The 142,502-nt window shown below is 49.6% G+C and overlaps 4 protein-coding genes across 20 annotated transcripts in view; 1 reads left to right on the top strand and 3 right to left on the bottom strand.

Annotated features, from left to right (window-relative positions):
- The window catches only part of DRD2 (dopamine receptor D2), a 64,717-nt gene extending 50,097 nt beyond the window's left edge, over nucleotides 1–14,620 (top strand). Inside the window, exons 2-8 of one of the 3 annotated variants that reach the window (XM_080688453.1) lie at nucleotides 1,732–2,051; nucleotides 6,912–7,021; nucleotides 8,024–8,160; nucleotides 9,355–9,545; nucleotides 10,476–10,562; nucleotides 12,008–12,335; nucleotides 13,498–14,620. In XM_080688453.1, the coding sequence (XP_080544579.1) occupies nucleotides 1,767–2,051; nucleotides 6,912–7,021; nucleotides 8,024–8,160; nucleotides 9,355–9,545; nucleotides 10,476–10,562; nucleotides 12,008–12,335; nucleotides 13,498–13,691 (1,332 nt within the window). In that variant the 5' untranslated portion in view covers nucleotides 1,732–1,766 and the 3' untranslated portion in view covers nucleotides 13,692–14,620. The remainder of the gene's footprint in view (nucleotides 1–1,731; nucleotides 2,052–6,911; nucleotides 7,022–8,023; nucleotides 8,161–9,354; nucleotides 9,546–10,475; nucleotides 10,563–12,007; nucleotides 12,336–13,497) is intronic. The other 2 variants (XM_080688454.1, XM_080688455.1) reach the window with 2 other exon arrangements.
- Nucleotides 14,621–24,549: 9,929 nt separating this feature from the next.
- Nucleotides 24,550–37,815, bottom strand: ANKK1 (ankyrin repeat and kinase domain containing 1; the record flags this gene model as incomplete). Its single annotated transcript, XM_080640580.1, is given in 10 exon segments — nucleotides 24,550–24,948; nucleotides 24,950–25,351; nucleotides 25,353–25,840; nucleotides 26,372–26,408; nucleotides 27,077–27,195; nucleotides 27,837–27,992; nucleotides 28,587–28,636; nucleotides 28,857–29,008; nucleotides 31,421–31,712; nucleotides 37,609–37,815. Coding segments are annotated over 10 exon segments (2,277 nt in total). The 5' UTR covers nucleotides 37,791–37,815.
- Nucleotides 37,816–55,416: 17,601 nt separating this feature from the next.
- Nucleotides 55,417–119,795, bottom strand: TTC12 (tetratricopeptide repeat domain 12). Of its 5 annotated transcripts, XM_080641008.1 has the most exons (22): nucleotides 119,716–119,790; nucleotides 118,098–118,170; nucleotides 107,147–107,310; nucleotides 106,817–106,838; nucleotides 105,917–105,994; nucleotides 104,975–105,096; nucleotides 94,030–94,089; nucleotides 89,194–89,265; nucleotides 84,004–84,064; nucleotides 83,418–83,606; nucleotides 82,482–82,551; nucleotides 81,271–81,359; nucleotides 71,056–71,224; nucleotides 66,580–66,672; nucleotides 65,163–65,223; nucleotides 64,300–64,437; nucleotides 62,294–62,392; nucleotides 61,794–61,862; nucleotides 59,215–59,316; nucleotides 57,672–57,771; nucleotides 56,556–56,781; nucleotides 55,417–55,584 (listed from the first exon to the last, which is right to left on the bottom strand). In XM_080641008.1, the coding sequence occupies exons 2-22, from the start codon at nucleotides 118,153–118,155 to the stop codon at nucleotides 55,509–55,511; spliced, it is 2,118 nt and encodes a 705-aa protein (XP_080497134.1). In that variant the 5' UTR covers nucleotides 118,156–118,170; nucleotides 119,716–119,790; the 3' UTR covers nucleotides 55,417–55,508. The 5 variants fall into 5 exon arrangements, with proteins under 5 accessions (XP_080497134.1, XP_080497135.1, XP_080497137.1 ...); XM_080641009.1 differs by lacking the exon at nucleotides 89,194–89,265 and having other exon boundaries at nucleotides 55,418–55,584; nucleotides 119,716–119,795; XM_080641011.1 differs by lacking the exon at nucleotides 105,917–105,994 and having other exon boundaries at nucleotides 55,418–55,584; nucleotides 119,716–119,776.
- A 22,598-nt stretch (nucleotides 119,796–142,393) lies between these two features.
- NCAM1 (neural cell adhesion molecule 1) overlaps nucleotides 142,394–142,502 on the bottom strand; it is a 346,241-nt gene continuing 346,132 nt past the window's right edge. For 7 of the 11 annotated variants that reach the window (XM_080642698.1, XM_080642707.1, XM_080642708.1 and 4 more), the window contains one exon: nucleotides 142,394–142,502. This exon is cut by the window's right edge and continues 3,059 nt beyond it. The gene's annotated coding sequence lies outside the window, so the exon portion shown is untranslated. The other 4 variants (XM_080642696.1, XM_080642704.1, XM_080642705.1 and 1 more) reach the window with 1 other exon arrangement.

Here is a 142,502-nt window from a genome sequence, read left to right as displayed (position 1 = left end):
CAGAGTTATCCTCGACAGCTCCCTCCCTGCTTGCCCCCAGTGCCCTCACCCACATCTACCCCGTGACCAAATGCCATGACTCTGCCTCCAGGTTAGCTCCTGATGCTGAACACTTCTCTGCGGTCTCATCCCCACTACTTTCACCTGGACCAGCACCTCTCTTACCTGAGTTATAGCCACACCTCACTTCCCGCCACGCTCTCCTCTACATGCAGCAGCCCTGACCACTAACACACCGGGCAGCCCTCTGCACCCAGCCTTTCAGGAGCTCCCACGCTGACAAGGCCAGGTCTGGCTCATGAATGGCCCTCTAGTGTAATTTTCCCCAGTGTCACTGTCATACCCTACACTTGCAGCCAAGAGAATTATCTGCCATTTGGCACTGTGTTGTGTTCTCTCTGGCTGGAACATCTCCCCCACCCAGTTGCCTGACTAACTCCTCCTCCTACTTCATCTCAGATGATGCCTCTTTCAGGTCCTCTTTCCCCCCTGGGGTGGGGGCACCCGTAACTCAGTGCACATGTGCAGACCTTATCATTTCTTGCTGGGGTTCCTGCAACAGCCTCCCAGCTGGTGTCCTGCCACCTTACTTGGCCCACCCTCCCATTCCCTACACAGCAGTCAGCATCTTCTCTCTGATCATGTTGTTCCCGCTGCCATTAGGCTCAAGTCTAAACCCCTTTAAGGCCCCTATGGTATGACCTTAAGGCTCTCTGTGATCCTGCATGATCTCACCTATTACAGCCTCCCCAGTTTAACTCATTCCAAGTCCCTCCATGTTTCAGCTACTCCCAATCTCTTTCTGGGCCTCCACCCTGACACCTGCTCTCTAGTTCTATCCACTGACTCCTATGTCTAGACCAGCCTTGGGCAAACTACGGCCTGCGGGCAGGATCCGGCTGTTCTATCCGGTTCTCTTGCTCTCCCCTCCGCTCCTTTACTTTGAATTTATATTAGTTCACACAAACACTCCATCCATGCTTTTGTTCCGCCCCTCCGGTCCAGTTTAAGAACCCATTGTGGCCCTCAAGTCAAAAAGTTTGCCCACCCCTGGTAGACCCTCTCCTGACTCCCAACTCTTTACCTGGCTAATTCCTACACACCTTCAGGTGTCTGTTGAACATCACTTCCTCTGGAAAGCCTTTGTTAAATCTCTAAACTAGGCTAGGTGTCTCTCCCCCATTCCATTTCCTAGAGCCGACCACTCACAGATTTAATTGCTTGATTAATTGGCCATTGTTTCTTTTAGACTATGAGCTGGAGAACCATGTATATTTTGCTCCTGTCTGTTTCTAGCACTATGTAGAGCAATGCTCCATAAATATTTACAGAAGCAAGAATGAAGGAATGCATATTTCTATTCCTAACATTAGAAGCTGGGACTCCTCACTAACTTGCCTTAGGTGTGTGCTGCACGGGATGCGCTTCATATGTGTTTGTTGAATAAATGAATAATGAGTGGTCAGCTCTTCTCAAGCTCATTTATGTTATTATACTTCTTCAAAAATTATACTGGCTCATTTATTTTACCATCTGCAAGAATTTGCTAGCAGAGTAGTGGCAGCAGGCCATCATGTTTTAAGAAAATGGTTGGATACAACACTTAACATTCTGAGGCTGGAGGATTTCTCTGTTAACTTCTAATGGTTGGTTTTAGCTCCAGAGTCCTCCCTGGGAGGCAGCCTGCTTTGGGAGGGCCTCCTGCTCACTCCCTGGGTCCATTTCTCCCAGTCAGAGCCTGGCCACCCGGTGGCCCTGCTGCCCCAATGGATCCACTGAACCTGTCCTGGTACGATGACGACCTGGAGAGCCAGAACTGGAGCCGACCCTTCAACGGGTCTGCGGGGAAGGCCGACAAGCCCCCCTACAACTACTATGCCATGTTGCTCACCCTGCTCATCTTCATCATCGTCTTTGGCAACGTGCTGGTGTGCATGGCCGTGTCCCGCGAGAAGGCACTGCAGACCACCACCAACTACCTGATCGTCAGCCTCGCCGTCGCCGACCTCCTCGTAGCCACGCTTGTCATGCCCTGGGTTGTCTACCTGGAGGTAGGTCTGGGCCCTGCCTCACTCAGCACCTTCTCCAGAGAACACCGTGCTGAGGCACCAGTCCAGCGCCTCACTGCTTTCTACCCACAAGTTGCCTGTTGCTTTCTCAGATTGTCTCCTCTCCACTCTGGCCTCAGTTTTTCTCTCATGAAATGGGTAGATTGTCTTCTTAAAAATCCCAATTACCAGTTACAGAGTCCTTACTCAGTGCCAAACCTTGTGTTAAGTCCTTTATACACAGCATTTTCTAATAGTGTCCTCACTGCAGCCCCAAGAGACCAATGTATTATCACCATTTCACAGAAGTCAGGTGGCCTCTTGGCGGGCCCAGCTGGCACTCTGTCTGGCCCCCAGAATGTTCATCAGCCCTGCTGGAAATGGGAGTCATTGATGAGAGCCCCCAAGGATGGGCATGTTCCTGCTTCCAGGCCTGAACGCTCCATTCTTCTTTCCCGCTTCAAAAGTGGGGACTGCTGCTCTCCTCCTCCCTTCCCTCTCCCCCAAGTTTGAGACCTCTGGGAAATGGCTTCAGCCCCTTCCTCAGGAGGGACCAGTCACCACTGCTCAGCCGGGACAGAGCCCAGCTCTGTGCCTCAGCATAGTGAGTGGGCAGCCGGCTGTGGTCCAGGCACCGTGCAGGCATGTTCAGACCCAGACTCCACAAATACTCATGCTGGTCCTGGGAGCCGATGCTGCGCTCTCACTTTAGAGAGGAAACAGAAGCTTTGAGAAGGTGCCTGTCTTCACCCAGATCACATAGCACAGGGAGAAGCTTTGATAAGAAGTCCCTAAGTGGACCCACCTTCCGGTGGATACTTTTCCGAGCTGGCGGGCAGATGTGGAGGGCCTGGGGGCTGTGAGTGGGCACAATCTGGGTCCTGCCCCTTTCTCCACCAGGGGTTCTGGGTGGAGTCTGGGTGCACAGGCATCTGGCCAGGCGGTCAGGAAAGAACCAGTGCTGGCCATTACCATGATTGAGCTGTTTCCTTCCAGCCCTGGGCTAGAGAGGAGTTAACTGGGCCAGGGGGAAAGCCCTTCTTTCAAGAAAACATGAGCCCTTGGCAGGTTTGAGGGAGAAGAGGACATCAGTAGAAGCAGCTGAGAGTGTGAGGGGAGAGAGGAGGCCGGTCAAAGCGCACTCCTCTCCCAGGGGCTCGCTGTACTTCTTCACTCCTGGGGGTCCTTCAGCACAGTCTAAACAGGCTGGAGCTTCCTAAAGTGCCCAAGGGAGTGCTAAGGAAGAACCAAAAGGAAACACACGAAAGACAAAACAACACAGGAAGAGAGAGGTGCCACAGGCCAGGGCTCATTCCTCCGCGACCCCAGTGTATGAGGCCCCCAGACTCTGCTCATCCGCATCTGTCTGGGGTCCTGTCCCCGAGGAGCCCTCCTTACTTCACAGGCCTGTTCCCTCCTGCTCGCGCTCAGGGGAGGCCCGGCCTCGGACCACCAGGGCAAATGACCTCTTCGTGTGTCAGTCTTCTTGTCTATAGAGTGGCGATAACAATAGTATCTATCACATAGCATTGTTTGCAAATCAGATGAACTAATATAGAAAAGGTGCTTATTATGGAAGCCGCACGTAATAAGCACTGTGTACGAGTCAGCCGTGTCAGTGGTATTCAAACGAAATGGCCATAGATATCAGCACCTCCCCAGACAGAGGACTCACCCGTGCCAGGCAAGAGGCACCCTCTTCCCAGAGTGAGGAGTGCTCTGCCCGGGGCTATGGGCATGTGTTCTGGGGCTTCAGACCCACCACCCCACCACACTCTAGGGGAGGGCCAAATCTCTACATGGGCTGTACTGGGGCTCCTAGCGATCTCTGAGTCCCTGAACAGATATGTTAAACATGTCTGTTCACCACTGCTTAAAGGGAAAGTGTGGTGTTTTGGGGGCAGGGTGGAGTATGGCATCTCACAGTCTCCCCCAAAACAAGAGCTGGACAGGGAGCCCTACTCACAGGACATGGTCTCAGCTACTTATTGTCCCTCGAGAATGTCCCAAGTAAAGTCTCTCTCTATCCCAACATTCTGTCCAAGGATTCTTGAAACCACGTACTGCACTCTTTGTTGTCTGGAACTTTCCATCTTGCCCTATTCCCAGCGGTAGTAAATGCCTCCAGTAGCCTGCCATGTCAGCATGTGTCTGATGTGGAACTGCCTGTGCATCGTCTATTCCACTCGGCACATGGAAAGCACCCCGGAGTTGGAGTGGGAGGACTAGGCTTCATCCCCGACGCGGCCACTTTCCCCTGGAGGGCTCCCGAGGGAAGGGAGCGGCTGTCTGCACTGTCCCCTGGCCTCATCCTCTGAGGGGGGCTCCCTGTGCATGTTCCAGGTAAGCAGGTGACATTGAGAAGGGAGCAGACTCAGATCGCAGGGTTGGTTAGTCACTCATTCAACATGTATGAGCAGTCTGGTGGATGTGACAAATAGAGCTGTCTCCACAGGAGATGTGGGAACGCCGCAGGGGCATATGACTTGGCGTGTGGGGACAAGGATGTGGTGCAGGACGAAGGGATGCTGTCAGAGAATCATCCAGGGGAGGGATTGGGGCCTGCACCCCAGGCTCTGCGGGGAGGGTGCTGGAGGCTTTGAGTTGTGGCAGCCATGCCATTAGCTTCAGAGGCTTGCTATCACATGCCACAGGAAGGAGTCTGAGTGTTCTGAACAGTGCCTGACACATAGTGAGTGCCTAATATGTGCTAGTTATTAGGATTTAGCCAGGCAGCTCAAGGCCCGTCCTGCAGGTCTCAGCTTCCTGTGAGCAAGAATCAGTGAGTGGTGGCCAAAGGTGCAGAGAGAAACCTGGAGTCCGGTCCTCTCTCTGCTACTAAATCACCAGGCAACTTTGGACAAGTCCATTTTCCTGTTGGGCCCCAACTAGAACCTTTGTAATTAGAACCTGCCCTTTCACACTTGGTTTATTTAGTACCTTTTATGTAATTGTCTCCTCTATGGACAAGCTTGCCTGGCCTCCCAAGACAGCTTAGGAGAGAGCACAGGCTCTGCTACCACGGATCTGCCTCTGCTCCCAGCTCCACACCCGAGTGGTGAACTCAGCCCAGCTCCCTCCTCCATGCCTGGATGGAAGCTACCCCTTTCCTAGGAGCTTTAAGAACAATTCATGAGCTAAACTACATGCCCACAGTAGGTGTTCTAGAGACAATGGCTACCAACACATCCCCTGAGCGTCTGAGCCACCTGCCCTGCTGCCCTGACTGCCTTCTCCAGCAGTTACTCCTGAAACTTGGAGGAAAGCTACCCTAGTTTCCTCCAGAGAGACCAGTGGGGGCTGGGAGCCCGAGCTTCTGGAGGCAGGGACTTGTCAGTCCTGTTCACCAGTGTCCCCGGAGTCCAGAGTCCAGGACAGAGCCTGGCACACACTAAGAGTCTACAGGAAAGAAGGAAGCAGGGCAGATGTAGAAGGTCCAGACTACGTCCCAGGGGCTTGAGAACAGCCCTGAAATCCTAGTCCAGGAGAGGCTGCAGGTACGGGGTGCGCGCATAGACGGGGCTGCTGGGGGGTGGGCTGCAACTCTCCCAGCAATGCCAAAAGGTAGGCTTCGTTTATCCTAGGGAAGCCCTTGCATCTCCTCCTCCCCCCCTGCCCACCTGGTCAGCGCTGCATCTGAGGCACAGGGACCTCTGTGCTGTGACCTGGGAGGGGCCCTGGAACGCAGGTGGTGGGTACCCTCCAAGAGCCTGAGAGAGGGCAGTGCCACCAGAGGCTTCCTGTCTCCACACTCGAGCACAGCAGCTGCACTGCCCGGCACTGAGCTTAAATGCCAACACTTGGTTTTCTGCCTGAGAGCAGAGAAGAGGGCAGCGCTGAGAACGAGCAGGGTTATAATTAGCCTGCTGTGCTGTGAGCACAGTGTGGGTACTGCCCTGCCCGTGTCACTGTCACCTGAGCTGGCTTCCCTGCTCCTCTTTTCTCCTGTTGGTAGAGGCCCAGGTGCATCTCCTGTCCTGACTCTGTGCAGGGAGGGGGAGGGGGCTGCTCCAGACTTCCAAGTTGCCAGGGCCAGCCTGCTGTGTGAGCGTGGGGACCTGTATTTATATAGGGAGGTGTGGGGTGTGGATGTGCTGGAGGGTATGGGAGTGTGTGTGTGTGTGTGTGTGTGTGTGTGTGTGTGTGTGTTTAGGGGGGTATGAGTGTGTGCAGTGGGAGCAGGTGGGGAGGCAAAATGCTCCTGCGAGTAGCTGGACTCCTCCTATCCCATCATTCCAAGGCTATATCCTTACCACCCCTCCCCAACCCACTCTGGGGTTCCTAACAGCCTAGCCCAGACTTTCCTTCTTTCATTCTCCAGGTATAACAAGGAGCAGAAATGTCATCCCTGTTTCATCAGGTCATTGTCTTAGCCATTGTTACTAGCAGGTACTTACTGGGCCCCTACCCTGCGCCACACACCATTGTGGGGCCTGAAGGAGCCACCTGGTCCCCCAGACACATGGGCCAGAGCAGGACCAGATGCTGAGCTGAGTGTCCTGGGCAAGTCACCCCCCTTTTCTGAGGCTTGGTCTCCTTGTTGGTAAAATGGGTGTCGCAGGTGATCACACAAAGGTTTTGCAGATAAAGAATTGAAGCACTCAGTGTTGGCTGGTCATCTTTCTTCTAGCATAGTTCTTGGCACAAAGTGGCTTTATGTGTCTAGGAGAGGGGCCAGGGCCAAGGGCCTTGGACATCATGGGCATGATCCCTTTGTTGCCCCTCTTCCTGCCCAGACCCCAGGCAGAGACCATAGGCCCCAGCTGCCGTCTGCGCCGTGGCCTGGCCTCCCCCAGGAGAGCCGAGCTACCGAGCCCAAGCTAATCTTCCTCTTCTGTCACCATCATGTTGCTTTGTCCGCAGGTGGTGGGTGAGTGGAGATTCAGCAGGATTCACTGTGATATCTTTGTCACTCTGGATGTCATGATGTGCACAGCAAGCATCCTGAACCTGTGTGCCATCAGCATCGACAGGTGAGCCCAGGCCTTCCACCTTTCAGGCTGCCCCACCTTGCCTTCAGAGTCAGGCTCTGTCTATAATGCCATGTGGCTGGCTTTGTGCCTGTGAGTCAGTGTAGTTGTGTGCATGTGTGCCTATGTGTATATGTGTGTGTATACACACAAGCACATATGTGTAGGTGCATGCGTGTCTGGCTAGGAAAGTACGTGTTATGGACAGTGATGCTGCTAAGACTATCCGGACTGGTACATGGGAAAAGCAGTTGATTCTGACTGGAGCCCCAGTTCTATCACTTTCTACTTGGTGACCTTGGGCAGATTATGAAGGTTCTCGGAACCCTAGTTTCATTTTCCAGACACGAGGATGATGACACCTACCCAGGAGGTATGGTGTCTGTTATGCATTTATGTCCAGCACAGGGCACATGCCCCGGGGGCCCAGGCTGTGCTCACCTTACTGAGCTGTATCCGTGGAGCCTCTCAATGATTTGTACACACAGGCCACGTGGGCTCCCAGAGGCCCCGGCCCGACTCCCTTTGTAGGATTATTGGAAGATGAAACTAGCTAATTCTTCTACCCAGCACTTCCTGTACTGGGTAGAGGAATGTGAAGGTTCATACATGATTCCTGTTGTTATTGTTTCTGCTGAATGGGCTTAACCCTTGCTCTAGGATTCTGGCTACCAGTCCATCAACAAACACTTCCATCTCCAGTGGGCTCAGCACAGGTGGAGTAGGTGGGGTTTCAAAGGCACAAAGACCCAGGCCATGAGATCCAAGTGGAGGGACTAGGGTAAAAGATGGCCCAGGATTAATGGTAGCCAGTTAGTCATCAAGCAGTCAATTGGGCAGCAACATTGTCCTCGCTGTCTGAATTGGGGACAAGAAGGAGGGTTGATTTTAGAGCAAATAGGTGGGCTTCATAGAGGGGACCAGCTGTCCACCTCCAAAGAGTGGGTGTCTCTGGTTGTGCATGTTGTGGAGTGAGGAGTTCCCCCTCCCCCGGTTCCCTTGCAGGTACACGGCTGTGGCCATGCCCATGCTCTACAACACACGCTACAGCTCCAAGCGCCGAGTCACGGTCATGATTGCCATTGTCTGGGTCCTGTCCTTCACCATCTCCTGTCCGCTGCTCTTTGGACTCAACAACACAGGTGAGCCCTGCTTCTGCCTGCCAAGGGCTCAGCTGGCCTCAGTGCAGTATCCTATGGGAGCTGAGTCCCCAGCACAGATGTGGTGGAGACCCATGGGGGCCTGATTGCCACCCTGGACTAAGGCCAAGGTGGGTCTTCTGGGCCAAGCCTGACTCCATGTGGTACCTGGTTGGGCCCGAAAGGAGTAATGAATGATCTGGGGCACCAAGGAGTTGGGTGAGGGGTGGGAATAATGATTCAGGAGGATGTCTGGCCATTTTCAACTTTGTTTATTAGATGTAAGCAGGCCAGATAGCCTCACAAACTGCATGTGTGTTCCTGTTGCGTGTGTGCGCACACGTGGGGAGGCTACTGGGCCTCATCACCCTTGGCAATGGTATTTGTGTAGTGAGGCTGCAGCCCCAGGGCCAGCTGAGCTCAGGCCAGGCCTCAGCCACCTGGGGCAGGAAAGGTATAAACAAGCGGGAGGCTGGCACACCATGGCCTGCCCTTCGCGAGGCAGCCGGAGCATCTCAGGCAGAAGAGGCACCGTGCCTGCCTGCTGGTGTGGCCTCGAGCTCACTCTCGTCAGGGACGCTAGAGCAATGCAGGGGTGCCTGTGGATGCCACTGCAGGACAATAGTGCACAATGAAGCCGTGAAACCTTGGTATAAATCTTATTCTTGTGGGAATTTCAAGAAATGGGAACAGGCCTCAGTATGCTCAGATTAATCTGGAGAGGCCCTGAGATAGCGGACAGACATCTACTAGACCTGGAGGAAGCTTGGGAACACAGGTGCGTTCAGCAAACAGAACCCAGTTACCTTGCCCCTAAAATTGAAAGGTTCCAGACCTCCCCCCAGCATACAGGAAAGGCTAAAATAATAGCTTACTCTCTTAAAATAAATTTCTTTGGGCATTTTTTCCGAACATCCTGGTTCCACTTGTGTGCTCATAGGGGGCAGAACTAATGCCGATGTAGTAAGGGAATATTAATGGAAAAACTTAGAAGCGTTGATCACAGCTTAGCTTTTTGCTCACGGTTGTGTTTTTAATGCTCTGACTTAGGCTGCACACTTGCTTGCATCTGGCCCTTCCAGGCCAACTAGAAGTCTAGTCTAGTCTCTGCACCTGTGCCCTGCCCCTTTGGTGGAGGGGCCACACTCTGGCCCCTGGGCCTGCTGACCCCACCTCCTGGGGCTCTCCCTCCTCCAGAACAGAGCGAGTGCATCATCGCCAACCCCGCCTTCGTGGTCTACTCCTCTGTCGTCTCCTTCTACGTGCCCTTCATCGTCACCCTGCTGGTCTACATCAAGATCTACATAGTCCTCCGGAGGCGCAGGAAGCGGGTCAACACCAAGCGCAGCAGCCGGGCTTTCAGGGCCAACCTGAAGGCCCCACTCAAGGTCCCAAGATCCCCCTCCCCTCCAAGGTCCCCACTTAACCATCACTGAGGTGGGTCATCTAGTGCTCAGTGGGGACCTGGGACACCACAGCAGGAGGGAGTCCAGGATGGGGAGCTCCGAGCAGGCTTGGACCTCAAAGTCTTGGACCTTAGTGGAGGGACTTGGATCTCCAAGAGTAGGAGGTGGGAGGGTAGAAGGGATGACCTGGGAGAAGTCTTTGCTTGGAGATCCTTGTGTGAACACAGCAGCCCTTGGCACCCTCCTGGGCTCCTCTCCTCCTCTTTTCTTCACTTCTCCTTTCCTCACTCTGATCCCTCTGTCTCCCTTTCCCTCCAGCTGATATCTCCATCCCATCTCCTTACTTCCCACACTCTCCATCCTCCTTTCTGTGCACAACTCCTCCTTCCTCCCCTGCTGTTGCCTACTTCTCCACTCTGTCCCACTTTAACCACCCTTCCCCCATTTTTTTTGTGAATTCTCTCTGCTCAGCCCTTCCTGAGGAAGACATTATGTGGGCAAGGAAGGAACAAGAGCTTTGGGGTTAGACACATCAGGTTCAAATCCTGGCACTGCCACTTTCGCTGAGTGACCTTGGGCAACTTGCTTAACTTCTCTGAGCTTCAGTTTCCTCATCTGTTAAATGGGAATCATAATACCGACCTCACAAGGATGACTTGAGGATTCAATGTGAGAGATGTGAGCCTGCTTAGCATGCCACCAGACCCTTGGCAGGTGCTCCATAAAAGTCAGGGCTCGTTTGTCCCTCGTCCTGCCCACCTCTTGCCTCCTGACCTTGATTGCTTCTTCAGGCCCCTAGCCTCCTATTCCCTGCCCTCTTCTGAGCCCCTGTGCCCAGCCTGACTACCCAGCACTGGGTCTCTGTGCCCGCCCTCCTCCCCGTGATGACCAGTGTGCTGGCTCACTCCACAGGGCAGCTGCACTCACCCCGAGGACATGAAACTCTGCACCGTTATCATGAAGTCTAATGGCAGTTTCCCTGTGAGCAGAAGAAGAGTGGTAAGTGTTTAGGCCAGGGACCCACAGCCAGGCCTTCCCGCCTCTAGGGAAATCCACCTGCCATGATTCTCAGAAAACTCCCCAACTGCTCAAAGGGATAAACACCTTCTTGGATCCCTCAAGGAAGGAGGCCCGACTCACCACACACACCTCACTACAGGCATGAGCAGGGCAGCTCAAGTCTGCAAGGTCCAGAGAGGTCTCCTAACACAAGAAAATGTTTGGGAGAAAGGACTTGGCCTTAATAACAAGATAAAAATAATAAGAATGGCTATTACCATTCATTGAATACCTACCATGTTCCTATTATCTCATCAAATCCTCACAGCAACCCTGGGAGGTAAGTCTTATTGATCATGTCCACCTTCATTTTACAGAAGAGGAAACAGAGGCTCCGAGAGGTTGGGTAACTCCCCAAAGCTGGGTAGTTAGTGAGAGAGCACATAACTGAGCTCAGACTCCTGTGACTCTGAAACCCACGCCCCCACTGTGCTTTGCATTTGCGTGAGCTGCCCTAGGTTCTGGGGCTGGAGGCTGGGCAGGTGCTGGGGGAGGAGGGAGCCGAGCAGCCGTAGGGCTGGTGTGAAGTGCGGCCTCTAAGGAGAGCCCAGAGGTGCAGAATCACAGCAAACCCCAGTGGTAGTAGCACCAGGGTCCAAGCGGCAGGTGTCTCATTCCCGGGGTGGTCCAGGGAACCCACCGAGGGCCACACATGGAGTCCAGGCCAGGTGTCCTCAGGAAGCAGGGCCCCCACCATTTATCTGCACAGCAAGAGCAGGACTCAGAGCACAGGGACTCAGAATGGGGCTGAGGTAGCATCCCAGTTATACCACCTGGGCACACAGTAAGGCTGCATTTCAGCAGTTCAGGCGGAGAACCTGAGGTCTAGAACAAGGGAACCTAAGGGAGAACCTGGGAGGCCCTCCAGACCAGACCAGCAGGGAGGGTGTGGGGCCTAAGAGAAATGGAGCCGTGTGAGCACTGCTGCAGGTGCTGCAGGTGAGCCTGCAGGGAGCACAGCAGTGCCCTCTATGCAGTTTGAGCGTGAGCTCCTGTGGGCAGGCCCCGGGCATCCATCAGCAATGTATCCCCAGAGGCCAGCTCAGCACCCAGCACTTAGCGGGCGCTCAGTAAGTATTGCTCAGTGAATAAAAGAGAAGTGCCTGGTAGTAACCCCACCCCAAACGGTTATGGGGTTACTGAGGATGCATAAAGATTGCTCTGGGATAGGGGCCCAGATGACCTCACCGTCAGGGACTGCTGTGGGTCCTGGGTCCTGTACCCAGACAGCCCCTGCCTCTGAGTGATCGCAGACGTCTGAAGAGGGAGGTAGGGAAGAGCCGGAAGGCCTGTGGAGGCCAGGTGGGGCCAGGTAGGCCAGGTGCGGCTGGGTGGCTCCTGCTTGAGACTTGCCTAGCTTTACCCAAGCTCTCTGCCTTGTGCAGGAGGCTGCGCGCCGAGCCCAGGAGCTGGAGATGGAGATGCTCTCCAGCACCAGCCCACCTGAGAGGACCCGGTACAGCCCCATCCCGCCCAGCCACCACCAGCTGACCCTCCCTGATGCGTCCCACCACAGCCTCCACAGCACTCCTGACAGCTCCGCCAAACCCGAGAAGAATGGGCATGCCAAAGACCACCCCAAGATTGCCAAGATCTTTGAGATCCAGTCCATGCCCAATGGCAAAACCCGGACCTCGCTTAAGACCCTGAGCCGCAGGAAGCTCTCGCAGCAGAAGGAGAGGAAAGCCACCCAGATGCTCGCCATCGTGCTTGGTGAGTCGGCCCTGCTGCTGGCCAAACCCAGCTCTGCCCAGCCCTGGCTGAGGGAGGGACTTCTTACTGCAGGTTCCATTACCTGCCATCCTCTTCCCAGCCAGCATTGGCGAGTCATGGGACTGGCACTTTCTCGGGTCCAGGCCAAGCCTGTGGATGCACCCTATTAGGTAGACTCCATAATTATGCTCAGCTTACAGATGGGGCAATTGAGGTTCAGCGTGGTCCTATAACTTGACCAACAAGGACCCACAATTAACCTTAGGGAGTCTGACTCAAGAGCATGTGAACTTGACCAGTCTACCATCATAATCCAGAACCTCATAACCCCAGCAAGCCACTCCCCCTCTAGTCCCATCAGTCGAGTAGATTACTTCTCAAGGCTGTGTGGTCATCAATGGTAGACGGTGGGGAAAGCATTTTATAAACTGTTCAACAGAGCACACAGGTGTTATCATTATGATCTTTGTTAATATTGCAATTCCTGAGGAATTAGGAAAATCAGTCCCCCTGAGCTTAACCAAGACCCTAAGGGACCAGAGTTGTAAATAATTTAATAAAGGGCTGTGAGAGAGCCCGATCCGAACGAGGGCATGGCTGTCAGCAGGTCCTGTCCGCAAGGCAGTGCTGTCAAACGAAAGTCCCTTAGAAAACCAGATGATAAAAGTCAAAAATCTGGGCGGGACTGATGTGGATGGCTGGGAACAGGAGGGACTGATGTGCCCTGTCTTCCAGGTAGCACCCGGCTAGTGTGTGACACCTCCACGCCCACCGGCAGCTCTGAGATGTGCGTGGGGCAGGTGTAACTATCCTCATTTCACAAATGAGGGCACAGGGTCACCGCAGGTCGATCATGCCACTGCGAGCGACTGAGCAGGGTTCAAGCTGGACCCTCTGCTCCAGTCCACAGGGTCTCTGTCTGGCAGTCCTGCCCTCACAGGCACCTCTCCCTCCCAGGGACCCCCAATATCTCAGCAAAGCATCCTGTGCACATGATGCCTTGACACCCAGGATCCCACCCAAGCAAGTCGGCAGAGTGGGTGGGACGGACATCAGTCTGGGCTGGGGCCTGCAGCATGCAATCCAGGTACCCACTGAGTGCAGGCCCTCCCAGCCAGCTTCTCCCTGCCCTGGGCCAGCCTGACCCCGTCCTCTCCCCCAGGCGTGTTCATCATCTGCTGGCTGCCCTTCTTCATCACACACATCCTGAACATTCACTGTGACTGCAACATCCCACCTGTCCTGTACAGCGCCTTCACGTGGCTGGGCTATGTCAACAGCGCCGTGAACCCCATCATCTACACGACCTTTAACATCGAGTTCCGCAAGGCCTTCATGAAGCTCCTCCACTGCTGACCTGCTGCCCACCTCCCTGCCCAGCGCCGGCCACAGTCCCTAGGAGTCCTGGGCAGGAGGGTGTGGGATGGACTTCCCTTTGCCTGGCAGGCCCTGTAGTGTTAGCTTGGCACCACGCCCCACACTGTTGGAATACCCTCACTCTGCCAGGGTAGTGTAGAGAGCCAGGTGTGGTGCCAGCCCTTGGGCTGGACCCAGTGGCTCAGTGGCAGCTCACAGAGCTCCCCTCCCACTTCCAGACCCTTCTCCTTGGCACCAAAGACACGGCGGCCCCCTCTGGCCTTTCTTGGGAGTTTGTGTTGCAGGAGCCAGAGTCAGGCTCCAGGCTGCGCCCTCTGTTGGGCTCAGCCTGGTCTCCACAGGTTTGTGCTGGAGGGGATGGTGGGGAGGCATGGACGCTTCATAGCCCACAAGGTTCACACCAGGGCTCTTGCCAAGGCCCCAGCTAACCTCTTTCTGGGGAGACCCATGTAAATACCAGACCACAGAATGAACCCCAGGGAAGCCCAAGCCAAAAATCCTCACTCTCCTGCCTGACAGGAGACTTTACTTCCCTAAGAGACCACCCCTAAGCCCACCCTGCCACCTCTTGAGGGACTCAGGTGAACTTCTTATAGCAAATGTTTGGCCAGCCTGGGGCAGGGGGTGAAGATGGCTGTGACTATATCTGGGGCCTGGATTGGGGTGTCTGAGGTTCTTTGGGGGCTGCCTCCTGCCATACTATGTCACAAAACCACTTTCCTTTTCCTTTGCCTCTTCTCTTTTCCCTTCCCTCCCACTGCCTGGGCCTTGGAGAAGCCCTGCTGAGGGAGGAGCCCTGGCCTGGCCCTGCTGAGGAAGGACAGGAAGCTGCAGTTGAGGGAGCCCCCGGCCCCGGGCTCTGTAATATCACTACACATGCTCCAAATGAATAAAACTTTGACAAGTCACCTGGTGGCCCCTTGTGGGGATAGGCACGGCGCCAATGGGCATGGTGCCACCTTGTCCTTCGCCTCAGATGCAGCCCAGCCCCATGTCTGTGCGGGGAGGGTGGAGAGGCACCCTGCACACCCTCCAGGAAAGGGTGGGGGAAGGAGAAAGGAAGAGGTCCCAGGAGGACAGGGAGATGTGTGTGCCTGTGTCTCCCCTCCTCCCGCCTTCTCCTCTGAAGCTGCCTGTGTGCTCTCCGTCCTGCTACTGGGTGGCCCTGACCTCAGCTGTCAACCAAGATGAAGGCAAGAACATTTCTAGTGGGAATCCCAAGCACACCGTGGGCTCCCCTAATCGCCAGAGTGACAGGGGCTGCCAGAGGGAAGCCAGGCTGTCCCCACATCCCACTCCCCCGCTCCAGGGCCCAGCACCCCTGAAGGACTGATCATCAGCCCTCGCCCACCAGGGCAGAGGCTCCGAGGAGAAGGTGGTCTTCACGGCACTGCTGTGCTGTGTCTGCCCCTTGCATGTCTTCCATGTCACATCAGGACCCCGTTTAGGGCAGGTTCAGGAAGCAGGGAGGCCCTGAAGGACATGGCCTGGTCCCTACCCTCTGCCTCCAATCCCATCACAGCTCCGAGCCTTCTGGGGCCATGACCCGGCAAGAGAAACAACCCCACAGAGGAGAAATATTCTTATCACCTTGAGAATAATGGCAGTGATGACAAACAAGGTGCCGGCACCCACGGCCAAGCTCGGGGAGCTGTCAGGGCATAATTTGCATGCTAAATACAATATTTTTAGCACCGAAGTTCGGAGTACTTAACTTGCCCTGAACACTTAATGATGGACTTGGATCTTCTCCTTGAACCTGAACGTAGCTCTGAGCTCTGGGAGAGGCTCCTGTCCCCAGGAGCACCCGGATCCCAGAGGTGGGCAAAACAGGTCCCTCATCTTGCTGGGGGTTCAATAACCCAGTGCCCACCTTCTGGGGGAGGCACCAGACCCCCAAGGGGGCTAGAAGCGCCAAGGACCTCTCAGCTGCTGATCCCCACACCACAGCCAATATCCACACAGCAATGCTGATCCCCACACAATAGCCAATATCCACACAGTAGCTGCTGATCCCCACACCATAGACAACATACACACAGCAGCTGCTGATTCCCACACCATAGCCAACCTACTCACAGCACATGCTCACCCACACCATAGCCAACATACACACAGCACAGGCTCGCCCACACCATAGCCAACATACACACAGCACACACTCACCCACACCATAGCCAACATACACACAGCACACACTTACCCACACCACACACTCAGTCCTTAAAAGATCTTGACCTGGATGGAGATTAAAAGCTCATCTTGTCATTAGAAATCTTATGAGATCATATAGGTTTATCAGATATGGTTATTGAAAGAGATGACAAAGGGAGGGAGAGAGGAAAATGGGAAGGAAGGAAGGAAGGAAGAAAGGACGGAAGGAAGGGAGAGAAGGAGGAAAGGACTGAGAGAAGGAGAGGGGAGGGAGGCAGCCTCAGAGCAGCTTGGAGGGGCTGTGGCAGGGAGGAGAGGGGAATAGGGCAGGCATGGGCGGGAGGAGGGACGGGAAAGTGCCTACAGCTGTCATGAAACTTCAAGTCTCTGCCAGACAGCAGATTGACAGCTAGAGTGGGCAGGGGGAGGGCTGAGCCCCATCCCCTCCCCTCTTAGTACTTCAGGGGCAAAGGAATGAGTGTGGGGCCCAGGAACACCAAAGTGGAAGGGGGTGGCCCAGGTTCTGGCTCTTTCCCAGGAGGCCCTGACATGGCCCCTTTGCCTTGACAGCAAGGGTGGAAAGGGAGCAGGAGGTTGGGCAGTCTACAGACCTCTGACTTTATCTTCTCTCTGCTTTCCCCAGTGCCTGTCTTTTTTATTGAATGACTTTTACTCAAAGAATCATCCATCTGCCTTGATAGCAGATGCAGTCCCCCCATTTCCCAAGAGCACGGCAAGGAGCACGCCTCTCTGCTCAGACACGGTGGGGCATCGCATATGTCCTCTCAGGTGCCCGCACGTGGCTGTAAGTCTTCAAAGCTTCGGCCCTTATTCTTTCCCTGGTGGGTTCTGAGGAGTCCCAGGTGGCCAGGGGCTGGGGAGATGTCCTGGGCATTGAGAAGGCAAATAGTGCAGGAAAAACTCTATCACTTCATCCATCCATCCACTCCGCTGTTGTCTTAGCGAGTGTTTATTGAGCCACTATTGTGCTCCAGGCCCTGAGCAAGGTGCTGAGAATAAAATGGTGAAGAAGGTGGACAGGATCCTGCCTTCTCGAAGCTCATGGGACAGTGGACAATGGGCGTGAATCACAAGGTAACAGGCAGAGCTCCACATCCCCGGGCAGAGCGCTGGCTGGGTGTGGAGACCCAGCGCCAGAGCACTGTTTACTGAGTGGCAACGATGCCGTGGGATGCAGCAGCCCTGGTGGAGCAAGTAGGTAGGAAATTGAAGGACTTCCTGAATGGCAGATCAGGAGGCCCCCGAGAGAAGCGACTGCTGACACTGCTTCCTGGTGGCCTGAGGACAGAGGCAGCCAATTGCCAGCAACCAGGACATTGAGGACTGGCCTGCCATGGGGACATTGGACATATGCCTACCTTTCTGATCCTTTCCCACACCATCCCTGTCCCAGGGAGGCCATGGCCCAGCCTGTGGCCCACCGCCGCCTGCCCTTCCAGCCCCAGGGCCCAGGCTGTGTCTATGGCCTTGACTCCCATCTATGCAGGGCCATGGTGGGCCTGGTCCCACGTGACCCCTGTCCTCACGCCCCCAGGGGACGGTCCATATGCTCCTGTGACAGAGGGTGGTGGCTTGGGTGGCAGGCTGGCCTTTGAACCCAGTCTTCTGACTATTGTCTTACATTGTCCATTCCACCCACTTCCTGACCAGCCCTGAGCAAAGTGGGAGGAGGCTTGTATGGACAGAGCATTTTTAAAAAGGGAGATAGAGAAAGAAACCCATTCCGGACTAGGCTTTCAGGGCGCCATCCTTGGGGTGCCTGTGACTAGCAGCTAGAGCAAATGAGTGTGTGTGTCGGAGGCATTGCTTGGCAAGGGCACAACGTCTAGTGCGGCTTCAGCAGCCAGAGGCGAGTCAGGGCACCCGTTCCTGAAGGTCTCTGCCAACCAGCTGCCCTGGCTCTGGTGCTGGGGAGAAGCTGGTGGCAAGAGAGAAGACCATCTTCTGAGGTGAGTCCACCCTGGCTTTTTGGGGTTCTGGGGTCAGGGAGAAGGGGATGTGTGATAAGAACACTTTCCCACTCCCTCTCCTATCCCAGCTGCCGCTTGGCAGTAAAGCTGGGTGTGAGCTGCGGGTGGAGCATGTGGCCTGGAGGGTGGAGGGAGGGGCCTTGCGTCCACCGGCAGTGCTGCAGGGCCATGGCCCTTGTGTGGGCTTTCCCCCCTCCGCACCTGGCTTGTCCCGAGACCTGGCGATGTGTGCGGGGCTGGAGTGAGGGAGGCAGCCTACCTGGCACCTGGGGGCAGATGCTGTTGGTGAAGTGAGGGACGGGTCAGGTATGGGGAGGGGCTGGGATTTTGTAGGAACAAAGCTCTGGCAGCACACCTTCTGGGTTTTTCTGACCAGGCTCAACTCCAAACATCCCACCCCGTCTGCCCCGTGAGAGCGCAGTCTGCAGAGGCTGGGCTCTGGGCCTCGTCCAGGCCTGGGAAAGCCTAGGTGGGCAAGAGGGGAGGACACTGCTGCAGAGACACGTGCCAGGTCTAGTGCTGCTCGGTGACCAAGAGCCCGAAAAGCCAACCTGCCCCGGCCCTGCCCCAGATCCACGCTCAGGTCCACCCCTCCCGCAGCTTCTGTACTGCGGTGGACAACAGTAGGTTTACAGTTGTGAGTACTTGAAACACAGGGTTTATTCTTGTATTATTATTGATTAATTATTGTATTATTTCCCATACAAAAAATTGTAAGCCTGTTTGTGCCCACTCCTGTATTATCTTCCTGCCCTTCTCCGGGCAGGCTGAGCCCTCACTGCCTCTGCTCAGCTGAAGGCGGAGTAGGGACAACACCAGCCCTGGACCCTCCCTCCATGGTGGCTGCAGACACGGCTCCCTTGCTTTGCTCACACTAACCCCACTGGCTGGCTCTCAGAGCTTAGGGTAATCCCATCTATGGATGGTCATTGAGGCTACGTGGCCGTGGGCATGGTCCACAGTGGGGCTCCCCTGCCCTGCAGCTGACTGGGTGCTCCTTTAGGTGTGTCCCAGGAGGTGTCAGTGCTGCCCTGCAACACGCTGCCCCTTCCTCCCCTGGGTGGGCCAGCAAAGGAAAATAGCAGTGGCTCTTCTGAGCATCTGCCAAAAGGCTCCCAAAAGCTGGCTTGTCGGCGCCCCCCTCCAAGAGAAAAATTCCTCTGACTTGGGAGAAACTGCAAGAAACGAATATGTTGAGTGCTTGCTAACTGTTCCCCCTTCCGACCCACAAGGCATCTGATTCTGCTGTGACAATCACCAGTGAGAGAAGCAAATGGTGTGGCTGTGCACCAGGCCCAGGAAGTTTCAGCAACTTGAGGTCACACTAGCAGGTGGCACAACAGGATTTGCACCCAGGTCTACCTGTCTTCAAAGCCCGTATGTTCCCACTTCCCAGGCCCCCAGAGGTTACCTCCCCAGCCTCAGTCCAGCTTAGCAACTACCCTCTGTCCCTTACTTTATAGCAACAACACACAGCCCTAATCAGATTCAGTAAGCCCGGTTGGCATACCTAGAGGGCTAGGATGCAGAAATAAACACAGGCAGGGATGCGTTCATCCCCAAAGGAAGGCGCTTTCTGAACCTCCCTACGGGGGGCATAGATACAGAATGACCGTCTCTAGGTCTCTAGCCAGCAGTCAGAGAAGGCTTCCTGGGTGGGGATAGGCACATTGGATCTTGGAGAGTATAGACTGTCCTGTGGATGCTTACATTTAACTTAAAGAAGTGGAAAATGTGTTCCTTCAGTTGCACCAGCCACATTTCAAATGCTTACAACAGCACCAGGACCTGGCATCTGTCCTCTTGAACAGCTTCAGACAGAGAGCGTTTCCATCCTCCCAGGGAATTCTGTATGGCAGGCTGATCTAGAATAACTCCTAGGCTAGGAGTTTAGATACCTTCACCTAATGGGAGGGAGGAAAGGGTGAGGAGCAGGCTGGTGGAGGGCAAGGGGATGCTCAGTTTCCATTGACTTGGGGCGAAACCAAGATGGTGGCATAGGTAAACACCTAAACTGCTGCCCCACACAACAATTTCAAAACTACAACTAAAAGACAAAACGGACATCATCCAGAACCACAGGAAGGCTGGCTGAGTGGAAATTCTACAACTAGAAGGAAAGAGAAAAGCACACTGAGACTCAGAGGAGCTGCAGAAGGCAGAGGTAACCAAGGCGCACGCGCGAAGAGGGCTGGCAACTGAGTAAGCGGCTGGTTTTCTCAAGCGGGAGGGAGACAAAAACTCCCGATGGCTCTGAACTCCAGTTCCGGGCGAGGCTCTGGGGACCCAGACTCATTCTGGGAGAAAATGGACTGTCTGGCAGCGGGTGAAACTCAAGGGCGGCTTTCTCTCAGAGGTGCTTGCAGCAATTACCATGGGACACTGAGACCCAGGGCCTCTTAGGGCAGGGCTGATGGGAAGCCATTGCTGTCTGCTCCGCCCTGACACTCTGCCCCATCTAAGCTGAGCACAGAGGCTTTTGCAAGGCTTGTCTCATAAGGGTGTCTCCAGCACAGAAGTTCTCCCAGCGTAGACACAGCTGATCCTCACAGCCAATTGGCCTGGAGGTCAATTCCTCCCAGTGATACCGACAACAATCAAGGCTTAACTACAATAAGACTGTGCACACAGCCCACAAAGGGGTGCACCAAGAGTGTCCACCTCAGGTAACTGGGGAGGCTGAGCCACTGGGCCCTACAGGACACCTAGCACACAAAGCCACTGTCAACTCAGGGAAGCAGCCAAAATGTGGAGACAAAGAAACAGGTCACAAATGAAAGAAATGGAGGAAAGCAAATGACTGGATATAGAGTTCAAAACCACAGTTATAAGGTTTTTCAAGAATTTTCTAGAAAAGGCCAATAAATTTAGTGAGACCCTTGAGGATATGAAAAAAGACCAACTAGAAATTAAGTATACACTGACTGAAATAAAAAATAATATACAGAGATCCAATATCAGACTAGAGGATCGCAAGAATCAAGTCAAAGATTTGAAATACAAAGAAGTGAAAAACACCCAACCGGAAAAGTAAAAAGAAAAAAGAATCCAAAATATGAAGATGGTGTAAGGAGCCTCTGGGACAACTTCAAGCGTACCAACATCAGAATTATGGGGGTGCCAGAAGAAGAGAGAGCAAGATACTGAAAACCTATTGGAAGAAATAATGACAGAAAACTTCCCCCACCTGGTGAAAGAAATAGACTTACAAGTCCAGGAAGCACACAGAACCCCAAACAAAAGGAATCCAAAGAGGACCACACCAAGACACATCATAATTAAAATGCCAAGAGCAAAAGACAAAGAGAGAATATTAAAAGCAGCAAGCGAAAAACAGTTAGTTACCTACAAGGGAGCACCCATATGATTGGCAGCTGATTTCTCAACAGAAACTATGCAGGCCAGACGGGAATAGCAAGAAATATTCAAAGTGATGAATAGCAAGAACCTACAACCAAGATTACTCTACCCAGCAAAGCTATCATTCAGAATTGAAGGGCAGATAAAGAGCTTCACAGTTAAGAAAAAGCTAAAGGAGTTCATCACCACCAAACCAGTATTATATGAAATGCTGAAAGGTATTCTTTAAGAAGAGGAAGAAGAAGAAAAAGGTAAAGATAAAAATTATGAACAACAAATACATATCTATCAACAAGTGAATCTAAAAATCAAGTGAATAAAAAAATCTGATGAACAGAATAATCTGGTGAATATAATAGAATCAGGGGCATAGAAAGGGAGTGGACTGATAATTCTCAAGGGGAAAAGGATGTGGGGGGTGCGGGAAGAGACTGGACAAAAATCGTACACCTATGGATGAGGACAGTGGGGGGGGGGGTAAGGGCAGAGGGTGGGGTGGGAACCGGGTGGAGGGGAGCTATGGGGGAAAAAAAGAGGAACAATTGTAATAATCTGAACAATAAAGATTTATTTTAAAAAAAAAAGGGGGGATGCTCAGTTTGGGACACAGCGAGCTTAAAAGGTTAATAGCACATCCAAGTGGAAATTGAGGCGTTCCTATCCTCCTCAACCCCAGTCTCCCTAAACGGGTTTGAAATTCAACTAGACACCCTCTCGTTGGGAATTTCAAGGGCCTCACTAACATCCAATTCTAAACATCCCTAGGAAATTGCCAGAAGGCAGCTGTTGAAGTGGGTGCAGGGTGGATGCTGTGTGTCTGTGTCTGGACTCAAGGTAGATGCTGGGTCTGCCCAGAAAGGGGTGGCTCGAAAGAGACAAGAAGGTACTAGCAGGCGATGAAGGGCTGTGCTGGCCGGAGCCCGTCTAAAACCCCTAGCTCAGTTATCTCTTGGAGGAAGGAAGTAGAGGAAGCCGGGGTCTTAGGACCTCAACCTGGACCCTGGGATCCTCAGAGTTGAAATGATTCCTAGAGATAGTCTTGTCTGAATCTCATGAGATCCCTGCCATTCATAGGGCAATAGGTGCAAAAGGATCACCTAACTCTTCTAACTCCTTTTTTCAAGGTTTTTCCTCAAACTCTTTCTAATAGAATAAGACAGACACTATTGCTCTTCTGCGGCTCACTCCTGACCACGCCCATGGATTAACCTGGGCTCCCCTGGAGTGAATATGGAGCCAACATTCCTTCTCTGGTTCGTTCCCAACCACAGACTTGGAGCCAGACCCAGACCTCAGGGCACAAGAAGCAAACAGCACTGAGCCCCGTCCCTTCCCTCTTCCACTCCAGCATGTTCTAGGAAAGACAGAACTCCTGGGACATTTTTAACTACAAGTTTTGCCTAAGGCTTAGTCTCAGGGAGAACAAGGAAAATGGGCCAGGAGGTTAGCAAGGAGCAGGAGGATGGGACAGTCTGCTGAGTGCCCCCTGCCCCCATCCTCAGGACTCCCCACTCATCCAACCAGGAGAGGAAAAGGCCGCTGCCCCGGGCTGCTGGCCAGTGTTTGTCTTCCTGGATCCCTAAGGAATGGCACAGAGACAAGCCACCGGATGCCCCCTGGTGGATGTTCTCAGCCCTGGCTGCTCTCCAGCTAACGCCTGGGTGCTGTCCCGGAGATTCTGGGTAGCACCAGATATTTAATAAGCCTTTCTAACAACCCCCTCACACTCTTCCCCTGGGAGATTCTAGTGTGCTAGGGCTTGATTTACAACCACTGTGCTAGGGCACACCCCAGCTCAGAGCTGCTGGGGGTCTCTGTGGGGCTATAGTCTGCAGCATGGTGGGGTGAAGTGTCCAGGGCCCACGAGCTGGCACCACAATCCAGGGACCACAGGATGGGAGACACAATGCTCCCAGCTCTGCTGAAAATGACTCATGAGCTTGGCATGTACATGGGCAACAGGTGTCTCCCTCACGCCACACTGAGGTAAGGCTGCCAGCTAAGGGCGCTGCATGCAGCTGGGGAGGGTGGCACGCAAAGGTGGGCCTGGCAACTGGCTGAGGATGGAGCTGGCCATTAGTTGGGGCAGAAGGTTCCTTTTATCGGACAACCACAAAACACCCTTGAGTTGGAGGGGCTGCTCCAGCAGTGTGGAAAGGTCGAGAGGGGCAGGTGGGACCCCTTGGTCACCTGTCCTGCCCCCACCACAGCCCCCCTCAACCCCCTTCCAAGGGTTTCCAGCCCTGGCAGAGCCAGAAAGGAAGCAGATGCCAGCCGACCACTGAACCAGGTTTTGGTCACATAAGGTTGGTGTGAGCAGCCCCAGCTCTGTCCCAACCTGCCCCATAACCAGCAGGCCAGGCCAGGCCTGGCCAGCTGAGGGTGGCCAGGCTGTGGTCCAGGAGAGCTCTCAGCTGCTGCTGGACAGGAAAGGCCCACCCGGCGAGCGCCATGGAACCCAGATAACCTCCTCCTCCCCAGCACCTCCTCCTCCTGCCGCCTGCACCGCCCCTGTGTGAACTCACACACACAGATCTTACACACACGCACATATACACCCCATCTAACACTACTGGTCCCTATGCAGCCAGGCTCCACAGGCCAGTCTATCTCTAAGGGGGACTCATCACAGCTTTATTGACTTCAGGGTTTGAACTTAGCCACGTAAGTGGACACAGCGAAGGGTGGTCAGGGAGACCAGGGACTGAGCGTCCACACAGGATCCCTCACGGGAAGTTGGAGCATCACCTTCCTTCCCCCCAAGAGCCTGTGTGGGAGACGCAGGCACTGCGACCAGGCCACCGCTAAGGTGTGGCCAGTGCAGCAGCAGGGCTGGCTGGGTGGTACATGATGAGCAGAACGTCCTCTGGACTTTTAGTTCCCACCCTTGTATGAAGCGCGGGTGTCTGGATCTCCTGGCCCCACCCAGGTAAGGGGCCAAGTCACACAGACCTGAGCTGGGGGAGCACTTATGTCTCCTCTGTGCCTTTGTCCTCAGAGAGGGCTCCTGGGATGCAAAGGGCCCTGTGAGCCCAGGGACAGCTGGCTAAAGGTGGCACGAGTCTTGGGAATGAGAAGGGAATTCAGTTTGGGGGCTCGAGTCCAGGTACAGGAGGAGGAGGAGGAGGCTGGGTCTGCTAGACTCGCACTTGGGGGAGGTCTTGAAGGACCTCTCCAAGCCAGGGCTCTTCCCCAGCTGCAACCTCAGTGTGCCTCTTCCTGTCCCTCCATCATGCAGGGGACTAGGTGGCAAGTACAGGGAAGGGGCCCTGCCAGAAGCCCGGTGTACTTCACCAACCCCTCGTCCTTACGGTGAGGAGAGCCTAGGTGGTCTATACAGGCTCAGCACTGCCCACAATGGCCAGCAAGGGCTCCTTGCCCTCCAGGAAGGCAACGACGCTCTGCTTTTGGCTCTGGAGGGCCAGCTGCAGGAGTGTGCAGCCTTCCCCAACCTGGATGTCTAGCTGGGCACCAGCTTTGACCAGCACTTTGAGGATAGGCATGTTGCCCTTCAGGGCCGCCAGGTGGGTGGGGGTCCAGCCTCCCTTGCTGCGGGCATGGACATCTGCATGGTGCTCCAGGATGTGGGTGATGCTCAGGAAGGTGCCCCTCTGGACTGCCAGATGGAGGGGTGTCCAGCATGACTGCTCGGCAGCATTGGGGTCATCCCCGCATTGCAGCAGCGCTGCCACTACCTCCTCCTCCCCGTGGCAGGCAGCCAGGTGCAAGGGGGGTCCAGTTCATGCTGCCAGGAGCCCCTAAATCTGCATGGCTTTCAGCCAGCAGGTGGATGATCTCCAGGTGGCCCTTGTAGGCTGCTAGATGCAGGGGTGTCCAACCCTGCTGGGTCAGCAGTCGGAGGCTGGCCCCATACCTGAGCAGCATCTTGCAGATAAGGTACATTCCCCTGGCGGCTGCGGTGTGCAGTGGGCTGTAGCCGTTCTGGTCAAGGGCATCAGGGGCCGCACAACTCTTCAACAGGTGTTGGATGGCCCTCATTTTGCCTTGCTCCACGGCCAGGTGCAGGGGTGTCCACAGGTTTCTCTGCTGAGCATCTAACTCAGCCCCCTGGCCTGTCAGCAGCTTGACCAGGGTGGCATGTCCAAAGTAGGCGGCCACGTGGTGAGGGGGCCTAGCCCTCGGCCTCACGCAGGTTGGGGTCAGCTTGACGGGAGACCAGAAGCCGTGCCACATTTTCAAAGTTGTTCTGTGCAGCCAGGTGGAATGGGGTCCATGCCTCATGTTCCTGGGCATCCATGCGGGCCCCATGGTCCAGGAGCAGGCGGGCAGTTCGGTCGTCCCCATTCTGGGCTGTGAAGTGCAGCGGAGTCCAGCCGTCTTCATCGGCCAGGTTGGCGTCAGCCCCGTGGTCCAGGAGCAGGGCGCACAGCTCAGGCTGCTGGTCCTGGGCCGCAGTGAGGAGAGGTGTGTAGCCGCAAACCGTTTGGCAGTCCACGTCGACCTCATGGGCCAGCAGCAGCCTCACCTGCTCCATGCTGCCCTGCGCCACCAGGAAGTGGAGGGGGGTGACCTTGTTCTCATAGATGCACAACTCCTCATCGCTGGGGACCAGGCTCCCGCTGTCTGAGAGCTGCAGGACCTGCTTCAAGTGGCCTCCTGAGTCTGCTGGGAGAGAGGTAGGGTTGAAAAGGACCTTGACCTGCCCAGAGGTCATCTCAGCCACCCCCTGCCTCCTGAAGTACCGCCCGGGGAACAGAGGCCAGAGAAGCGGCTTTCCTGACACCACAGGTCTCTGTGCAGGGTCCACTGTGCTAGAGAACACACTCTGGCAGTTCTTCCCCTGAGAACGGGCAGCAAGGCCTGGGTGCAAATCCTGACCTATCCCTCAGTCAACTCTGACTCTGAGCCTCCAGGTCCTGATCCTTAAAGGGAACACCAACAATGCCCATCTCATACTACCAATTGTGAAGACAGATCTCCCCGCCTCACCACTGCTCGCCCCCCCGCCCAGCCCCGCCACCCCGAGATTCTGATTTCATTAGTCTAGATGGCCCAGGCATTGGCATTTTATTTTTCATTCTCTAATTCCTGGGGAGGGGGAGGGGGCCAGGGAGGCTGGGAAAGGGGTGTGATTTGATTCCACTTTCTCCTCCCCGTGAATTCTCTGGCTCCCGATGTGCATTCTGGACTCACTGCTGTCTGTGACCTCCTGGCTGACCTCCTCACTGACCTGGGGAGGGAGAACCAGAGACACAGGGTGGATCAGCAGGGCAGTTCTGGCCCAGGCCCTCTTCTGCTCCTTCCCTCTCCCCAGTACTCTCCTTTAGGGGTAGGACTCACATCCCCCCTGGTCCTCAGAAACCCCTTCCTAGCCACTCTTACCACCAGATGTGTCTAAAGGAAAACCTGATCAGAGAGACCCTGCTGGAAAAAGGTGGCCCAGGGCCTGCACTTCTCCTTGGGCTACATGGAAAGCAGCGTGGCTGCGTGGGTTCAGTCGGGAGCCTACACCAACTGGCAACTGGCTGAGGATGGAGCTGGCCATTAGTTGGAGCAGAAGATTCCTTTTATCGGACAACCACAAAACACCCTTGAGTCTGGCTCGCAAGTCAGGGAATGGACAGGAGAACAGTGATGGTGCTGATGTCCACGGTGGGGAAGCCTGGGCGAGCTGAGGTCTCCCTCTGCAGGACAGGCCTCTGCTTCATCCCACACATTTGAGAGAAGCCACGACCACCACTAGCCCTAGAGAACCTTGGTATACTTAGGGAAACAGGACCCCTGGCACAATGTGGGCTGGGTTCCCACTTCCCCCTCAGCCAGGCGGCCTTGTGAGGGCCACACCAATGCACGCACCCCCAGGGCCTGCCACAGACCACGCCCAGCCACCGCACCCACCTCGCAGGGCCGGCGGAGAGACGGTTTGCAGGACACTTTCCTGGCCAGGGCCTCGCTCTCGGGGTCGGTCACGGGTCTCTGGAGCAGTGACAGCAGCAGGTCTGTCTCGATGGTGATGTCTGCTTCACAAGGGAGAGAGACAAAGGAAGGAAGTAACAGGCAGACCAGCAATCCTCCCCCATTGTGGATATACTACGTTTCCTGTGCCCCCACCCCCACATCTGTTCCTGGGCTCACACACGTCGCACATGTGCACCCGGAGGCAGAACAGATCGGTCCCAGCCTTGCTCAGCGGGACCACGTGGCAGGTCACTGACCCTCTGAGGGTCAGTCCTTTTTCACAAAATGAGGGGAGGACTAGGTAATCTCTAAGATGCTCACATTCACGCCTTTGTGCATGTTTTCACAGTGATCTCCTGGTCTGGGAACATTTACAATGGTGACAGTAAGTAGTACCCGGAGAACTCAGAAGCAGCGGAGCCAGCCCCAGCTGCCTTCCCGCAACAAGGCTTCTACGCACCTCCCACAGGCTCAGGGCAGTTCCCAGAGGTCAGGCGCCCCCCCCCCCCCCCCCGCCCTTCTCCCCAAGTCCTCAGTTGCCCTGCCTCCCCACCCTCTCCCAGCACTGCATGCTGCCCAGCCCCCCCAGGCCTTTCTGCAGAGCCCTCAGAGTGGCCTGGGGCTCCACTTCCTCTCCTGCCCCTCCTGCCCCAGCCCCGCCCTACTCCCCATTCCCTGGGCAGGGCAGGCAGGTGAGAACCTGGAAAGCAGGGTCTCTTCTTGGGGTTCTGGTCCCAACAGCGCTTCATCAGGTCCCCCATCTGCCGGGCCTCCCCTGGCCACTCATCGGAGACAGACTGTAGGGAGAGCCTCATGCCCGCAGCCACTCGGATGATGATGTTCATCATATTGAGACCTGCGAGAGGAGCCGAGGCTGTGTGGGTGCTGGAAGGTGGAGGGCTCGGGGAGCAGAGGAGCTGGGCAGGGGGGGGGCTGTGAGGATCCCCACAGGGTGGTGCACCCAGCAGGGCCTCTATGAATGCATGGGGAGTAAACAGCTAGATTGCAGGGCCACTTTAGGTTCTAAGTCTCTGGTCCAGCTTCAGCCACCTCCCACCCAAGACCAGACACGACCCCATCTTTTGCTGTCCAAAGATAGCAGGGCTGGCCAAAAGTCCTAATGGTGAACTTGACTTTCAACTCCGCTGGGTTACCCTAGTTTCCTGACAGTCTGTTTTCCTGACATTCTCAGCAGCAGGGTGGGAGTGGGGGGTGCAGGGAGGAGCACAGGAATTAGAGCAGAAAGCCTGGCCTGGGCTGACGTTCACCCCACCTTTCTCTGTAAGGTGAGCTCTGGAAAGTAGGGGAGGAAGGAAGGTGGGTGTGTGGATGGGAACCCCTGAAGAGTTCCCCACTACACAAACCTGCCACTGGTCTTGTCCCCATGAACCCTCAGCCCTCCCACAACCCCTGCCAGGACCCCATCGGAGGGTCCACTGCCGTCTGCTACCTGAGTATGGTTTCTTTTGAGTGAGGATGTCCCAGATGACAATCCCGAAGCTGCAGATGGGGAAAGTGTTCCTGGTCAGGGGGCCCCACAGGCCACACAATCCCAGGCAAATCCTCTCCAGCCAGAGTCCCTCTCCATGCATCCCCCTCCAACGGGGGCAGGGAGGGCAGACCTCATCCCTGGCCCACCCTGCCCTTTGGGCCCCGGGTCCAGGCAAGGCTGTGACAAGCTACTTCCTGGGTATGGAGATGGTGCCATCCCCCCTCTCACCTGTACACATCGTATTTGGGCCCTGGGGCCATGTTATTCTGCAGGATCATCTCAGGGGGCATGTAGCTGAGGGTGCCCCGCAGAGCTGACCTCTCGTTGTACTGCATCCGGGTTGACTGTTCCATCCCTTTAGACAAGCAAAAGTCAGAAATCTGGGAGGAAGCCCGGGGTGGGGACAGGGGCAACAGTCTTGCCTCCATAGGCAAGACTCCCCCCACTTCCCAGCGCAGAGCAGTGGCTAGGAGCCGGCTAGTTCCCAGCTCTCCCACTGTGATCTGGAGGACCTTAGGCAGGTTTCTTATCTTTTCAGAGCCCCGTTTCCTCATCTATAAGACTGAGATAATATGAGCACTTAACTCATCATGCTATTGTGAGCATTAAATGAGTACATAAGCAAAAAGCACTTCGAACAATGCCCGCCATAGGAAGTACTTGGGAGGTGCTGCCTTTATTTAGAGGAACTATGGATCAAGTTGCTCTTTGGTGAGCTTCTGTCCATCCCCTCTCCACGGATCCTGAAGCATTTACACCATGGATATGTACCCCCTCTTTGCCAGGTGTACCGGTTAATAATGCGGGTTTTGTAATCAAAGAAAACACGATAATTTCAAGAGAAACATCAAAAGTGCTTTATTCAAAGTAATGTCCATCGCTAGCTACACATTTCCCCCATCTTTCAGGTAATTTGTGGATACATCCCAATAGAACTTTTCTTGTTTTGAGGCAAACCATTCAGAGACCCCATTTTCCACTTCTTCATATGTTTTGAAGTGCTGCTCAGAAACTGAGTATGCCATCGATTGGAACAAGCGGTAATCTGAAGGAGCAAGGTCTGGTGAATACAGCGGGTGGGTTAATACTTCCCAGGCAAGATCTTTTAACGTGTCTTTAACTGGTTTTGAAGTGTGTGATGGTGTGTCATCATGAAGCAAAATTACTTTGCCGTGTCTTCTGGCACATTCTGGTCGTTTCACGATCAAAGCGTGGTTCAAATTGATTATTTGTTGTTGGGAGAGATCAGTATTAATGGTTTCACCCGGTTTTAGAAGCTAATACACCACACCTTCCTGATCCCACCAAACGCAAAGCATTGTCTTCTTTCCAAAGTGATTTGGCCTTGCAGTTGATGTTGATGGTTGACCTGGATCAACTCATGATTTTGTGCATTTGGGATTCTCAAAATAAATCCATTTTTCATTGCCAGTTACAACTTGATGCAAAAAAGACTTTCTTTCGTGCCATTGAAGCAACATTTTACTGATGACTTTTCGGTTTTCCATTTGTCTTTCGTTCAGTTGAGGTGGCACCCATTTTCCTTCCTTTAAAATCTTTTCCATTGCTTATAAACAATTGGAAATTGTTTGCTGAGCAACGTTTAATCTTTCTGCAAGTTGTTTTTGAGTTTGACATGCATCTTCATCCAATAATGCTTGTAATTGTTGGTCTTCAAACTTTTTCGGTTGATCTGGACATTCTTTGTCTTTCACATCGAAATCATCACTTTTAAACCATTTAAACCAGCGTTCACAAGTATCTTGAGATGGAGCATGTTCATCATAAACTTTCTGAAGTATACAATAACTTTTTTTTCAAAATAAAGTAATGAATTACAACTTCGCACAAATGCTCTTTTTTTGTCATGAAATTCGACGTTTTTAAGTGTAAAAATATCTATGATGTTAACACCTTCAGAAAATTTGACATATGAAGTTTTGAAGTTTGCTTTCAATACAACAAAATAGCATACATATCAAATCGCATATATATCAACATATGTGTAACTCCATCTATTGAAAAAAATCCACATTATTAACCGGTACACCTGGTACTTCCATCCATTAATTCATTCATATGCTGAGTAAGCAGGCACTAAGTGCCAATTCGGCTGGCACTGAGGTTGAGGCAGCAGATAGAAAAGATGAGAACCCTCACACCCAAGTGGCTATTCAGAAAAGGGGTATAGTCACTAATGAAGTAGTGTCACATATATTATATATTTACAGTGGGTGTTAGCAATATGAAAAGACCGAGATGTAATAAGGGTATCTTACAGGGGCCCGCAGGGTGGATCAGGGAAAACCTCCCTGAGGAGGTGATATTTAAGCTGAGAATGGAAAGATGAATAGTCCTTTGTTACATAAAGAAGTGGGTGGGGGATGCTGTTCCTGACAATGGGAACAGAACATGCAAAAATCCTAGGGCAGAAAAAGAGTGGCATATTTTAGGAACTGAAAAAAATGTCCATCATGACCTTTTATAGGCTCATCTCATTTACACACACCCCCACCTCACGCAAAGCATGGGAAGGAGAGAGATTCTTCTTCCCACATCAGAATTGGAAGACTGAGGCCCAAAGAGGGGTATTGCAGGCATCCTGATACCCGGCTTCATGCACCAGTTCCACTGCTCATCCAACTAGTTTAGGTGCGATTTCTGCCTTCAGTATTCATCCATGAAGGAAGCTGCTTAAAACCCTTGACAGGCCAGTCAGACAGGTAGATCATCCTGCCCACCTAGAGGAGACTCCAAAGTAAAAGGGGGCAGAGGTTGACCAGGGCAATTACCTTGACATGCATGCTGCTGTCCAGGAGGATATTGCCTGGCTTCAGGTCCAGGTGGAGCAGAGGTGGCTTAATGCTGCGTAGGAAGTTCATGGCCAGGCTGGTCTCATGGATGATGCGGAATTTGAGCTGCCAGGAGATGCTGTGGGTGCATAGCATCTTCTCCAGGGAGCCGTTGGCCATGAACTCCATCACAATGCCCAGGGGCTGCTTGCACACCCCGTAGTTGGACACGATGTGTTGAAACTTGATCTCCATTTTGGTTGCTTCTTCAATGAGGCAATTCACATCACAGTTGTGGAGGGGGATGGAGTGAGAGATGAAAGGAGGTGACTATCAACTACAAGAACAACTAGCAGAACACACAAACTAGGCTTGATGCCAACCCGTGCAGACCCAGAGGAGCCTCGGGAGCTCATGAGGTCGAATAGGAAGAAGGAGAGACCTGGAAGGATGTCCAGTAGGACATACAGATTAGGCTCTAGGTGGCCAGCAGGAAAAAAGACAGGATGTAAAGGAGTTTGCAATGTAGCCCTGGCCAGTGTTGCTCAGTAATTACAGCATCAGAATGTGCACCAAAGGGTTGTGGATTTGACTCCGCTCAAGGGCACCTACCTGGGTTACAGGTTTGATCCCCAGCCCTGGCTGTGTCTCTCTGGCATGGATGTTTCTCACTCTCTCTTTCCCCTTTCTCTCCCCTTTCCTCCCTCCCTTCCACTCTCTCTAAAAATCAATGGAAAAAAATATCCTTAGGTGAGGATTAACAACAACAAAAAAAGCCTGCCATTTATTCTGGCTGCTTGTTTATATCTCCCCCAGTAGATTGTAAGCCTCTGGAGGACCAATATTATGCCCCCTGCTTCCATTTTAAAATATTTTATTGCCATTTTGATTATGAAAGTAATACATACACCCTGTAGAAAATCTAGGTAATACAGAGTTATAAAGAAAAAATTAAATTGTCAGTATTCTAACCTTCCAAATTTGGCCTCTGTCAATACTTTAGTGTTATGCCCAGATTTCGTGATCCCCAAAGACCACCAGGGAGCCGAGTCTGATGCAAAAGCAAAGAGCCTTTATTCGAGCTAGCTCGAGCTCCCCATCCACCACACTTGCCGACACAGCGGCAGGAGGCAGAGAGAGAGCCCCAGGCCCCAAACGCGCTGATTTATAGGGGGCCAGGGAGAGGTAGGAGGGGTGAGGTAGTGTGGCCTCCGCTGATTGGTCGGGGTCAGGTTGCACATGGGGGCAGGGAGCGGCTTACTTTCCTCTTGCATTTCTATTGGCTAATTCAAAAGTGTGGGTTGGGCTCTTGGAGAGGTTCTAGGGCGGGAACCTGACTCCATGAGGTGGAGGACATGGAACAAAGGGAACATGGAGTCGGTCTCTCCCCGCCCTTTCATCTAGTACAGTGGTCGGCAAACTCATTAGTCAACAGAGCCAAGTATCAACAGTACAACGATTGAAATTTCTTTTGAGAGCCAAATTTTTTAAACTTAAACTTCTTCTAATGCCACTTCTTCAAAATAGACTCGCCCAGGCCTGGTATTTTGTGGAAGAGCCACACTCAAGGGGCCAAAGAGCCGCATGTGGCTCGCGAGCCATGGTTTGCCGACCACTGCTCTAGTATATTCTTTTACATCACATTTCCAAGGTCTCGGTTTCCCTTCCTCCCTCCTTTTACTCCTTCTTCCTCTTTCTCCCTTTCCATCACATGGTGTGGGCTGGTTCTCATAGCCTGAGCACTTCCCTACATTGTTATTCTCTCTGCTGTCACTGAAGCAAGAACTTCAATGGCTGCATGGTATCCCATGTTATGGAGAAACTATAATACGATGTGTGTAGGTGCTCCCCATAGCACATTACCACGCACAGCACAATACATCTTTGTTGAATCTATCAGAAGTGAAGTAAGGGAAGGCCTTAGAAAACAAGCATTTGCAAACCCTCTCGCTCTTTTCACTGAATGAGTCCACAGAGCAGTGAACATGCAAATTGCTATGAATTGTTTGGGGATTGCAAGATGAGGGTTAGGGAGAAATGACATTTTGGTTGCTTCTTCAATGAGACAATTCACATCAGAGCTGCGGCGTATTTGCAAAGCTGTGTTGGCACTGCAGTCAGAAGCTGCTGGCAATGTGCTCGCGGGGCCCCCGTGGGAAGCCAGCCAAACACTCCTGAACTCCAGGAAAAGGCACCTGCTCTTCCTGGAATCTGGGCTGGCTGGCCAGTGTGGTTCTCTGGTTCTCCTCTCTCCTTCCCTATGGTTCCAGAGAGCTCCCCTTCATCTCTGTGATATTTTTATCTGTCTCCTTGTGTCCTCTGAGTTCACAGAAACTGAGACATCTGTCATGAAGTAAGAAAAAGCAGGAATCTGAGGGCACTGTGCCCTGATTCAAATCCCAGTTTCATCACTTGCTCTCTGCATGCCTTGGGCAGGTAAGCTCCACACCTCAGTGACTGGACTGTGAACTGGAACAACAGGAATTGCATAATTCCCCTGGACACCGGACTTCTTGAAAGCCTTGGCCTTGCCTGTGGTCTCACTCTTTTTCCCACCGCCCTCTTTCATCCGGTTTCTGGTCTCAGGACTTCACTGAACAGCTGTTGCTATGGTTACCAATGACCCCACATTATTCTAGCTTATGAACAATGTTCAGTTCTTGGTTTATGGGTCAGATCTCTCACTCTTTTTTTCTCAAAATATTAACTTACTTCAGCTGTGTGCCAATATTCTGCAGGATTTCTGCCTCTTGTTCTGGTCACCTCTTCCTGCTTCTTAATCATTACACTCAGACCCAGAGCCTCTCCCTACTTCTTCTCACTCTGTACTCTGTCTCTAGGCAATCTTAGCAACTCCAATTGAGTATTTGACACTTAACGTGACCAGAGCCTGAACTCTTGCTCCTTCCTCATCTCAGTGAATGGGGCCTCCACCTACTAGTCCTCAAAGTCTTGATGTCATCTTTGAATCCTCTCTTTCTTTCCTTCCTACACCAGTCCCTCAGCACAACCTGTCAGTTCTACCTTTAAAATATAGCAAGAATCTGATCATTTCTCAGCACCTCTACCCATTGGCATCCTGGCCCAAGCCTCCTAACTGGCCTCTCTGCTTCTCTCCCTTACCCTCCGCCATCTATTCTCAACTCAACAGCCAGAGTGATATTTTCAAAATGTCAGTCAGAACATGTCACTACTTTGCTCAGGACCTTCCAGGGGCCTCTTCTCAATAACAGTAAATGCTGAAGTTTTTAAAGTGGCCTACGAAGCCCCATATGATCTGCCCCCAGACACAGATCCCTGATCTCATCTCCTAGGAATCACTCCCTCCCTGACTCTGCTCTTGCCAAGTTGGCCTCTTGCTGCTCCTCCACCGTGTCAAGCATGTTCCCACTTCAGGACCTTTGCACTTGCTGTTCCCTCTGCCTAGAATACCTCTCCCTAAAAGCCACATGGCTTGCTCCTTCTTTGCTTCAAATCACTACTCAAATAGTACCTAATTAGTAAGGGTTTCAAGTCTATATAAAATAGCAACCCTACCCCAACTCTGGCAATCCTTATCCCCCATACACAGATGGCCAACAAATTAATATTCCTAGATCAAATGTTTTCTTGGAAGATCAGATTACTCAACTCTCCGTAGGTGTTTTAATCAAGATAATATCAGCTGGTTGTAAGTGCTATAGATCAAATTATTCATTGATTTGTTTATTTGCATATGTTTGTTTATTTGTATATTTATTTGCATATTTATTGCTTATTTGCATGCTTGTTTGTTTATTTACATATTTATTATCTTCCTCCATTAGAATATAAACTTCATGAAGGGAGAGATTTTTGGTTTCTTCACTTAGTGCTTAACATGAATGAATGTTATCCATGTCCTTAGCTTCAATTACACTAAACAAATGACTAACAAATGACTCACACATTTTAATATCATTAGCTCAGACCTTTACTCTGAAGGCTACCAGACAATTCTTCTCAACATGTACAAAACGGAACTCAGTGCTCTTCCTCTCCAAACCTGGGCCTCTTTTCATGTTTCCCTTGTTTACTGTCAACAATATAGTCCAACAAATACTTACTGAACACCAACGATGTGCCCGGCACTGAGGATAGAGTGGGGAATAGGACAAACACAGACTCTCTCTCACAGAATAGACATTGTAGTGGATCCTTGTTCCTTTGGGCAAGCCAGACATCAAGTTAACCTTCACACTTGTGGCCCTTCCTCATGTAGCCCCCATAGCCAACCCAGCACTACGTTGAGTGGATTTTTACCTCCTAAATATTGCATAATCTCTTCCTTTCACTCAATCACAACACACCAGTATTTATTTTGGCAGCAGAGGAACAGACAAGGCCCAGGTGTGCTATTGTTGGTCTCACTGTCTGAACAATGAGAACAGTGTCCTAACTGGACCAGCATCCACTCTAACCTTCCAATCCATTCTCCATACTGCAATCCTGATCAATTCCTCCCTGTCACCACCAACCCCACCTAACTGCAAAGCCTTCAGAGCTCTCCACTGCTCCCTCTCTCTCAACTCCAGCCACTTTTCCATCCTTTACTCAGTATTCCCCTCCTGCCCTCGGCCCTTTGCACACTTTGTTGCTGCTTCCTGGAAAGTTTTCTCCTCTTCACCTACTTACTCATACTCATCCTTCACATATCAGCTCAAGTGTAACCTCCTGAGGAAAGCCTTTTTCTGATCTCAGTCAAGCGATATTAATAAGCTCTCGTAGAACCATAAATCTCTCCTTCCTTGTAACACTTCACACAGCAGCACACACTTAGGTTTACATGTCAGTTAACTGATTAACATCTTTGTCCCTCCAGGCTGTTCTCTAGGAGAACTGGGCTGTATCTGTTATATTCATCATTATACTTCAGGGTCTAGCACAGTGCCTGACATATAGTAGGGAAATAAGCATTCGTCAAGTGGATGAATGAATGAGGAGATGAAAGGAGGATCCAGTGAAGTAATGCAGGTAAAACTCCTAGGATAGTACTCCATGCATGGGAGGCATTAATTACCATCAAATCCCTCAGCCCATTCCACCCAGGGAGTTCCTGGGACTTAGGAGGAAAGTGGCAGAAGCTATTGTCAGTGTCTAACAATGCAGTCTGCCAATGCCATCTGTTTCCCTTTGGTCTTTACTTCAAAGGCTGTAGATGATTTGGACAAATCCTGGAATAATCTATCTCTACTCCAAAGCAACAGGCAGGTGTTAAGGAAGGAAGGTGGGTGAGTCTGGAGGTATCTCACTTGAAGTAGGTGGGGGTCTGGGAATTAGGAAGGGACCGGCTTCAATGTGTGGGACCTGAGGCTGTGTCTTGGGAGCTTGTACAGAGAACAGGACAAAGAACATCCAAATACGATGCCAACAAGATCACTCCCTCCCAGGCCTTGGAGTTGAAGGCCCAGGAGCCTTAGGAGAAAGACATGGGTTTCATGCTCAAATTTCACATCCGAGCGTCTCTTTCATGGCTACACAGGGGACAAGTGCGCAGCCAGGACCAGCAAGTCAGGTGGGAATGAGGCTGGAGTCCATCTCAGGAGAAGGCAGAGATGGTGGACACAGTGGGAAGAGGTGCAGGTGGTGAGAGTGGGGAGGAGCCTGAGATAAAGGCGAGGACAGACATGGCAGCATCCAGGCTGACCTCCCAGCAGGACCTGTGAGAGCCAGCAAGTGGCCTGGGTGGGGTCGCCATCCCCCAGGCCTCCTGCAGCCTGCACTCCTGGGCAGGCGCCACCGGATGGCCATGGGAGGGGACTGCTTCCCTCAGTCACTGAGCATCACGGAGCTGGGGCACAGCCTCCCAGACAGCCCAGCCCTGCCGCCCGGAGGTGTTGAGGGTGGTAGGAGGGTGGCGGAGGGCCACTGAGAGTAGCCCTCACCACCCTGACACCCAGAAGGAAGAAGGTGCTAGGAAGAAGGAGCAGGACCAGTTTGGGGGGTAATTCCTGCTCCCCTGCGACCTCTGGATTCCACCAGCAGGTGTGGTGCTAGCTTCATGCAGTCACAGGACGAACGCATGCTGAGCCTGGGGAACCTGGCCACTGGCTAGAGTTTAGGAAGGCGAGGGGACAATTCCCCCCCCCCCCCCTCAACCAGATGGCCCTCCCTCCGGAGCCCCTGCCCTCAGTTCCTCCTGCGAAAGGAGAGGGCGGGGCGACAGGTACCTGGTGGTTTCTGGCAGGAGGCAGGGGGAGCATTTGATGGCGTACTGCGTCCCCCAGCGCCTGTGCTGCGCCTGGAACACTTGGCCGAAACCCCCGTCGGCCACCGGGCGCCAGTCGCCCTCGAAGTCACGGCGAGTGAAGACAGCGAGGTTGCCCAGCAGCTGCTCCACGGCCAGGGCCATGGGGCCGGCGCTCCGCACTCCGCAGGCCCCGGGCTCCCCGCCACTGGGTCGGAGGCTGGGACCAGGAGGAGAGCCGCCCTCCTTCCGCACGAGGAGGAGCCAGCCTGTCTGCAAGGGCGGGGAAAACCCAAACCTGAGCCCTAGGCCCCAGGCAGCGTGACCCGGGTCTGGGAAGAGGGTATGTCCCTCTGAGCACCTCCCCCCCCCCCCCCCTCCGCCCAGAGACCCCTTCCAGCCAGCACCCTTCCTCAGGTTCCGCCTGTGATTCCCCTGCCTCTCCCCCCCACACTCCCCCCTTCCCCCCACCCGCCTGTTAGTTAGGGGCGCGCTGGAAGAGGAGGTGTCCTGAAGTTGGAAGCAGGAGTCTGGCAGAGAAGCTGGCCCCATTTCATTAAGATCCAGCTCTAAGGGCAACACATACTGAGGATTCAGGACTATGCTAGAGGTTTCCATCTGAGTGTGGATGCTTGCCCAGCACCCCCCCCCCCCACTCCCCCGCCCCAGCAAGTATGGAGTAAAAAAGTTGCAATGGGATTTTGTTGTTCTGAATCTGTGGGCCCCACTGGCTTAATGCTTTCTTTGTTGTTGGGTTTTATTTTTTGTTAACCAGAGTTGGTGTGTTAAAGATCACCAAGAAGGGGTCACCAAGAACAGTGAGGTGAGAGGCAGGGTACCTTTCTGCAGGGAGCTCCCCCAACTGGCCCTGCTATCAACCCCAACCTCAGAGGGATGGGTGCCTGGTCTGGGGTTGACCATGGGGGAGGTGGACTGCTTGGCCCAGGTAATGGGGATGGTTGGCTGCCTGGGGCCAGAGATGAGGCTCAGGGAGCAGCGGAGCACGATTCCTGCCCTACTCCCAGGTCACAGAGTGGGTGTGCTGGCGGTTTCCATGCCACCTCCAGGGTGAATTCTGACAAGGAGAGTAAGGACCAAAGACTGGCCCAGAGACCGTTGTCAAGGGGACCAATGTAGCCACGACTGAGCATGAACTTTGTCCCAGAAGCAGTAGCTATCTTGCCTATGGTACATGCTTTACAGATGTGATCTCCCTGTTTATAGATGTGGGAATTGGGCTTGAAAACAGTAAGTAGTGCATGGCCACATAGCTAGTAAGTGGTAGTTGAGTTTCAAACCCAGGTTTGTTTGGTTCCTATAGAAAGAGTTAGGCATAGGGAGCAAGGGGTAGCCTTTTAAGAATGGGGGTGGGATGGGGGTTAGAATCATGCTCCCTGAGAGAGGGTGGAGGTGATAGAACCTGAATCTGGAGCAGGAGCCATACCCCAAACAATATCAGAGGGAGGCTCCCCAGCTTGCTTTGGCTGCAGCAAGGCAGGGCACGGCGACTTATTGCTCCTTGAGCAGCCCTGCCTGCCCTGACTGTTCTCACCCTCTCCACTCCCCCGAGAGGTTTGGAAGATGATAGAGGACATTACTGACTTACTGACGGGGAGACGAGGAGATTTGCTGGGGGTGTGGGGGGGGCAGTGAGCATGGAGATTGGGGTGGTACACTCTACAACGGTAGAGGTGGAGGGACAGACTGGGCCCAGGCATACTATTGTTGGTTCACCTGTTAAAACAGACAACGTATGAGTTCAAGCAACCCTGAGGCTTCTGAAGAATCTGGAAAAATAGATATATTCACATCCCTATAGAAACTGGAGTCATTAGACTGGACTCACTCTTTTTTTTTTTCTCTTTCCTAAGTGGCCCAGGACAAAGCCTGGTAGTCTTTGGACAAGCCCTGGGAGAAGTTGTAGGGAGAGGGGACCTTCCGAGTGTAAGGTCATAGAGGCAAAAGCTCCCTAGATCCCTTGTTAATAAGCGGGTGATGCTCAGGGATTTGTGGAAGAGTAAGATCAACCTAGAGGCTGCCAATTTCTTTCCAGGGCTGGGAGTGCAGAGGTTCCTAGGTCCTGCCTGGCCGGGAGGTCCACGGCCAGTGAGTAGGGAGGAGAGAGCTGGAGAGGAGAGCTCCACCTTCCACCGCCACTCCTACACGTGAATGGGGACGGGTATGGATTAATGGGAGTGAAGGAGGTGGGCATAGTCTGACCACAAACCAAAACCACCGGGAGGGGCGAGAAACATGCTCTGGCCACAGGAATTTTGCCTCAAGGTGCTCTGAGTCTTTCCTATTGACCTCTATCAATGAATTTTATTTTGGCAGCTGGGGATTGAAATGTTCTGGACTTGGACTTAATAAATGTGTGTGTGTGTGCGTGCGTGCATGTGTGTGTGTGATTGTTTGGCGGGGGGGGGGGGGGGGAACCCTAAAATTTTCAACCTGCTGCACCCAAACCAGCGCTAGTGAAGCAGTTCTGCAATACTCTGGAAAATGCTGAAACCCAGTGTCTCCCCTAACGAGAATGACAAAGTCTTTGCACACAGGGCAATTTCCAATTTGTCTCCATTCTCCACTCTGCAAACATGTCACAGGACACCTGGACAATCCCTGACAGGTTCCATCCTCTGGTAGCCTACAGGGAAGACAAGGTGACTCAGAAGGAAGGAATGTGTGCAGAAACCTGGAACATCTGGGAAGCAATACTCCTAGGGGGAAAGGGATGGCAGGGGGCAGGAGGGGCAGGGCCTAAATGCAAAGCAGGTGAGTCAGTTGGGCTTTTCCCTAACACTCATTAACTGTGGGGCCTGGTCACATCACCAAATCTCTCTGGGCGTCTCCATCTGTAAAATGGGCTGATAATATAATACCCATTTCAAAAGGTTGCTATAGCGATTAACCTTTAAAAATACACCTAAATGAATACTCATTAACAAACAAACAAAAAACCAACCTAAACCTCACATATTATCTGAAAATTAACTCAAGATGAATCATGGACTTTAATGCAAAATGTAAAACTATAAAAATTTTAGGGAAAAATGTGGAAGAAAATCTTCTGGACCTAGTGTTAGGAAAAAGTTCTTAGGCTTAATGCCAAAAACATAGTCCGTAAGGAAAAAATTAATAAAAATGACTGACTCATTTATTCTGTGGCAGATCCTGTGAAGAGGATGAAAAGCCAAACTCAGACAGAGAGAAAATATTCACAAACCAAATATTTGATGCTAGTTTTCTAGAATATTTAAAGACATCACCAAATCAATGGTAAAAAAGAACAACAATCCAATTAGAAAATTATGTAGACAGTTCACTGAAGAGGATATACAAGCAGCAAATGAATGCAGGAAAAGATGTTAGATAGCATTAACCATTGAGGAAATGCAAATTGCCTCTACAATGAGATTTCACTACACACCTACCAGAATGGCTGGGGCAGGGTGTGGGGAGGCGGGGCGGGGGATAGTGACAGAGCCAAATGCTGGTGAGGATGCAGAGAAACTGGGTTATTCATGTACTGCTGGTGGGGGTGTAAACTGGCACAGCCCCTTTAGAAAACAGTCTGGCAGTTCTTAGAAAACCAAACATACCATTACCATACAACCCAGTGGCTGCACTCCTGGGCATCTAATGAAATGAAAAGCTATATTCACACAAAAACCTTACCTTCAATGCTCATAGCAATTGTATTTGTAACTGAAATTGAAAGCAGCTTAGATGTCTTCAACAGGTGGTCAAACAAGCTGTGGGGCATGTATACGACAAAACACTACTCCACGAGGTTCATGCAGCAACTCGGATGAATCTCCAGAAACTTACATTGAGTGAAAAAAGCCAATCTCAAGACTCTACCGACTATGTGATTTCATTTACATGACCCTGTTGAAATGACAAGTGTATAAAGATGAAGCACACATTAGTGCTTGCCATAGGTGGGGAGCGGCTGTGGCTATAAAAGGGCCCTCGTGATGGAACTGCTCTGCAGTGGTGGTCACAGGAATGTACACATGATAAAACTGCATAGAACTACCCAACACACACAGGAGTGCATGTAAAACTGGAGAAATATGAATAAAGTCCACCAATTGTATCACTGTCAACTCCCTGGCTGTGATATTGTGATGTTATCACTGGGGGAAACTGGGTAAGGGGTACAGGTGTCTCTGTATTATTTCTTACAATTACATGTTTATTATAATTACCTCAAAACAAAAATAGTTTTTTAAAATGCATGTGAAGCCCTCTTTCTCCTCCTCTAATTTTCTTCTCACCTTTTCTTTCCACCTCCTGCTCTTCTTTCTCTTCCTCCCACTCCTCCTCCTAATTCTATTTCATATACTTCCGCACTCCCCTTCCTCTCCTTCTTGTTTTTGTTATTTCCAGGCAATATTGCATTCCTAGAAGCAAAATCTTTCCATAAGATGTGAAAGGGAGTAATCGAGCTTACAGCACAGAGGCCTCAAGGAGAATGCCTGGCCCATCCAGAGGAAGCCAGAGAAAAGATCAACTTGCCATTCTTAGAATCATTTCAGGGCTCTATCTATCCAGTGTCCCACACTGAGGCTCATGGCATTGCGTGCTGGCAGCTGAGATGTGCAGACATACAGGTGTGGGCTGGGCAGGCATACAGGTGTGGGCTGGGCAGGCATACAGGTGTGGGCTGGGCAGGCATACAGGTGTGGGCTGAGCTGCAAAGTTGGGGTGCTAGGTGTGGCTTCACTGCAGCCTCAGGATATCACCTAGGAGCCTGCTGCTGGGCTGATGCACCCAGAGGGTGAGTGCCTGGCATAGTCGTTTGTTTCTACCTGGCAGATGGACTTGGTCCTGAATACTCCAGAAAAATAGTCCCTTTCAGGGTCAAGGTGGAATGAAAATGGAGTGTATCAAGAATGGAGTGTAAGAGCATTTCTGAATTTGACCGGTTATGCATTCTTCCCCTCTGATATACAACACTGGCTCCCCTCTGAAGGGCTTTTGATAAAATCTACCTTAAGTGTCAAGAAGCCAGAAATGGAAGCCCTGTGTTTCAGGAGAGACAATTCTCATCGTCAGAATTATGGCCACAGGTCCTTTGCAGATGTGGCTGCTTGTGATCTGGAATTGGGTCCATAGCAACATAGGAACCAACTGTCCCAGGAACCCGCCATGTCTCTTTGTCAAGCAGCTTAGAAAAAAAGCTTGGCCATGGGCAGGGCTTTAAGAGAACCTGTTGTACACGGGGCCTCCTCAGGCCTAGGGCTCATCAATGAATCCGAGAAGTCATGGCCAACATCTTCTCTGGAAGTGACAACAGCACTGCACGTGTAAATGTGATCCCTTTGAAGTGCGTAACACGTTAGAAAGAGAGATGTAAAGAAATACGCTGTGACTCCCCTGAGTGGGGACCTGGCAGGAAAATAGCCCATATGTCAACCTTGAGAATGGTCAGAGCTGTGCATCAGGGACAAGCCAACCTCCCTCTTCCTCTGGGCCCATCCTGGATGGGCCTGAGCCAGGAACAGCTGGGACAGGGAAGGACCTAAAAACTAAAAGGCATTTTTCTTGGGTCATGCGACAGGAGGCACTGGAAGCTTGCTCGCTGTGTGAAAAACAAAACAAAAACGGACTTCTACAATGTGACTGGTTTCATGCTTCTTGTATTTCGTTTCTCTTTTTTCCTTACTGTTTAGTCAAGTTCTTTCTTCCTGTCTATGTTTCAGGGGTGGGGAATTAGTCAGACTACTTTGGGCACACTAAGAGAAACCAAGACAAGATTTTGGTTCACCATCTGGTGGTTGTGAAGACTATTTTAAAAATCAAGGCCCATTCCCCACCCTACACCAATTCAGTTCCTGGGAATGGAGCCCAAGCATGAGCATAGGACACAGCTCTTAAAAGTCCAAAAACCTCAAAGGGATTAATAGAATGTGGGCTCCTGGACAGGAATCATAGCCTGTGGTGTTCATTGCTGCATCCTCAGCACTTGACACATAGAAGGGAGCTCATGTCATATTTGATAATGAATGAATGAAGAATGAATGAATGAATGAATGAATGAAGGGGAAGGTGAAACTCAAGAGATGGAGACTGATTTTTGCAGTCCCTCCCACCTTCCTGCAGGGTCTTCTTTAGTCTCCATGAGTTTCTCCCCTTACAGTTCCCACTTCCACCCCAGGGCCAGGCTGCTAGGACCTCTAGACAGTTAAGCTTTCTGAAAGTTAAGCTTCAGGGACTTCCAAAGACCCATATTCCCTGGGGGATAAAACTGTCATTGGCTGAGTCTGCTTTGTGCCCACTCCATTGGCAGTGATCAACCTGCATTATCTCATTTAATCTAATCCTCGGAGGCAGTTACTATAATTATTCCCTTTTTTACCGACCTAGAGGAGCTAAGTAACGTAGCTGGTAATTAAACGCTCCAGGATTCGAAGCTGGCTTGGCTTTTGCCAAGGCACAAACTCTCAGCATTGAAATGTGGCCCCTCAGACTGTGAGCTTCATCCAGGTGTGGTGGTGGGCCTCCACTCTAGAAGGAAGCAGGGGGGTCTCCTGGACTATGGACCAGCCTACGTGTTTGGTGACATTCCCTACCCTCCATCGACCTCTCAGGTGGGTATGAGGGTGGGTGGGCTGGTGCTGAGGTGGATCTTTGACTAATACTACCCTCATCAGGACTCTGCCCGAGGCTGAGCCTGTGGAAAGTGTGTATTATTAGCTCAATCAAATTTGACTTCTGAAGAAACTTCAAGATTAGTCACAGTAGACATGTCTCTCTGTCTTTGCTTTTTTGGCTGGAAAGAAAAGTCCTTTTCACCCAGTAAGAGGGGAACCATATGTGCTGGTAACATTGCATCTGAGCGTGGAAACTTGACACACAGCGTGTCAAGCAGCTAGCATTTCAGGCCAGGGAAAGAGGCCTCTTTCCAGCTCTGAGCTGTCTGCTCGCTCCTGAAGGATTTCCTCAGGGATGACCTTGGAGAGAGAGGAGTGATGGTTGGTCCTGGGACCTGAATCAGGAGCAATTTGGAGTGGAGGGAGGTGAGGTACTGCGGACGAGAACTGAAGCTTTGTCCCCTTTCTGGGTATCCAGTGATGGCGGGCATCGAGTGCAAGGGCTGCTTTTCCTAGAAAGTGTGACTGGTTCAGACAACAGCCTATGGGTATTTCCAGATGATGGCATTGAGTGATGTGGAAAGAGAGAACCAACGGAGGCTGTGAATGTCCTTTGCTTTTAAACTTAAAAGAGAGGTGGGGGGGGGCGGGGTGGAAGAGGAAGGGGCGGGGAGAAAGAGAGAGGGATATTTGCTGGCCTTGTGAGAGAGAATCTGGTCTGGTAGCAGAGAATGGAGCTGTCTGCAGGTCAGTCCAGACAAAACACGTGAAGGAGGGAATTAGCACTTTCTTGCCCCAGCCTCTGGTGTAATCTGGGTTTCAATCACCTCCCCCCATCCTCCCTCCCTCCCCACAACCCATGCCCATCTCTGCTGTGTCTGCCTTCCAACGTGAGAAAGGGACAGCTCAGATACCAGCCCTCCCAGGGCAGCCTCTCTGACCTGTGTCCTTGCTGGGCTAGCGGCCCGTCTCTGCCCTGCAAACATCGTGCTGGGCCCAAGGATAAGTGCCACTGTGTCTGCCCCTCTGTCTTGACCAGGAATGCTTTGAAAGAAGAGACTGTCTTCTGTGTGTGCCCAGCACTTACCCCAGTGCCTGGCACATAGTGGGCACTTAATAAATGGAAGCTGTTACTCATTGTATTTTAGCCCAAACCATTACCATCACTGGGGGATGGGGGAGCATGGAGAATTTAAAATGGGTGAAAGTAAACAGACTTCATCCCAGGCTAGAGCTAGTGAAAGTCCCCTAAATGTCTTTCTCTGCTAAATGTTAATCATTCAAGCAACAAAAGCTTATTGAAAACCTATTTTGTGTCAGTGCTTTTCTAGGTACTTGGTCAAGTCAGTGATCAGAATAAACAAAAATCACAGAGTTCACATGTTGTTGGGAAATGTAAACAATAAGCAATATATCCTGGTATCTGACTTATATAGTATAATTATATGTTAGAACTAGAGGCTTGGTGCACAACATTCGTGCACTCTGGGGGGGTCCCTCAGCCTGGCCTGCACCCTCTTGCAGTCTGGGACCCCTCAGGGGATGTTTGCCTGCTAGCTTAGGCCCAATCCCCCTGGGGGTCAGGCCCAAGCCTGCAGTCAGACATCCCTCTCGCAGTCCAGGGCTCTCGAAGTCCAGGACCCTTCCCTCCTTACCACTTGCCTGCAGCAGAGTTGGGAGAGGCTTCTGCCACCACCGCTGAGCTCACCAGCCATGAGCCTGGTTTCTGGCTGAATGGCGCTACCCCTGTGGGAGCACACTGACCACCAGGGAGCAGCTCTTGCATTGAGCGTCTGCCCCCTGGTGGTCAGTGCGCATCATAGCAACTGGTTGTTTCATGGTTCAGTCTATTGCATATTAGGGTTTTATTATATAGGATGATACTATGTTGTGGAAAGAAAGGAGCACTTAACATTTAAACTGGTACTTTCAGGGTAAATAGAATGTAAGCAAGATAAAGGAGACAGGGGCTGGTTGTGGAGTATGATAAGCATTCTTTGGGTACTAGTGACATCTCACATAACTGGAAACCCAGTGACAGCCTAAGTCACAGCTCAATGGTGTCAGGGCTCTCAATTCCATCTGTTGGTTCTGCTTTTTTCTATTTTGACTCCGTTCTTAGTGAAGCCCTCCTCAAAAATGGCAACATCACCAGCGCAGCTCCCAATTCATGTCTCTCCTCTGAATAATCTCAGTGAAAAAAAAGGTTCCTCTCCTTTGCTCTGGCACGAGGCTGAGTTGAGCTCAGATTGGCACACGTCAAGGTCACATGCCCTCCTCTGAGCCAACCACCCTGGTGAAAGGGAGGGGCAGTACTGTGATTGGCATGTCTTGGAGTTCATGCTCCTCTCTGGAACCAGGGGTAGAGTCAGCTGCACCTGAATCATGTGCTCTTAATCAGGGGGGATGAGTGCAGGTTGCCTCCTGCACCAGGAACCCAAAGAAAAATTGAGGTGTCACAACTAGAACAGGGGAAATGGGTGCTGGACAAGCAAACACCAATTGTCCAGTTTACAAGGAAATAGAAATCAAAGGCCCAGACCCGGAGAAGTGAGCTGGTCCACCTGAGTTGGTAGTAGGGCGGGGCAGGGCTGGGACCAGTCTTGGTCCCTGCTGGTTGAAGAGTGCCCTTCGGAAAGAACCCGCGGAGCCATGTCCTCTAGCCTCCTGTGGAGGAACAAATGACATTTCCCTGTCATCCCTCAGATACTGGTTTTCTTTCATCAGTGACTACAACATCTAACAGTCTAGCTATTTGAAAGTCTTTATTTCAAAACATGATTCCCATTTCAGTTCCTGATCTGAATTTATTATGACTTCACTCATTCTGAGAAAAAGAAAACACACACATATTTCTTTATTGCTTTTTATTGCTCCAGAGCCTGGGAGATGTGGCACACCCAGGACGAGGGCCTACCTCTGGCAGCACTTTAACACAGGCAGGGGTCCCTAGCAGACATCCCCGGGAAAGGTGAGCCCAGGGCTAACTGTGGTTGTCAGAGGCGATGCGCGGGTGCGCTGAGGGTGCTGCTTCTGCTGCTTGGACCAACAAGGCTGGTGGTTTCCAACCTGCCCCTGGGAGGAAAGCCCCACCGAGTTCAGTAGGAATGAAGACGATTTAGGAGAGGCCGTGTCCTCAGACCCGATCCCCCCACTTATAAACTCTGTAATGCTGACAGAAGGCAAGACTCCGAGGCACTTCCCTGCCCTCGCAGGCACCAGGCACTGGCATACCTGCCCTTCGGAGTGATGGCCCCGTTAATCCGAGGGCCGGGGTCGGGGACCTCTGGCCTCAGTGGATGCTCCTGAATCCCTGATGTGGGTGCATAGATCAGCGGCCAAGGCCATGTGAGCTCCAAGTGGAAGTTTTCTGGTGTCCGATTTGTTTTTCACCCTGATCACATCCTACTATTGCTATAATAGGAGTCGGGGAGGCAATATCCATGTCACCACAGTCTTGTGTGTTAATCCTCAGCCAAGGATATTTTTTTTCCATTGATTTTTAGAGAGAGAGTGCAAGGGAGTGAGGGCAGAGAGAGAGAACATCAAAGTGATGGAAACACATCAATTGGTTGCCTCCTGCACGTGCCCTGAACAGGGACCGAGGATGGAACATTGCAACCGAGGTAAATGCCCTTGACTAGGAATTGAACCGGGGACCCATCGGTGCATGGGCCTGGTGCTCTAACAACTGAGCAGAACTGACCAGGGCCCCACAGTCATTTTATATTGTCTAACACAGTGTTTGGCACACAGAAGGTGCTTGATAAATATTTATTGAGTGAATAAGGGGCTTTTTAGGATCAAGCTATCATTGAAGTGACCTTGATTGAGGAGCTGCTTAATGTAACAGACCCTGGGCTCCCCTCCCGCTCCATTCTGAGGGAGGACAGCAGGGTCTGGAAATCTGAGCACCTCCAATTTCACAGAGAAAATGACCTGTCTGCACACTCACCTCCAACCAGGCCTCGGATGTGCCTCGCTGATCAGATGAGAAGGTAATCCTTGGCAGTGGGGGGATTTAGCTGTTATCTCACAGGCTGCTGCTGGATTAGCAAGGCTTTCAGATAAAACCTTAAAGGGGGTAGAGTTTCATTTTTCCCTTCACGCTCAGGGAGCCGGTGAGAAGAACAGGCTACTTCACTGTGCACTGTTTGGGCTAGAATATAAATGGCAGGAGAGACGGGGCTGGACAGTGGGCAGTGGGTTGCGGAGAAGGCATGGATTCTGGTCCTGGCTCAGCCATGGTTCCTCGGGTCTCTCCGATGGGAAATAATAATGCCGATCTGACAGGATTGTGCTCAGGAAACGAGTGCTTGACACAAAAGCCCTTTGAAGAAGGGCTTCTGTGGGAGGCTAGTACCGCGCCACCGGAGGCAGGCTGCAAGGCGAGGGCTGTGCCGGAAACACCAGACTGTCTGGTGGGCCTTGGAACGAGACCCGTTGGCCCACATTTGCTCGGGAGAAGCATGAAGGGAACCATCCCACTGCATGTCCTGTGGATGTTATGTGGGACAGCTACATAAATTCTAGTTGTAGAGAAGAAATGAAGACACAGAGGAAGTGTTTCCCAGTGCAGGGCACCGCCATGGGCGCAGAGGAAGGGTGAGCCGTGTGGTGCAGAGGCTCATGCCAAGGGCATGAGTGTCCAGGTGGACTCGGCGCAGATCTTCCAACAGTTGCTTCCCCCGCCTTCCTCAGTTTCCTCGTGTGTAAAGGGAGAATAATAGCAGTGCCCACTTCATTGGCAGGGGCTGAAGCCTAGTAAGTCTGTAATAAAAGGCACAGTCACATTGATTGTGTCGGGGCTCTGAGGATGTGCAGGATATAAAGAGAGGGAAGGCAGGAAGGACAGCAGGAGCTGGAGCACCAGGTGGGAGTGAGCAGACGCATGCAGATATGGGGCGCTGGCCTTAAAAAGGGGGCTCGGTGGGAGCCGCCACTCACAAGTGGGCATCAGGCTTCCGGGAGGTGCTGGAGCGCTGTAGTGACCCCCAAGGACAGGGGACCCAGGGTCAGTGCTGAAGACTGGCTAGCTCAGGTGCAGCAGAATGTGACCCTAAAACCAAGCTGCCTAAGCTGAGGCTCGGAGAGATCACACTGGATGGGTGATGGGCAAAGGCATGTGCGCTTTTGTTCATATTTGAGGGGTAATAACAGATATGCTCACTTAAAATTATACCTAAAACTTATGGATCATAGCTCTTACTCCTCCTCAGTACCAGGAATGAACATAATTCTTATGGCAGTTTAAGATAATGTGAGTGTTTGATCAGCAAAATTTTAGAAAATTCAAAAAGCGCTATGCTCTCACTATGCCTTTACCTGTCGACACCACACACGCACACATTCACACACACACACACACACACAACACGTGCACGCGCACCAGCAGAGGAGTCTGCCCTTTATCCTGTTGGCAGTTGTGAGCAGGTGCCCGAGAAGGGGCGCGACGTAATGGAAGTGGTGTCTAAGAGGATTATTCCGGCTTCAGTGTGCAGGATGGCTTAGACTTCAGAGCGAGACAGGGAGATCTACCCAGAGGCTGTTACTGTAATGCAAGTTAGCCTAATCCGGTGCCTGTTTTTTTCTTATTTCTCCCTGATATTGATAACACAGTGCCAAGTGCCGTGAACACGGGTCTGAATCCTTCATGCTCTCCTGTGCATGCCCCCACACACACACCAGGACTCCCACCTGCCACACTTCACAGCCCAGCTCTCCACTGCTGGCGGTCTATATCCCAGATGGCATTGAACTTGGGAGCCCACTTCTCTATCCCCCACCTTCTGGCAGAGTCAGATCCTTCCAATCCTGATAAAAATCCCCATATTTAAGAACTCTGGGAAGAGCACACAGGGATGGCCAGCCAGGGCATTGATGAAGCAGCAGACTCCACTCTAAGGACGACAGTGGCCACCGTCTCCTGGGGCTACAAGTGCCCAGAAGGAAGCTGAGAGCTTCACAGAAATCATCCCATTTAATTCTTAAGACAAACTCATGAAGTATTATCCTTCTCCACCCCACCTTTTATAGACAAGACAATGAAGGGGCTCAGAGACATACGAGGTAGAGCTGGGCTTTGAGCCACTGCACTTACTGCTTCCCAGTGGCTGCCTTGAGAACTGATCCTAGTTCTCTGCCCCCTTGGTTCAGAGGCTTCTGCCCCTGGGAGACAGCTTGCCTGGCCTTTCAGTCTTGATTTCCTTATGTATAAACTAGAGACCTGGTGCACGAAATTCGTGCATGGGGAGCTGTCCCTCAGCCCAGCCTGCACCCTCTCCAATCTGGGACCTCTCAAGGGATGTCCAACTGCAGTCAGACATCCCTCTCACAATCCAGGACTGCTGGCTTCCAACCGCTCACCTGCCTGCCTGCCTGATTGCCCCTAACCGCTTCTGCCTGCCAGCCTGATCACCCCCTAACCACTCCCCTGCCAGCCTGATTGATGCCTAACTGCTCCCCTGTTGGCCCGATTGCCCCCAACTGCCCTCCCCTGCCAGCCTGTTTGCCCCTAACTGCCCTCCCCTGCAGGCCTGGTCACCCCTAACTGCCCTCCCCTGCTGGCCCAGTCACCCTTAACTGCCCTCCCCTGCAGGCCTGGTCCCCCCCAACTGCCCTCCCCTGCATGCCTGGTTGCCCCCAACTGCCCTCCCCTGCATGCCTGGTTGCCCCCAAATGCCCTCCCCTTCAGGCCTGGTTCTCCACAACTGCCCTCCCCTGCCAGCCTGGTCACCACTAACTGCCCTCCCCTGCTGGCCTGGTTACCTCCAACTGCCCTCTCCTGCTGGCCTGGTAACCCCTAACTGCCCTCCCTTGCCAGCCTGGTTGCCCCTAACTGCCTCCCCTGAAGGCCTGGTCGCCCCTAACTGTCCTCCCCTGCAGGCCTGGGTCACCCCCAACTGTCCTCCCGTGCAGGCCTCATCGCCCCCAAACTGCCCTCCCTTGCAGGCCTGGTCCCCCCACAACTTCCCTCCCCTGCTGGACTGATCACCCACAACTGCCCTCCCCTGCCGGCCATCTTGTGTCCACATGGGGGCAGCCATCTTTGACCACATGGGGGTGGCCATCTTGTGTGTTGGAGTGATGGTCAATTTGCATATTACTCTATTATTAGCTAGGATTGGAGGTGGGGGTGTGTAGACTACATATTTTTGAGCATTGCATTATATTTAGCAAATAAAATCAGATGGATTCCAATAAAACAGATACTGAAATTGGATGGTCCCTAAATTATTTTCATCTTGGACATTCTAGAAGCCTTTGTCCTCAACACCCACTTCAGTATTTCTCATTATCTGTGCTTTGATCTAACCTAACTCCCATTGCACATGAACTCACCTGTTTTTACGTGGAAATTCATCTGCAAGTGCATGTGTGTGTCTGCATGGACTCAAGGGGAAGTGAGGGATCTAAATGAGCAGATGGGGCTCCTGAAGATTAAAGTGCAAATGTGAAGCCAGAGACAGACATGTGACGAGGGGCATGCTGCTCAGGCCGAGCTGAATGGGTTCACCCAGCAGACGGCACCTCACACGGAGCACCTCCTTTCAACCCACTGAGATGGGAGCCCAGGTGCCGCTCTCACTGCTGGCACCCAAGGCCCCTCCACACTCCCACCAGAGCTGAGCCTCCAGAGGAATCTGAGCCTGGCCCAGGGCAAAACCAGACCCAGGGGCAGAATGCCTCCAGGGAGAACCCACTCTTCATTTTGCTGTTTTGAAATTGAGATCAAATTTGAGGTCTTGTTTTTAAAAAGTCACCCAGCAGGCTTCCGATGACAGAAGTGGCCAACAGGACACCAGCAGTAGGCCTGGGAGCTGCCCAAGGGGATGAGGTGCCTGTCAGCTGTCTTGCTGTTAACATGCCTCCTTTCCAGGGCACTCGGAGCGGGGACGGAGGGGTGGGGGCGTGGGGGTGGGGGTAGGGGTGGGGACCTCTGCCCCAGGGCCTGATGAGAAAGAACTGCAGATGTCCTGAGGTATGTGTATTGGAGATGCAGTCCTGGGAATCAACAGGTTTTCCTGGTTTTAAATTGAGGACAAACAGCTAACATCTGTTTGGGGAGGGGACTTTGGGGCATGGACATTAGCAACTACGGCCCTTCAGTGTTTGGCTCCCAGTCTACTGCACAGGAGGCCTTGCTGATGTAAATGCCCATCACCGGGTCCCTGGCCAGGCACACTGCCACCTGCTGGTGAGCCCCTGGGTGTGCTCAGAACCTCAACCCGCCTGGTCTGGTGCCTCAGAGGGAGTAGGAGAAAGTAGGTGGCAGGCAGCTGGGTCTTGAGGGATCCCTGTTTGCCACCAGGTACAGGAAAGAGGGAAAGGCAGACGGAACAGCCAGATAAGCACTTGCCTGCGTTAAGAGGATGAGCAGAAATGTGAGGGTGGGAGGGGGCAGATAGTGAGTTCATGGTAATTTCTTGCCTAAAAATAATAGTCACTTAAGTTAATGCCTTCTAATTTTCCAGTGACCGATGCCAGGAGATTCATATGTTATGTCCAATCCACAGAACTCCATAGGTAGGGAGTATTGCTCCCACTTTGTAAGAAAGGAAACTGAGGCTCAGGAAATTGGATCTCTCTTCCTTATGCCACGTGAAGTGGAGGAATGTTTTACATGCAGAAGTTAAACACAGGCTGGGTCAGTCTGGCTTCCCTGTATTGGTCCTGTGAACTGGGAGAGGAAAGCTGAGATGACACCTACCTTCAGGGTCTTTGTGCAGCAGGATCACTAGGCACGTGTGACTGCCCTGTGTGGAGCACATGCTCAGGGTGTGGGCAGGACCCAGCCTCTCTCTGCAGGCCCACAGGCCGCAGTCCGCAGCCCCTGAGGACCCCAAGAGCCCCTGGCATTGGGGAAGGGATGAGTTGGGAGTGAATTGGCTAAGAGAGTAAATGGCTGGGCCCTCTGGAGAGCCTGCATTGTCAAGGCGTTCAGAAAGTGGGACTGTATTTTGGAAAAAGTAGAGGAGGATTAAATGTCATCTGGCCTTGTCCTATCAGATGGATCCCTGGGAAATTGCTGACAACAGCATCCTGACCCAGGGTAGCATGTCCTGCCCCTTCCTGCTACTTTCTCCCAACATCTACCTTCAGTCCTGCCTGCTGTCCTCTAAACTGCCATGCCACATTGCCTAGGTGGCTGGTCACCACCGTTCCCTCACACCTCTGCTGGGGCTTCAGGGTGGCTGTCAGCCTCCATCTCAGTCACATCCTCCTTAGGGTGGGCAATCCCAGCTCCTTTGCTTGTGGAACCAGCAGACTGCTTTCCCAAAATAAGCCGTGACCCCGAGGGTGGGGAGGATGGTGCAGTGACTCCTGGCACAAAGCGGTGAGCCCTGTCTTCAATGTGGAAGTGGCTTTTCCATGCTTCCCAGGAGCCCTGTGTGTCCCATGTGTTAGAGGTAACAAGACTTGGAGGGCTGGCCCCGCACTGGAGAAGGCGAACAGCGGGATATAAACCATCTTTCCACCTGCGAGGAAGGAGCTCCCGGTGCAGCCAGAGAACATTGCTGCTCTCGGCGGGCACTCTGAAGCAAAGATAGTAACATAATGTGACATTCCCCACTCTTCGGGGAAGAGATTAGATGTATAATAGCCCTTTTCAAGAGCCGGGGAGGAGGAGTGGCAGGGCCGGGACTTCCAGTGGAGGCGCAGCCTGCTGGTTGTGCACTCAGGCACCTTTCCATTTTTACAGCTCCACTGGATTCTCGCCCCAAACAGCACATCTTGCAGCCTCCAATTTCCTCCTTGTGCTCTGTTAGCATCCAGCCGTCTCCCTTTGCCATTCAGGACCCTCTTCAAGTGTGGTAAGAGGTGTCTGTGTGAGGGGACTGAGTGGGCAGGTGCTGGCCTTTCCTGTGGCCTGTCACTTGCCTGTCACGGAGGGCCAGGGCGATGGCACTATCACAGCAGAGCCCATGAGCTTGCTCCAGCCCCACGTGGTCTTCTGAGCCCACAGTGAGGGTCTCGGGGCTACTGATTTCACTCCAGCCCCCCAAAGTGCCAATGATCTATCTTGGCTTCAGGAGCTAGGATTTTAATATAAGCTAAGAGCCACCTGACTTGTGAAAAACCATTTCTTGGGTACGATGAACAAAATACAGGAGGAAGATTTCCTTTCCAGCAGGGTCCAGAAATTGTCCAGCTCCGATTCCTTGAAGGACCGGTGTTTTCCCCCTTCCCAGGCCTCTCAAATGTAATCCAGCTGACACCATAGTCAACTCCCTTGACCTCAAGATGGAGCCTGACAATATGTCCTACCTGTGTAGCACTTTGTGATTCCCGAAGTTCCTTTACTTCTAAAGTGTCGTTTAATCTTCACAGCAATACAGGAGATAGGTTGGACCTGTGTTATTCTAGTTTTTACAGAAGCAGCTACCAAAGTTCAGAGAGGTTAAGGGACTTGCCCAAAGTCACACAGCTGCCAGGTAGTAGGGTAAGACCATAAGTCTTTGGGACTTTGGTCTGGGACTCTTGGTGTTCACTGTACCATACAGGTCCCGCCTCCTTCCCTAAAGTGCTCAGGTACATGTACTGAGAAGTGGAAGAGTCGTGTCACTTACTGGACTTTTCACTTAGGGACTTGGGGTGCAGAGATGGCCCCAGCTGTTTGAGAGTGGACCTAGGGCAGAGGCAGGGGAGCAGGGGCTTCTGGGCAGGGTTGAGAGTGCAGGTGGATTAGGGAAATGAATGTCTGCATCTGTGAGAGTTAGTGACACACAGGATGGGGTGAGCACAGTGGCATTAGTCGGACTGGAGGAGGGCACCAGGTGACACTTCCAGGAATGACCCCCTGGTTGTGGAGAACTCCCTGCGAGGGGAGCCTCTGCCCAACCCTGGCCCGAGTTCAAGAGCATGTGCGGCCACAGGGCCAGGCCAGGCCACGGGAAGCTGCTGCCACCGCAGTGCCTGCAGCTGGCTGGTGTCCCATAGCCGGAGAACAGACCTGGTGTTTCTAGCATGCTGCCAGCAGAAAGCAGCCAGAGGGGGAGGAGGAGGCTGGCAGAACATAGCTCCCATCTAGAACCGTCACTTACAAGATGCCTGGCGTTTCCCTTGCTGGAGCCCAGCCTCCGCAGAACGGGCCACTGGGCGGGCAGGCAGGCAGTTCCTGCTGCGGCAGCTGGCCTCACGCCCACTCTCCTGCTACCAATGAAAACCAACAGGCACGGACTCGGAAAGTCAGCATTTGGTTCTGGAATGTCTACTTTAGGATTTTATTAACCAGGAGCAACCCAGAGCGTGCACTCCTGGGTTTGCACAGACACCACGTGCCTCAAGAATCCTGGATGTGCTTCACAGTAGAGTTGAGAATTTCAAGCCCATGAAGCTCTCTCAGCTGAGCAGCAAACCTGTCGTAATCAGAACACAAGCTCCAGGGCCTGCGTGCGGACTGCTGAGCCCAGGCCGCCCCCTCACTAGCCCTGGTGGGAAGGTGGCCAGGGCCAAGGCTGGGGCCCTGAAGCCCTCAGGGAGGCCCGCAGACACTGCCAACACTCCCGCTGAGTGGCGGGTGTGACAGGCTGATCCAATGGCACCTTGCTCTCGGGAACTTTGAGCTCACGCTAGCTAACGTGCCATGCTTTCTGTGGAAGAAAGACTCTATCCATTCCTCCCGTTTGAACAACCAGACAGAACTTGAAAGGACCTTAGATGCCATCCAGGCCAACCCTCTCATTCCACAGAGGAGTCAGAGGCATGAGGCTGCCAAGGATGGAGCCAGGCAGGCCAGACACCCTCCCTGCCAAGGAAGGCACGCCCTCTATGCCGGGGCTCCGGCTCCTTCATGCAGCCACGCTGGCACCTGCTGGGAGCGTGAATGACTAGGTGTTTAAATGCATCAGAGCAGAACAGTGTATGAGCTAAACAGGAGCAGTGGGAACAGTTAGAGCAAAGCTGTCTTGCCCTGGTTTGTCACGTCTCATTTTGGTTTGCTCCAGCAGGAAAACGCTACGGGCACTGGACCTTCTCCCATATGCTGAGGCCCTGGGCAAACAAGAATGAGGTGGGAGGTCTACCTTTTTTTGGAAAAGTAGAGGGGAGAGAAGGAGGGAGAGAGGAGAGATGGTGAAAGGGAGAGGAAGGAGGAATCGAAAGAGGAGGATGGAGAATGAGGGAGTGGAATGCAGAGAGGACAATGGCAGGAAGCACATGGCAAATCCCTGTCAGATAAAAGTCTTCCCTGTCTGGGTAGAGCCTGAGGGGCCCCCAGTTCCTTCAGGGAAGGCTTCCTCCAAGAGGCAGCTACTAGGGCCCAACCCTGTCAGCCAGGGCTCCCAGGACAGAGCCCCGCCCCCCCGCCACGCCCCTCCCCCCTGCACACCTGGGTTCGGCAGTGCACAGCTTCCCCAGAGCGATCCCTGCATTCAGCTGCACAGCCCTCTCCCGCACATCGCGGGCTGTGAGCTTTAACAGGACTTGCACGATTTCCGTCTTCAGCAGGGAGGACGCCACCTGCGGCACCTCCATACAGTTCCCCAGGCAGAGGGCGGCGTTGCCCACCAGAATCTCATCCTCCGAGCGGAGCAGCGTCATCAGAACACTGAACTCTGCAGGGAGGAGAACACGCATCGGTACCAGCAGGAGGCTGGTAGAGGGATGAAAGGTGTGAGGAGGTGCCAGTGGACACCGAGGTGCCCAGAAGCTCTGAGAAAGGGCATGTCACTCCCACATTTAACAAAAATGTATTACGCGCCACTGGCTCCTTGCTGGGTCTCTGACATACCTCAGAGGCCTTGGGCAGCGTCTGGCAACACTGATGGCTGTGGGTGAATGCTGCGAGGCAGGCACGCAGGGCTGTGTTCTCTAAAGTCCCCAGCCTTAACCTCTACTCTCCACCTGACAGCCCTAGTGGCAGGCCACCGGCCTGCATCCTGGGCTGCAGGGCAAGCAATAGGGCCCAGAAGAAAGGTTCCTGCCTGCATGGAGGGGTCCCAGTCAGTCCCCTCCTGGCACATTCCAGGGGAGGGGCAAGGAGAACATCAGCAAGCTGCTTGGCCTGGGAACCCTGCTACCAATGACTGCAGCCAATCTGTTACTAGAGCAACGCCAGGCTCAGACTCCAGTTACTTTCCTTGCTCACTAAAAGGTGAACCCTCTCCCCTGGTGAAAGAGGAGAACCCATGTTAGGTAGGTCGGTCTAAGCAGAATGCTTTAGAAACTTCAATTTAACTTGGCGAGAGGTGGTAGCTCCCTGCTTCAACCCCGTTGCCTGAATCTGAAGCCTGGGCCCACTACCTGTGCACAGCCCAAGGCTAATTAAATGCTCTCTGAGCTGGAGGTGAGATGACTTCTGACAGTGTAAAACACAGCTGAAGGCCGGGGAGAGGTAGCGGCTTTCCACTAAGACCCTCCTCTCTGCTCACCTGCGGTTCCCTTTGTAGCTTCAAGGATGACTAACCTCTGGGTGTGGGCTCCGCTTAATGAAAGCATCACTTACTCTTGTCCAGTCTTATCACTTCCTCTCGTGCTTCGTGGTAACTGTTAGTGCAGATGGCCAGGGTCTTCACGGCATAACGTGAGGCAGTCTGGCCTCCCGCCTAGATTGCGAATGAAATTAGAAAAATACCATCAATCCTGTGACTGTTCTTGACAGAAACCACAGTGAGCAGCTGTGACTTGCTTGTGGCGTCCTAATGTCTAAAAGAGAGGCCCACTGAGAACGGGCGCACTTCCTGAGGAGCATGGCCCCGCGGAGGGAGTGGCACTCACCCCTCCAGCACAGCCACACCAGGGAGTGCAGGCCTGGCACGTACACCTGAGGAATCACCTGGCAAGGCTTTGTGAGAGTGGCTGAGAAGAGAACGACGCTGTCGACTGACAGATCTACCAAAAAGGGAGGGAAGGACCCATTCACTGCAGGATTTGAGAACGAGGGCTGACTTGCCAAGGCTGCCAGGCCTGCACAGAGAACATCATGGACCTACATCATTTTACGAGGTGACAACTGTTAAATCATAACCTAACACACGGTGCGTATATGCATGCATAATACCACGTGTGTGCGTGCAATTGGCAGCCTCTGGCAGGTTTGCAAGAGTTGTCTAGAGTGAATGACAGTCATCACGCAAGTGGCAGCCGAAACTCAGACTACCCTGTCCTACCCTCTCAATACTGTCCCTGACCCAGTGCAGCACCCTATTCCCCCTAAGCAAGCATGCTTCCTGGCCCTGTAAGCCAGGAGTTTTATGAATAAGTCTCCCATGGGTCACCACACTAACATAGGTGAGTGACCCCCCTGGGCATACCCTACCACGAGTGGGATCCAGAGATGGCAGCTGCGTAAGCCCCTCACCCGTCCAGGTAAGTCTGGTTACCTATTGTACCTACGCGATTACATTCACTGCACTCATATCACAATGGAGATTTGAACATCCTTTTGTTACATCCTTTTGTAACTGCACCCTACGTATCTCATAGTGGACTTACATCCAACGTCCTCCAGACAACTGGATAAAGCGTCGTGAGCAGGAAAACGTGAGCAGAATAAGAGGCTGAGAAACCTTGCGGGGAGTTACTCAGACCATCGTTTTCCAGGACAGAGGCCAGGCATGTCTAAGACAGGCTCGGACACACAGTTTCTATGTGTATCCAATGGACAGTTTACTTGTTTAATTTATTTACTTATTTAGAGGAACACGAGGAGGGAGGGGGAGAGAGAGAATTTGTTGTCCCCCCCCCCGCCCCATTTCTGCATTCATTGGTTGATTCTTGTACGTGGCCCGAACAGAGATGGAACCCACACCCTTGGCATATCTGGATGATGCTCTAACTGAGCCACCCAGCCGGGGAACAGTTCACTTATTTATTCACCAATCTTTTGCTGATGTTCAGAGCACAGTCTGGGTGGACATGCAGAAGAGAATCTCCATTCAAGTTTAAAATCTAGCAGGGGTGAAATAGTGGCACCTCACTTCGGTTCCCCCAATAAAATAAGACGCTCCTGGAAATTCCAGAGGTTGTAAGCAATGACGTTATTTTACCTTCAGGAACTTAATCATTTTCTTCACCACTCCTGCTCTTAGGGCCTCCTCGACGATTTTCAGGGAGGAAGGGAGGATGCGGCTGAGAACGCCAGCAGCTCTCTGGGGGAGGCAGAAAGTGAAGGGTAACTCAAAGTTCTTTTCAGATATGCTGAAGACCTTCACAAGTAAACAAGGGGAGGTAAAACAACCATTGATATTGGAAGCAAAATTTGCACCTTGATTTTAAAATTGCAAATTGATTTAAAAAATATGTAATGGCCAAGTAGCAAGCACTGTTGTTTTTAATACAGCTGCCAGGTAGGCCATTCAAAGGGCTGTGAACATTGGCCCTGGCACATCATGGCTCAGCTCATTTTTGCTCCACACAGGCCACCCAGTTCACCTGTCGTAAGCCCTGGCCACTCCGCGGTGCTGGTACCAGGGCCAGGGCAGCCTTCCTGGATTGATCCTCTGGGTCTTTTAGCTTTTCTGTTATCTGTTCTGAATCTGTCTTTTTGTTCTATTTTCTGGGAGACTTCCAGTTCTAATTCTGTAAAATAGCAAGCTATTACTACAATATGGCTATAATACTACTTTGAATTTTTCTGAGGATACAAATAATAGTTACTTTTTTCCTATTTCCTACACCATCTCTGTTTGTTTGTTTTTCTGGTCAATTTTTTTTTTATTGTGGTCTTTCTATTTATGTGTATGGCTTTCCTGAAATGTCTGGGGACCCTTAGCTGCCGATCACACTTACGAAACGATAATACAGTATGTTTGGGCCTGCTGTGCTTATGGGAAGCTGGTGAGCAGGTGACATGTGGGACCCCCAGATACTAGACAGCACACACGACTTCGCCGGTCTCCCAGTGCCTCTGAAGAAACGTGCTCAGATTCTGTGCCCGGGGGACAGACAGGGACTGCCAAGTGCAGTTCCCTAGGCTCTCATGCACTTGGCATTTTGAAGATGCCATCTTCTCCAGGGTCCCTTCCCAGCGGTGTGCCCCTCAGTTTGTGCTCTACACTGAGGTTTTTCCAGCTCTGCCCTCTCCTGACCCACTGGTGTCCTCTTGCCTGTTCAACTTCGTTGATGTGGGTTTCTACTCCCCCCAATGCCTGTAGTCTCGTTTTAAGAGGTCTCAGAGGGAGAAGGCATAGACTATGTGTTAGCACGTCATCAGTCTTGCTTCCCTGTCTGCTTCCCCCGGGGGCTGGAATGCCTCCAGAGCTGACAGCACAGATCTCTTTCCAGGCTCGAGGCAGTAGAGCACCCTAAGGAAGGACCGATTCTCCTGCTGGAGCTGCTGCCCCACTCAACACGCCGCCAGCACCCAACTGTGGCACCGGCAGAGTCCTGGGAAAGTCTGGCCAAGAGAGTCCTGAATGGTTAGCATAAAGCTAGTGCTGGCACAGCTTTAGGTTTAGACTAGAGGTTGGGAATATACGGCCCACGGGCCGTGGAAGGCCCACAGAATCATGTTGTCTGGTCCTTCCAAGGCATTAGGGGTGAGTTAATTAAATGTATGACCAAATATAGAAGGCTAATTTTTAAGTTGACAATTTTGTATGGCCCAAGAATGATGTTATAAATATCCAAAAGGCCCTCGGCAGAGAAAAGGTTCCCACCCCTGATTTAGACCATCCAGAAAAGCCTCAACTACCCAAGAACAATGGTGCTCACCACTTTGGGGTCGTGGATGCTTTCTGAGGATCTGATGGAAGTTGTGCTGCCCCCCACCCATGAAAATGTGCATACACTCAGAATTGTCACACAATTGCAGGGGGTTCCAAGGAACTGCAGACCTACCACACGTTCCTGGAGCCCAGGTTAAAAACCCTCCCCCACAATGCCGGGACTGACCTCAGGGCAGTGTGGGTATGCTAGCTCCAAACAGGATGCTCTGGGTCTTCTCGGAACCTTCACCTCCACCCTGGAACCGGCCCCCAGTCTGTGACCTTTGAAGGGCTGACTTTCCAGGATGTCCTGAATGTTACCCCAGGGACTTTTCTAGGCTTTGGGGCCCTAATTGGTGGGAAAGTTGGGGTAATTCCTAATGTGCATTTACAACACATCCTGGGATGCTGGCAAATAGCCTCTTGAACCACATCAGTATCCCCTGACGAACTGCGCTCACCACCTGCCTTCTCGGTTTTCTTATTCAAATGGAAACGGAGTTTAAAAGCCATTCCAGCATATACCTCCAAGCCTCCAGGATCACTGGTTTGAAAATATGGGTTTGGTTTTGTTGATCATGGAAAAGAGATCTACATAAAATCGCATGGCCCATTCCATTTGCACAAGGATATCTTGAAATAGGACAAATCAGGTAAGTTCCAGAGCAGACACCAAAGGACTCTTGGACTCTAGGGGGCTCCACAGATGGGTGCTGGGCAGTGGTCAGTAAACCCCATGAAGCTGAAGGCAAGTCTGAGGATTGTGTGATTATGGGCACCATTCTGAGGAGTGTGACCTCCCCATCCCTCAGAGCTGGCAGAATCTCAAAGGTGTGATGCCTTTGAAAGGGTAAGATGCACCGACATGAAAACAACACGAAGGGGAACAAAGGATGCTGTTCTGGCTCTCCCAATCTTACTGTCAGGACTCCTCCATCCTGGCTGTTCAGTAGCGACATGCATCTCCTGCTCACCTCCGCGGCCCAGACCTGTAGCCATGGGGATGGAGAAGGGGCTGTGAATACTCTGGTCATCAGAGTCCTCGATAGAGCTCCCTCCAAGCCCTGATGGGAGCTGACCACCCTCCTGTTCACCGCCACATTCCCTCACAACACCTACTGCTCTCCCCTCACTACAGGGCACAAACCCTGAGGGCAGGAACCACATTTATCTGACTTTGTAAATGCAGGACCTAGCAGCATGCGCATCCTGCACACTCTATTTTCTGAATGAGCACCTGACCGGGTGATTCATCTATCCCTCCATGAAGCAGAGAGAGTGTCCCCCAGCATTTCCCAGTCCCACTGCCCGTGCTGGCTCTAGGGGCTTCTAGCTCTTGGTGAAAATGAGAACAGTTCTATGCAACAGAATGTGTTTAGGTTGTCCCAGGGTTTGAGGTAGGGATAAAAGAATACTGTACCTCAGAGACAAAGGGGGACTGAAGACACAAGTTCATCATGAGTCCCAGGAGTGCATATATGATGTCTCTGGACAAGTCTATATCCTCCTCACACCTGGCCTTCGGAAACAAAACAAGGTAACCCATGACCTTTCTGTCATGCAGCTTTAAAAAAAAAAAAAAAAAATATATATATATATATATATATCCTATCTAATAAAAGAATAATATGCAAATTGACCATCACTCCAACACACAAGATGGCTGCCCCCATGTGGACACAAGATGGCTGCCACAAGATGGCCAGCAGGGGAGGGCAGTTGGGAGGGACCAGGCCTGCAAAGGAGGGCAGTTATGGGCGATCAGGCCAGCAGGGGAGGGCAGTTGGGAGGGACCAGGCCTGCAAGGGAGGGCAGTTGGGGACGATCAAGCCTGCAGGGAAGGGCAGTTAGGGGTGACCAGGCTGGCAGAGGAGGGAAGTTGGGGGTGACCGGGTCTGCAGGGAAGGGCAGTTGGGGGGACCCAGGCCTGCAGGGGAGAGCAGTTGGGGGGGGGACCAGGCCTGCAGGGGAGAGCAGTTAGGGGTGACCAGGCCTGCAGGGGAGGGCAGTTAGGGGCAAACAGGCTGGCAGGGGAGCACTTAGGCATCAATCAGGCTGGCAGGGGAGTGGTTAGGGGTGATCAGGCTGGCAGGCAGAAGCGGTTAGGGGCAATCAGGAAGGCAGGAAGGCGAGCAGTTGGGAGCCAGCAGTCCTGGATTGTGAGAGGGATGTCCGACTGCCCGTTTAGGCCCCATCCTACCGGGATCGGGCCTAAACGGGCAGTCGGACATCTCTCGAGGGGTCCCAGATTGGAGAGGGTGCAGGCTGGGCTGAGGGACACCCCCTGCCCCCCGTGAACGAATTTCATGCACCGGGCCTCTAGTGTGTGTGTGTGTGTGTATATACACACACACACACACACACACACACACACACGTATATACATACACACATGTGTATATACCCATATATATGTATATGTGTGTGTGTGCATATGTGTGTGTGTGTGTGTGTGTGTGTGTGTGTGTGTGTGTATATATATATATATATATATATATATATATATATATTTATATTAGAGGCCTGGTGCATGAATTTGTGCATGGGTGGGGTTCCTTGGCCTGGCCAGCAATCAGGGCTGATCAGGGCCGGCTGGCTGTGGGGGGAGGGACCACAGGAGGGTGGCCGGCTGTGGGAGGTTTGTTGTGGGAGCGCACTGACCACCAGGGGGCAGCTCCTATGTTGAACATCTGCTCCCTGGTGGTCAGTGCATGTCATAGCGACCAGTCGACTGGTCGTTCGGTCGACCGGTCATGACTATTGCTTAGGATTTTATATATATAGATATATATTTCTATATTTAGTTGATTTTAGAGAGAGAGGAAGGGAGAGGGAGAGGAAGGAGGAGAAGGAGAGGGAGAGAGACACATCAATCTGATGCCTCCTGTATACACCTGACTGGGGATCAAACCTGCCACCTTTTGGTGTATGGGACTGTGCTCCAACCAACTGAGCCACACCAGCCAGGGCTGCCTTGTAGCTTTTAAAGTCATCTTCCCCTTGGCAATGGTCTCAGCATTACTTAAACTCCCTACATTGCCAATGTCATGAACCTACGCGATGTTGGAAGATTAGAGACCAGTCTATGAGTTAGTGTTAGTATGGGACCCTCCCAAGAAGTCTCTTGTGCCTCTGCCATGTGACCCTGGTTCAACCTGGTCCTGTGTTTACACTGAAGACTGAGCTGCTCAAATGGGTGGCCAAGCCAACTCTTCCAGCAAACGCTTCAAGCCTCTCCAGGGTGAATGAGACATGATGTGGAGGCTTGCTGAGGTCAGCCGCCCATAAAATCTGTGGTCACAGAAGCAAGAAGCTACTGGCTCCAGCACTCTCAAACAGAATTTTTAGAAAATCTAGATAATGAAGAAGAAGCCAACACTCCCAAAGCAGATAGAAGACCAGCTTTAAGGAGAAAAGCTAAAATACCATGAGGCCCAAGCAAGCATCCCCAAATTCCTCAGAGGCAGACATCTGTCTTCCAGTGGCAGCATCAGCACTGAGGTTTCCCATGATGGCAACACACTGGCTGAGAGCTGAGGTATTGACTTCCTTGGGGTCTCTCTTCTAAAAGAGAATCAAGAAAAAGCAAATGTGCAGAGAGCAGGGAGATGATGCCAGCATCATCCCCACAGGCACCCCTCATACACCAAAACGCCAGGAACCAGAGAGTACAGTATCACACCAGCATCAATGAGGTCATGGTGGCAACAGGGTGGAGGCACATGGGTTAACCCCAAAGCATGTGGCCTGGAATAGAGAGGCCTTGGGCTCATCTCAAGGATACCAGCAACCAGCCTGGACAGCAGAGCTTCCACTTCCATGTCTGAGAGACTGGGCTGTGGACGTGCTCAGGTCCCCTGAGATGTGGCTCCCCAGGGACAGGTCTAGTCCCAGCATGCTCTCCTCGAACTCCCCCACTCCCTTGCCCTTCTCTGCCTCCTTAGCTCAGATCTCCACACTCGCCCTCCTGACCAGGACAACTTTCATTCAGGGTTGCACACAGTCCTTATGACCAGACTTAGGATCACAGGGGACTGATGAACCTGAGCCCTCTCTCCGCCTTCACCCAAGACGCAGAGGCCACGTCCAACTCTTCCTCCCCCGCGATGAGCCTGCATGTGCCCTCTCCACCTGGCCCAGCTAGGGCTGTTTTAATAAGAACTGTGTAAATTCCAGCTGTGAATAAACGATTTCTGAACCTGAGAGTCAACAGGCACTCTGGAGTGTGACTGTGTTTAAACGGCTCATGCCCCTGAGAGTCAGAGATGATGAAATGAAGACCTGCTCACCAGCACGCCTCTGAGAGCCGGGAGAACACCTGCGAGGTTGGCCCGGAACCAGACTTGGAATCTGTTGGGAGAACACCAGCCGTGATTTAGCTCCACAATGTACAAGCCATAAGAGAAATGCAGAGTCTCAGGTGATGGGGCGAACAGACACAAACTCTGGGCCCCTGTGTTTGCCATGTGCCTGGATGACTCATTTGGAAACAGAAGAGAACCCCAGGTATATGATGCAGCTTTCATTTCTCTAAGTCTGAAGAATTGCCTTTGATGTTAAACATCAGGACTAGATGACAGCACTTATGCAGAAATTGCTGGAATCCCTAGGCTTTGCCAAACTGACCTCCCACCATCCTGCCCTCCCCTCACTCCGAGTCTGTGCTTCGTGCTGTGCAAACAGGAAGTGCAGTGCAAGCATGGTTCCTCGGCACAGCCACAAGGAGTCCCAGCTACACACGTGTCTCCACATGCTACACATGTCTCCACATGTTGTGCACTGCTTCTACATGCTACACATGTGTTTCCACATGCTACATGCACCTCTGCACACTACACACACATCTCCACACCTCTACATGCTACAAACCTCTACACATATCATCACATGATACACATGTCTCCCCATGCTACACACCTCCACATGCTACACACCTCCACATGCTACACACATCTCCACATGCTGCGCATATCTCCATATTACAAACACATTTCCACGTGCTACATGTCTCCACATGTTATATACATCTCCACATGCTACACATGTCCCTACATGCTACACATGTCACCACATGCTATACACACATCTCCACAGGCCAGAGCAGCTACTGAGTCCCCAGCCTGTGCTAAGAGTCTGTCCAGGAGCAAAGAAGCACTCTCTCGTGGTCATTTCTAAGCATGATGTTCTAAAGGTGGTGAAGAAATTAAACAAACAGAGACACTGAAAAAAAAACAACACTTAAGAATTATGAAAAATGTACGACCCTTACTGAATTCCCCAGTAGCTAAGCAAAAAAAAAAAAAAAAAAAAGCGAGGGGGGGGGGTTACCCATAATGCCACTGGCAACCCAAGAGGAGGCTCCATTTTACTGTGCACTCTCTCTCTCACTCATATCTATTCAGTACACATTTGCTAGGCAGTTCCCATTAGGTGCTGATTAAGGGAAAGAAGCTTCTCCAACACACAGTAAGCTTGTCTATTGTGTTTTAAGTACGTTACTGCTTCCAACCCCATTGAGGACTGGGTCCCCTACCCCGAGGGGCTGGAATAGGAGTGCTGACCACAGCCTGGGAATGCATCAGCCCTCCGACTCAGTGAGCCTTGTGATGCCCACTGGCCAGCCTCCATGTATGCTGCACATTCTAAACTATTAGACAGTCAGCAACAGTTAAAGGAGAGATATCAACTTCTGTCAATAAATGTTACCTTTCTTCCAGCGCCAAGTCTGTAAGCAGTCCCATGGCTGAGGTGGCCCTCTCATCTGAGAAGTCAAGAAATGACACCAGGGCTTCCAACAATCTGCAAAAAATTCAGTACAACCTCTGAGTGGGCTGTCCTCCAACATTTCCAACAAGAACACCTTGCAAGGAGGCCAGGAAGGAGACAGCATGCAGGGGAGGTAGCTGGAGTGTCCTGCCACGCCCCCTAGGAAGCCCAGCTCCTGGCCCACCCAGTGACGCAGACTCCTGCAGAGTGGCTCTACCACCCATGTGCAGTCCCAGGGTTGAACAGTTTTAACCCAAGTTCACTGATTATCAGACGACGACAGGAAGGAATCGCTGGGGCTTCAGCCATGTGACTCTGGCTCGGCCAAATTCAATCACATAAATGACATCTAAATGGCATGCTCACTAATCTGCTAATGACTAAAGTAGGAGGGCCCCCTAATAAGGTGGGGGATGGAATAAAGACTTCACAAGATTTTGACAGGCTGCTGAATATATCATACAAAATTTAATACAGTTAAAGTCAAACTCCTCCACTTAGAGCTGGAAATTCTGCATAAGTAACAGAATTGGTAGACCTGGTTTATAACTGGTTCATATGAACAAGATTTAAGGGTTATTAGGTAACTGCAAACCCACTATGAGCAAATAGCCCAATGGAGTTGCCAAAAAAAAGCTATTGCAACCTCAGGCTGCCCTAACAGACTGACCAGCCCAGGACGAAGTAGGAGCCACTTGTGCAACCAGCAGGCCCATACTCAGCACCCACAGTACGCTCAGTGCTGTGCTCAGTATGGGGAGGGCAGTACTAAGCACCTGAGTGATATGACAGAAACAAACTCATGTAAAGTGGGCACGGAGTCCACCTGGTGGGAGGTGTGGGAGGATGGCGATGAAGAAGGCTGCAAGGAGCAGCTGATATGTTAGCTATCACTTGAAAGTGTAGTGCTGGCTTTTTGTTCCTTTGTTCATTCAGTCAACACCTGCTGGGCACTCTCCAAGGAGCTTGCAGGCCAGTGTCAGGCACACAGGGAGCAGAGCATTCCAGGCACAGCACACAGCATTCACAAAGATGATGTGGCATCAGAGAGCAGGGCACACTTGGGGGCTGCCAACAGTTCCTTACAGCGAGTGCTTAGGGTGTGAGGAGAGGACAGGGAAAGGCAAGGCTAGAGACCTGGACAGGGCCAGCCTGTCACAGTGGCCTTCTGTGGCCTGCTGGAAAGCCTGCACTCTGCCCTGCAGGACTAGGTGTCCCCAGTGTGGTGGGTAGAGGACTTTCTTGGTAGTGGTGTGTGTGGGGAGGCAGATTCTTGAGCCCACTTCAGTCTCATGGAAGGAGGCTGCATTTAAACCAAGTCCCTAGGTGATTCCTGGGCACCATACTTCTCAGCAGCTGGAGAACTAGTCTTATAGGCAGTAGTCATGCTAGCATTTTCAGTAGGAAACTAACAGGACAGATGTGCACGTTAGACAAATCCATTTGGTGGCACATTGGAGGCTGGTTTGGGGCAGGTAGTATAAGAGGCAGGGAGTCCATTGGGAGGAAATGGATTATTGAGACTAAAGTTAAGACTAAACCAAGGCAGAGGCCGAATAAGATGTACAGTAGAGAAGAGAGGTGTTCACAGTGACCGAGGAGGAGTGGCTGGAGAGGGACGTTGGGAGGGAGCCAGAGGAAATGAATGCACGAGATGCTGAGGAGGTAGGACTGACAATACACCATCATCTTACAGATGTGGAGAGCCATCCAAGGAGCCCTCGGGATGCTGGCTTAGGCAGCTGGGGGGATGGAAATGCCACCTCTGAAGACAGAAAATGCAGGCCGAGGGTCTGGTTTGCAAAACCACTTCTGAATGATTAAGTTTGTGATACCCCTGGTGCTGAGATGGAGACGCCCAGGGGCAGAGGGGGTTTTCTTCCAGCACTTTTAAAAGAGAGCGACTTATGGGTGATAATTAAGGGCGTGGATAAGAGGAGGGCCAAGGGTAGGGTCCTAGGGTCCTTGACTTGGAAGGTGACAGCATAAAGGGGGCTCAAAAGGAAACCAAGAAGGAAAAAAACAAGTGGTAGGAGGAGACCAGGAAGATAACATCGATAGGACCAAATGGGCAGTGACGGGAAGGAAGTGCAGAAAGGAGCCCATTGCGTGGGGTCTGATAAGAAGGTGAGCTCCAGCACCCACATCTGTGCTACTGCATTTACTCAGCGGCTTGTGTAGGCAGGGTCTGGAAGTTAAGTCTAGAGCAGGGGTGGGCAAACTTTTTGACTCGAGGGCCACAATGGGTTCTTAAACCGGACCGGAGGGCTGGAACAAAAACATGGATGGAGTGTTTGTGTGAACTAATATAAATTCAAAGTAAAAAAGCGGAGGGGAGAGTAAGAGAACTGGATAGAACAGCCGGATCCGGCCCGCGGGCCGTAGTTTGCCCAAGGCTGGTCTAGAGGGAAACCAGGATGCTTAACTTGGAAAAGACCAGGCTCCTTCACGCCCTGGAAAGTGGGAGAGATGATGTGTTCTGTAGGCCTTCAACAGACTGACCGAGGCTTCAGTATCAGAAGCAGCATTGTCCCAGACCAGAATGGGGCAGACAGTTTGTGTTCAGTGAAAGGGGGTAATTTTTCATCAACAGAACATCCCAGATGGGAGGAACTGCCTTGGGAGGTGAGAGTCACATCCTTTCGTTAGCTGGGGAAAGACCCCAGTCCATTAGCTGTGACAGTGTATATCCCAATCAAACTTACAAAATGCTGGAATCTCCCCCTGGAGGGCAGCTCGCACACCATGCATGTGCCAGGATGCCCCCAAGGGGACACCGGTGCTGGGGGCAGGGGGCTGGGCTGGATAGTTGACAACACCCCAGGTAACTTCAATTTCTGCAACTCCCCCATGTCCCCGGGAGTGAATTCAGTGTCCCTCTGTCATAAATCACTTATTTTACAGTTAGTTCCTATTCTTCCTTCACCAATTGAAATCTGTTCTCCTCGCTCTTGAAGACGAATGCTGATGAACCTGAGCAGCACAGAGGAGGAGCTGAGCTGGCAGCCTAAAATGATCTTGCTTTTAGTCCCAGGAGCCATGAACAACGAGGCTTTTCGCCATGTGAGAGTGCACATCCTAACTGGACGGAAGAGAGCAGCTGCCCCTTCCCACCCCTCCTCATCTCCTTTACTGTTGGCCCTTTCTGGTTTGCTGGCAGCTGTCCCTGGAGATGCACCACTCATCAGAAAATGATCAAATGTATAGTAAATGCACTTTCGCATCCGTTTAGGACCTGAGCATGGGCCCTGGAGAGAGCAAGTGAGTATCAAGTTATTGTTGAGTCCGCATCACGTGTCAGGCATGAAACTGGCTGCTTTCCTCACTGTGGTTGAAGCTGTTTGCTGGCAATACCCACGGAAACCCTGCCATCGCCTTCTACCCTGCCTGACTCTACTGTGGAAGCTGGAACCATTTTCCAATCACAGGTGGCACGTGACCAAAGAGAAACAGAAGCAGTTGTTTCTCTTGATAAAAGGGACAGACCCAGCTGGCCCTAAGCTGTCCTAAAGGGGGAGGTGATGCGTGGAGTGGCAGCAGCCTGTGTGGCCATGAGGGAAGGGTCAAGAGAAGGACAGAGACCTGGACTCTGACATCTTGAAGCCACTTCACCATCCAATGCCACCTCTGGTCTCTGCTGTTACGTGATAAAAGAAGACCAGCTTCTCTTGGTCACGTGTTCTGTCGAATGCAACAGAAAATGTTTAGCTGGCATCCACACATCACCACTCTTAAGCTTCGCCATAAGTCTGTGAAGCAGGGGAGACACCAGGCTCATCAAGGCTAAGTAACTTTCCTGGGTCACATAAGTAGACAGAGGTAAGCAAGGGTTTGGGCGCATGACTGCTGGCGCCTAAAACCTAGCTCTTTCCACAAAGTGGTACTGGCCCTCCTAGTTCCTGTCACTGTCCACTTGTTCCTTCAATGCATCGTATCCCTAGGGAAAAGCACTGTGAGAGGAAATGTGCCGTGAGCCCTCTCTGTAAGGTCACGGGGCCTGCTGCAACCATCTCGCTTCACTGCAGAGAGCACTTTCCTTTCTTTCTGGTCTAGTTGGGGTGGGCGTTAATGAGAGCAGCAGGCACTGAGGTAATAAGCTAAGGCTTCTTGGCTATTTAAAGAGAGCAGGCAGACTCCCGGGATGATCATAAATGCCACTCTCCAAGACAATGGAAAAATTCAAATCAAAACCCAAGCAATTCAAAGATAGCTTAGGGGAGAAAAGCTTACGATTACAATAGCTACATTTACGCAAAGAGACCAGAACCAAATAAAAAATGTGATGAAGGGATTGAGGAAATGACTGCAGATTGAGGAAAAGTCTGATGGCACCTCTCCTGTCAGAGGTGTGTGAGAAGGAGACGGGCTGCCTTCACTGAGCAGGTGATGCTCTGAGATGCTGGGGATCTTCCTTACCGGGTCAGGTCCAGGTGGCTGATGACCAGGCTCCGGCCGTTCTTCGTCTGGGCGAGCTGCAGCAGCAGGGCCAGGCTCTGCTGCCGGATGGGCAGGACCCCAGAGGCCAAGAGGGAGGGCAGCAGCCTGCCTGAGCCAGGGTGCATCACGAGCTGGCGCTCGTTTTCCTCTGCAAAACACAGGAGAATTCACCTTGTGCACCGCGGACAGCAATTACAGTTCTGTCCCCACCTCCAATTCTTCACTCATCTGAGAGGTGGGATAGTGAAGTGTAAGGGCACAGACTCCAGAAGAAGACTGCTGGTCTCAATGACCAGGTGAATGACCTCAGCCGATCTAGTAACTCCTGTGCAACTGCTTCCTTATCAGTAAACTGAGGAAGGTGGCAGACCTAACAGAGGGTTAAGTGAGTTACTATGTGATGGCGCTTACAGCAGGGACTGGCACACATACATTAGTATCGTTCTTGTCAAAGGCTCCTTGGTATGTCATCTGGAAATGTGAGGAAAGGGGAAGAAAGCAGCTGAACTGTGGAATGTCTTTTAGACCTTCTTCATATAATGGCCAGAGTCCTTGCGGGAAAACTAGGCTGTCCCATGAGAACGCTCATGAGTAAAGCATACCCCCTCCCTGCACGGGAAGCCACTCCAGGCAGTGGCCCTGGGTCTTCCCCTCTCACTGGGTCATCTCTAACCAGGCGTGTGAATTTGAGGGCACCAGGGGTGCAGGTGGAGGATGAGGCTAAGCGCTGAAACAGACCAGTTTGTTCAGCTCATGTATTTTTCCTTATACTGAAAAAGGAGCTCACTGAGAACAACTGAAATAACTAACAGAAGGAGAGGAGCTAAAAACGAAAGTCCCCATCTCGTGTACTCCTCCAGTAAGCCCTGCCCAAAAGGAGTGCTCCACATCCCTGCATGAATCCTGCTCCCAGTGTGAGCCACCCCACACTGCACCTGGCTTCTCCCTCTCACTTGGCAACATGCACACACAGGCCCATGTCCTGGCCTGAAAGCAGTCCCTTATCCCTCTAAAAACCTGCTTGGCATTTAATGAGTTGGATACACCAAGATGTCATTGATCTGCAATAGAGCACTTACATCACAAGGCTGTGTCTGACGATATATTTCAGATGTTAAAGAAAACGTGACACCAAGGTTCTCAGAAGCAGAGGAGGACGCCGGCTGAGGACATTAGGATTGCAGAGGACAGCGGGTCCCACACCATCATCCAGCCCTGCCTCCCCTCTCCTGGGGTAGGCTTTGCAAAACCTCCAATCTGGGCTGGTGGGTTACCTAGTGAGCAGCAGGGGACCTCACCCTGGAGAGCAGCAGGGGACCCCAACCTAGAGAGCAGCAGGGGACCCCAACCTAGAGAGCAGCAGGGCACCCTCACCCTAGAGAGCAGCAGGGGACCCCAACCTAGAGAGCAGCAGGGCACCCTCACCCTAGAGAGCAGCAGGGGACCTCACCCTAGAGAGCAGCAGGGGACCCCAACCTGGAGAGCAGCAGGGGACCTCACCCTAGAGAGCATCAGGGGACCCCAACCTGGAGAGCAGCAGGGGACCTCACCCTGGAGAGCAGCAGGGGACCTCACCCTAGAGAGCAGCAGGGGACCCCAACCTGGAGAGCAGCAGGGGACCTCACTCTGGAGAGCAGCAGGGGACCTCACCCTAGAGAGCAGCAGGGGACCTCACCCTAGAGAGCAGCAGGGGACCCCCAACCTAGAGAGCAGCAGGGGACCTCACCCTAGAGAGCAGCAGGGCACCCCAACCTAGAGAGCAGCAGGGGACCTCACCCTAGAGAGCAGCAGGGGACCCCCAACCTAGAGAGCAGCAGGGGACCCCACCCTAGAGAGCAGCAGGGGACCTCACCGTAGAGAGCAGCAGGGGACCTCACCCTAGAGAGCAGCAGGGCACCCCACCCTAGAGAGCAGCAGGGGACCTCACCGTAGAGAGCAGCAGGGGACCTCACCCTAGAGAGCAGCAGGGGACCCTACCCTAGAGAGCAGCAGGGGACCCCAACCTAGAGGGCAGCAGGGCACCCCACCCTAGAGAGCAGCAGGGGACCCCAACCTAGAGAGCAGCAGGGGACCTCACCTTAGAGAGCAGCAGGGCACCCCAACCTAGAGAGCAGCAGGGGACCTCACCCTGGAGAGCAGCAGGGCACCCCAACCTAGAGAGCAGCAGGGCACCTCAATCATGAGATGAGTTTGAGTATGATGCCCTTCAGGAAAGAGGCCCCTGATTCTCTAGTTTTCTAGAATCTATGATTCTTCCACTCTAATAAATCAAGAAAAAAAATTACATGATCTCATATTCAGCACTTCCCAGTTTACAAACTACATGCACAAGCTCTATTGCTGGCTCCTCACAGAAGCCTGTGAAAAGGGGACACAACTACCATTATTCTAATTTTCAGAATTTACCTATGTCCAAGGTCAGATCTTTTCCTATAAAAATACAATCTTTTAAGAAATAATGGAAATGGTTCAATTTTTATTTACATCAAGGTCACAAAAGTGATCAGATTCTATAAAGACTTATTAAACCCCAGAAGATGCTGCTATGTAAAAAGCTGAGTCAGGAAGGCCAGCGGTACTCCTCACACACATTACTGTCCTGCTATTGCACACTGATCAGTGTCACGAGATGTGGCAGATGACCATTGGGGAGCACAAGAGACTTGGTTGGAAAGTTTTAAGGAGGACATTCTGATAAAAAGGGAGTGTGTGGAAGGCCGCTTGCCCTGTTTATCAGAATTCCAACTTAGGGGAGACAGGGGAGTGTTGAAGGTGGCATCCCTAATTTTTCCTTGGCCTTTCTAAACAAGTCTGTGCATGTGCAGACCCCCAGGTGTTTACTGGAATCCTTATGCTTAATCCCTGGATGTCCTTGCCTAGCGCAGTGGTCGGCAAACTCATTCGTCAATAGAGCCAAATATCAACAGTACAACGATTGAAATTTCTTTTGAGAGCCAAATTTTTTAAACTTAAACTATATAGGTAGGTACATTGTTATTAACTTAATTAGGGTACTCCTAAACTGGCCTTTGCTAAAAATGTCCTCAATCTGATTGAGGTATGTTTGCTGAGGTCGACCCCTTCCAACTCTCCCATCCACACTCGTCTTGTATACTTGTTTCGTCTATCTCCTTTCATTCATCATCTCTATGTGTCCAAACCATCTCAACAGACCTTTCTCAGTCCTCGACACTACATCTTCTTTCACTCCACAACATTCCCTAAAATTAACTTGGTAAACTTTACTTAAAGTTTTAAGTCTTAGTTAAACAATTGGTACGTTGAATAAAACTTGATATCATACTTAATAATGATATTATTTATTGATAAAATTAAATTCCTTACAATTTACCTTACAATATCCATAAAATTGAATCATGACAATGACTGACAAACACTAATGTGAACAATGGCCTTACATCTCCTTGGAAAGTTTGGGTAAGTCAGGTTTGTATGTTGTTTTTAATTTTAGGCACTATTTCAGGTTCTCATCAATAAGACGACTTCTCAATTTACTCTTGATAAGGTTCATGCTTGAAAATGATTGTTCGCATAAATATGTAGACCCGAATAAGGAAAGAACAGCAAACGCTAGTTTTTTTCAGTTGATTATATGAGTCAGGAATACTATTCCAGGTGTTAAAAATCAACGTACCTTCCTTCTCCAGGTCTTTCAAAGCAGACCACTTGTGCTGTGAACTAAGTTCACATTTGTTTTTCTTCAATATTTCTATATCAGCACAAAGATGTTCAAATTTCGAGCTCCACAATTCTTTGTTTTTTAAATCCAGCAATTGCATTTCAAAGTTGCCAATGTCAATATTAAAGGGAGAAAAATTTAATTCTGTTACAGTAACATTAAGAGGTTTTTTTGAACAAAGGCTAATGTCGCTTTGCTGTTTCTGTCCTGAAACCTGTTAAGAAAAGCTTCCCTCATATTTAAAAGTGTTGTTTTGAAATAGCAAATGTCAATATCAGAATTATTTTCTTGGCGATGTTTCAACAGGCTTGGAAAGTGAATCAAAGTTTCTCTTTCAAAATCTTGAGCAAAAAGAGATAATTTGTTTTCGGATGAAATAACTTCTTCTAACATCGAAAAAATTGTGTTTCCTTTCCCCTGTAGTTTACAATTAAGCTGATTTAGATGAGACGTAACCTCTACCATGAAATAAAATTTTTGGATCCACTGATCGTTCGTTAGTTCTGGATAATGAACACTCTTCTCAAGGAAAAATGCTTTAATTTCTGTTAATAAGGAAGCGAAATGTTTCAAAAGGTTTCCTCTTGATAACCAATGTACCTTGTTATGCAGCAGAAGATCTGCGTACTCACTCTCCATTTCAACTAAAAATTCTTTAAATTGGTGATGATTAAGAGCTTTAGCTATAATGGAGTTGATAATGTTAATCACCAATTCCATAACTTTGCAAATTTCTTCTGGAAATGTCTGCGCACAAAGCGCTTCTTGATGAATGATGCAATGGCAAGTAAGTATCTCGTGATTAATTTTTTCTTTCAAAATAGCAACAAACCTGTTTCTTACACCAGTCATACTTTTCGCCCCGTCTGTTGAAATTGAGACAATTTTATCGAGTGGAATATGATGTTTTTCAATGCACTCAATTACAGCATTTGCTATATCCTCTCCACTTGTTTGACCTTTGAGTGGCAATAATCCTGAAAGTTCTTCTTTAGGACCTGTAGATGAAATAAATCGTACAAAAAGTGAAACTTGCGCTGTATCATTTATGTCACAAGACTTGGCAACTGCTATTGATAAAGCTGAAACCAATTTAAGATCTTCGACTTGCTGGTCGGTTATATTCAAAGACATTTTGACTGTTCTATCTTTCACTGGTTTAGCAGACAATGGTAACTCTTTAATTTTTTTTAGAATATCTGCTTTGTTCTTAAAATCCCGAAATAGCTCTTCAGATGCATTTATAAAACAACTTTTTATGTATTCACTGTCTGTATATGTTTTTCCTCTCTTAGCAATCTCTTGACTAACCACAAAACTTGCAATATTAACATTGTTGGAAGATTGCATCCAGTAATTAAATACAGAACTTGATTTTTCTTGACTCTTCTGAAGTTCCTCAACTGCTTTCTTCCTTGCATCACTGACAGGATATTTAGTACTAAATGACATGTGTTTAGTTGTAAAGTGTCTCTCCAAATTTGATTTCTTGTTATGCGCCAATTTTTCCTGACAAATAAGACAGGTCAGAAGGCCATTTAAGTTTTGAATAAACGCGAAAGTCTCGGTCCATTCAACTTTAAATTCATGGTTTTCGTCTTCCGTTTTTCTTTGCTTCTACTTTGTAGCCATGTCAAACAGGGCACCTAAAAAAAGTTTCATTTTATAACTAGTGGCCTGGTGCATGAAATTCGTGCACATTAAAAGGGGATTAATTAGAGGAAATAATTTAATATTGCTATTTGCCCTTTCTCTAGAAGTGTCAGAGATGAAAGAAAATTAGTAAAATGTATATGAAAACCTTCCTCCTGTCAGAGTCTGGGGCACACCACGGGACCCAGAGTCAAGTCCCCGTCCACCCACATGCGCCTCAAAATCGCATGAGACCCAGACCCAGCCGGCCCCACCCCCCTCATTAGGATAGATCCAGACCTGGCTAGTCCCACACTTGTCAAGCCCCGCAGGGCAGGGAACGTAGCCTCAGGTCCCCTGGCCCGGCACCAGGACGGGGGGCGTGGCCAGAGGTCCCCCAGCCCAGACCAGGGTGGGGGGGAATGCCTTGAGGTCCCCCGTCAAGCCCCGCCAGGTGTGGGACATAGCCTGAGATCCCCCGTCAAGCCCTGCTGGGTGGGGGGCATGGCCTGAGGTCCCCCGTCAAGCCCCACCAGGCGGAGGGGGCGGGGGGCATAGACTCAGGTGCCCCGGCCCGGCACCGGGAGCGGGGAACAGCCTCAGGTCCCCTGTCAAGCCCCATCGGCAGGGGGGTGCAGCCTCAGGTTCCTCCTGGGCGGGGGGCATGGCCTGAGTTCCCCCGACCCAGCACTGGGGGTGCACCTTGAGGTCCCCTGTCAGGCAGGGGGGGCACAGCCTCAGGTCCCCTGGTGCTTGGTGCTGGGCAGGGGGTGCAGCCTGAGGTCCCCCAGCCTGGTGCCAGGGTGGGGAGTGCAGCCTGAAGTCCCCTGTCAAACCCCACCTGGTGGGGGGCGTGGCCTGAGGTCCCCTGTCAAGCCCTGCCAGGTGGGGGGCACAACCTGAGGTCCCCTGGCCTGGTGCTGGGGTGGGAGGGGGGGCAGCCTGAGGTCTCCTATCCCAGCACCAGGATGGGAAGCGCACCTTGAGGTCCCCCGTCAAGCTCTGCCAGTTGGGGGGCACGGCCTGAGGTCCCCTGGCCTGGCGCTGGGGTGGGGGGAGCAGCCTGAGGTCCCCTATCCCAGCACCAGGATGGGAAGTGCACCTTGAGGTCCCCTGTCAAGCACTGCTGGTAGGGGGTGTGGCCTGAAGTCCCCTGTCAAGCCCCACCTGGCAGGGGGAGCAGCCTGAGGTCCCCTAGCCCAGCACCAGGATGGGAAGCGCACCTTGAGGTCCCCTGTCAAGCCCTGCTGGGTGTGGAAGGTGGCCTGAGGTCCCCTGTCAAGCCCCACAGGGGTGGGGGAGGGCGTAGCCCAGCCTTGGGCAAACTACAGCCCGCAGGCCGGATCCGGCTGTTCTATCCGGTTCTCTTGCTCTCCCCTCCACTCCTTTACTTTGAATTTATATTAGTTCACACAAACACTCCATCCATGCTTTTGTTCCGGCCCTCCGGTCCAGTTTAAGAACACATTGTGGCCCTTGAGTCAAAAAGTTTGCCCACCCCTGGCCTAGTCTCAGGTCCCTGCTGATTGCTTAAGGCTCCTTATGGGAAGTTGGCCTCAGCTGTGGGTGCAGCCATCTTTGTGATGGAGTGATGGTTAATTAGCATATTCCCTCTTTATTAGGCTAATAAAGCCACCAACACAAAATAATTACAATTCTTAAATTGATGACAAAAATACCTGTAGGATTTGCAGCTGGTTGGAAAAATACAGGTAACTTTATGCTTCGAGTAGGTACTTTTGTCACCCGTGCACAATTTGCAGACATGACTAGCATTAACCACTGCACAATGTGACTGCTGACTGGCTCACTCAACTCGGGCATGAATTACGCGCACCTCCCCACCCTGGGCTGCATAACCCATGGCCCGCCTGTGCCGCGTCTGCCATCGCCCGACTGACCGACACCCCGACTTCTTTTAACGCCACTTCTTCAAAATAGACTCGCCCAGGCCGTAAACCAACTTCTGCGCATGGGCCATGAAGTTTCAATCGCACTGTACGTGTGCACCCGCACGTGGTATTTTGTGGAAGAGCCACATTCAAGGGGTTAAAGAGCTGCATGTGGCTCGTGAGCCGTGGTTTGCCAACCACTGGCCTAGCGGACAATTGTAAACACATGTCCTCCCAAGATTACTCACCCTACTGATTGTATCTAAAGATAAATATTCCAGAGAAACCAAGATGGCGGCATAGGTAAGCACCTAAACTGCTGCCTCGCACAGCAATTTCAAAACTACAACTAAAAGACAGAACAGACACCATCCAGAACCACAGGAAAGCTGGCTGAGTGAAAATTCTACAACTAGAAGGAAAGAGAAAAGCTCACAGAGAATTGGAGGTACAGCAAAGGGTCTTTGTGCACGCAGAGAGGAAGGGCGGCTGAGAGCCTGGCTGACTTTCTCTGGCGGAAGGGGGAAGGAAGCCCCCGACCGCACCCCAATTCTAACTGCACTGAACCCCAGTTCCAGGCGAGCCCCTGGGGACCCATGCTCTTACAGGGGGAATCTGGACTCTCGGGTGGAGACTCGGGAGCTGGGGAAGGCAGAGGTCTGAAGGCGCGCGCATGCCAGTGTGCACAAAGGCTGCAGAGGTTGCCACAGGCTTTCCCTAGGGGAAGGGAGTCAGAAGCTCCTGACTGCACTGAGCCCCAGTTCTGACTGCACTGAACCTCAGTTCCAGGCGAGCCCCTGGGGACCCATGCTCTTGTGGGGGGAGTCTGGACTCTCGGGCAGAGACTCGGGAGCCAGGGAAGGCAGAGGTCTGGAGGCGCGCGCGTGCGTGCAAGGGCAAAGTTGACGGGAAGCCAAGACTGTCTGCTCCGCCCTGAGACTTCACCCCATCCAAGCTGAGCACAGAGGCTATTGCAATTTGGCAAGTCTAATCCTATAAGGCTGTCTCCAGCACCGAACTTCTCCCAGCGTAGACACAGCTGATCCTTACAGCCAACTGGCCTGGAGGTCAATTCCTCCCAGTGATACCAACAACAATCAAGACTTAATTACAACAAGGCTGTACACACAGTGCACAAAGGGATGCACCAGGAGTGTCCACCTCAGGTTAACTGGGGAGGCCGACCCACTGGGCCATATAGGACACCTAGCACACAAATCTACCCTACCAACTCAGGGAAGCAATGAAAATGCGGCGTCAAAGAAACAGATCACAAACGAAAGAAATGGAGGAAAACAAACGACTGGATATAGAATTCAAAACCACGCTTATAAGGCTTTTCAAGAATATCCTAGAAAAGTCCGATAAATATAACGAGACCCTCGAAGATATGAAAAAGGACCAACTAGAAATTAAACATACACTGACTGAAATAAAAAATATTATACAGAGACCCAAAAACAGACTAGAGGAACACAAGAATCAAGTCAAAGAATTGAAATACAAAGAAGCAAAAAACACTCAACCGAAAAAGCAAAAAGCAAAAAAAAAAAAAACCAAAAAGTTGAAGACAGTGTAAGAAGACTCTGGGACAACTTCAAGCGTACCAACATCAGAATTATGGGGGTGCCAGAAGAAGAGAGAGAGCAAGATACTGAAAACCTATTTGAAGAAATAATGAGTGAAAACTTCCCCCACCTGGTGAAAGAAATAGACTTACAAGTCCAGGAAGCACACAGAACCCCAAACAAAAGGAATCCAAAGAGGACCACACCAAGACACATCATAATTAAAATGCCAAGAGCAAAAGACAAAGAGAGAATATTAAAAGCAGCAAGAGAAAAACAGTTAATTACCTACAAGGGAGCACCCATACGACTGTCAGTTGATTTCTCAACAGAAACTATGCAGGCCAGACGGGAGTGGCAAGAAATTTTCAATGTGATGAATAGCAAGAACCTACAACCAAGATTACTCTACCCAGCAAAGCTATCATTCAGAATTGAAGGTCAGATAAAGAGCTTCACAGAAAAGAAAAAGCTAAAGGAGTTCATCACCACCAAACCAGTATTATATGAAATGCTGAAAGGTATTCTTAAAGAAGAGGAAGAAGAAAAATGTAAAGATAAAAATTATGAACAACAAATACATATCTCTCAACAAGTGAACCTAAAAATCAAGTGAATTAAAAACCTGAGGAACAGAATAATCTGGTGAATATAATAGAATCAGGGGCATAGAAAGGGAGTGGACTGATAATTCTCAGGGGGAAAGGGGTATGGGGGGTTCATGAAGAGATTGGACAAAAATCATACACCTATGGATGAGGACAGAGTGGGGGAGGTAAGGGCAGAAGGTGGGGTGGGAACTGGGTGGAGGGGAGCTATGGGGGGGAAAAGGAGAAACAATTGTAATAATCTGTATAAAGATTTATTTAAAAAAAAAGATAAGTATTCCAATAAAGGCCTAACGAGGCAGGCAATGGAGGCTGCTCTGGCTACTAAAGCCGGGGCCCATTAGCCCTCTCTTGCACAGTCTGAGTAATCAGTTCATCTGTTGTTCAGGGGCTGCTGGTCAACCTCAGCAGACTGTAAAGCTCATGATGCTGAACTGGGTCCCATGGTCAACAAAAACCCCAGTATTTTTAGGCAGTCAGGAAAGAACAAGTTCTGCCACCCCACTGCCAACACATGGGCAGAGGGCATGAGTCTGCAGAGAGCAGGGCAAATGCCCGGGTGATGAGACCACTCATCACACTGACAGTGGCCTCGGCCATGGGGAAGCACTGCAAGCGTGCCGGGGACATAACTGGGTACAGGCCTTGATTCTGATCCATGTGCTTTTTTTCTGAGGGAAGGTCCAGACATCGAGTCTCCAGGGCCCCGCCTCTGGAGGAACGAACTTTCCTGCTCATGCAGCTCCTGCATTAATGGTTGTTAAGGGTGATGAGGTGTGATGGGCTGAGCTTACCATTCCCCCTGCACACGGCTTGCCATAGCCTGAGAACAGACACACACAGGGTCTCTTCCGCTGCATCTTTTCCCGCCATGGAAAAGCACCTGGAATGGACAAGGGCGAACAATGTCAAAACTGGAACTCAGTCTTCATCTTCCTTTCAGCTGGTTTCATTTCGCCAACAGGCCTACAATATGGGGTTGAGAAGTGATTCTATAATCCAGAGCTGCAGGTCACCAGGACCAAAGGACCGAGAGGCACTGGACTGAGAGCTCCAGACAAGAATGTAGGCTGAGGAGGCCAGGCTGCAGGCTGGGTTGGGGAAGGGAGGCAGCAAGGGTGCTAGGCCAGGGGCCAAGGGCCAAGGTCACATATGACCTATGCACGGTGGCCAGCACACCACTTAGGGCAGCGGTGACCAACCAGTGGTCCACGGTCCATGAGGTCCGAAAGGTTGGTGACTGCTGACTTAGGGGTACATGGGCCTCCTCATGCAGGCAAACATGTGCTGGTGACTCCACCCCACAGTAGCATCCTAAGCCTCAGGAATTACACTAGAACAGTGGTCGGCAAACTCATTAGCCAACGGAGCCAAATATCAACAGTACAACGATTGAAATTTCTTTTGAGAGCCAAATTTTTTAAACTTAAACTTCTTCTTACGCCACTTCTTCAAAACAGACTTGCCCAGGGCATGATATTTTGTTGAAGAGCCACACTCAAGGGGCCAAAGAGCCGCATGTGGCTTGCGAGCCGCAGTTTGCCGACCACTGCACTAGAATAACTGAAAAACAAAATAAAATAAAAATAAATTCAGCAAACCTCCTCCTATCATATGGGTCTTTCTTCAGATGAAATTATATGAGTAGCCGGACCCAGCTGATCTCATTTCCTGACATGATCAGCAAAATTCCCAAAGGGACAGAATAGCAATCTTGCAGCTGGTGGGAAACCAGCAGCGCAGTCATTTCTCTGACTCTGAAGTGCTTGGAGAGACCCTGGGAAGTTCTGGGGCCTTCTCTGCAGTCACTGTGGCATAATTAAAACTGCCTGAGGCTCCGGCTCCAGGGCGCACATAGCACCTCTGCACTAGCCAGGGGCCACCGACAGTGACTGCTGTGGGGCTCATCCAGTGAGGTCTCTGCCTGTGTCATTAGTGTCCGCTTTCATGAGAAATGCTGGTCTTTCCTTGCGTTGACGCTGGCTGTCTTTACAAACATTCCTACCTTCTTATGACGTCATTCCCACTGATGATACTGAATCCATTGTGTGTTCTGAATAAAGTTCGCTCTGTGCCTAAAACAATGTCAGAGAAGCCCACATCAGACTCCTGAACCGCCTGCTGTCCTGCTGTCACCATGCCGGCTGAGAAGAGGAGCTTCTGCGTACAGTGACCGGGACAGCTGCGTACAGGAACTGGGACCGCTGCGTACAGGGACCGGGATGGCTGCATACAGGACCGGGACGGCTGCATACAGTGACTGGGATGGCTGCATACAGGGACCAGGAGGGCTGCGTACAGTGACTGGGACGGCTGCATACAGGGACCGGGAGGGCTGCGCACAGGGACTAGTGAAAGAGAACAGTGTGGTGCTCATCAGCAGGGGAGCCGATGGTGGCTTTGAAACTGTTTACAGCTCCTAAGCAACCATTAAGTATAACTGGGGTGAACCTCACCAGTAATCCATTTCTCTATGGTTGGGGGGAGATGTGTGGGGTCAGACAGGGTGGTTAGGGTGTATATGGGGTATTGTGTGGGGTATGCAAAGGGTGTGTGGATATGTTTAGGAAGTGTGAAGCATGTGTGAGGGGTGAATATATGCAGTATATGTTATGTGGATATAAGTATATGGTGTGATGTGTTGTGTGTACATGCTGTGTGTGTGTGTGTGTGGTGTCAGTAAGTGTTCACGGAATGAAGGCATGCTGTGTGTTTTGTGTTGTACTGTACATGTGTGGTGTTTATTGCATGGATGTTGAGTGTATGCATGCCCTGAGGAGAGGATGGAGCTGGGGTGGGGGAATATTTCTTGTGCACCCCCTTTACCACCTACGTTACTTTAGGTCTTCAGTAAGTATTTGTGGAAGGAAGGGAGTCTCTGACCTCTAAACTCTGCCCCTTTACACGACAACATTCACGAGGCCACATGTCTCTGGCTTACAGTCCTCCATCATCTCCGTCAGGATCTCAATGCCCCCCGCGTAGAACAAGGGGTTCTGGCCAGGCTTGGAGAGAGTCCCCAGGAGATGCCTGGTCGTCACGGCTGTGCTCTTTCCCGAGTCCAGCAGTTTCTGGGCTTCCTTCTCCTGGAGGTTTGCCTTTTCCCGAAGATCCACTTGATCCAGGTAATCTAGCAAAATAAGAAGGAAAACAAAACAACCCTGGCATAGATGCTACCACACAGGAGTGACCTCCGTGAGGATGGGGCGCTGAGAGGCATATGCATTAAAATAACAAACTCATCTTCAGCAAGGAGAATTTTAGGAATAGTGTACAGTATGCACCCAGAACCTTAAACATCTTGGGGATGCAAAACAGAATTCCCTATCTAGAAGGCTCTAAAGGGGGATGTGTACAAAGGAGGAAGGCAATGATCTGAGTTGGAGAACAGAGGAGAGAGGCGCAGGCAGCCTGTTAACACAGAGGATGGGATGCAGGCAGGGCAGGGCTTTGCAGCCAAGTAGAGAAGGCACGAAGGCAGCCGAGGGCCAGAGCAGAGGTCAGGCCATCAGCAGGAACGTTCTCACCTTTCACCTGTGTCTGCAGCTGGGGGTTTATTTCTAAGATCTTCTGAAAACACTCTCTAGACTGGAAAAAAACACATTAAGACCTTGATAAGTGGGTAGCGGGTAAAGGTGATTATAAGAAAGACACTGGGTATCACAGGACTTGGCTTCATTATTTCCTCTTGTCCCTCCTGCTCCCAGCACAAGATGCAGGCATGTGAATACAGTATGCATCTGACATTTTTTTTAAGGCTTCTCTGGGTCTACAAAGCAATGGGTATTATTTCAAAATTTATTTTTAAAAAGTAGTGCTGTCATATGGCCTGTGATGGAAAATTTCCATTCCTAAATCCTTGTGGATCATGTCTGGCTGGGTAAATACGAAATTTAGATATGATATTTGCACTGAGTGAGAATAGGAGGCTGCCTGTCAGATATGCCCAAGGGAGTCAGGAAATAAACAAAGTTGGAGACATTGTTGACAGAGATTGGGAACAGAAAACGAGAGATGCCTACTTAAAGATACAGGGCTGCAAAGAGCCGGGCAGATAGAGTCAGCTTGAAAGCTTGAATGAGGGGCCCTCACTGAGTAAAGTGTTGGACAGAAAGTTTTTGGAAAAAGGAAGATTCTAGTTCATGAGGCATGATGCTGGGTTTAGGGCAGTACTGTCCTCAGGAATTTCAAGAACTGTCCAGAGGGCACCAAGAGAAAAAGCACAGGAAAAACAACACAAAACAGTTCTGAGCTCTCTTGAAGACTCAAGGCTTGTTTAGAAGATTAGGATTAAGAAATAAACTGAAGAAAAATCACGTTAGTAAAGAATGTGTCACAGGATAGAGGATACACATCAAACACGGTAACTGCTATGGGCTAAATGTTTGTGTCCCTAAAAATTCATATGTTCAAACCTAAACCCTCAAGGGGATGTCTTAGGAGGTGGGGCCTGTGGGAGGTGATTAGGTCATGAAGATAGGGCTCTCAAGAACGAGATTAGTGTCCTTACTAAAGAGACCCCAGAGAGCTCGCTCACTCTCTGGCTGGCTCTGAACTATGAAGCAGACCAAATCTGCGGTGTCTTGATCTTGGACTTCCCAGACTCCAGACTGTGAAAAATAAGTGTCTGTGGTTTAAGCTACCCGGTCTATGGTACAGCAGCCCCAAAGGACTAGGACAGTGATACTGAACCCAACTTCTTTCTAACCCTAGATCTAATCTATCAGCAATTCATGCTTGCTTCCCTGTCGATACGTCCAGAATCCCATCACTTCTCATCACCTCCATCATCACCAAGCCGGTACAAACCATCATCACCTCACTTGGATAATTTGTTGCAAAAGCCTTATTACTGGTTCTGTTCTTTATTACCATGCCAAAATATAGTCTCAACTTAATAGCTCAAATATAGCAGAGTGAGCCATTAAAACATGAATCAGATCATTTCACTCCTTTACTGAAAACATTCTAATGGTTCCCAGCTCACTCAAAGTAAAACCCAAGATCCCCCCAAAGCCTGCAAGGCCCTAGGGGACCAGGCCCCCACCCACCCACCCCATCACCTGCCTGACCTCATCTCTTAACACTCTTCTCCTTGCTTGCTCCATTCTGGCTATCTCTTCACCTGGCCCACTCCCCCACTTATATATCCACTTCTTTACTTCACTACCTCCTTTCCTTTAGAAAGGTTCTTCCTGACCACTCTACACCTTTGCTGCTTCCTGGTTACGTTTTTCAATAACACTATCACTACCCAACACACCACACATCTACTTATTTGGTTTCTGTCTCCTGGCCACCTCTACTTTAAAAATATGAGCTTATTAAGTCAAAGATTTTTGTTTTCTTCATTGCTGTATTCTTGTTGTCTAGGACAGTACCTAGAACATAGAAAGCATGCAATACATATTTGCTGAGTGAAATAATTAAATGAATAAATGAGTGAATAAAATTTGGTAGAGAAGGGGAAATTAACATTTTCTTTTTTTTCTTCTCTATTATTAACCTTCTATAATAATAAAAGCGTAATATGCTAATTAGACTGGGCATCATTCCGGGCGTCATTCCAGATGAAGCTGCTGGAGTACGGGCTGAGGCAGAGGCAGCTAGGGGTGATCAGGCAGGCAGGAGAGCAATTAGGGGTGATCAGGTAGGCAGGCAAGTGGTTAGGGGCAATCAGGCAGGCAGGCAGGTGAGTGGTTAGGGGTGATGAGGCAGGCAGGCAGAATGGTTAGGGGTGATCAGGTAGGCAGGCAAGCAGTTAAGGTCAATGAAGCAGGCAGGCGAGTGGTTAGGGGCAAACAGGCAGGCAGGCAGGTGAGCAGTCAGAAGCCAGTGGTCCCGGACTGTGAGAGAGATGTCTGACTGCCAGTTTAGGCCCGATCCCACAGGGATCCTTGTGGGATCGGGACATATCCTGAGTGGTCCCGGATTGCGAGAGGGTGCAGGCTGGGCTGAAGGCACCCTCCCCCACCCCGTGCACGAATTTTGTGCACTGGGCCTCTAGTATTACACTAAGACTGTATTGTAATAATTAAGATGCAACTAAGAAAATATTTTTTAAAAGATAATTTTCTTTAATAATCTAATCTATCTATATAAAAGGCTAATATGCTAAGTGTCAGACCATCCAACCAGTCGCTATGACACACACTGCCAGGGGGCAGACACTCAATGCAGGAGCTGCCGAGCTGCAGTGACTTGGCAGCAGCAGTTCTTGGGTGATGCACCACAAAACCAGAGAGGAGGGAACCCAATTCCTTGTGGGGCTGCGTGATTTTACCTTCGGCCCTGGGTTATGTTGTTGCTTGGGCACTGTCGGCCCCAAATCTGATTTACTGCACACTTGCATTTGCGTTCCATACCCTGTACAACAGCAACTTTGCAGAGTGCCCTCTTGTACTCTGGGACCCCTCAAGGGATGTTGGAGAGCTGATTTCGACCCAATCCCCGCAGGCCAGGTCAAGGGACCCCACCTGCCGGAGGGACCCCACTCACTCCGCAGACACTGGGGAGGGATTGTGGGAGATTGGCTATAGGTGTGTCTGGCCTGTCTCGCCCAGTCCCACCCCACCGGCCACATTCTAATTAATTTCCTTTCATTGTGCACAAATCCATGCACTGGGTCACTAGTATCTTATAATGGAAAGACATTCCATGTTCATGGATTGAAAGACTTACTATTGTTAAGATGGCAATACTCCCCAAATTGATTTATAGATTCACTGCTGTCTCCATCAAAAGTCCACCTGGCTTCTTTGAGGAAATTAACAAGCTGATTCTGAAATTTGTTGGTAATTAAGGGACCCAAAATAGCTAAAATAATCTTGAAGAGGCAGAGCAAAGTTAGAAGACTGTTTCCCAATTTCAAAATTTACTACAAAGCTAGAGGAATCAAGATAATGTGGTATAGGCACAAGAAAAGACACATAGATCTATGGAATAAAATTGAGGGTCCAGAAATAAACCCATTCATTTATGATAAACTGATTTTTGACAAGGGTGCCAAAATCATTGAGTGGTAGACAGAATAGTCTTTTCAAAAAGATGGTGCTGGGATGATTGGATATGCACATATAAAAGCGTGAAGCTGGATCCCTTCCTCATACCATATGCAAAAATCAACTCAAACTGGATCATAGATCTAAATTTAAGAGCTAAAGCCACAAAATGTTTAGAAGAAAACATAGGAGTAAATATTAGATTAGGCAATGACACCAAAAGCAACAACAAAAAAATATAGGTAAACTTCATCAAAATTTAAAAATTTTGCCCGGCAGTTGTGGCTCAGTAGTTTAGCATCGACCTATGAACCAGGAAGTCACAGTTCGATTCCTGGTCGGGGCACATGCCCGGTTGTGGGCTCAAACCCCAATGGGGGGCATGCAGGAGGCAGCCGACCTATGATTCTCTCTCATCATTGATGTTTCCATCTCTCACTCCCTCTCCCTGCCTCTCTGAAATCAATAAAAATATCTTTTTTAAAAAATTGAAAAATTTTGTACCACAAAGGACACCATCAAGAAAGTGAAAAGACAACACAAAGAGTGATAGAAATATTTGCCAATAAGTTTTTTGATAAGGGACTTGTATCCATAATATAAATATGGCAAAGGATCTGAAGAGACATCTCTCCAAAGAAAATAAGCAAGTGGCCAGTAAGCACATGAAAAAAATACTCAACATCATTAGAAATCAGGGAAATGCAAGACCACAATGAGATACCATTTCACACCCAGTAGGATGGCTATAATAAAAAAAGACAGATAACAACAAGTATTTTTACTTCTCCAGGATGTGGAGAAATTGAAACCATACACTGCTGGTGGGAATCAAGTGTTTTCCACTTTGGAAAACACTGGGCAGTTCTTCCACAGTTAAACAGTTATCATGTGACTCAGCAGTTCCCTCCTAGGTATTGTTTATAGCAGTCGCCAATCGGTGGTCCGTGAGGTCTGAAAGGTTGGCAACTGCTGATCAAGAGGATTGTAATCAAATGTCACACAAAAACTTGTACATGGATGTTCACAATAGCCCCAAATGGAAACAACCCATTACAGTGTGGTCTCTCCATACAATGGGATATTCAGCAATAAAAGGAATGAAGTGCTGATACCACAGCTTGGATGACCCTTGCAAACATTATGCTAACTCGAAGAGGCCAGCCACAAAAGGCCACATACTGTATAATTCTACTTAGATGAAGAGCCTAGATTAGGCAAATGCATAGAGACAGAAGTAGATTAGTGGTTGTCTAGGGCCGAGGTGTGGGTGGAGCGAAAGGGAGTGACTGCTATTGAATATAGGGCCTTTGGGGGAAGTGAAACAAATATTCTAAAATTTATTGTAGTGATCGTTTCACAACTCTTGTGAATCTACTAAAAACCAGCAAATTGTGAAGATATACCAACATGATTACTTTTGTGTGATAAGGTTACAAGTGCCTTTTGTTTTCATTTTTTCCCTTTGTCTTTCTCTCCAGAGATGCTTCCTCCAGGGCTGAACACCCGTGAGATATTGCAGAGGGGTTCCTACAGCATGGGCTGCCCTAGAAGACCCTTAACATCCTTCCCTACTCTAAGAGCTTAAGATTTACCCTGGAAAATACTAAGAGGTGGGTTAATATTTAATCAACTTGGAGGAACAAGGTTCTCCTCCAGACCATCGGAAGCATCGCTGCGATCAAACCTGCCACTTACATTCTTTTAGGAACTTACCACACTGTAGTTCTTCAGAGCCAGGTGGGCTTTGCCCATGTGGAAATAAGCTTTTGTGCATTTTTCATCACACTGCATGAAAGAGAATGACTAGTCAGACGCCTCAGAAGGTTGGGGTCACCGGCACCCCCTGACTGCCCAGCTAACCGTTGAGGCCAGGCTCTGTTCTCAGGACAGCTCCCAGAGTGGACAACTAACCCTCTCCCATGCATCTGGGACCAAGCTAACTGATGCCTGCAAGGAGCCAGGATACATGAGAAAGTTCTCTAGCAAACTGATTAATGATGCCCGTCAGTTTGCATTTCCATTTAATGACACTCGGTCAGGAAAGAAACCAGAAACCTTATTTGGAAGAGCTCCTGGGCTTGGCCGGACATAGGAATTGCCTGGGACACTTATAAAACGGCTATCGGCCAGGCTGAACCCCACATCAATTACACTGTACTTTGGGGTGGGCTCAGGCATCAATATTTTTTTAAAAGTTTCCAGGTGACGTAAATGCAGCCAGGCCTGAGAACAACTGGTTTGTTAGATGAGAGGACACTTTATTCCGTGTAAGCAGCAGAGGTTATCATTATATCTAGGCCTGGGAAGTTCCTTCCCTGAAATTAACCACAGTACATACACCGGGACCTTATCCTTTTATCACTGAAGGTCAGGAGGAATGCCCCCTTCAAAAGGCAGGACTGACACCTGAGGCTGAGACTCAACTATTTGCACAGGGGCCCTGCCCCTGCCTGCTCCTAATTATTATTCCAGAGGGAATGAGTGGCACAAAGACATAAACTGCCATTTAAAACACCTAATTAAGTAATTGAATCCCCTTTATGTACAAGGCATTGGGCTGGGTCAGATTTAAAGAGGTTAAGAGTGAGGCTCTCAAGAAAACATGCAAACAAAAAGACATTAAAAAAAAAAAAAAAGAGTGAGGCTCAGGGTCTAAAACGTCTGGGGTGAACCCCTGGGGTGGCTTTCACCAGAAGTGGGATGTTGACCAGGCCCCCTGACTTTCCTGATGCTCATTGTCCTCATGTGGAAAATGAAGGTAATTATAGACAGTCTCTCTCTCTCTCTCTCTCTCTCTCTCTCTCTCTCTCTCTCTCTCTCTCTCTCTGTTGTTGTGAGGGGGAAATGCTTGTCAAACACTAGTATGGTGCCCATGAGATGGTATCTGAGGCTGCTGCTGTAGTTACAATAGCAACCCATTTCAGGACAAGAGATAAAAATGTAAAGAAAAGTGAAATAACAATAGAAGAGGTAACAATAATTGTTATTGGAGAGCCCTTTATAGAGGCATGAATTTTCATAATATAGTTTTCTGACTTGTTGCTGAGTGAATGGCAGTAATAATAGTACTAATAGTGCATTTGCATACAGTCCCTTCCATATGGTTCATATAAATTATTTCATACAAACTTTAAAACAGCTCTATGACATATAGTTATTATCCTCATTTTACAAATGAGGAAACTAAGGGTTAAAGGTCACATAGATGCCAAGTGGAAGAGCTGGGACTTAAAATCTGGCCATTTGATTCCAGGCACCAAAGGCTCAAAAATGATGCCAAATCTCCTTCAGAAAAGTGCTCTAGCAGCTCAGTAGAAGGCGATGTACTCTGAAGAAACAGTCTAACAAAGGGCAGCACAGGAGGATGGACCTGAGCTAGATCCTGAATGTACAGAGAGGTGAAGAGAGGATGAAGGGAATGGGATGAGCAAGGTTGAGGTCAGAGAGTACAGGGAGCTGCAGTGGACAGTCTAAAACTTGGAGCAGGTGCTGACAGAGGGGAGACTAGGCTGGGAGTCAGCTAGACAGTGTCTCCACATGGAGGCCTTGAATGCTGGGCTCGAGGAGGATGACTGATCCATGGCTGTGGTTGAAGAGTTGGTCTGGAGGCGGAACTGACCAGATGGAAAGGCAGGGAGATAAGGGAGGAGACCAGAACAATCACTTAGGAGGGCTAACATCTGATGTCCTAGTGACAGTGGGAGTGAAAGGAAAAGTGCAGATACCAGAGCTCTGTCAAAGCGGCATCAGCCAACCATAAGTGCTAAGGGAAGGAGAATGTCATGTCAAAAGTTTTGGGATGCCTATGTCTGGAAAACATCATATGCCATTAGTAGGCTGAAGGGAAGATGAAGAGTTTGTTTCAGATGCTGCCCAACAGATGAAATTGGCAGGAGGCAGAGACATGCAGCCCTGGAGCCGGGAGGCGCACACTGGGGAAGTAGGTCTGAGACCCACTTGCAGAGATGAGAGTTGAACCGTGAGCGGAAACAGGAGCTTTGAGGACTGAACCCTGAAGGACTGAGAGGGTGGGGTTGAGGAAGTGGGAAAGGCGTGGCCAAGGGAAAGCGGAGCTGCAGCACCCTGCTCATGAGAGCCACATGTCCACAGAACCGTCACAACCAGAGGACCAGTGCCTGGCCCATGCCCACTGTGGGTCACCGGGAAGGAGTGTCGCTGGGACACCTTCCTCATTCACTGAGCGAAGGGCTACTAGTGGATTTTCTCCTCCTGCTTCGATCATGTGTGGAGCATCACAGGGATGATCTTGGGGGAGCTCATATCCCCTTGCAGGGAATCCTGCCTTGGAGGAAGACGAGTTTTATTGTAGGAAGACATGTTTACTGTGAGGAAGACGAGCTTTATTGTGCAGGAAGTGTTCTGCTGAGAGAGCAACAGTCTGACCCCAACTAAAACCGGCTTTGCTACCTGATCTTCCCTGACAAGGAACGTAAGTCTTGAAATATCATCCTGGGCCTGTCTCTGCCAATTCAGACCTGGCAGAAACACTCACCCGGCATGCATGTACTAATACTATTAGTAGTGGAGCGCACTGGCCTTCACTATTGATGCAGTGCTTTTAAAGAGAGTGAAGCTTTTTAGTTCACGGCTTTGATGTAGTGCTAACCACTGTTAGGTTTCAGAACCCCTTTACATTTTTCTCCATTCCTCCAAATGTTTACCCCAACTCTTCAACTGGAAGCCTTGCTGGGCCTTTAACAAGGCTGGCTGCTGAGTGTCAGCATCTTCTAATGTCAGCTCTGCTGGGCCGGCTCTAGCCTGGGTGTCACTGTTAATTACATTGTGTTTTGATCAACATTTGGGATAAGACCAGTGTATTATCCTGAGTCCGAGACAGTGTGACTACCGCTTTGGTTCTTTTCAGATCAGAAAAGATATTCCTGGGAGCCCCAAGAGGCGATGCCATTTCTTCCACAGAAGGGAGTGAGACCCCTGGCCAGGGGCTGTGGGTTCAAAGTTCTTGTGAAGAGGCGTTTTGGTAGATGGTTCAGAGCACAGTGTACTGTTAGACCGACATCCGCTGTGTGGTCCTGTGCAGGTTACTTCACTAATCTCAGAGGCCCAATTTCCATGCCAGAAAAATAAGGATAACAGTGGTACTGAAGACAATAGAATAGAATGACGTGAGGCTCAAATGCGACAGCTCAAGGCCAGCAAGCAGCCAATGCTGGGTTTTGCTCTAATTGTTAGGACATCTCTCTTCTCTTACAGATGATGGTAGGAAAAGAATCATGACCCAGTGGAGTGACAAAGCAGGCTGGTGGCCTGTGCTGGAGCTATGGGGCCCCACATGGCCGAGTCGCTACCACATGCTCTAGGGGAGGAAGAAGTCAAGCACACAGAATTTAAAGCCCCCATGACAGAGTAATTTAGGGGAATATGGATTAAGGGCTTGGGAGGATTCCTGAAGTTTCATAAACCGTAGCAAAGGTGAACTTGCACTCTACTCCCGTCTCCTGGCCTACCTCGCAACAGGAAGCACGGTGTGTGGCCAGCACACGGCAGCACAGTGTGCTCCTGCTTGGGCAATGTGCCCATTCAGCTGCGGTCAGGATGCTGTTCAGGGAATCAAGTCCCAAGATAAGTCTGGTACGTTCTCCTGGCACTTCAATTGTGCTTGATTTTGTTATTTAAAATAATATGAATACATTAAGACATACAGATAAATTGTATGGAGTGCAATGCAAAATTCACACGGATTTTTAAGATTAAAAACATCTCCAAAAAGCAATTTAATGCTCTCTGCCTCTAGACCCTCCAGGGGCTCATGCTCATTCCGTTGGCAGCATGTTGGCGAGGAAGTATGAGAAGCACTGGTCTTGGTTGTTTAAAGCCCCCATGACAGAGTAATTTAGGGGAATATGGATTAAGGGCTATTTAACTATTTAGTATCTGAAATAATGTCTCTAAGAGGTGCTCATGACATTTATCTTTTAAAAGCCCTTCCAATATTTTCCCTAATAGTCCCCACCTTTTATTGTCTATTTTGGCAGATTTTGGAGGAAATGCCAAGCACAGTATTATGCTACTACCTGACTAGCATCCAGGCTGAACAACAGGAATTCTTTCTTCTGATTAATCCGCTACAAAGAGAGGATGCTGGCATACATTTCCAAATGCTTAGGGCTGGAGGGAAAAGCACAGACCGATGGTGAAGAATGGTGCTGCGGAAGCAAGCTCCCACTGGCTGGAGAGAAAGGAGGAGGCATGACCACCGTCATGGGAAGCAACGTGTCTGCTGACACAACAGCTGAGGATGCCCACTGCACTGAACACTGGAAAACCAATATAAACATCAGCCTCTCTGGAACACTTACTAAGAGTAGGTATTTTATGTACATTGTCCTAACCCTCAAGACAATGCTATTCTAGCTGTTTTCTAGGCGAGGAAACTGAGGCTCTGATGGCAGTATCTCTACCCTTGCCCACCACCACACATTGGCAGATGCCTTTTACTCACTTCAGGATTGAAGCCTCTGGCCCAAACCAATCCCACTCCACCCTGTGGAAAAGGAAGCACCTTCTTACCTTCAGAGCCCAGTCACAGTCCACTAGTGCCTTCTGGTAGTCCCCAAGTTTTATATAAGCCTGTAATGACAGATAGCTGCTGTTCACATACAACTCCGTAGCAAGCAGTCTTTCGCTAACACAGAAAGCGGAGTCCAATGGTTATGAGAAGTAACTGGTCCTTGCTCACATCACTCAGGGTCCCAGCACATAACAGATGGCTATCATCATGCTAACATGATAATGAGGAGAGTTTAATAAAGGGACTATGTACAAGGTGAGGGCAGGACTTAGGGAAACCAATAGGAATGTTACAGAACCCAGGCTAGCAACAGTGGACAGCCATTAATTACCATTGCTAGAGCTGCAGGGACAGGAAGAGGAGCGATGAGCAAAACAGGAGAGGACAGCTTTATGAAATGATGAAGGTAATAACAAAGATAATAACAAGTGTTGGTGAAAGTGTAAAAAAATCAGAGCCCTCATACACAGCTGGTAGGAATGTAAGATGGTACAACTACTTTGAAAGACGGTCTAGCAGTTCCTCAAAAGATAAAACATACAGTTACCGTATGATCCCAGGAGGACAGCAAACATAAGTTCATGGAAAAACTTGTACACAAATGTTCACAGCAGCACTATTCACAATAGTCAAAAAGTAGAAACAATTAAAATGCCCATCAACTGATGGATAAATAAAATGTGGAATAGCCATACGATGGTATATTATCTGTATAGTATATAAAAGCCTAAGCGACCAAACAACCGGTAGACCAGTCACTATGATGCACACTGACCACCAGGGGGCAGATGCTCAATGCAGGAGCTGTCCCCTGGTGGTCAGTGCACTCCCACAGTGGGAGTGCCACTCAGCTGACTGACGGGTGCCAGATGCAGGGCTCATGGCTGGCAAGTGCCACTACGGCGGTGTGAGCCTCTCCCTATCGGGACTGACTGGGCGCGAGCCACAGCAGGCACAGCAGAGCCGGGATGAGCGGGAGTGGCAGGCAGGAGCGGCAGGTGGCGTTGGATTGCCGGTTTTGGCCCGATCCCCGCAGGCCACGCCGAGGGACACCACTGGTGCATGAATCTGTGCATTGGGCCACAGGTCTATACTAATAAAAGGGTAATATGCTAATGAAACTGGATGGACTGGATGTCTTCTGAACGTCCTTTCTGACAAAGCCAGGGGTGTGGCCGGCCTGCAAATTGCCCATGGCCCCTCGCCCAGGCCAGCCCCACCCTCAGTGGGGACCCCCACCCTGATCAGGGGCGGGGCTGGCCTATAAACCCCACAGCCCCTCACCCTGACTGGCCCTGCCCTCTTCAGGGCAGGCCAGTTGGCCCCCACCTGTGCACTAGGCCTCTATCCTATATAATAATCCTATATAATAAAAGGGTAATATGCAAATTGACCCTAACAACAGAACGACCAGAATGACCACTAGACCAGTCACTATGAGGTGCACTGACCACCTCTTGGTCCCTTTCCCTGGCCAGCAGGCTCTGATTGCCTGATGGCCACCTGCGGCAGGGACGGGGCCAGCGAGTGGGCAGGAACAGCTGACCTCTCGGTCCCTTCCCCCAGCTGTCAGGCACTGATCACCTGATGGCGAATGGGGACCTGGGGGTGGTTGGGGGCAGGGCCAGCTGCAGGCATCTGGGGAAGATGGCCCTGATCGCAGGCCAGGCCTAGGGATCGTACCTGTGCACAAATTTTGTGCACTGGGCCTCTAGTTAGTTCATCAATAACAAGGAATCAAGTACTGATCCATAATACAACATGGATGAACCTTGAAATCAATCCTATATAATAAAGAGGTAATATGCAAATTGACTCTCAAGTCATAACGCCATCACAAGATGGCTGCACCCATAGTGGAGGCAGGGTTCCCGTAACAAGCTATAAGGAGTGATCAGTAGGAACCTGTGGCTGTGTGGTGCTGGGCCGGGGCGGGGAACCTGAGGCTGCACCCCTCCACCTGGCAGGGCTTGAGGGGGGACCTGAGGCTGTGCCCCCTGCCTGGTGCCAGGCCAGGGGACCTGAGGCTGCACCCCCCCGCCTGGCGGGGTTTGAGGATGGTGGGGCCGGCCTGGTCTGGGTCTTGCGCAATTTTGAGGTGCACATGGGTGGGTGGAGACTTGACTCTGGGTCCTGCAGCGCGCCCCAGACTCTGACAGGAAGAAGATTTTCATATACATTTTACTAAATTTCTTTCATCTCTGACACTTCTATTATAGAGAAAGAGAAAACAGCAATATTAAAATATTTTGTCTAATTCCCTTTTAATGTGCATGAATTTCGTGCACCGGGCCATTAGTATGTTAAATAAAAGAAGCCAGACACAATAGGTAAAATATTATATGATTTCACTTATATGAAATGCCCAGAGTTATCAGATGTATAGAAGATAGAAGGTACAGCAAGTCCTTGAATAACATAGTTTTGTTCAACACCATTTTGTTATTATGTTGGTGAGATGCCAGTAGGAAGTTAACTCATGTATATCAACTAGCCTCAGGTAAAACTGGTTTCCTTACACGTCATTTTGCTCAAAGCTGCAGAAACTGGACTTACTATAGCCTAGTGGTTGCTTAGGGCTGGGGATGGAGGAGAAAAGAAATGGGGGTAGGGGTGAGCTGCTTAAAGGGTTTCTTTTTGGGATAATGAAAATGTTCTAAAATTGACTGTGGTGCTGGTTGCACAACTCTGAATATACTAAAAACCACTGAAATGTACACTTTAAAGTGAACTGTATGCCACTTATCTATATACTAGAGGCCCAGTGCAAAAAATTCGTGTATGGGTAGGGTCCCTAGGCCTGGCTGGCGATCAAGGCTGATCAGGCTCCCTGCCTCCCTGCCTCCTCCTTCCCTTGCCACCCGTGCACCTCCACCACATAGTTCCCCCCGACTTCCCGCCTCCTCCTTTCCTCACTCCCTCAGCACCCTGCTGCCGCCTCTGGTCACCTGTCATGTTCTGCACCATTCCCTGGTGGTCAGCACACATCATAGTGAGTGATTGAGCTCCTGTTCTCCCGGTCAAACGCCCAAGGGGACACTTTGCATATTAGTCTTTTATATATATAGATATAAAAGCCTAATATGCCAAGTGTCTGACAGTTGGACCGTTTGACCAGTCGCTATGATACACACTGATCACCACAGGGTAGATGTTCCGACTGGTAGGTTAGCTTGCTGCTGGGATATGGCCGATCAGGACTGGGCGAGATGGGCCAGATATGCCCTGGAGCCCTCCCGCGGTCCCTCCTTGGCCCTGATCATATACCGGTGGGGTCCCTTGGCCTGGCCTGTACCCTCTCGCAATCCGGGACCCCTTGGGGATATCAGAGAGCTGATTTTGGCTTAATCCCTGCACCCCACCAGTCGTGCACCGGGCATCTTGATGAGAATAAAAGTCTATAATAAAAGCAAAATATGCTAATTAGACTGGACATCCTTCTGGATGACCTTCTGGACAAAGCTGGGGCTGCAAGGGAAGCCCGGGTCCCGGGTGCCTGCCAGCAGCCAGAGGGAAGCCCGAGTCTTGGGTACATGCCGGCAGCTGGAGGGAAGCCTGGGTCCTGGGTGCCAGAGGGAAGACAGTGCCGGCAGCCAGGGGAAGGAAGGCCTACTCTTGCACTAATTTTGTGCATCGGACCTCTAGTATTTCAATAAGACTGTTACTAGAAAAAGATAAAGTTTATCTTTTCTCATGAGCATAGCAAGAAGAGATACAGGAAAAGGGAAGATGTTTAAGAGTTAGACCCTCACCATGAACCCTAGTGCTCTTGGGATCCTCTAGAATTAAGGGAAATCCGGAAAATCAAGAATGGACTCAGAGATCTGTGGTCCATTCAAACTAAACCGATTTAGTTCACCCATAGTTTCAAAGAGCTAGTGGCATGTAAACAAATGAAAGGATGATTAACAGCCAGCACAGTGGCTATGGGCCCTCTGTCCTAATTACTGGACACAACAGGTGGTCTGTTAATTCTCATCAAGATGCACTCGGTCGCTAAGCATTCTTCTTCTGCACAGTTCCCTAAAAAGCAGCAATGATCACCCCGTTATAAGACAGGAAAGCCAGGCACCAGGGGGATGAGTGGCTTTGCAGAGTCCCTTAGGTCACCACTAGTAGAGCCAACACTCCGTGGAGGTTTGCACCAGGGCACTGTGACATTCTTACAATAAAGCTGATGAGATACCTAAAGCTGATGGTCGGGGTCATAACTCATGGGAAATGCCAGCATTCAACCAACGTGAGGAGGGAGCCGGCAGCAGCCAGCTAATGAATTCCTGCAGGAAGCTGCTACAGGGGGCTTTCATTAACTTGGATTGTGTACTAACTGAAGTTGGAGGACTCTGACCCTGAGCTTTCTGTTCTATAGGGCACCATCCTCTCCTCAGGGTTTGGGTTGCATTTGAAAGGCAGAGGATGTGAGTTGGAAACTAGCATTCTTGAAGACAACTGTAGCCATGATGTCATGACACTGCTATTCAGGAAACATAGACTCGGAAAGGTCTGCATGGGCTTCAGCCTTTTACTTTTTCTTTTCTTTTGTTCTTTTTAAAGTTTGATTCAATACCCTATAACTTCCCCACTCCCTTTTGCTATTCCACATTTTAAGATCTGCTTTTTCCAAATGATTTATCTAAATGACACCAGCAATCCATTGATCATAACATTAGCTCCAGGAGGAAAACAAAGCAATGAAAGGGTCAGTTTCTCTCTAGCAAGCGGAAACTGACAGGGTCCTTATGACGTGTTTTCTGATATTACATGCGAACAGGGGAGGCATCTTAAAAACAATCAATGACTCAAATGATTTTTAATACCAGGCAGTACATTTGCATTTATTTGTCTCCAAGTAAGCATTCTCTTTGGGAAGCTGGGAGGAACTGTTTCACCACAGCTTTTGGTGCATTTACTTATTTTCATCTATAGTCATTCTTATGTGATTCTCCAGAACTAATCAAAGTGCTGCTTAAACTTGAGTACAGTAAAAATGTAACTAATTTAGATGAATCAGGGTATAGACCATCTGAATTAGATATAAATCTGAATTACATAACAGTTTCAAAGCAATTCAATTTTATTGCTTTCAAATAACTTCAGAGTAACAAGACTGAATAAGCATTCGTAGGTAAATGTTTCAGAGACGAATTTAGGGATAAATAAAAAGGAACTATAATTATTATATTAATTGTTTGCATTTAAATGTTTCTTTTGAAATGGCAACAGACACTTAATTCCCTTAAATTGACTTATTATGCCTCCAGTCTTATGTAACTGCAACGAATTTATTGAACATCTGTTATAAATAAAGCATTGGGGGGAAAATGTATGGCAGTTTTTGCCCTAAAAAAATGTATGATCTTATTAGGGTGATAAAATGTACACTAAATGCTAAGTCAACCCTTAGATATTTTATTCATCAATCATTTCTTTATAACAATTTCTCCACCAATGGGACTAGGTAAATGTCATCTCAACGCGAGTCTAAACTGCTGAGCTAATGAGTTTGGGTTTATTTATCATTAAATCACTTGTACTTCCCAAACCTTTGGCCTTCAAGCATGGAGTCAACACCCTATAACTTCCCCGTTCCCTTTTGCTTTTCCACATTTTAAGAACCACAGAGGTCTTGCTTGCACCACTCTTCCTCAGCACACACAGCAAGGCATCCTTAATCTCGAGTTACAGAAACTAGAGCTGATGTAGGCTCTTCCTCTTGTAATGACACAGCCTCAGCGCATTTCACACGGGTCCTGCTGACAGACACTGATCATTGGATAGTCACGCCCAGGAAGCTGCCAGTTTTCCAGGTCTGAGCAACAGAGGGTTCTACCACACACAGACTCAGGTGCTTTTCAAGATAAGGTCACAGGTAACATTTTGTTTCAACTGAGAACTACCCACCTTGTCCCTTTTTTAACTTGTAGATAATAAACATCTGGGTGACAGTTTTTACATGGAATTCCAGGAAACGGAGCCCATATATACTAATAATAGAGGAATATGCAAATTGTCCAGGACACTGTCAGAGTAACGACCGAACAGCAGGTTGCATGGGGCGACCAGGCCGGCAGGGAGGTTAGTGAGGGATGACCAAATGACTGAACAGCAGGCTGTGTGGGGCAACCAGGCTGGCAGGAGGGTTAGTGAGGGATGACCAAATGACCGAATAGCAGGTTGCATGGGGCAACCAGACCAGCAAGGGGGGCAGTTGGGGGTGACCAGGCCAGTGGGGGGTGTAGTTGGGGCGACCAGGTTGGTGGGGTGGGGCAGTTAGGGGTGACCAGGCTGGCAGGGAGGGGGCAGCTGGGGGCGAACAGGTTGGCGGGGGGGGAGGGGCAGTTGGGGGTGACCAGGCTGGCAGGGGGGCAGTGAGGGGCAATCAGGCTGGCAGGTAGAGACAGTTAGGGGTGGTCAGGCTGGCAGGGGGGGCAGTTAAGGGCGATCAGCCAGGCAGGCAAGTGAGCAGTTAGGAGCCAGTGGTCCCAGATTGTGAGAGGGATGTCCTAGTGCCAGTTTAGGCCCGATTCCTGGGATCGGGCCTAAACCGGCAGTTGGACATCCCCCAAGGGGTCCTGGATTGAATAGGGTGCAGGCTTGGCTGAGGGGACCTCCCCCCGTGCACGAATGTCGTGCACCAGGCCTCTAGTCCGATATAATAAAAGCCCAGCAACCAAAACAGTGAAAAGACCACAACAACCAGAGACCAGAACTACCAGCCCCTCGTGCTGGCTGGCTCCGCCCCCCAGCAGGGACCCCCACCCCGATCGGGGGGCGTAGCCAGCCTGCAAACAGCCTGCGGCCCCTTGCCTGGGCCGACCCCGCCCCCCAGAGGGGACCCCTCCACCCCGCTGGGGCCCCCATCAGGACAGGCCAGCCGGCCCTCACCTGTGCACTAAGCCTCTATCCTATCTAATAAAAGAGTAATATGCAAATTGACCGTACCTCCGGTACACCCACAAGCCATGCCCACCAGCCAATCAGGAGGGAATATGCAAATAAACCCAACCAAGATGGCTGCAGCCACAGAGAGCAGGAGGGAGGCTTGGGTTTCCCAGGCAATGGAGGAAGCCAAGATTTCTGCCTGCCCTTGCCAGCCCAGGCCTCCACTCAATGCTACAAAGTTTCAATTATAGAAGATAAACAAATCCCAGATACCAGGGCCTCTGCTTGGGTTGCCAGGGGGCGTGGCCAGCCTGCAAACCACCACAGGCCCCTCACCCAGGCCGCCCCACACCCAAAGGGAACCCCCACCCTGATCCAGGACACCCTTCAGGGCAAATCAGCTGGCCCCCACCTGTGCACCAGGCCTGTATCCTATCTAATAAAAGAGTAATATGCAGATTGACCATCACTCCAACATACAAGATGGCTGTCCCCATGTGGTCAAAGATCCTGCCCCCATGTGGACACAAGATGGCCAGCAGGGAAGGGCAGTTGGGAGGGACCAGGCCTGCAAGGGAGGGCAGTTGTGGGCAATCAGGCCAGCAGGGGAGGGCAGTTAGGGGTGACCAAGCCAGCAGAGGAGGGAAGTTGGGGCGACCAGGCCTGCAGGGAAAGGCAGTTGGGAGGGACCCAGGCCTGCAGGGGAGAGCAGTTGGGAGGGACCAGGGCTGAAGGGGAGGGCAGTTAGGGGTGACCAGGCCTGCAGGGGAGGGCAGTTAGGGGCAAACAGGCTGGCAGGGGATCAGTTAGGCATCAATCATGCTGGCAGGGGAGTGGTTAGGGGGTGATCAGGCTGGCAGGCAGAAGTGGTTAGGGGCAATCAGGAAGGCAGGCAGGCGAGCATTTGGGAGCCAGCAGTCCTGGATTGTGAGAGGGCTGTCCGGATCGGGCCCAAACGGACAGCCGGACATCCCTCGAGGGGTCCCAGATTGGAGAGGGTGCAGGCTGGGCTGAGGGACACCCCCGTCCCCTGCACAAATTTTGTGCACCGGGCCTCTAGTCCAATGTAATAAAAGGGTAATATGCAAATTGACCCTAATGGCAGAACAACCAGAACGATGGCTGGACCAGTCACTATGAGGTGCACTGACAACCTCTTGGTCCCTTTCCCTGGCTGGCAAGCTCTGATCATTTGATGGTCTGATGGTGAACGGGGAACCGGGGTTGGGTGGCGGGGGATGCGGGCGGTGCCAAGCCAATGCCATGCCTTGCCAATCGCCCCCCACACAGAGGGTGACCTGCCCTGGGGGCAGGGCTGGGGAGCAGGCAGGAACAGCTGACCTCTCAGTTCCTTCCCCCAGTTATCAGGCACCAATCACCCAATGGTGAATGGGGAACTGGGGGTGGGTGGAGGCAGGGGGTGGGGTCGGCTGCAGGCAGCCGGGGAAGATGGCCCTGTTCACAGGCCAGGCTTAGGGACTGTACCCACACATGAATTTTGTGTGCCGGGCCTCTAGTCTATGATATAAAACTGATGTATTAAGGGATTTCAGAAACTCACAATTGGCTCTAGGCCAGTGGTTCCCAATGTGGGGCACATGTCCCACAGGAGGGCAATTTGATTTTTAATGGGGGGAAATTCGAGAATGAGTTATTAACAGTGAATTTTCTGCATTTCTTATGGTTCTAGGGCAGTGGTCGGCAAAATGCGGCTCACGAGCCACATGTGGCTCACGAGCTGTGGTTTGCCACTCTGTTGACTAATGAGTTTGCCGACCACTGCCTTAGGGAAAAACACTTAAAAAACAATTTAATAATGTACTAATGTCTTTAATCTGAAGTCAAAACTTCTGGGTAAGGGTAATGCCTTAGCAGTGGTGGGCAAACTCATTAGTCAACAGAGCAGCAAACCATGGCTCACGAGCCGAATGTGGCTCGCGAGCCCCAGTTTGCCAATCACTGTTCTAGGGGTCTCATATACAGTATATCCTATCTAATAAAGAGGGAATATGCAAATTGACTATCACTCCATCACAAAGATGGCTGCACCCACAGCTGAGGCCAAGTTCCCATAAGGAGCCTTAACGAGCAATCAGCAGGGACCTGAGGCTAGGCCAGGGGTGGGCAAACTTTTTGACTCGAGGGCCACAATGGGTTCTTAAACTGGACCGGAGGGCCGGAACAAAAGCATGGATGGAGTGTTTGTGTGAACTAATATAAATTCAAAGTAAAGGAGCGGAGGGGAGAGCAAGAGAACCCTCTGCTCTTTCGGCTCCGCGGGCCGGATAGAACAGCCGAACAGGCCGGATCCGGCTCGCGGGCCGTAGTTTGCCCACCGCTGGGCTAGGCCCTCCCCCGCCCCTGTGGGGCTTGACAGGGGACCTCAGGCTGCGCTCCCCCACCTAGCAGGGCTTGACAGGGGACTTCAGGCCACACCCCCCACCCCGGCACACAGCCAGGGGAACTCAGGCTGCTCCCCCCGCCCCAGTGCTAGGCTGGGGGACCTCAGGCCATGCCCCCTACCAGGTGGGGCTTGACAGGGGACTTCAGGCTGCACCCTCACGCCGGCACCAGGCCGGTGGACCTCAAGCTGCACCCCTCGCCCCAGCACCAGGCCAGGGGACCTGAGGATGCGCCCCCCTGCCTGGCAGGGCTTGACAGGGGACCTCAGGCTGTGCTCCCCACCCAGCGGGGCTTGATGGGGGACCTGAGGCTGCACCCCCCTGCCAGTGGGGCTTGACGGGGGACCTGAGGCTGTGCCCCCCCCCCCGCCTGGCAGGGCTTGACAGGGGATCTCAGGCCATGTCCCCCACCTGGTGGGGCTTGACAGGGGACCTCAAGGCATGCCCCCCCTCCCTGGTCTGGGCTGGGGGACCTCAGGCCACACTCCCCCATCCTGGTGCCGGGTCAGGGGACCTGAGGCTACGACCCCTGCCCGGCGGGGCTTGACAAGGGTGGGACTGGCCGGGTCTGGATCTAGCCCAATCGGGGGAGGGGGGGCTCTGGGTCTGGGTCTCAGACGATTTTGAGGTGCATGTGGGCAGGTGGGGACTTGACTCTGGGTCCCGTGGTGCGCCCCAGACTCTGACAGGAGGAAAGTTTTCATATACATTTTACTAATTTTCTTTCATCCCTCACACTTCTATTACAGAGAAAAGGCAAATAGCAATATTATTTCCTCTAATTAATCCCCTTTTAATGTGCACGAATTTCATGCACCGGGCCACTAGTAAATATATATTGTGACATATTTATGCATTTCAGTTCTCTACTATGTTTTGAAACTTTATTTGCTACTTTTTCATGTCACTTCATATTATTTTTAAAACAATTTCTTAGTGATTTCTTCCTCAGTACTTCAACTGTCTTTTGGTTCTTTTATTTTTCTCTTTCATAGATGCCATGTTCTTTGGAAGCTTGTTTAGACCAACTTAATAGCCTTTTAGGCTTCCTCCACATGAATAGGAGTTCATTTTTTGAATAAGAATTATATGTCATGGGGGGTGGGTGGGATCAGGATTTTAGGTGGGGCATGACCAAAAAAAGGTTGGGAATCACTGCTCTAGACCCATCAGTTGTCCAGTTAACCCCAGTTACGGAATCTTAATCAAAGAGGGATGGATACAATGGGTAAGAAATTAACAGGAGAGCAGCCCTTGGAAGTTTAGACTACCATTAAACTGGAGGCTGGACAGCCCATGGTGGCAGAATCCCAAGGTCTCACAGGTCATTTCATGCTACTAGTTTTCTCCCTTACACACATGGAAAGTGCCTGGTTACCACCAGCGATGCACTAGAGTTGACTTATATGGAAAAAATTGATTACAGAGGATTCTTCCCAAGCCCTCCTCCAATGATTTCAAGTTGGTAGCTTGAAATTGGAACATGGTGAAGAGTATTCACATGGTGGAAATTGGCAAATGCTCCATACAAGTCAGCTTTTCCCACACCCCAAACAGAGCCAGTTGTCATGGATACCATCCAGGCTCATCTTTCTCAGATTTCACAAGGTTCTCGACTCTGTTGCTGAGAAAACCCCATGGACCCGCGTGGCTCACTGACCTGGGCTCGGTTGGTGTACAGCACCTTCATGTCCTTCAGCTTCTCCAAACCCTCACTGTAGCAGAGGATGGCCGTCTGGTAATCGCCTCTGACAAATGCCTCATTCCCTTTTCCTTTGAGGGCTATGAGAATAAGTCATACAGTTGAGCTCTCTACACACTGCAAAATACTTTCAGATTTTACTCCCCTGATTTCCGACTGCACTCTGAAGGGCACAGCTTATATCCATCCAACGGAGACTTGTGTCTCTCTGCAGATAGTTCAGGATTGGCTTCATTAAGGATTTCTTTCTCCAAATTCACCCCAAATCTTCTAAGTAGCTTCTCAGAAAAAGTAAATGTTCCTGCCTCAGGGCTGAGAACCATTCCAAGCTTGCCACAAAGACCAAGTATACACATCCAATGTCATAAAAAGGGTCAAACCATGAATTTTCTAGCGAATATGCTATCATTCAGTCTGCAGCTCACGTGCCACTGGGTAGTATAAAGTCATCGCTGAAAGCATTCTGTCACGTGCGTTCCCCCCACACACGCAACTTGTCTTTCTTTTCATTTCTTCTCTCCCTTCTCATATCTTTATTTTCTAGTTTCATTTTTCTTTTTTACTTCTTCATCTATGCCTCAGGCTAGCCAGTGTACCTCACTCCCATGCCTCCCTATGTTCCCAGTGCCACTTAGCACTGCTCAATCTGACGTGCCAAGTCCGCCCACATGCTTAGGAAACAGATTGGACTCTGGAGGCTGACCGACAGCTATCTCCTGCTCCCTGTTTGCTGCATCAGGTCAGGAGACAGGCCACCAATAGTTTCTGCCTGGTCAGGTCCCTCTGCTGAGGTCCATCTGAACCCACCCACTGGGAGTCCTGATGCCCTCAAACATCAGCAGATAGACTGATTCTAGCACAAATCATTCCAGCTATGGAAAAGCAAAGGCTGACAATTACCATCCGCTAAGGCTCTGTTTTCCTTTCTTCTCTTGGCTCGTTCCTTTGCATCCTTCTCCACAGATGCCAAGAAGGCCTCTGACAGCAGAGTAATTTAAAATATTAAAAAGAAAAATCCAATACTATAATCAGTTCTTTATCTCACATTTGAAGAAAGCTACTTTAAGGCCTTAGAGCCACACTCTCATGCATATACATGTAGGCACACACACATGCGCACACACATAACTAAAATGAAATCATCTTAAGTTGACATGGTAATCTGTGTCATGTATTATTATACATGATGGCTATGTCTATGCTTCAAATTTGAATTATGGCTTTAAAAAGAGTTTTTCCCCTGAAGACTGACTTTTTTGTTCTATTTAGCATAATGAGCTTCTGAGCTGAGCAACAAAAACGCTCTGATCCCCTGAGCAGCTGAGTATAAACTGGAAGATACAGAACAGCTGAATTCAGTTCACACAAAAGATTGGGCGGAGAAAAGAGAGAAGCCTCCAAGCCAGGGGTCCTCAAACTACGGCCCGCGGGCCACATGTGGCCCGCCGAGGACATTTATCCGCCTGCCGGGTGCCGCTGCCTGTCCTGCTTAGCAGCCAACTTGTCCCGGGCCCGCAGTGCGCATAGGAATTTGTTCATAGTTGTTTTTTTTTAAAACTATAGTTCGGCCCTCCAACGGTCTGAGGGACAGTGAACTGGCCCCCTGTTTAAAAAGTTTGAGGACCCCTGCTCCAAGCTGTTCTCTTTGACCACAAGCCACAGAACTGGGTGACCAGTAGGTTTTTGCTCATGGGTTGTTTGTAAACCCAGAGGCTATGACTTAAGGGTCTGGAAGCTGCAGTCAGTAGACACTGATCCTAAAGAAGTCATACACATTGGGAAGAGAGATGCCGCCCTTACCTGCATTCATTTCATCTGCGTTCTGCAGGCCACAGGTTATCATAAAAAAAAAAAAGAAACAAATTTCAGAAACAACGCTGACTAATAAGTATGCAATTACACATGGAAACTAGGTCATTCCCTTTAACAAACCCAAAGGACTGTTTAAAGATGACCAGAGGGAGCAAGGAAAAGAAATCAGAGTTTATACTTCCTTGTGGAAAATACATCTAGTGAATCTGAAAAAAAACAAACTGTCAGCCTCAGCAGACAGTCTGAGATTAAACTACTCCCAGCTCTGCCTCAGCACAGACCCTTCACTGTGCCGAGGTATATATAGAAAAAGGCAACCTTCCCAGAAGCTTGTGGAGGGCTGATTGTGGTCTTGTTCAAGGTGGTCCTGCATCCGTCCTCGTCTTGGTCTTCCTCTGTGACCTGTAGTCTCTTTTCTGTCTTAAGGATTGCTTTCTCTTGCACAATTGGGTCATCAGAATTCATCTCCTGGATTAAACTGGCTAGAGAACAAGTCAGACGTGAATCATTCAAACGAGGTCTTCAATAGGAAAGACTGTTCACTAGAAAGCACAGTGTGGAACAGGCATAGGGAGAACTCTTATTTTTCCAGCTTTATTGAGATACAATCTATATATATAATGCCTAAGCAACCGTTATGACTGGTCGACTGAATGACCAGTTGACTGGTCGCTATGATGCGCACTGACCACTAGTGGGCAGACATTCAATGCAGGAGCTTCCCCCTGGTGGTCAGTGTGCTCCCACAGCCAACCTCCTGCAGCCAGCCAACCTCTGCGGTCCCTCCCCTTGGCTGGCTGGCCCTGATCAGCCCTGATCGCTGGCCAGGCCAAAGGACCCCACCCATGCACAAATTCATGCAGCGGGCCTCTAATCCTATCTAATAAAAGAGTAATATGCAAATTAACCATCATTCCACTACACCCACAAGCCACATCCACCAGCCAATCAGGAGCGAGTATGCAAATTAACCCAACCAAGATGGCTGTGGCCACGGAGAGAGCAGGAAGGAGGCTTGGGTTTCCCCGGCGATGGAGGAAGCCAAGCTTTCTGCACACCCTGGCCGGCCCAGGCCTCCTCCACTCCAGGCTACAAAGTTTCAATTATAGAAGATAAATAAATCCCAACAAAAATGGCAGCAACCACGGAGCTGGAGATAGCAGGAGGCTAGGGTTGCCCCTGGCGATGGAGGAAGCCAAGCTTTTGCAGCCCTGGCCTGCCTTGGCCTCTGCTTAAGGCTACAAAGTTTCAATCATAGAAGATAAATAAATCCCAGATACCAGGGCCTCAGCTTGGGTCACCGGGGGGCGTGGCCGGTGTGCAAACCACCATAGGCCCCTCGCCCAGGCCACCCCACGCCCCAAGGGACCCCCCACCCTGATCCAGGACACCCTTCAGGGCAAACCAGCTGGCCCCCACCCATGCACCAGGCCTCTATCCTATCTAATAAAAGAGTAATATGCAGATTGACCATCACTCCAACACACAAGATGGCTGCCCCCATGTGGTCAAAGATCCTGCCCCCATGTGGACACAAGATGGCCACCACAAGATGGCCAGCAGGGGAGGGCAGTTGGGAGGGACCAGGCCTGCAAGGGAGGACAGTTGGAGGTGATCAAGCCTGCAGGGGAGGGCAGTTAGGGGTGACCAGGCTGACAGAGGAGAGAAGTTGGGGGTGACCGGTCCTGCAGGGAAGGGCAGTTGGGGGGGACCCAGGCCTGCAGGGGAGAGCAGTTGGGGGGTACCAGGCCTGCAGGAGAGGGCAGTTAGGGGTGACCAGGCCTGCAGGGGAGGGCAGTTAGGGGCAAACAGGCTGGCAAGGGAGCAGTTAGGCATCAATCAGGCTGGCAGGGGAGTGGTTAGGGCAGGGGTTCTCAAACTTTTTAAACAGGAGGCCAGTTCACTGTCCCTCAGACCATTGGAGGGCCGGACTATAGTTTAAAAAAAAAAAAAAAAAAACTATGAACAAATTCCTGTGCGCACTGCGGGCCCGGGATGAGTCGGCTCCTAAGCAGGACAGGCAGTGGCACCCGGCGGGCCGGATAAATGTCCTCGGCGGGCCACATGTGGCCCGTGGGATGTAGTTTGAGGATGCCTGGGTTAGGGGGTGATCAGGCTGGCAGGCAGAAATGGTTAGGAGCAATCAGGAAGGCAGGCAGGCGAGCATTTGGGAGCCAGCAGTCCTGGATTGTGAGAGGGATGTCTGACTGCCCGTTTAGGCCTGATCCTGGTGGGCAGTCAGACATCCCTCGAGGGGTCCCAGATTGGAGAGGGTGCAGGCTGGGCTGAGGAACCCCCCCGCTCCCTGTGCACGAATTTCATGCACCGGCCCTCTAGTCTATATATATAAAAGGCTAACATGCAAAGTGTCCCTTTGGGACTTACACCAGGAGAACGGGAGATCGATCGCTTGCTATGACATGCACTGACCACCAGGGGGTGGTGAGGAACATGGCGAGCAACCAGCGATGGCGGCATGCCGGTGGCGAGGGAAGCACGAGGCAGGAGGCAGGGAGGTGGGGAACCTGATCAGCCCTGATCACCAGCCAGGCCTAGGGACCCTACTTGTGCACCAATTTTGTGCACCGGGCCTCTAGTTGGCATATAACATGGTGCACATTAAAGGTGTACACATGATGATTTGATACATATTGTAAAATGATTTCTACCATAAGCTTAGTTAATACATCCATCTCCTCATATAATTACCTTTTTTGTGTGTGCTGAGAACATTTGAGATCTACTCTCTTAGTAACTTTCAACTATATAATACAGTATTGTTAACTATAGTCATCATGCTGTATATTAGGTCTCCAAAATATATTCATCTTACAACTGGAAGTTTATACCATTTAACCAATATCTACCCATTTCTTAAAGAAGGTTCTAAATAGAAAACAAAAATTAGAGCTATTAGAACCAATTAAAAAACAACCCTAAGAACAGGATTTGTTTTGCCTGGGAAAAGGTGCAGATGAATTTAACCATGGCCTTCAAGGAACAGAATTTTAAGCATTTATTTAATTCAACAATTTATGGAGAGCTTATTATGAGTTATATATTATGCAGAATGCTACAGATAACACTAATAATTTAAAAAGATCCTTATTTTTAAAGAGCTTACAATCTTGTGTGGGAGACAAATAGGTAAATAAAGGCAGCTCTAACATTACTAAACAATAGCCCTTAATCCTACCCTTATCTGTCTTCACTTTACTGCCCACCCAGCTTAGGTTCCATGGTCCATCACTTGGCCACCACCCCACCTGCCAGGCAAAACTCCAATTATAAATGAATCCAACTCTTCAATTCTCTGAGCCTTTATCAGGGATGCTGAGTACTGACAGAGAAAGACAGATGGATGCCTGGGGGAGGTAGTCCTAACTCAACTGGACCACCATCCATTCTCCTACCCACTACAGAGTGCCCACATCTAACCCGCCCTCCTTCCCACTGCACAGAAAGTGTATCCCTCCTGCAAATGAAGCTAATCTCTCATCCTGTGCTGACCATACCACCATCCTGTTTTGCACCAGGAACCTTGCATCACCAATTAATTATGCCCTCTCCTCAATATTTTCAACCTCTCCCATTCTACCAGCTTCTTCCCATTTATACACTCTCAGTCTATCCTAAGGCATTTTCCTGTTCTTATTTCTTCATTTTCCAAAGACTTTTCAAGTTAACTTTTTACCTTTTTTAGTTGTTAAATATTTCAAACAAAGAGTAATATAAATGACATTTTTTTGTTCCCACACCATCTGTAAGTTAATAAGTATCCCTTTCCCTCCCAAAAACATAGTGCTTAAAACAAACTACCATTTATTTAGCTTTATTTAGTTCACAATTCTCTAAGCAATTTGGGCTAGGCTTAATAGGCTGGTTCTTCTGGTTTCCACTGGGCTCATCCATGTTCATGGCCAGCTGTCAGTCATCCAAGTGGCTCTCTTCTGAATGTCAGCTGGCTGCTGGGTGGAACAATGGGAGCAACTAGGGAAAGTGTCTCTCATCTCCTGGCATGGGTTTCTAAGAGTGGCATGAGGGCAAGCCCTACTGCACACCTACTTTTTAAGCTTCTGCTTGTGTCATGTTTACAAAGATCCCTTTAGCCAAAGCAGGTTACATGGCCAACCCAGATGCAAGAGATGGGAAGAAACTTGTGACCATTTTCGTGATCTATTAGAGTGTATGTGCTACTAGTTCATGTGCCCGTGTCAGAGACAGAAGAGCACCACACAGTACTGCTGCTCTGAGTTGCTCTGAGTCCATATATTCTTCTGAATTCTCCTCGATTATGCCAAGTACCAGGGCAGGTTCCTTCTCAAACCCTGCCCATTGTACAATCATTGGGTCCAAGCCCCTCTGCCTAGGGCTGGACCTTCTTGGATGTCAGGTCTTGGATGGAGAAGTCATGAGAAGTTGTGGGTATATAAGAATGAGTCTTTGGTGCAGAAGCCAGTGGCCATGTAGCTATCAGACAACACAGTTCTTCACAGCAATCCCCTATAGGCAGCTGCACACCAGCTGGTAAATACATATCTTTCCCACACAGTAATAGCAGTCTCTGTACCCATAGTTATTATCTGAGCAGCCGCACACTGCCTCTAAACTCACCACCTTACATCGTAGCAGCACCTGAGCTCTCTGCCTGAGTTCTTCAGCGTCTCTGGCTCAGCAGCTTCTCCTGTTTCCCTTGCCTATACTGGCTTCACATGGTAGCTATCTCTGAGCTCTCCACAAGCTCTTAGTCTCTGTGCCTGCTGCCTCTCTCCTCTCCCTAGCTCACTGGCTGATCAAAAACACGTATATACTCCTTAGACAAAGAAGGCTAGTTACCAACAATGACATCAATCATCTTACCTAATAAAGAAGGAATATGCAAATTGACCATCACACTGTAACAGTCAAGATGGCTGCACCCACAGCGGAGGCAGGGATTCTGTAACACAAGATGGCTGCACCCACAGCAGAGGCAGGGATTCCATAACACAAGATGGCTGCGCCCACAGCGGAGGCTGAGTTCCCGTAAGGAGCCTTAATGAGCAATCAGCAGTGACCTGAGGCTGCGCCCCCTGCCTGGTGGGGCTTGATGGGGGACCTCAGGCCGTGCCCCCCACCCAGCAGGGCTTGACTGGGGACCTCATGCGGTGCCCCCCACCCCTGGGCCAGGCTAGGGGACCTCAGGCTGTGCCCCTGCCTGGCAGGGCTTGACGGGGGACCTCAGGCTGCACCCCCTGCCCCAACACTGGGCTGGGGGACCTGAGGCCACGCCCCATGCCCTGGTGCCAGGCCGGGAACCTGAGGCCACGCTCTCCGCCATGCAGGGCTTGACAGGGGACCTCAGGCTGTGCCCCCCACCTGGCAGGGCTTGACGGGGAACTCAAGGTGTGTGCCCTGACCTGGGCCAGGTGACCTCAGGCTGTGCCCCCCACCCAGCATGGTGGGGCCGTCCAGGTCTGGATCTAGCCCAATGGGGGTGGGGCTGGCCAGGTCTGGATCTAGCCCAATGGGGGTGGGGCCAGCCAGGTCTGGGTCTTGCGTGATTTTGAGTGAGCGGGGACTTGACTCTGGTTCCTGTCACATGGGTGGGCGGGGACTTGACTTTGGTTCCTGTGGCACGCCCCAGACTCTGACAGGAGGAAGATTTTCATATACATTTTACTAATTTTCTTTCATCTCTGACACTTCTATTATAGAGAAAGGGCAAATAGCAATATTAAAATATTTCCTCTAATTAATTCCCTTTTAATGTGCATGAATTTCATGCACCAGGTCACTTGTTTGTCTATAGAAGGGCACAGCGTACGTGAGATCACCGTGGCCTTCCAGCTGTGTAGTCCTTGGACATTTCTGATTAAGATTCCCATGTTCAGAATGGCCTTGGCCATCCTGCATAATATCAACAAGGACTCCACACTCTAATTAGCCTTGACCATCTGGGACTCTGGTGTGGTTCCCACAGCCTTACACTTTAAAAGGCCAGTATTCAAAATGTCAGAGTAAGGAAGGGTTTATTGACAGAGAAGATGCCCACTTGAGAATATGGGGTCCTTACAGGTTCCTCAAACCCATCTTCCCCAAAGCCCAAAGTTCAGGCTCCATTTAAAACAAGGGGGGTGGGGTGGGGTGGGAGGAGGATCCTGATCCCAGACATCTGGGCACCACAGGGATCTGAGGAAGAGCACAAAATCTCTAAATCTCTCTGTGGCCCTGATGATCTGAGTCCAGTCTTGAGGTTCCCACAAATCTTTGATAAACAGACATTATTTTGTACACTAGTGACCTGGTGCATGAAATTCGTGCACATTAAAAGGGGATTAATTAGAGGAAATAATTTAATATTGCTATTTGCACTTTCTCTATAATAGAAGTGTCAGAGATGTAAGAAAATTAGTGAAATGTATACGAAAACCTTCCTCCTGTCAGAGTCTGGGGCACACCACAGGACCCAGGGTCAAGTCCCCGCACACCCACATGCACCTCAAAATCGCATGAGACCCAGACCCGGCTGCCCCCCCAACCCCCGATTAGGCTAGATCCAGACCCAGCCAGTCCCACCCTTGTCAAGCCCTGCCGGGCAGGGTGCTTAACCTCAGGTCCCCTGGCCCGGTGCCAGGATGGGGGGCATGGCCTGAGGTCCCCCAGCCCAGACTGGGGCAGGAGGGCATGCCTTGAGGTCCTCCATCAAGCCCCACCAGGTGGGGGGCATGGCCTAAGGTCTCCTGTCAAGCCCCACCAGGCGGGAGGGAGGGTGCAGGCTCAGGACCCTGGTCAAGCCCCGCTGGGCGGGGTTGCAGCCTGAGTTCCCCCAACCCAGCACTGGGGGTGCACCTTGAGGTCCCATCAAGCCCTGTTGGGTGGGGGGCATGGCCTGAGGTCCCCTGTCAAGCCCAGCCAGGCAGGGGGGCGCAGCCTCAGGTCCCCTGGCCAGGTGCTGGAGTGGTGGGTGTGACCTGAGGTCCCCTGTCAAGCCCCACCTGGTGGGGGGTGTGGCCTGAGGTCCCCCAGCCTGGTGCTGGGGCAGGGGGAGCAGCCTGAGGTCCCCTAGCACAGCACCAGGACGAGAAACACACCTTGAGGTCCCCTGTCAAGCCCTGCTGGGTGAGGGACGCAGCCTGAGGTCCAGTCAAGCCCCATGGGGGTGGGGGAGGGCATAGCCTCAGGTCCCTGTTGATTACTTGTTAAGGCTTCTTATGGGAAGTTGGCCTCAGCTGTGGTTTCAGCCATCTTTGTGACGGAGTGATGGTCAATTTGCATATTCCCTCTTTATTATATAGTATATTTCCCCACCTCTTCAGGAGAGGTACCTCAGGGCAAGGGGCTGTTCTTCCAAAAACTCTAGGCTCAAGCAGAATTCCTCTAATGATTAGCATATCTATAACAGGAGCTATTTGCCTGAAGGCTATGGGAACAATGCAGGCTAGAATTAAGAGAGAATCAGAGACTGAGCATTTTTCACTGTTACATATGTATGTGTATTTAATCATCTTAAATAAATGGTTTCATAAAATGTGCATTCTTTTGCAATTTACAGATAGTTCCAGTTGATTCATTTAAATCTATGTATAAACCATAGTTAATCCATTCTCTTACTGAAAAACATCCAGGTGTTTTGAAATTTAATTTTTTACTACAGAAATGCTAAATTGAACACCTGTGTACATATTTCCTTGTGCACATAGGCAAGATATTTTTCAGGATATTGCTGTAGCAATTGCTACTCCTACAAGCAGTCTACACAAGTTCCCATGGTTCTACTTCCTTTCTCACACTTGCCATTATCAAACTTTTAAATTGCGCCATGCTCATAGATGAGAATATCTCTATAATATTTTCATTAGCATTTTCCTGCGTATGATTGGGATTGGGAATCTTCTTATTAGTGTGTAAGCCATTTGGATTTCCTTTTCTATGAACTGCCTATTAGGATAGAAAAAAAAAAAAAAGGCCTTCTTTTTCTTTGCTGGGGCCTTCCACAATTTATGAGAAGCACCTGGTAATTAAACCCCGAGACTGCTAGCTCCTGTGGTTCAAACAGCCCCTCTGTTCAAACTGCAAGACAAGTTACTCTCAAAGCTATATTCTTTTTTAAAAATATATTTTATTGATTTTTAGAGAGGAAGGGAGAGGGAGAGAGAGATAGAAACATCAATGAGAGAGAATCATTGATGGGCTGCCTCCTGCGCATCCCCTACTGGGGATTAAGCCTGCAACCCAGGCATGTGCCCTTGATTGGAATCGAACCTGTGACCCTTCAGTCCACAAGCCTAGGCTCTATCCCCTGAGCCAAACCAGCTAGGGCTCAAGGCTATATTCTTGCATACCCCTCCTCCATGCTGTTTTTACAACTCAGGAATAATTAGTAGAAAGTTCCCTTTCCCCCTCCTCTTCAAACAAGCCTCTTTTGAACTCTTCATAACTTTTGCTCTAAGCATGTTTTACAGGCTTGAGAAAAATACTGATAAGACACCTCCCTAGGACAGCAGCCTCCCTCTCAGCCTCCAATCTCCCTCCCTTCCTTGTCACCTAGCAACAGCAGCCATTACCCTTTAAAAGAGCAGCCCCTGTTTATTACCAGCCTCTGTATTGATTAGCAATGCACTGGCCCTTTCCCTTCAGAGAAAGCAAAATAAACCTCCTCTCTATATCTGTTCTTTTAGTAGTGAACTCTTTCACAGGCTGAGTCGCCGGCTCAAATCCTAACACTGCCTGCTCCTATTCTTGGCCAATTTTCTACTGGGTTGTTTGTCTTTTTCTTATTATGATTTCTTTATATATTCTGAACTGATTATAGGTATTTGTGAACATTTTGTCTTTGGGTATGCTTCGTGTTTTCATCTGTTTTTCAAAAGAGAATTGAAGAGAATGTTTTGTGTATTTTAAGGTTACAAATGTACTACCTTGCATTGTCTTCTAAAAGTTTTAAGTTTTGTTTTTCTCATTAAGGTATTTAATCCATCTGGAGTTGACTTTGTGTAGGGCACCAGCACTATTTGTTAAAAGGTTGCCACCTTCCCCACTGATGTGTTGTGCCACCCCTGTTACATATATGAATCTGCTCTAGGCTCTTCAATCCACTCTACTGGATTGCTCACCTTTTCCAGCACCAAACTTCCATGCATAATTACTATCGCCTTATTATAAATCTTGACCATCTAGTAACATGAGCTATCCCACCTTCTAATTTTTCTGCAACATTGTCTTGATTATATTTTTATTTATTTCTTGACTAGAGGCCCAGTGCACGAAATTCGTGCACTCAGGGCGGGTCCCTCAGCCTGGCCTGCGCCCTCTTAGTCCAGGAGCCCTTGGGGGATGTCCCACGGACAGCCTTAGCGCTGCCTCGGAGGTGGGAGAGGCTCCCACCACCGTTGCTTCGCTCGCCAGCCATGAGCCCGGCTTCTGGCTGAGCAGCGCTCCTCCTGTGGGAGCACAGTGATCACCAGGGTGCAGCTTTCTGCATTGAGCATCTGTCCCTGATGGTCAGTGCGCATCACAGCGACCGCTTGTTCTGCCGCTGGGTTGATTTGCATAGTAGGGTTTTATTATATAGGATTATTCTTAGCTCTTTGATCTTCCATGTGAACTCTGGAATCAGCTTGTTAAATTCTAAACAAAACTCATTTAGGATTTTTATCTAAATTGTACTGAATGTAGCCCAGTGGGTGTGGCTCAGTGGTTGAGCATCTACTTATGAACCAGGAGGTTTCAATTCCGGTCAGGGCACATGCCTGGGTTGTGGGTTTGATCCTGGAAGTATCCGAAGGAACTTTGAGTATGAATGAAAGTTAGCCAGGCAAAGAAAGATGTGGAGGCAGAGGGAATGACAAAGACATCACACAGAGTATGAACCATTAGGATATGTTTAAAGAACTGAAAGCATTTTGTTGCTGCACAAGTGTGAGTTAGGCAGAGACCAGAGGTAAGGAGAGGTCATGGGAGGCCTTCAAGTCCTTATGAGAACTTGAAATGTATTGTGACTGTGGAGAGAATCCAAGCAGAGAAGTGTCTGGATCAGATATGCAATTTAGATACATTACTCTGTGGGGAGTGTAAGCCTGGAGGCAGGAAAAACAATCAGAGGTTGTTGAAACAGTCTGAGTAAGAGTATCAGAACAAAGGGAAGGTTGGGGAGGATAGAGCTGAAGAAGCCAAACTTGGTGGCTGATTCAGGGCTGAGAGATGGGAGGAGTACCATGTGACTTGTAAATTTCTGCCTACTGAGACCAGAATGAAAGTGAAGGTAGGAGACACTGGTTTTATCTGAGAGGAAGACAGAGGGAAGATATAACAACTTTGGAAGCAGTAAGTTTGCAGTGTTTGTGGGGTACATAGCGGGTATGGCAGTCGACTCAGAAACGAGAGCTGGGTGGCAATTGAGATGTGAGGGCCATCAGCAAACGGGGTAGTTAACACCAGGTGCTTTTAGATCACTTGAAGAGAAAGATGAGCAGTGGGCCAAGGCCAGAAGTCCACAGCACAACATTTAGGGATGGGCAGAGGAGAGGCCCATGATAAACACAAAGAATGCATTATGAATATATCATTTATCAAGTTACCCAAACTATTTTTAAAACTATTTTATTCTTTGGCACCTGCTTCCGGCAGGTTCTATGGCTTATTTCAACACGTTCCTACTGGATTTGTAAGTTTGTTTGTTTGCCTATTTCTATCCTCAGACAAGTTCCCTGAAGTGTGAATAGGAACTGACTGCTTTGGAATCTCTTGAATGTGGTCTGTGGGATCAGGTCCCACTGCCTTAGCTGGGGAAGGAGGTTCTCTTGCCTAGAGAAAGACAGGATACGCTAACCATCAGCCATCGATGTAATTTCACCGATCGTAAGGGAAAGCCTCTGTGGCTCAAAAACAGAAATAATTCTACTCTAAAAACAAGAGGGGTCCCAGACTGATCATCAGGGCACCTGAGTGATCTCGAGGGAACAGCTAGGCTCATAGGCCATGGGGAAACAGAAGTTCCTTGTGACCTGATTCTACATGAAGGGGACAAAATATGGGAAAGGCAAAATATGGCTGTCTGCCTGAATTCCCATAGAATGTTACCAGCTTCTCTGATACCAATGAACAGCCAGAAAATCCTCCAGGCTCTAATATTACTTCTTTCTCAATACCCTTTCTGTTTAATCTCTGTCACATTTTTTCTTAAGTCATAAACCTGTCAGGCAACCCAGGAAAAACTGAATCATTTCTTTTTAGTCACTCCACCTTTCTAAAGTAGGATTTAATTTGTTTATGATTCACTGGTACTTACTGATTTCATCCACATTTTTCAGAAATTTCTCCAAGTCTTTCTCTTGTTCATCAGCCATTGTGAACCAGAATTCCTGAGGAAGGCAGAGTCAATGATGACAATTAATAATAATGAAAAACTAAACAGAATTTGTCAGGTTCATTAGCCTTCTAGGACTAAGAGCCAAGCGATTATTTTTAAGACAAATCTGTGTTTATAAATGTCATGAATGATAACAGCAGGACAATTCCACTTGACTGCTCTTAAGGCCAAGGGACACTCACTATTTGTGGTGATACCTCCAGAAAGCTTCCGAGCCTCCCTCCACTGCAGAAACGACTCTGCAAAATGTTCCTCCAAAGCCAGTATCAACCTCTGTGATGCTGAACCTGGTGGCAAGGAGACCAGGAGGAGGGCAGTCGGCAGGCATCCAGAGATGGAGGAAGGTGCTAATGCTTAACTCTGATCATGACAGACTGGCTCAGCCAGAAGCTTGGACCTGGCTGAGTAACCAGAGGTGGGACAATCTGCATCTAAATGTCCAAAACTGTTTAAAATATAATCTGGCTTGTTTCTGATGAGTGGAGAGGAACTACAGATTGGCAGAAGGGATTAGAATTTGATGGTGCCATGCACCAGTGACTTCTCTTCTCCGGGCATGCTAGATTTATTACCGCACAGTTGTTTCTGAGTGAAAAGGTGCATGGCGTACCCAGTGTTTCCCAAAGGTTCATCCACGGACCATAAAAATCATCCAAAAACTTGTTAAATATACAGATTCCTCAGCCTTAGCGCCAGAGCTCCTTGCTTGGTCAGTAAACCTGGGACAGTACCCAGAAATGTCTCCTATTAAACACTCTCCCGGTGATTCTGATTGACAACTAGGTTTAGTAGTCGTATAATGCACCTGTAACTGGGGATTTGAAATCTGCCACAAACAAGCTGCGACTTACTTATTCACCAGTTACTACTACAAGCTGTGTGACCTCAGCTAAATGCACAACCTCTCTGAGCCTCAGTCCTCATTCATCCAATGCAAATGATAATACAAACCATGAGGGCAATCCTGGGGATTAAAGTAAAGCTCCGGATAAGCCATCAGTGGCAAATGCGAGGCACCCTTATCTATTAAACAGGAGTGGAGTGTGCGGCTTAAATAAAAGAACTAGGGTTCTTCCCAAGTTCTAACATTTCAGACCCCCAGGGAACTGAGGCCCAGTTACGTGCGTTAACTGCCCAAGGTTAGGAGGGACGGAGGGTAGGCTGACAGCTTCCAGGGCAGACGCCGACTCTCTGCTCCTAGGGCAGGGTCCAGGGGGGTGTACAGCTGTGCGAGGCACCCACTCGGCACGAGGCCTGGGCTGGGTGATGCGTTTGGCGTCCAAGTCTCACTCAGCAGGAGCCGCGGCCCGCGGGGACTGAGCCGGAGGGAGCCCAGCGACTCGCGGACCCCGGGCCGCGGGCACCGTTGCCCGGCAACCGCTCTGCAGCGTCCAAGAGTCTGGGCGTCTGCCCTGGAGGTCCCAGGCCGCAGCGGACCCAGGCCCGTCGGCTGGGGCCCAAACCTGCGTTCTCTGCTCGGCTCTGACAGATCAGGACCAGGTCCCAGGGAAGACCCGGGCAACCCCGCTGCACTGACCTGAGGCGCTCACGGTTGGACAAGAAATGGCGGCTTTGCGCGGATGGCGACTGTCGAGACTGACCTGGCTGGGGCGGGGCGTGGCCGGGGGCCAGGGGTCTGGAGGGCGGGGCCAGGGGCGCGAGGCGAAGGGTGGGCGTGGCCAGGGACGCTCTGACTAGCTATCCTCGGGCTTTTGTTGCCCGGCCTGCCGCTAAGTTCAAAGCCCAGCTGGGGGCCAGCGTCTCCCGTGGGGGCCCAGGAAGGCGGAGGTAGGAAAAGAGCTCCGGGTGACCAGCTGTGGTTCCTAAGTCGACGCCAGGTTTCGCCTCTTTTTCTTATAAGTAGGTTGTGTGAGTGGTGGGAGGAGCGACCGAGGCCTGTGTCCCTCTCCCTTCAGCCTAATACTGTCCCTGGCAGGGCCCGAACGGGGAGCTCTGGTATACTTGTTAGAGACAGGCTTGATGGGAATCCGGCTTTGCTTACTAGTATGTGTGAGACCTGCGGAGCGTTATGTGACTTCTCTGATCTTCCGTATGTAGAACACATTCACACTTTGAATAGAGGCACACACCATTACAGAGATTCCAGTCTATTTTTTTTTTTTTTTAAATAAAAGTTCAGTATTGCTCTGGCTGGTGTGGCTCAGTTGCCTGGCGCATCACCTGGTGCACTGAAAGGTTGTCGGTTGGATACCTGGTCAGGGCGCAAACCCAGGTTGGGGGTTCGATCCCAGTCAGGGGCGTGGAGGGAAGGCAACTGATCGATGTTTCTCACATGGATATTTCTCTCTCTCTCTCTCTCTCTCTCTCTCTCTCTCTCTCTCTCTCTCTCTCTTTCTCTCTCTTTCTCTCTCTCCCCCTCTCTCTCTCTCATCAATAAACATATCCCGAGGTGAAGGTTAAAAAAAAGTTCAGAATTATATGCTGGATTAAAAAGGGAGGAAAGCAGTTTGGAGGAAAGTCTCAGTTTGAGCTTAAAAGGATGTTAAGAAACACGTGGCACTTATTGGCAAATTTGTGAACACTTTGCAGGAACCTGTTTGGTAGGAACTGAGGAATCCCTGGGGACAGAACTTACCAGGAGGGCAGAGTCCAGCTAGGTCCAGCACTGATCCTGAGAATAGTCTGTTGACTCTGGCAATTGGCCTAGGCCCTGTAGGGTACATGTCTAAGCCCCATGGAGCTCAGGGGCCTGTTTGACTAAAATCTCCACAAGGCACTGGTACATGTGCAGTCCTGCTTGGGCACCCCACATGGAGAGTAGCACAAAGGGGCCAGGGCATTCTCCTCCTGGGAGCAGACCAAGTCCAGCTCCTGTAGAGTGAGTCCTTTAGCATGTGGGTTGTGATAGGAGGTGGTGGGGCCTGGGGACCCAGCAGTACCATCACAGCGGCTCTCCTGAGGGATTGCGATGTCTCCTGAGAAGAAGCAGAGAGTGGGGGTATCTGGCAGAGCAGGGGTGTGACTGTCAGCCAAGCCTGGGGAATTCTCAGAAAGATGTGGGCACTTCACAGTGACCTTGGAGCCCGTGGGAATGGATGGAGACAGTGATCATTACTATTCGTGGTTATTACTATTAGTATCACCCCATTTTCCTCTCAGTCTTGTGAGTCCTTCAGCACACACAGGCATAGTCTCCAATCCCAGGGTCTTTCTTGTCACTTTCGGGCTAACAGCCTTTTTTTTTTTTCCTTTTTAATATATTTTTATTGATTTCAGAGAGGAAGGGAAAGGAATAGAGAGATAGAAACATCAACGATGAGAGAAAATCATTGGTCAGCTGCCTCCTGCACACCTCACACTGGGGATCGAGCCCACAACCTGGGCATGTGCCCTGACCTGGAATCGAACCATGACCTCCTGGTTCATAGGTCAATGCTCAACCACTGAACCATGCCACTCTTAATTCCAAATCACTTACTTCCCATCTCACTGTTTTCACCAAACTTCTGTACCTGGACTCCAGAGATATGGGTAAGGCACGGGCTATCAAGGAGGGAACCTATAGGAAGAGTGTGAAGACAAGAGCCCAGGCAAGAGATGGGAGAGATGGCTGGGCAGGAGGGATGCAGAAGAGGGAGCAGCTAGGGCAAGCTGAAACAGCAACACTCAGCAGCCACAGACACTTGTGGCATCTTCAGGAGTCACTTCCATCTTGATGACAGTGACATGGATCTCTGTCTAGCCCAGGCCTCCCACCACACCCCAGCCCTACAAATCTGACAGGATCATTAGACTCTGAATCTCTTGGGAGTAGGGATTTTGTTTTATTTTTGTTTTAGTAGTCCCAGCACTTGGCGCTTAGTTGGAGCTAAATAAAGATTCATTAATAAGTGAGTTAACCTCTTGTTCAGTATGGAGGAAGGCTCAAGTCTAAGTTTTTCCAGATGGAAAAGGAATAGGATGTTTATAGTTTCTCTACCTTAGGCTTCCCAGAGAGGTGCATCCTGGAGGACAATAATTGTTACAGTCATAAAATATGTTTTACGGTAAATCACATACTTAACAGGTGGATCACTTTAAAATGTCAGAAGTCCTAGGTAGTCACTGGGCTGTCTGCAAAGATTCCAATGTTCTTCCTTTCAGGTACAAGATAGGCCGTCCCTTCCCTGTGCCCAGGTGACTTGCTTTGTTCAATGCTGTGTGGGAAGAAGTGAAGTGGGAAGGGTCTTTAAGAGCCAGTGTGTGTCTTACCATACAAGCTAGCCCTTCCACTTGCCCCAGCACCAGATGGTGGAGGCTGTGTCTGTCTGAGTCCCCAAGTGAGGGGACATGGACCAGAGATGCCTGTCTACCTTGATGGACATGTAGCATGCGTGAGCAATAGACCTTTCTTGTTATAATCCATAACGATTTTGAACCTGTTTGTTACACAGGCATAATATGTCTAATATGGCCATTCAGACCATTGTTCTTCACGTGCTACAATGACAAAACCTAGGGACTTGTGCAGGGGTGTACATATATTATAATCATTGTGATTTATATTTTAAGTGTCAATTCAAACACACAGAGGAAAACAGACTTTTAAAATGTGTGACATATATTTCAAATATATTCCTTCTAGAGAAACTTTATGAATCATATTTTCATCACTGCTTCTTCCACCAACCCAAATCTCCTGTGTGGTACTTAAGATCTACTTTTTTATTATGTCCTCAATAAAGATTGTAGAACACTTGGTCACCTTCCACTGTTCAGTGTAGTAAATCTGAGAGTTGGAGATTATTATAAGCCTTCTCTCCTCTCTTTCACTCTGCCCTGCCTTTTGTATAAATAACACTAGCCCTTTGCCTTTGTCATCAATCATACTTTATAAGCTTAAGAGAAATAAAGAAGAAAAAACTCACATATTTTCTGAGGACAACTGCATGAGGAATAAAGGGATCCTACCTTTGCTTGCAGGAAGTAAAGGGTGCAGACAAGGTCAACCTGGAGTGAGGAGCCACACAGACTGTGAAGATAGATGCCTGTTGGATGCTGGGACTGCGATTCCTTGGATAACTTTGGATTCAGGATTTAGAAAGGGAGGAAGCTGAAGGAAGTCAGTGCTGTTTCTTCCCTTCCTAAAGAGAATTCAGAAATTGCATTTGACTTTTATGGCCTAATCATATGTCCTTTCATTTTTTTAAAAAAAGCAGCAAAAATCCTTGCCTTTTGCTCTTTCAGTTCCCACTTTATCGTGGATGAAGCAATAATTTCAGGAAATAGTTACAGATTTAGTCTGTGTGTCCAGAGGGAGTAAGAGGCTTCCTTGGCATCTCTATGGACAGTTAACAGCACCACAATCATTAAACAGAACACAAACTATACCAAGTATCACACTCAATCCTTTACAAGCATTATCTATTCTAACTGAAATCTCTCAACAGCCCTACAAGGTCTTATTTCCATTTCAGACGAACAAACAAACAAACAAAAAATGAAACAATAAAAAAAATGAAAAAAGAAATGCAACCAGGGAAGTTATGTCACTTGCCTGAGGCTGAGCCAAGACGCGAACCCTGGTCTGATGGCCCTTAGCTCATACTGTCCCATCTCATTACACCCCCCTGAGAGCTCTGTTTTCAACTCCTACTATCAGTGACCATCTCGGGGACCTCTGGCCCTGTTTGGCCTTGTGGATGCATAAACCTCCATACAGAGAACCTCCATGGGCTTGGTCCAAACATCTTTCCTAGAGCCCGAGGGCCATGTCCTCCACTCCATTAAGAAAGACAGGATGACTCTAGCATGTCCTCCTCTGGAGCCTTTGTGTAGTTCACAGGACTTCTCTGACTGAAGAGGAAAGGGGAGCTGGGCATAGAGTGCTAGGTGGAAACTGTGCCCTCCCAACTCTACCTGGTGTGGAGTAATACTGCCACCATGTGGGCAAGCCAGCTACACTTGGAAAACTTTGGTGGCAGAGCAGTCAGTCTGCTGTTCAGACATTTATTTTTAAAATATATTTTTGTTGATTTCAGAGAGGAAGGGAGAGGGATAGAGAGATAGAAACATCAATGATGAGAGAGAGTCATTGATTGGCTGCTTCCTGCATGCCCGCTACTAGGGTTCAAGCCTGCAACCCAGCTGACTGGGAATAAAATTGTGATCTCCTGGTTCATAGGCGATCTCCTGGTTCAAACCACTGAACCATACCAGCAGGGCCAGACATTTATTTAATGTCTGTTGAGCACTTTCTGTTGTCACATACTTGGCTAGATTGCTCCTGCTTCTATTCCTTTTTCAATAGTGAATTAAATGATGCCAAGGATTTAGGCTCTAGTGAATGTTTAACATTTATTCATCATTTATTTGGGGCATTTTCATCTAGGGGTAATTTATACCACTCAGAGGTTACAATGATGCAGCAGGGTTTTTCCCCCTCCAAAGTTTGGGGGACAAGAGGATCCACAGAAAAATATAGGATTCCAGAATTGCTTACTGTCCTGATATGGTCTCCATCTCAATTGTTATAAAAGAATGGAGATATGTGTTTCTTGCAAATGACTTTGCTTTTTTTGTATGAACAGTTTAATAGTAGATTAAAAGAATATCATAGATATTTAGAAAAAAGAGAAAAATAAAAAATCATCCATGATTTCTTTATCCTGACACCATCACTATTAATATTTTGATGTATTTCCTTTCTGCCTTCTGCATTTTTTTTTTTCTGCAATGATGGAATGGAGCTAGGAAAATAGTTGTCTATCTACATGTGGGCTTTGATAAAAAGTTTGGGATGGAGATAAAAATGTGAGGTTATCAGCATATTTCTAGCATCCTGTAGCAATAGATACATGTAGGCATCCATATACACATGCATGACTGTTTCTCTTAAGCTAACATTTATTGTGAAAAGTAAAGTACATTGGACTTAGAGCAGTGGTTCTCAACCTTTCTAATGCCGCAATTCTTTAATACAGTTCCTCATGTTGTGGGGACCCCCAACCATAAAATTATTTTCGTTGCTACTTCATAACTCTAATTTTGCTACTGTTATGAATCGTAATGTAAAGATCTGTGTTTTCTGGTGGTCTTAGGCGACCCTGCTAGCGGTTCTCAACCTGTGGGTCGCGACCCACAGGTTGAGAACTGCTGCTGTAGAGCCTAAGTATCAGGATTCTCCAGAAAAATAGAACCAATAGGAGATTGACATCAAACATATAAGATAGATGATGTAGATAAAATTATATATATAATCCTCCTATATAATAAAAGCGTAGTATGCAAATTGTCCCCTCGACCGAGAGTTCATCCAGGAGTTTGACCAGGGGGTGGGGCTCACCAGGGGAAGGGACAGTGGCCCCAGCCAGCAACCGGCAGCCACTAGGGATCCTACCAGTGCACAAATTTCATGCACTGGGCCTCTAGTATATAATTAAAGCCCAATATGCAAATTGTCTCCTTGACCAGGAGTTTGACCAGGGGGTGGGGCCGGCATCGACGGTGGCACGGAGGCAGGCAGCTGGGGGAAGGGAGGCTCCCTCCCTTCCCCCCCCCCCACCTGGCAGCTGCTAGGGACCCTACCTGTGCATGAATTTCTGCACTGAGCCTCTAGTGTTATATATAAGAGAGGGAGAGAGAGAGAGGGAGAGAGAGAGAGAGAGAGAGAGAGAGAGAGAGAGAGAGAGAGAGAGAGAGAGGAGGTGGGAGCAGAAAGATTTGTTTTTGTTTTAAGGAATTGGCTTACACAATTGTGGGGGTCTGTAAGTCCATGATCCACAGGGCAGATGGGCAGATGAGCAGACTTGGAATTCAGGTAGAAGTTGATACTGCAGTCTTGAGGCAGAATTTATTCTTCAGGAAACCTCAGTTTTTGCTTGAAGGCCTTTCACCTGATTGGATGAGGATACTCTCCTTTACTTAAAGTCTACTGATTTTAGACATTTACTATATACAAAGTACCCACACAACTTGAGCACAGGCCTGAACCTCTTTCAGAGGCTGTTCCACACAAGTGGCTTGCCTTGGCCCATCCTGTGGACTTCTCTAAATCTCTGAAAGGTTTACAAACCCCAAACAAATAGTGACTGGACTCAGTGCCATATACCTCTTGCAAAGTAGCTTCAACCTTGTCACTAGGTTGGTGGCAGCCAACCTCAGTTTATAGCACAGCCTCTCCCAGGCACCATGAAGCCAAGCACAGGGAGCTACCAACTGCAGATTACCTTGTAGCATCTATCAGGTGTCTTTGGGCTGGACACAGGCAGCAGCTGACCTGGGCCTGTACCAGAGCTCCTCCCAGAGATCCCTAAACCAGTACACCAGGTGACCAGCTTTAGACCGCACAAGAGCACCACCCACATAGATACACAAATGAAACACCCAAGGATGGTCTCAGGAGGCACCAGAGTATTAAATTCCAAGCAGGATGAGGAGGGTGTCCATGTGGAGAGGTGGCCTGAAATAGCGAGTTGAAACTTAAGAAGGGAGAGGAAGGTATCTGTGTGGTATATGCATGTGTGTGCTCACTGAGAAGGCCTGAGATCAGTAGCACGTCTTGCCTCCAGATCTTGGAACTAGGGCTACTTGTAGAAATGGTTGCTTCTGATACCGAGGTAAGAAAGTACAAGATGAGCCTGGAACATCTTGTGCCAGAATGAGATGAAGTACTCAAAAAAAGTATGGGGTTGCCCAGCTGGCTTGGCTCAGTGGTTGAGCATCAACCTATGAACTAGGGGGTTACAGTTTGATTCTTGGTCAGGGCACATGCCTTGGTTGTGGGCTCGATCCCCAGTAGTGGGCATGCAGGAGACAGCTGATCAATGATTATCTCTCATCATTGATGTTTTTCTCTCTCTCTCCCTCTCCCTTCCTTTCTGAAATCAATAAAAATATATGAAAAAACAAACACCAATGAGGTTATGTAAACAGGTACAGCTTGAATGGCTCCCACTGAGTGGCCAGACAAAGAACAATTTGAGTATTAAATAAGTAATTACATTGAAAAAAAAAAGGAAACCAATTGTCTACATATTACAAATAAAGAAATGAACTGATTGAGAGTTTGATGAGGAGAGATCCAAGATGACAGTGGAGTAGCTACACTCACTATGAGGACAAAACTTGAATTACAACTAAATTATGGAATAATCATACTGAATAACCAGCTGGAGACAAGCTGAAGAGAACTCTTCTGACCAAGAATTATAGAAGAAGCCATATCAAGACTAGAAAGAAGGGTGGAGATGCAAAAAGTTTTGGCCCTACACCCCCAGGCGGGGTGGCTGAGGTTCTGGAGATATGTCAGCTGCAGGGGTTTTCCCCTGAGAAACCTGGGGTTGAAAACCCAGGCCATGGTCCCCAGACCAGAGCACCAGAGCCAGGAAGAGGCACTCACATAACATATGGCTATGAAAAACAAGCTTTCTGTCCACAAGGAAGAGACAGGAATTCACTAGAAACACAGGCACAATCTTAAAAGGCCAATGCACATTTTATTTGCAGCTACTCACCCTGGACTCCAGGGGAAGGAGGGCAGAATAGATGAGAGTCATGTGACGTGAATCTGGGATTTATGACTCTGGAGAGCTGAAGGGATAGCCACCAAGATCCTTGTGCTCAGTCATTCTCCCATATTGTAGATGCTATCTTTATTGGGTTGAGCACTCCCCTTTGTGCAATAGGAGCCTGGGGGAAAGCAATATCCCCCTCCCTTCTGTACTCCCTCTCATCTCACCCTGTGGTGTTTAAGTATTGCTGAGGAGTACAGCCAGAGGCTCTGTGAGTGACTGAGATGGAGGCTGGTGAAGTTGGGTTTCGGGATGCCTTGGGACTTTTGCTGACCTGCCCAGGGGCCTGGTGCCGGTAAACAGGCAGCATCTTATATTGGCCCTCACCAATATCCTTCCAAAACTGACCTGTGGCCAGCTTCAGACATCAGGTAAGCTTCACAACCAGCATATACAAAGGGAGATCTCAGTGGGCACCAAACCCTACTCAGATGAATTCTACTTCATATGGTCAGCACCTGCAGAGCAGCCCCCACTCTATAGTTTGGGTTGATTCTTATAGTCAGCTAGCCAGAGGGTTGATCCCATGCATGAATGGGCCAATAGCAATCAAACCTCAATTACAACAGGAGGGCCCACATAACCTACTCAAGAGACATTTCTGGAGCACCCAGCTCAGGTGACCAAGGAGAGTTCACCACTGGACCCCACAGGACACCTATACATAAGGCCACCTGATGAAGACTTGGAGTCATAGCAGATCTATAAAATTCATACAAACAGAAAGAGGCAGCCCAAATGAGGAGACAAAGAAATAGTCTCCAAATGAAAGAATAGAAGAAATCACCAGAAAAAGAGCTAAGTGAAATGGAGGCAAGCCATTGATCAGATATAGAATTCAAAGTAATAGTTATAAGGATGATCAACAGCATGAAAAAGGACATAAAATCATAAAAAGGACCAGACAGAAATAAAGAATACAATATTTGAAATGAAGAATACACTGGAAGGAATTAACAGTAGGTTGGATGAAGCAGAGAACAGAATCAGCAATTTGGACGATGGGGTAAAAAAAAAAAAAATAATCACCCAACCAGAGCAGCAAAAAGACAAAAGAAGAATTGTAAAAAATAATGCCCTGGCCAGTTTTGCTCAGTGGTTAGAGTGTTGGTCTGCCAACTAAAGGGTCGGAGGTTCAATTCCTGGTCAATATCTGGGTTGCAGGTTCCATCAATCCCTGGCCCCAGTCATGGCATGTGTGGGAGACAGCCAATTGATGCATATCTTTCACATCAGTCTTTCTCTCTGTCTCTCTCCCCCTCCATTACACTCTCTCTGTAAATCAATGGAAAAAAAAATACCTACAGGTGAGTATTCACAACAAAAATCAGGACAGTTTAAGGGACAATTGGGACAACATGAAGTGTAACAACATCCACATCATAGGGGTAGCAGAAGGAGAAGAGAGAGAACAAGAAAACGAGAACCTATTTGATGAATTAATGAGCAAAAATTTCCCTAACATGCTGAAGGGAAAAGACACACAAGTTCGGGAAGTGCAGAGAGTCCCAGACAAAGTGAACCCAAGAGGCCCACATCAAGACACATCATAATTAAAATGGCAAAGGTTAAAGACAAAGAGAGAATCTTAAAAGCATAAAGAGAAAGACAATTAGTTACCTACAAGGGAGCTCTAATAAGACTGACAGCTGATTTTTCAAGAGAAACATTTCAGGCCAGAATCAAGTGGCATGAAATATACAAAGTGATGAAAAGCAAAGACCTACAACCAAGAATACTTTACCAAGAAAGGGTATAATCTAAAATTGAAGAAGAAAAGGAAGAAATAAAGAGCTTCTGAGACAAGAAAAAGCTAAAGGAGTTTGTTACCACCAGTCCAGTATTACAAGAAATATTAAAGGATCTGCTTGAAGGAGGGGGTTTTTTGGTGTTGAGTGTCACTCATGGAGGTGTTTTGGCATAGTCTGAAGCTGTTCACCTGGTGTACTAGCTCTGTGGCCTCCTGGGAGGTACAGACCAAGATCATGTGCTACTTACGTCCTGCTCAGGGCCACCTGGCATGAGCTATAGAGCAATCTGCAGATGGCTGCCACTTTTGCTGGCTTGGAGGTACTCAAGAGAGGCCAAACTGGGAACCAAGATGGGCTGCCACTAGGGTTGGTCCTGGGGACACTTAGCAAGGGGTATGTGCACACCAAGCCCAGATGCTACTTGTATGAGAGATTTTTGGAAAGTCCAAAGCATGAGCCAAGACAGGGCATTTGTACAGAAATGCCACTGAAAGAGGCTTGGGTGGGCCCATAAATTGGGTGAAGCAGGGTCTCAGGGAATCACCAGGGCAGGGTGAACAGTGTTAGTCAGATTGATGAAGTCTCATATGGTACCTGCCTGCTGGCTCTGTCAGGGGAGGGCTCAGAAAAGGAACAATGGCCTCTGCCAGCACTTCTATATGGGAGAAAGCCGCCTCTTCCAGTTCTCACCTTGATGCCAGACAACTCATTTCCTCCTTGTGTGTCTCTGGCACCTTTTGAGCTGCTTCCCAGTGCTAGAGCCCAGAAGGAGTGAGTCTAAGTAAGTCCATGTGAGGGCCCTTTAAGAGGAATGAATGCCTTGGACTCTAGCAGCTCTTTGTTTCACCCAGATGGAATTCCCGTTGATTTTCATATCTGGAAGTTATGGATATTTCTCTACTTGGCATTGGAAGTCTGGGCTGGTAGACCTGGGGTGAGGCTGGGACCTTCCTCCTCAGAGGGTACCTCCACAGCTAGGATATCCCTCCTGATTTTTATCAGTGGGTTCAGGGTTAGCCAGTTTTGCATCTTTGCCCCTTCTATCAGGCTTGATGCAGCTTTTATATATATATATATATGCACACACACACACTGATTGGCCAGATTATTATGATCTCTGAACGCATAATAATTTGGCCACTCAGTGTATATCCTATATAATAAAAGGCTAATATGCAAAGCCACAATTTCTGTGGGGCTGTGAAGGAGACACTGGAGATGAGGTCCATGGGAGGCTGTACTACCTCTGTGTATTATATAGCCTAAGACTGTGGCTGATCTGAAGGATGCTGATGGTCAGCTGGATTTGAGTGGAGGAGAGTAAAGACATGTTGGAACTCACTGAGTCCTACATTTATTCATTCCAGCATGTGATTGCCAAAAGTCTTTATGAAAGTAATGGGCCAGAATCCTCTAACTGGAAGAGAATTTTGGGAAATGTAGTTCCCAGTGTAACCAAGTTGATAGAGTGCATTTCCACTACACCATTCCCTGATCACCAATCTAAAGTAGCCACCTGGTCGTACTCTTATCACATCACCCAGGTTTAATTCTCTCTGTGGCATTTATTCCTAGTAACTATTGTTTAATTTGCTTACTGTGGCATTTCCCACCAGAAACTAGTTCAGAAGAGCATGAATCTTGTCTGTCCTGGTGTCCACTTTATATTCAGGGTTTAGAATAGGAAGTGGCACATGGTGTTGAATAAATGTTCCCCTCAACTTGACTTTAACAATTCCCTATTTTTTGATTTCTTACATACCGCCACCTACTTTCACATGCTTATTTCTTAAGTAAAAATTAGCAGGATTCTTTTGGTTTCAAGTAAAAAGAAAATTCCATCCAAATAGACTTCAGTAAAGGAAAACATGTGGGTTCATGAAATTGAAAAGCTCATGACTTTTTTAGGCATGGCTGGATCCAGGGGCTCCAATGCCACTGAGTTTGTTCTGCTTTTTGTGCGTTGGTTCCAATCTCAGGCACTCTCTCTCCTCAGCATTCTACTTTTCTCATGGGTTTAGTGAAAACAGAGCTTCTTTTGCCAGTAGTTTCAATAGAAGTTCTGGGAGTTGAAGGGGAAACTTCAACTCCCCTCCCCCAAACTGAGGTGCTGTTGAGAGAAGAAAGGAAAAAGGATGCCAGCTGGGCAAACACATGTGTTCACTATGGCTTTGGTGTGAAGATCAAGAGATAATATTTTAAAGTTTCTGGCATATAGTAAGCCCTCAATTAATGATAGTCACTACAACAATACTTAATATTGTGTAATTATTATTACTGCATGAAAGCATTGTGTACACTGTAGGGACCAAAGCAACGTTAGATAGCATTATCATCTTCAGAGTTTAGTGGACTAGACAACCCAATTCATGAGCAGAGAGGAGGAGGAGTGCTCATTTCCCAGGCCCTGGGGGCGGCCATTGCCTTCTGGGCAGCTGGGTTGGAGGAAGACTGAGTCCTCCTGGGGTTCTGCACCCTTTCCAGTCAGGTCCTAGTCTGATTAGCAAGCTCACCTAAGGTTTCCCAGGAGCCTCCAGGTCCCTGTCCCTCCTCAGATCTCCTGCCTGAGGTGGCCCTTATGCTGGGATAGATGTATTCCAAGAACTTCAGTGATATGTCAGGTTGCTGGGTGGGGGCGGGAGGCTTTGGAAAGCCTGGGACATCTCTACCAGGAGTTTGCAGAACTGGCAAGAGGCTGGGTATGTATTTAGTGAACAGCTTGGGCAAGGGACCCCAGTGGACATTTGTCACATTCTGACTGCCCAGCATTTGTTGAAAATTGGAGGAAGTTCCAGTTCTGAGTTCTACCTCCCCAAAGTAGAAGCATGAAAACTCCATTCCCTGGGCTTCTTTGCAGCTACTACCAGGCATAGATGAGACCCAAGCCGCTCTGACTAGGAGAGAGGTTCTGCCCAGCACCCATTTTTTGGGCATAGATAGTGGGAGAGGCATTGGCTTTCTTTCAGAAGTGGGGTGAGTATAGTAGCTATTGGAAGGTCAAGGGCCTGACCTGCCGGGGTTCTTTTCCCAGCCTTACAAAGGGTTCAGCATTCTGGAGAAAGGGGCTGTGTGTAGATGATTAAGAAGGAGTCCAAAGACGAAAGATAATTTTGAAAGGCATTGGGGGTCAGAGGAGCTTCAGCTAAAGGGAGCTAGAAGACTCTTTCCTTGTCTAGGACCCTGTGCTTTTATTATAACACAATTTGTCCTAAGGCAAGATGGAGATATACACTTCAAAGGGTAAGGTATCAAAAGGTACAGAAGCATTGTCAGTTTGGGGAATAGCCTACAGCTGTTCAGGTGTTTGGCCAACAGGAGGCAATAAAATGTCCTGAGCTGTCTGGCAGTTAACAATCCTATTCAGGTTTGGGGGAAGTGCTGTTTAGCCATTTCCAACAGGTAAACTACATATGGGCTCACCCTTGTTGAGCCCCCCAAGTCCCATCAACCTTTTGATGGAACTCTTGTAATTATTACATGCTGGAATTGGTTCCCGGCACTGACGCACACGTGGCATTGCTGGGGACAGAGTGGGCAGTGGTGGCTTTTCTTCAAGCCAGTTCTGCAGTACTGTTATGGGCATTGCTTTTGAAGCTTGGCCTTAAGTCTTGTTCTCCAGGCATCTCATGATTGTGTGAACTATCCAAAATCCAGTTAGAAAATCCAGTTAATCAACCAGAATTAGCCTCAGTTGCTAAGAACTCTGACTAATGTAAGTACCAACGTGTATTTATCATATGCCATGTACTAGGCCTCTTTTAACTTTTAAACCATTCCGTGAAGTAGAAATTCTCATGTTATAAATGAAACAAACATACTCAGAGAGGTTAAGTACTTTGCCCACAGTCACAGAGCTTGGACATGCCAGAGTCCAATGCAAGATATGTAGCTTTCTTGCTGGAGTCCATGATCTTTCCAATGCCATCAGGCCAGGGACATTATCTGTTACATTTGTCACTGTATCTCATTACCCAACATAGTCCCTGACACACAGTAGGTGCTCAATTAGTATTTGACCTTAATGAATACTGAACAAGTGAGTAAACAAAAATGTTCTTAGAGTGTGGTTGGGCTTGGATGATCTCCAGGGTGGGGCAAGTCCTGGTAAAATGGCAGGTGAGATTGTCTTTGTCACATCTCACCTCTGTCCTTAGAGCCCCTTCTCCCCAGCATCCCAGGTTGTACTTGCTGCCCTGAATGGTGAACTCGAATGATGGCTCTGATCAAGGTGGCAATATGCTTCTTCTATGTTCAGTGCTCCAGCCCTCCGTGGGAGTTAGAGCCATTGCTAGCAAAGGCAGCTAGAACCTGAACAGAATCAATGTGCATCTGATGCATCAGCTCCTTCCCTGTGCCTGAGGAGTGACTCCATTGAAAGACTCAACTATCTGCTCTTGGGGCTTCTGTGAGACAGTGGTGTTCCTTCCGTGTGCGTAAAGCTGGTTTCCTCATACTGTTGGTCTACATGAGTCCTCAGGAGTATTACATATTAAGCCCACTTTTTCCTCTAAAGATAACCCTGGTGATGTGTGAAGGCAGCCACTTGAAGTCTCCTGGATTCTGCCCCACTTACCTCCTGCTTTGCTCCCAGGGTTTCTGCCCCAAGCAAAATGTGCATACCTGCTGCCCACACTCCTCCTCAGACGTGGCTTGAGTTCCTTCACCTGCCCGTGGCTCTGCCCTGGATGTGCCTTCCTCTTGGGTGTGACAATACCACGTGGTCTGCCCAGGGCAAGGCGGAGTGGTGGCCCACATGCTCCTTGCTGTGAGTGCTTCCTGACTGGGTTCACATTCTGGCTCTGCTTCTCACTGGCTGTGACTTTGGGCAAATTATGACAGTTCCCTGTGCCTCAGTTTCCTTATCTATGAAACAGGGTTAGTAATATCCACCTCATAGAATTATTATAAGGACTAACAGTAAATATTTCAGTGCTTAGAAGAGTGTCTGACCTAGTTTAATAAGAATGCTGAGTAAAAAAAACCAAGATCAATGTCAGTATCGCAAGTATTTTTGAAAGTCTACACTGCATCTTCTCTCATGCTGAGTTTATAGCCAATTAAAAACCCATCCTCTTTTTTTATTTCTTTCTAAAAACATATGCTCTGTTGCTAAGACCCATCACCATCAGCATGCGCTCTGGTCGTTGGATCTTCAAAGAGCATGCAGGAGTTCACATCTGTCCTTCTGACATTACATCATCTCAGCTGCTCCTGGCCTCGCGGAAACTGGACTTATTTGGGATGCTAACTGCGTTTCAGCATGTGTGGTGAACTGTGCTGAGCCCGGGGAAGTGTCTTGCTGACATCCAGACACTAAGCTGGGTCTACAGAACTTCCTGCTGTCCCTATGGTACTGAGGAGCCTCCTGAAGGAGAGTCTCCCCAGCCCTTAGCTGGCCGGGGCTGGACAAGATGCTCCCCAGCTGCCTGCTGCCCATGTTCTTTGCATGCAGTCCAGGGACCACCTAGGGACCCCCTACAGTGGAATCTGCTACTCCAGATCCGCAGTCTCAGTATTTGTGGGGATGGGATCCAGGAATGTGCAGTTTAGACAAGTGTCTCAGGAGACTCAGAACGCTGGTGTAGAAGATGATGGAGGCCCGGTGCTGCCTCTGACTTCCCAGTCAGGGCCCCATGTGCATGCTGGCTGCTCATGAGAGACCCTTGCCTGTCTCAAAGAACCCATTGTCTTTCTTCCTGGACAGAGAGTGTGGGAGGACTTGTGGGCTGGACCCCTGGGCTCCAAACTGTGGCTCCCTTGGAAAGATTCATCCCCTGTTAGTTGGAGAGATGTTCGCAACTTTGCTCCTCATGCTCACAGCCACATTTCCAATGGGCTGTTGATGGCCATCATGACGGGAAGCACTCCAAACAAACAGACTCCTGTGGTTACCTTGTTCTGAGCTGGAGTTGGCAGCCAAGTTCCTGGGCTCTCCTGATCAGGAAGAGGAAATAGCACAGTGCTGTCCCTGGAAGGCCAAACCAGGACACCTAGACCTGGGACCGGCAGACCCTTCACAGATCCAGCTATCCTGTTTTGCCTCCCATTTGCTCTTCCCAGCCTCCCAAACAGAGGTTCCCCCCTCCCCTGAGAAACCTCAAGGAAGGAGGGACCCTAGTTTTGCTTGGTCTGCCTTGTCCACCAGAAACCATGGCTTTGAGTAACAGGCATGGGGTAAGTCCAATAGCAATGTTCCTGCCATTCTGGGTCCCTTAACCCAAGATTCCCCAGGCTGCTTTATAATAGAAGAGTTTATCACTGGCTGGACATTGTCACCAGCTAGAGGAAGGAGGAGGTATGGTGACCCATGGTCAGGGGCTGGGCAAGGGAGAGCACACCTTCTCCAGGCACAGGTGACTCCTGGGACTGAACCCCACCTTGATCCCTGGTGTGGACTTGCTCAGGATTCTGGGCAATGGACAGTGCTCTGTGACTCAAGTTCAAAGACATCTTCCTTGGTCAGGTGTAGACTCTATTTGCACTTACACACACAGACCTGCAAAGATGAAAATGCAGGTGACCATGGCTGGTGTGCATGTATATTATCACTTCATTCATACATTTATTCACTCCGTCGTGCATACAGCTAGCAAATATTAAGTTCCTACCTTGTGCCAGGTGCTGTACGAGGTACCAGGATAGAGTAGTGAATAATACAGACACAGAACCTTCCCTGGAGGAGTTTAGAGTTCAGTGAAAAAGAGAAACATTAAATTAGAGATCAAATGAAGAGTGGCATCTTAGGATATAACTAGAAGGAATGTTAAAAATATTTTACAGACTGCATTCCATGGACATAAGCTATAGCACCAGAGCAGAACCCTGAGCCCTCTGCTGGGTTAGATGCTATGACTTGAGTTGCAAGATCTTGGGGCCATCTGAAGGAGCCTATGTGAGGGGCTGGGGAGAAAGCTTCTACTCACAGCAGTGAAGAAGCATTTCAATATTTTAATAACCCAATACAATACAACTGTCTACAAGTGCCAGCTATGTACTGGTCCTGGATAGAATGTAGAATGGGGACTATGCAACTGGATCAGGTATTAGGAAAGGTGATATTTAATCTGAGACCTGAGGATGAAGTAAGAGTCAAGGGTTGGTATGAGCATTGGGGGTGCTGAAGAGTGTTCCAGAGAAAGCAAGACATACTTCGGTGTACAAGGATCCAGAGGTGAGAAAGAGCATGGCATTGTTAAAGAAATACACATTTTTCCACTCTTTCTGGCACATAAAGTGTGAAAGCAGAGTAATGTCAGATGGGCTTAGAGAGGTACTTAGAGGTCTCATTAGCCATATTGTGAGGGTTTAGGGGTGGGAACATAATTTGATGGAGATTACATTTCTACCACCCCATGAAATGGCAGATTGAAGAAAAAATTACATTCAATATTAGAAAAAAGTTTCATTTCATATATGTTCTAGTGTTTTACCCACCACATAAACTTGCCAGTAGAGAAAGGCTCTATGTTCTGAGAAAGGCTCTGAGTTCTTGGAACAAATGCTCCTTTGAGTTTGTAGGTCCCTATTTTTCTGTCTGTTTGTTTATTGGTTATCCTCACCCTAGGATATTTTTCTATTGATTTTTAGAGAGAGTGAAAAGGATGGGGGGAGGAGAGAGAGAGAAACATTGATGCGAGAGAAACACATTGATTGCTTGCCTCCTGTACGTGCCCTGACTGGGATGGGGATGAAGCCTGCAACTGAGGTATGTGCCCTCCACTGGAATCAAACCCAGGACCCTTCAGTCTGCAGGCTGACCTCTATCCACTGAGCCAAACCAGTCAGGGCTGTAGGTCCCTTTTTAAATGCCACCTCTTCAGAGAGCACATCCCCGATTATTCCATGTAAAAAAAAAGTTCCTCCTTCATGACCCGCTAGTCCCCTTGACTCACTGCCTGCTTCTTACAGCATTCATCATCATGGACTTCTTATATACCTTTATTTAGAGTGTAAGCTCCATGAAAGTGAGTGGGGTCTTTGTTTCCCCAGCACCTAGAAAAGTCCCTGGCCTTGGAAGGTGTCCAATAAACATTGAAAAGATATTGAATGGATAAAGGAAGTCCCAATGAAAGTAGGAGAGAAAGGCCAATGTCCAGGGAAAGGGGAGATGGTGCTTCTGATGTATAAGAGCAAAGGGGGAAGGGAGACCAGGGACACAGGTGGGTGTGTAGATTTGGGATGGCCAACTTGCTTTGTTCTTTAGAAGAAGGAAGCAAGACCATTCACTAGCTGAGATGAAATGGATGGTTGAGGGAGGGGTTAGTTTGGGGAAAGCGAAGACATTTTTGTAGAAGAGAATATGAAGGAGTTGGTGAGAAATACTAGTAGGATTGTCAGGCAGAACTAGTGTCAGAGACTAGTTCAGAGTGACTTTAATTATCTCTCGGTACTAATGTGCCTGGTTATGTGGTTTTTCTAGAACAGCACCCTGCTGTCCAGGTGTGAACAAAGAGATGGCAGACAGATGATTTTCCAGGGCTAGAGTTCTACAAGATAGATGCAGAGCAAGATCGTCAAGACAAGGAAGCTTTTAATAGCTGAGTGTGAGTGGTTGGAGAGCTGGGCCAAAGAATCAAAGCTGGGTGTGTAGGGAGGTGAAGAGAGGACATGCTAAATAGGGAAAAATCTAGGAGTCATTAAGCAGAGGCCTCAGTAAGGACAAATAATTGCCTTATCGGGAGTAGCGGAGTGAGAGAACTGGATGGGTTAAAGAGAGTGTTGGAGAGTGGGGAATCTGGAAATCTGATTCAGGTTGAATGGCCAGTGATGATCAAGTCTACAAGGTTGGTCAAGGTGGCTTAATTGGAGTGAAGGAGGTCAGTGGGGACAAGGATTTAACATGAGGGACCTGTGTTTTGAAGGGGTTTTCTACAAAAAGCATTGAAGTCTCCCAGGATGATGGTGGAACTTGGGAGAGAGGATGACTATGAACCAAAAGCCAAGGTCTTTACAAATGAGCAGCACGTTATAGTGACAGCCTGGAATCGGTAGAATCAGATGGTCTTTATTTCATCTTGTCAGTGCAGGCCTTTTCCTCCCCCTGTGCTCTAAGTGTCAGAAAAAGGATCATGCAGCATTTTCCTTGACATAGAGCTGCCTATGTCAAGGACAATTTTTTTTCTGGGTCGCTTGGTTATTCTCTCCTCTTCTTAATCCATATTCATTTCCTTGGTGATCTCACCAAGTGCCAGGGGTTCAAACACAAGCTGTCTGATGACAGTTTCTACATGTATCTCCGAATGGACCTCTTGAACTTCAGCCTGTTCAAAATCTCCACTAAGGTGTTCACAGGTATCTCAGACTTAAATTGTCCAGAACAAACTCTGCAACCACCCAATTGGCTTCTCCTCCACTCCTTTTAGAAAGTAAATGCCAACTCCATCCTTTCAATTATTCAGGCCCCAAATCTGGAAGATGTCCTTCATGCTTCTCTCAAACTTACATCCAATCCATTTTCCAATTTTGCTGGCTTCACCTTCAATAGAGAGCTAGCATCTGGCCACTGTCCGCCCTCCATTGGAATCAGCTTGCTCCAAGCACAATATCTTCTCCCATCTACACCATTGCCATGTGATTGTGGTCTGTACTGAAACCAAAAGCGAGAGTTGTTTTTTGTTTTTAACTTCTCTAGTAAACAAAAGAGAAATGTTATTGAAGCTTCGGAGCCACAGGGTTCAGGCAAGAGACTGCCCTATGGGCTGAGGAGGTCATGGTGGGGGCCCTATCTAACCTTTTCTTTGGGGTGGAGGTTGTTGGTGTGGTTGCACTTCTTGCGGCAGTTGACAGTGTGTGGTGCAGAGGGGGGTAACACTTGCTGCAGTTGTACTTCTGGGTGAGCTAGCACAGTGAGGGCTCAATGATGCCACTCCATAGACAAGGCACCATGTGCAGGGTTCGCTTTTTTTGGATATCAGAGTAAGAGAGTGCAGCCATCCTCTAGCTGTTTGCCCACAAAAATCAGATGCTGCTGGTCAGGTGGGATCCCTTCCCTGTCTTGGATTTTAGCTTTATGTTCTCAGTGGTGTAACTGGGCTCAACCTTGAGGGTGATGGCATTGCCAGTAAGGGTCTTCACAAAGATTCACATCTCTGTGTCTGCTGGGGAGGCTACTTGGCTGCCTCACTGAAGACAGTGAGGACCGGAGTGATCATTTTAAAAATCAAGTTAAGTCATCTCAGGCTCCTGCTTAAATTTTTTCCCTTGGCTTTCCATCTCACTTGAAGAAAAGGCCAAAATTCTCATGATAGTCTACAGATCCCAGGTGACCTAGCTCATGGATGCCTCTGACTCATCTCCTGCCTCTTATGCCTTTCCCCCACCCCTCCCTTGCTCTCTTCTCTAGCCATACTGGCCTCCTTGCTCTTCTTTGAATACACCAAGAGTCCCCACATCAGGACCTTTGCCCTTGCTGTTTTTTGTTTTTTGTTTTTTCTGCCTGAGATATTCATTCAGTATTTTCATGGTTCAGTCCCTCACTTCTTTGAGGTCACTGCTGAAATGTCACCTTTTCAGAGAGGAGTACTCTGACCTCCCACTGACCTGGATTAAATCAGGAGCCTTCTCGCTCTATGATTTAGCCATAATAGTCTACACAATGCTGTGGTAACAGGTCTGAAGGTGAAGTGGCTTATAACATAAAGGGGTTATCCAGTGGTATGCTGGAGTCAAAGGGAACAATTATTAAATTTCCAGGAAAATTTTGAGCCACTCATTAAGCATAGTCATTATTGAAAATTAAATTATATAAATTTACTATTAAAATTATATTCAAAATGAAGGCAATAAATACTCAAAATGTATCACTTGTTATTTTACTGCATTTTGCCATGTATGCATGTTTGTTATTACTGCATATTACTATCATGTCTGTGCTTGAAGCTATTTATGTCTCTGTTATCGTTATGCTGGAAATACCTTAATGATGTTCTGCTGTGCAGCTGGACCTAACTTCTCGTCCAGTGACACATTAAAATCAGCTACAGTGAGAATATTTATATGCTTCTGAAAGCAGTAAATGCTACAAATCAGGGTTTGATTTCCTTTTGGTGTCTGTCTAGACTTAAGAAAGTGATAGGGGAGATATTTATGATGCAGATTAAATTTTAAAATGTGCCATGACTGCAGCCATTACACTGTAAATAGCACCAAAAATTGAGGCAGTATTCTAGTATTCAAAAACTTCTGTATGATTCAGCAGAGGTCGCTCACACCATTGATGAGTGAGTGAAGTTCTGACACATACATTTTTATTGTGCCACTTTCATCTCACTAGTTAACATAAATGAATATATTAACCAACATTTATGTTGGAACTGCACTCATTAGTCAATTACCACCATAGGTTAATTATGGATACTAAACCTCAGCAAAAATCAAAAGCAGTCTGTGAATTTCAACAGGATATATGGAATCTAAATATACAATACTATATATTTTTATTACTTGAAAATTACATTCTCTATATCAATGAAGTTTATAATATATGCACACACACGTGTGCACCCATACGCACCTCCCCCTCCCCATATATATGTACATCCCCTGTCCCTTCCTCCGGAGAGCCAGCTGTTAAACAGTTACCACTGGGTTTACTCCACAGGCACCCTTCATGTCTGTCATGAGTCACCTGCTCACATCTTTCACTGTGGACCCAGGCGATGGCACTGCCACCACCTGCAGCATTGCTGATTGCTGGGTCGGGGAAGAGGACCACAGTAAGACACACTGGCTATCAAAGGCTCTCCTAGAAGTGACATGCACTATGCTGCTCATATGCTGCTGACCACAGCCAGCCACATGGCCATGCACACCCACTTTAAATGATCAAAGAAGTGTAAGCCTATCATGTGCCCTGAAGGAGAAAGAGAACTGCAAAATTGGTGAACAAGCCTAGTGACCACAACATAACATCTATGTGCTTATTGTCTGCCCCACCCCCACACTGGAATGAATGATCCACGAGAGAGCGAACTGTTTCATTTGCTGCTATATCCTAAGCCCCTTGGAGATGCTCAATAAATACTTAGTGAATCTGAGAGACTAGTCTGAAGGAGGAAAGCTCTGGAAACAAGCCTTCATGGATTAATGAAGAGGGGTATCATTGTATGATTTCTCCAAATCTTGCTAAGCAATGTGCTTTTACCCCTCGCCCCCTCCATGCAGCTGGACATTTGTGGCACAGGAAATCACATAGATGCATATGGCTCTGTGTCATTAGAAAAGGCCCAGGGCCAGCAAAAGAACCAGTCCTGGAAGGATGCAGACACCACCGCAGGGGAAGACTCACTACCCAAGCCACACCTAGGATGAGGCACATAGGACACAAAAAGGAGGTGTTGCTCAGATTAGTGCAGTGTTGGGACCTTGAGTTGGACGCTGTCACACACCTGGGATGCCAACAGCACTAACTCTCATTTGTTGAGTACCTACTATGTGCCAAGAAAGTGCTACACTGGCTTTCAGACTCAGTGCTTTATTCACTAATCAGTACCTCTATTAGCTTGATAGTTCCAGTTTGTCACAAGAGGAAACTGAGACTTGGGGAGATTAAGGAACTCTTCTAAGGTCAAGAAAGTGGCAGAACCAGGATTTGCATAACATCTTTTTGAATCTGACACCTGGACCTTCTAAACAAGGACTCCTCTATCATCCTAAGAGGAAAATTAGAAACCATCATTCAGGCCATTGGAACTCCAGACACTGTGTTTAACTGACCTTGTTCACAGGTAAAAAAAAAAAAAAAAAAAAAAAAATAAAAAAAAAAAAAATATATATATATATATATATATATATATATATATATACACACACACACACACACACACATACACACACATACACACACACACACACACACACACACCCCACCGGCTCCTCCACATTTGATCCACGACACTCACCCTGAATTGAAATAAATCCCAGTTTGACCATGACTGTTGTTGTTTTTTTCTTTCAGTTTTTATTGAACACAAGTATTCTGACAGAATGCAAAGTCAAAATTCTCAGTTAGTACTCAGTATTTACACCAGTGAGAATGGAAACAAAGGTGGTCTCGATGTTTC

Source organism: Plecotus auritus, assembly GCF_963455305.1.
Source record: "Plecotus auritus genome assembly, chromosome: 9".
Classification (NCBI taxonomy): domain Eukaryota; kingdom Metazoa; phylum Chordata; class Mammalia; order Chiroptera; family Vespertilionidae; genus Plecotus; species Plecotus auritus.
Note: the sequence above shows the minus strand (reverse complement) of the source record. Positions and strands in the feature narration are given on the sequence as shown.

Coding starts and splice junctions, on each gene's coding strand:
- TTC12 (XM_080641008.1), bottom strand. CDS start 118,155: ATGGCTGATGAACAAGAGAAAGACTTGGAGAAATTTCTGAAAAATGTG. Junction 65,224..66,579: donor GACTTGGCGCTGGAAGAAAG/GTAACATTTATT, acceptor TTCTCCCAACAG/ATTCCAAGTCTGGTTCCGGG. Junction 64,438..65,162: donor CGGCTCTCAGAGGCGTGCTG/GTGAGCAGGTCT, acceptor ATTCTCTTTTAG/AAGAGAGACCCCAAGGAAGT.